Genomic DNA, 143800 nt, shown 5'->3' with positions numbered 1-143800 from the left:
TGACTTCATGACCCATTTGATTTCATATTCCCACACTCCAGGTTTCCTCTCTCCCTTTTTAAATAGTAAAGTTCTTTGTAGTCGTGCTTTGATTCTGAGTTCAGTGCGCAAGCCTTTGTGGTGCTCACCAGGAAGCTGAGACAAATGATAGCGGTTAGAAAACCCCACACTGGCAGTTCCCTAGTAGGTGTGCTAAAGCAACACAGCCCTGCCATACCTTCAAAGAGGGCATTTATGGTACATGTTTGAACTGCCGCTATACCTGGCGTTACACCTGCCGCTTAATTGTCGTGGTTTCCCCAAGAGAATCCTGGGAGCCAGGCTTTGATGGGCGTGCTGATCATTCTACCTTTGAGTTAAACTACGTGTTGTGTCATTTAGATGTATGAAAAGAAATGCACCACGTTCATTTGGGTGGAAAAGCAGCCGCAGGGCCCTGATCCAGAATCTGCTCCTCCAAGACAGGATCAGGGTCCCCCACGTTTATAATAATAATAATAATAATTTATTATTTGTACCCCGCCCATCTGGCTGGGTTTCTACAGCCACTCTGGGCGGCTTCCATAGAAACAAAAAATACAGTAAAATATCACAGATTAAAAACTTCCCTGAACAGGGCTGCCTTAAGATGTCTTCTAAATGTCAGGTAGTTATTTATCGCTTTGACATCTGATGGGAGGGCGTTCCACAGGGCGGGCGCCACTACCGAGAAGGCCCTCTGCCTGGTTCCCTGTAGCTTTGCTTCTCGCAATGAGGGAACTGCCAGAAGGCCCTCGGGGCTGGACCTCAGCGTCCGGGCAGAACGATGGGGGTGGAGACACTCCTTCAGGTTTCTTGCTGAAAATTAGAATTTTTTAAAAAAGAGAAAAGAATGCAAGGGAAACAACAATTAAAACCTGACTGTTTACCGTGTCCCAGAGTGAAAGACTTCTGGGAAAAGATTTATAATGAATTTTAAAAAAATGCTGAAATATACATTTATTAAGAAACCAGAAGCCTTTCTACTTGGAATAATAGGTTTGGAATTGCCCAAGAAAGATGTCAGATTGTTTTTGTCTGCTACAACTGCAGCTAGAATCTTGCTGGCCAAAAATTAGAAATTACAAGAAGTACCAACAGTGGAGGAATGGCAGATGAAGATGATGGACTTTTTGGAGCTAGACAACCTGACTGGAAGAGTCCGCGACCAGAAGGAGGAGGAGTACCAAGAAAAATGGAAGAAATTTAAAGATTACTTAGTTAAATATGTTAAGATAACTGAAATAGAACTACTTGTGAGTAACAGATTGGCCTAGGATTTAAATATGTGATATTGTAGAATATTATGGATTGAAGTCAAAATGAATAGAAAGAAAGATGTTAATTGAACAAGTAAATTTTACATGAAAATAGTGTTGGAAAACTCAGCTAGGGGGATTCAAGGAAGTCACCCAACAATGATAACAAAAGCCGGATTATAACAGTTAGGATAAATGGTTGGTTGGTTGGTTTTTGATATTGTTATGGTGTGTTTTTTGTTGTTGTTGTTGCTATGTTTGTTATAAATTTGGAAAACTAATAAAAAAATGGGGAAAAAATAAAACCCCACTGTTTGCGGGGAACAGAAAGTAACTGATAATGACGGGGACAGTGGCTGCTTACCTGGTCACAGTGGCTGTTGCGGCCTGTTGCACTGGGCCCCTCCCCCTTGGGAGCAACACTGGGGCTAGGCGGCCAGCCGTGGGGAATACCCTGGCCAGCCGTGGGAGATTGGTGGGCTTTTCAAATAGCCATAGCCTATTTGAATCCTGGCCAATTCGGCCAGGTCAGGTGGAAGGGGTTTTGGAGCCAATATAAGTCAGCTTCTGTCCAAAGCCTGTGGCGGATGGACCATAGAGCTTCCTTCAGCAGCTTGGAAGGGTCATGGGTGTAGGAGCTATAGCTTTCGGAGGACCTGTTAGTTCGGGTGTGACCCTGTCATATGTCAGCCCTCCACCGGGGGGGGCTGTGAGGGATATATAAAAAGGTAAAGGGACCCCTGAGCATTAGGTCCAGTCGTGGACGACTCTGGGGTTGTAGCACTCATCTCACTTTATTGGCCGCGGGAGCCAGTGTACAGCTTCCGGGTCATGTGGCCAGCAGGACTAAGCCGCTTCTGGCGAACCAGAGCAGCTCACGGAAACCGTTTACCTTCCTGCTGGAGCGGTACCTATTTATCTACTTGCACTGTGATGTGTTTTCGAACTGCTAGGTTGGCAGGAGCAGGGACCAAACAACGGGAGCTCACCCCATTGTGGGGATTTGAACCTCCGACCTTCTGATCAGCAAGTCCTGTGGTTTAACCCCCAGCGCCACCCGTGTCCCGAGGGATATATACCCAAACCCTAAGCCAGAGGAGGCAACCTAAGGCCCATGGGCCGGAAGCAGAAGCCGTTTAACCTGCCCACAAGCCGCCCCTGAACCGAGCCGCCCACTCGGCGAGTCCATGCGCGCTGGACTAACAGGTGCAGAGCGATTGGGAAAGCTTGCAAATATCAGAAAGGCTTAGGATTTAAATATGTAATGTTAGAGATTAACATGTTTAAAGTTAAAATAGAAAGAAAGAAAGATGTTAAGTGAATAAGTTAATTTTATGAGAAAGTTGGTTTTGGAAAACTGTTACAATGATATACACTGAAATTCAGCTAGGGGGATTCGAGGAGGTCACTTAACAATGTCACCAAGATTGGTTTAAATACAGTTGAGATGTTTGTTTGTTTGTTTGTTTGTTTGTTTGTTTGTTTAAAAAAATTGGAAAATCAATAAAAAAACGATTAAAAAAATAAATAAATAAACCGGTGCAGAGTGGCATGGGGACTCTCTTCCGCGAATCTGGAAATCACTTCTGCGCATGCCCAGACACCGGAAATCGCGCCTGCACAGCAGTGATTTCTGGCACCGCAGACATGAACAGACTCGATTTCCAGCATTGTGCTGCACCGGTCTGTCCCACAGAGGATCTCCACGGGAGTGATCCAGCCCGTGCCTGGTAAGCCTTGCCAACCCCTGCCCTAAGCCAAATCCAACCTACATCTGGAATCAATAAAGTTCTGGCCAGTTTTAAAATCCCAGATCATTGCCTTGTCCAATTTGTTCCCTTCTTGGCTCAGGCCTCGCTGACTGAGGCGGAGCATTTTCTATTCTTGTACTTTTCTGTTGTGAACCATCCTGGGATCTTTGGGTGAAGGGTGGTATACAAATTTAAATGATGATGATGACGACTGTGGCTTCACACATCAGATTATCTATCTTGGTGGCTGGCAGTGCAGAGTTCTTAGTCAACCGAAGGAGCCTAGACCTGAGAGAGGCGAGATTTTCAAGTGTTGCCATACTGCTGACGGCCTATTCTAAAGCAGCAACAAAATTTGAAATATCGTGTGATGTGTGTCATTGGCTAGGTACATTTGGAAGTGTCATTGCGATCTACAGCTCTGTTAGAAGGACAAGTTCAGTTCAGGACTGGAGGGGGGGTCGTGATGGGCCTGGAATATGGCTTTCTCATGAAAGGTTATCCCTCCGGTCCTTATTTGTTGTTGTTGTTCCCTTTCAAGAGATTCCAGCTTTTAAACATTCTTGGCCGGAAAACTCCTGGAGCTCAAATCACAACACCAGGCCATGGGAAGGGTTCCGTGCACTGGTCAGCCTTAATCGTTGCATCCCAGAATGATAAATGAAAGGAAATTCCACTCTTGACTTGTTTGATTGTGCCAGAGTGCTGCAGAGTAGGTATTAAGTAACATCACATGCCGTATTCAGCCCTGAGGAAGAAAGGATCATAGAGGAACACAGGGGCCTCAATCAAAATTTTGAAGTGTCCTTCATCATCAGGGTTTTTGAAGTCCCTCCCTGCCCTCCCCTTCAGACTTGCCGCCCCCACAGCCACAATGAGCAATTACCTGAAATCATGGAATTAGCAGAGGATGTGGATTTATTTCTCTTGCAATGAGAGAAGAATTGAAAGTACGGGCTATCAGTTCATGAAACGAAGATGTGGACGGAATCCTAAACAAGAGTCTACGAATCCGAGCCTAGGTTTCTTTGGCTAATGCCCAACAACTTACACAGGAAGATAAAAGGAAAGGTAAAATTATAATCCTGATGGTTCTAGACCTTTCTTGGTACATACCGTATTTTTCGCTCCATAAGGCGCAACGGACCATAGGGTGCACCTAGTTTTTAGAGGGGGAAATCAAGGGGGGGAAATCTTATTTCCCCCGTGCAGCCTTTCCGCTTCTCCCAGAGCTGCTGGGGCTGCCAGGGGAACCCAGCCCCAAAGAGCAAAGAAGCAAAGATGGATCCCGCTTGCTGTTTTGGCTTCCTCTTTAGCCGCGCACAACCTCTCCAGCTGGAAGAGGCTGCACGGGGGCTAAAGAAGCCATTGCCACGTGCAGCCTCTCCCTGCCGGAGGGGCTGCGCAGGGCTATCCCTGAAGCCTTCCGAGCGCAGCGCAAGTTCCCGCTGCGCTCCTCAGGCTTCGGGTTCCTTTTGCTGAAGCCCGGACAGCAAGACTCTCCTGGCTTCAGCGAAAGGAACCTGAAGCCTCCAGAACGCAGCGGGAACTTGCACTGCACTCTGAAGGCCTTCAGGTGGCTATTCCTGAAGCCTGGAGAGCGCGAGGGGTCGGTGCGCACCGATGCCTCTCGCTCTCCAGGCTTCAGCGAAAGCAACGCGAAGCCTCCGGAGCGCAGACGGAGCACTCCCTCTGTTCTTCGGAGGCTTCGCGTTGCTATCGCTGAAGCCAAGGAGCCTGCATTCGCTCCATAGGACCCACACACATTTCCCCTTAATTTTTGGAGGGGGAAAAGTGTGTCCTATAGAGCGAAAAATACGGTACATTCAGAAAAGGCCTCTCGTGGGTTAAAGAGGTGCCAGCCATTCCCTCCCCACTGCAAAAAAACAAAAGAAATTCAAAAGAAATACTCAAAAATCATGGTCACCAACCGGGTGCTCACAGGCAACAAGAAAAGCCTTCACTGGCACCATTGTACTGAGTGGGTGACTCCTGCCTTAAGAGTATTGGATTTGGCCCAGGAAGGCCTGGAATTAAATCCATGCTCAGCCACGCTTACCTTTTGCCCCACTCTCTGCGTGGACAAGTGGAGTCCCCCAGACCCCGGGCACACACACACCACCACTCCCCGCCATGTGGAATAATGACTCAAGACAACATGCTATGGGATTAAATTGACCACAACTTTATTATATTTCAGATTTGGGTAGACCTTGGCTCAGGCATTGGGCGTTCTCCCTCCCCAGTCCCCAGCCGGGAACCTAGGGAACATCAGGGTTATCCAATGTGGAGGAGGGATGGGCTGGCTCTGGAGAACATATGTTAAAGCAGAGATAGCCGCCCCCATTACGCCGCCGTCGCAGGGGAGAGCAATGATGACCTCTCGGCGTACGATCAAAGCCTCCCCTCAGAAACCCCTTTAATGGGGAACCCTGGTATCACTGCTGCAAAGAGGAAGATAGACTAAAGGATTCCACCCAAGGCCTGATACCGCCAAAGTTGTGACGTTTTGCTATGGGAAAGGCAAAACCTGCCAATGCAGGGGAATTCCTTTCTGGCCCTTCAACAGCGACCTTGACGTAGCAGCGCCCGCGTACCTGTGAAGAAAAGTTAACCTGCAAAATAAGACTTAACTGAGAGTGGGTAGGGTGGGAGAAGCTCTGGAGCCAACTGAGGATTCCCAGGTAAGATCCTCCCTCTATTGTGTGGGCAGGTAGTCCCTCCCCCACCTGGCCTGGTCTCCTTGGTGGGATTGGACAACTGACTGAAGTAGGCGGAGACCTCTAGGTATCCCACCTGGGGGAAGGCGATGCCAAGCTTGTGCTGATGGAGCCGCTCCAGATCTAGGGGCTGCGTGCGTCCACGCAAAGGGCGCCCCCCATTTTATGCAGGGAGCGGTCATTCCAGCGCTCTTTTTGGGGCCTGGGCACTTTTGCCATGAAAACCCACCCTTCAAAGCTGAAGCGCCAAATCTGCGGAGCAACAAAAAGAGTGCTCAGACTTGAGGCTCATCCCCACTTCCTCTTGTCCTGCTGGTTTCACCCGGAGAAAACTGCTCTTTAGCACTCAATCAGCACAAACGGCAGTTCAGGTTTTCTCCAGATTGATGTTTACTCTGATTTAGCACTAAAGAGCAGGGTTCCCTGGGAAAGGAGTGGGGCAAAATGCCTCAAAATTGTGGGTAAAGCAGAAAAGTGCTCCAAACCATACTCTCTAGGCAAAGAACAAGCAGAAATTTGGACGAGCTCAAAGATCTTTAAAGCATCGGCCTATCTGGAAAGCAGAGAAGAAAAGTACCATATTTTTTGCTCTATAAGACTCACTTTTTCCCTCCTAAAAAGTAAGGGGAAATGTGTGTGCGTCTTATGGAGCGAATGCAGGCTGCGCAGCTATCCCAGAAGCCAGAACAGCAAGAGGGATTGCTGCTTTCACTGCGCAGCGATCCCTCTTGCTGTTCTGGCTTCTGAGATTCAGAATATTTTTTTTCTTGTTTTCCTCCTCCAAAAACTAGGTGCGTCTTGTCGTCTGGTGCGTCTTATAGAGCGAAAAATACGCTAAGTGTGGATAAGCCCTTTGTGCATCAGTATGTAATGTCTACTTGGGACCTAAGGAAGTTTTCAGACAGCAATAAAGTCTGCAAACTTGAAGAAAAGAGCATGCTGGGATGTTCTGGGGTCCAGATGTGGACTGAATGGACAAAATTGAAAAGCCTCTACTGCAGAAAATGTAAGGAACAAGAATACAATATACCCTTTGCTTTTTCCCCTTGCAACTGACCTTATGGGCAGGCAGCAATTGTCTGCAAATGGCTTCATCATCAGGCTTTCATGCAGCTTGGAAAACAGGCTTTTGATAAGAGGTTTTGGAAGGGGCTTGTCTTAAAATATTGAGAGCCAAGTTTCCGCTCCAGTGCTTTGCAGCCAGGTTCTGAATAGTAACAAAATGGGAATCGGTGAAAGGGGGGGGGCTCCAGAAATCAGTTTTAATTAGCTATACAGTAAGACCCTTTGTCCCACAAATAGATTTGATAATATCACTGATAACCTTTGCAGCGTATGCTATCACATTACACGATGCCATTCTCCCATTCGGAGGACATTTTCCCAACCCCAGCCCCACAATTGAGTTGCTTGCAGGGGAAGAATAATGTCACAAGACCCTTCCAGGGTGGGATTCTTCTGTTTGACTTCCTCCTCTGGCCTGGTGTTGCGCCAGCAAAGCTCATCCTTTGCAAAGACACAGTGCGATGAGCGACAGTCGTCTTCCCTGCTGCCAAGTCCATCTCGTTGACTCTGTGTTTACCAGGCTTTGCGTATTCCAGCATTTCAGTCAAAAGCATTGCTTCATCACCTCCAGAATGCTGGATTTGGTGAGGTAGACCAAGGCACACTATGCAGATGCTGTGCAGATGTTTTCCGTGGGAACTTATTCACACTTACCTTTTGGGCTGCTCCATGTCCAAGTATTTCTATGTTATTTTTCCACCCTGAGCTTTCGCTCTTTAAAGCTGAATCGGAGCAAACATCTGTTTGGGTTTTCCGCGGACTGACATTTGCACCGACTGAGCTTTAAAGAGCAGGTTTTCGTGGAGAAAACCATGAAAGGGGGAGAAAAAAATAAAAAGCTGCTTGGACACTGAGCTTTAAAGCTTGGGCCATGCCTGGAAAGAGCAGAGGAAAGGTAAATGTTGGCAAGCCCTCCGTCAAATACAACCCAACATTTACAAACCATCAAGGTAATATCTTGCTTTCTTATTCCGAACCTGTGTTTTATTTTATGCCTTCTACGTACGGTTCACCACAAGCATTCAAATTTGTTGTGGGTTTTTTTTTGTAGAAACATTCAAATTTGGTTTTTTTGTAGAATGTAAACATTCAAATTTGTTTTTTTGGTTTTTTTTGTAGAAAAATAAACAGCACTGCTCTGTTATGGGGGGATGTGGGGTGGAGAAGGTTAGGCTCAGTTTCACTCCCCGGACAGAATTATAAGAACTACCGTATTTTTCGCTCTATAAGACGCACTTTTCCCCTCCTAAAAAGTAAGGGGAAATGTGTGTGCGTCTCTGGGAGCAAATGCAGATGGAAGGCTCTGCTCAGAGCTCCCTTTAAAGAGCCGTGTGGAATATGTGTGCAGCTCTTGGGGGCTTTTCTCCAAGGAGGGAGAAGCCTGCAAGCGCCGCACACACGCTCCATGCGGCTCATGAAAGGGAGAGCTGAGCAGAGTCTGGGATGCATACAGGCTCTGCTCAGTGCTCCCTTTATATAATTTTTCCCCCTTGCATTCCCCCTCTAAAAACTAGGTGCGCCTTATGGTCAGGTGCGTCTTATGGAGCGAAACATACAGTGACTGTGCCAATGATGATTTTGAAGCTGGTGGGATTGTGGCTCAGTCTGGAGACTGTATAATTATCCAGGCCAGACGTATACATGGATGCAGTAGCAAGCAGGATGTAGCATCTCTCCCAGCGCAACCTTCTTGTTAGCACTCAGCCATGGGCAGCAGCCTCAGGTAATCCAGGAACTGGGAACCACAAGCCATTGGATGAAGCCAGTAGAATCATAGAATCATAGAGTTGGAAGAGACCACAAGGGCCATCGAGTCCAACCCCCTGCCAAGCAGGAAACACCATCAGAGCACTCCTGACATTTGGTTGTCAAGCCTCTGCTTAAAGACCTCCAAAGAAGGAGACTCCACCACACTCCTTGGCAGCAAATTCCACTGTCGAACAGCTCTTACTGTCAGGAAGTTCTTCCTAATGTTTAGGTGGAATCTTCTTTCTTGTAGTTTGAATCCATTGCTCCGTGTCCGCTTCTCTGGAGCAGCAGAAAACAACCTTTCTCCCTCCTCTATGTGACATCCTTTTATATATTTGAACATGGCTATCATATCACCCCTTAACCTCCTCTTCTCCAGGCTAAACATGCCCAGCTCCCTTAGCCGTTCCTCATAAGGCATCGTTTCCAGGCCTTTGACCATTTGGGTTGCCCTCCTCTGGACACGTTCCAGTTTGTCAGTGTCCTTCTTGAACTGTGGTGCCCAGAACTGGACACAGTACTCCAGGTGAGGTAGACAAGACCCAAAAACAAACCAAGAGGCAGGACTGAGATGCAAGCTGGAAGTCATAACTGAAGAGAACAGATCAGGATAAGAAAACAAGAGCCCTGCTAGACCAGTCCAAAGGCCCATCAACATCCTGTTCTCACAGATTCCCGATGGAAACCTACTAGCAGGACATGAGTGCAATAATACTCTCCCCTCTTGCAATCACCAACAACAATTGGATGCATACCCAGTGGTGTACCAAAGAGCTCAGGAAGACCTTGATGATCATGCAAGAAGGTGGAACAGCAAGGCCTCTTCTGGTTCTTCCTGTCCAGTAGGATCCAGTGGCCAGCCTGGCTGGACAGGGTCATCCTATGGTCTGAGGCTACTAAGCTGCCTAGGCAGATGATGCAACACAGGGCATTGGCACACAGACCCAACCATTTCCAATTTAAGCCCCAACGGTTTGACACATGTTGCCCGGTGCTGCCTCCAGTCGGTGATACTCCCCTGCCATCTTCACATGATTTGGGAAGCAGCAACTTCCAACCTAGTCGCACCCAGCCAGATGTTACTCCTTCCGTGGGAATGCCCAGCATGTCCAGTTTTACAGTGTCTGCATTTTACAGTGTCTGAACGGAACTTCCATGAGTTTCACCCCCCACCTCCCTTGAAGTAAGAGCAAACCAAAACACAAATGTCTGGCGGTTGAAAGAACATCTGTGTTTTCAAGGGCTCACCCCTTTGGGTCCCATGCTTTACGTTGGGTTTAACTCTTCAAAGCACAACAGCTGGTACACAGCCTAAATAGCCTCAGAAGCGCCGATACCTCTGAACAGTCACAACAGAGAATCCATTTCAAAGCTTCTAGAACCATCTAGTAAATGTGTGGGGTTGTGTGAGCGTGTGTTTGTCTCAAAAGACTATTTGGAAGCAGTATGAGAGATTCAGGCTGTAAAATCATAGTAAAAGGGGAGGAGGAAGGGGTCATTTTTCCACTGAAAGTTACCTGCATACAGCCCTGTGTCCTCCATATGTAATTGGGGACTTTAGCTGTAGGCCAGCAATATCTAGATTAGGGAAGGGTAAGCTAAAGTGAGCCGGAAATACACACGTTCACAAGCATCAACTGGTTGTTCCTTATTAAGGCTAAAAAGGTAAAGGTAAAGGACCCCTGACAGTGAAGTCCAGTCGCGAACGACTCTGGGGTTGCGGCGCTCATCTCGCTTTACAGGCCGAGGGAGCCAACGTTTGTCTGTAGACAGTTTTTCCGGGTCATGTGGCCAGCATGACTAAGCTGCTTCTGGCAAAACCAGAACAGCACATGGAAACTCCGTTTACCTTCCCGCCAGAGTGGTACCTATTTATCTACATGCACTGGCATGCTTTCGAACTGCTAGGTTGGCAGGAGCTGGGACCAAGCAACGGGAGCTCACCCCATCGCGGAGATTCGAACTGCTGACCTTCTGATCAGCAAGCCCAAGATGCTCAGTGGTTTAGACTGAGGCTACATTAAGGGATGTGGGTGGCGCTGTGGCCTAAACCACAGAGCCTAGGACTTGCCAAGATTGTATCTTTTGTGATGTGACCATTCAGGTTCAAATGGGTGCTGTTGTGCTGAAGGAACCAGTGAGGGGAAAGTTCCTTTTTTTAACTGTCTCCTTCCCACACTGCCCTTTATTTGAAAGGAACCTTCTTACCAGCTACACAAGTTTCACGATTACTTCCTGTGATGCAACTCACAGTTCACAGTTATCACAGTATTATTACCACAATATTATTAAAATATTTAATGCTTCTGCCTTCTGCTTTGTTAACTAGCCAATTTAATAAGATTCTGCTTAATGAACATTTTGTCCCTGTGGAATTGAGGAAAGGGAATCTGTGGACCATATTCTTTTACACTATTATTGGTATAAAGAGCCCAGTGAGATCTAAAGTGGTGAAGCCCAGACAGAGCTTTACTAACAACTACCATTCAGCAGCTTAATGTTTAGCCTCTTGTACGTCTTCTGATAAAATGAATCAAAACAACATTGTGGATGTGCATTTTGCACATAGATATATAAATGTTTATTCTTATTCTTCCTGATTCCATTTGTCATTTTATTTTAAAAAATGTCTCAAAGCAACTTAACAACAAGACAAAATATAAGCAGGTAAAATAATGTGAAAGCTAAAGAAAAAAGAAAAGAATGCACAGAATAAAAATTTCATGAAGTACTTATCCAACAAGAACAGTTTAAAGGACAAATCCTGCCCCACCATCACACAAGTGTGAGCTAAAATGCATTAACCAGCAAAAGCCTGGGTAAATAAAATTGCCTTAGCCTGGCAGCTAAAAACTGACAGTGATGGCACCAGGCATGTTTCCCTGGGAAATTATTTGAGAAAATGCATAGATACCAGAGAATAGATGGAGGGGGTGGAGAGAGGGAGAGAGAGAGAGAGAGAGAGAGAGAGAGAGAGAGAGAGAGAGAGGTGTCAAATGTTAGATTAATATTGGAGAACAGGAAATCAGAATGTTGCATTTTAATGAGTTGGCAGGTGGTCCACATTCATGACAAATTTCATACCCAAGTTGACACATTTTCAAATGTTAATGTTCTCCAGAGGATTAACTGTACTCTAATGATGGAAATAATGGCTCAGAAGGTTCTGCTTAATCTGGTTCCAAATCCTTGGCACTCAGCGTATATAGGTGTTAGGTTATGCACTCCACAGAAAGAAGTAATTATAGCTTTAGAAACAAGTTACAGGGAAAAATAGAATTATGAAGAGGATCTGAATCATGAAGGGAGCAGGCTACTTCATCAGTGCGAAACAATGCTTAATCAAGTACGGTAACTAAAGTAGTGGGTGAACACACACTCACTTATTAACCAGGGCATGGAGCATTGTGAGATACTTTCGCAAGTCATCCCTGTGGCCGACTGCAGAAGTTAAACAAAATGAGCCTGGAGGCCTCACCTTGCTCGTTTCGTTTTGATCTTTGAGGACCAGAAAATAAAACTGGAGTGAGGAAGAGAACAAAAGGAAGATCAACTCCTGGAATAAAGTATATTAAAGGCGGTGTGGGGGGGAGTACATTCTGCTTCATATGTTGAGAGCTTTGGAAATGTTCAAAAGTGCACTGTTCCCTGGTTTCATGGTCTTCAGCATCCCAGAAGATACAGAAGATAAAGAAGAAGACTAAGGCTGCTGTAGGTTTAAAGTGAATAAAGCACAAGTGAGTCTTTATGTTGTTGTTGTTTAGTCGTTTAGTCGTGTCCGACTCTTCGTGACCCCATGGACCAGAGCACGCCAGGCACTCCTGTCTTCCACCAAACCCGCAGTTTGGTCAAACTCACGCTGGTAGCTTCAAGAACACTGTCCAACCATCTCGTCCTCTGTCGTCCCCTTATCCTTGTGCCCTCAATCTTTCCCAACATCTGGGTCTTTTCCAGGGAGTCTTCTCTTCTCATGAGGTGGCCAAAGTATTGGAGCCTCAGCTTCACGATCTGTCCTTCCAGTGAGCACTCAGGGCTGATTTCCTTCAGAATGGAGAGGTTTGATCTTCTTGCAGTCCATGGAGCTCTCAAGAGTCTCCTCCAGCGCCATGATTCAAAAGCATCAATTCTTCGGCGATCAGCCTTGTTGATGGTCCAGCTCTCACTTCCATACATCACTACTGGGAAAACCAAAGCTTTAACTATATGGACCTTTGTTGGCAAGGTGATATCTCTGCTTTTTAAGATGCTGTCTAGGTTTGTCATTGCTTTCCTCCCAAGGAGCAGGCGTCTTTTAATTTCGTGACTACTGTCACCATCTGCAGTGATCTTTATATCCACAGGTAAAAATAAAGGATCTGAATCTGTGTTAGAGCTTGCAGATACAAAACCAAGACATAGTTTGGGATCCAAAGAGGTCCATATGTATGAAGCCAACACACTTCCATGAATGCATGAGGAGTTTTCTACCTGCACTACTAGGACCAAATTGGACGTGACATCTATCACCCAACTACAGCTCCCATACATGAGTTATTTGATGACAGAAGCCTTTCCAAATGCCAGTGGAATCTGGGAGCCTGAGATTATCACTGCCAGCCCCTCATCTTCCTGGGCAACTGCTGGGTCACTGCTCACAGACCAGAAGCCCACAGCACCCTTAGCAATTCCTCTTAGCAACAGTCTCTCTGAGCCCTGGCAAACACAGAGGGCAGAGCAAGGCAGAAAAACTGGACTATGCAGAACCAAAGCATGGACAAAGAGGGCTCCAGGGCAAAAATAGAACATGTACAAGCATGGACCCACTGATAATGAAAGTCAGGGTTTTACCAGCAAGCAGAAGCGGCACATCCCATTTTGCAGCTTAAAGGTAAAGGTACCCCTGACCATTGGGTCCAGTAGTGACCGACTCTGGGGTTGTGGCGCTCATCGCACTTTATTGGCCGAGGGAGCCGGCGTACAGCTTCCAGGCCGGCGTACACCCACCCTTGTGGATAACCAATGACAGGACCGTCTTACCCATAGGTGCTAGGGGTGCAGGGCACCCGGGCGCCAGGCTCACAGGGGCACTAGGCCGAAAGTCCGGGGCCTGAGAGTTGAGTCGGTTGGAGTGCCACGGTGGGCTCTTCTGCTGCTGGCAGCTCTGCGCCGTGAGTTTGGGGGTGACCAAGCCAGCGAGACGCTGAGGCGGCCGGTCAGCTCCACCCTCCTGCGTGCCTGGGACTGGGCAACCGGGTGGGGTGGAGTGGGCGGATCTTTGCACCCCGGCGCCACATATGCTTAAGACAGCCCTGGCCAATGATCAGGGATGATGGGATTTATCTCAAACAAGATCTGGAGGGACACAGGCACCCTATCCCTGCACCAAGACTTTGTCCAGTGCTGCTGTCTCTGACAATCTGGAAGTGTTATAAGAAAGCAACTCCTGGTACTTGGAGTAAATTGCTCCGGTGCCATCAAACGCGAAGATAAAGTTAGGAAACTATTTTTTAACCTAGTACCATAGTTGGGTAGGCACCAGGGTTGGGCAACAGCAGGCAGAAACTCTGGGCTTCAGTCCAAGACATTGCGAAGTTTGAGACACGACAGTTACTAAAGTTGCTTGCTTGCAGCAAGTGCCAAGGCTGTCTCACTGCAGTGGGTCTGTGTGAGTGGTGCCACATCCTGTCAGGAGACAAAGGCTTAATTGACAATAAAGGCCTTGACTTCATGATTCAGAAACAAGAAATGAAACCCCCGCTCTTCTTAATTTGACTTGCCAAAATCCTCTCCTTCGTTGGTTCGAGGCGGTTCGAGGTGTGATCTCTCTGCTGGATGTGGGCAGACGATTACTTTACAATCCCTCCTCCTCTCCCATCTCAGACCCATGCTGGGGCAGAATTTCCACGAGAAGCTTGCCAAATTTTCAGTTGGCTTTATTTATATTGTAGCTTTTCATTTTTTTGGATTTCTATCCCATGGTCAAAATAAGTGATTTCTGAAATCAGCTTGGAATTTAACCAGAATGCAATGCTCCGCCCTATAAAATCTATAATTTTTATTAATCCACAGATTTCATTTGCTTCCGAGGGAATGGGCATAAGGATTGCGTTGTGAATCACCGATTTCCCAAACACTGGAGTGGCAAAACACCAACTGTGCAGCGTAGCCAGAAGTACTAACATTTTGCGTTCTGAAAATGTGTTCTAAAGCGCACAGCGTTTTGAAAATGTGAATTTCAAATAGCAAAATTTTGAAGGCCTGCCAGGATCTGGAGGTGGTGAGAAAGCACAGTGACATCCTCTCATTCTGTATTGGATATCGGCCAAAGTGTTTAACTGCTTCTCCATCCTTCATTTTTTTATATATATATAATAATATTTTATTAAGATTTTCACAAAAAGAAACTAGAAAAAAAAGAAAAATAAAGAAAAATACAAAAAATAAAAAGCAATTAAAAACAGTTCAATCTTTCATAACATATCTTGCATTTGCTTGTTTCTCGGACCTCCCCATACCTCCCCTCTTTGTATTCCAATTCAATTTATTTATTCAGCAAATCCTTTCCCTCTTTACTTTATCTTAATCTTGATCTTAATACATTTTGGCTTTAACTTTCCACCTGTTAACATTCCATTTTTGCATATTCTTTCATCACATTATTGCTAAAAAAACCCTTAACCTCAATCTAACATCATTCTAACATTCACTAATTTTGCAATATTTCTGTAGATAGTCTTTAAATTTCTTCCAATCTTCTTCCACCAGCTCTTCTCCCTGGTCTCGGATTGCTTCTCCATCCTTCAGATGTTGCTGGACTCCAGCGCCCATCATCCTCAGCCAGCAGGGACACGAGTCATGGCTGAGGAAAGTCTAGCACCATCTGAAGGGGGTACCAGGTGGGAGAAGGGTGACAGAACACACCTGCGTGTCGATTCCCTTGTATTGATTGGAATTGCGGTATTGGAACAGTTTTCTACTGAAGCAAAGCCTTCACGTGACTCTTGGAATAATAATAATAATAATAATAATAATAATAATAATAATAATAATAATATAACAATTTATTATTTATACCCCACTCATCTGGCTGGGTTTCCCCAGTCACTCTGGGTGGCTTCCAACAAAGTATTAAAATACAATAGTCTGTTAAACATTAAAAGCTTCCCTAAACAGGGCTGCCTTCAGATGTCTTCTAAAAGTCTGGTGCAGTGGTACCTCGGGTTAAGTACTTAATTCGTTCCGGAGGTCCGTTCTTAACCTGAAACTGTTCTTAACCTGAAGCACCACTTTAGCTAATGGGGCCTCTTGCTGCTGCCGCACCGCCAAAGCCTGATTTCTGTTCTTATCCTGAAGCAAAGTTCGTAACCTGAAGCACTATTTCTGGGTTAGCAAAGTGTGTAACCTGAAGCGTATGTAACCTGAAATGCATGGTATCACTGTAGTTGTTTTTCTCTTTGACATCTGGTGGGAGGGCGTTCCACAGGGCGGGTGCCACCACCGAGAAGGCCCTCTGCCTGGTTCCCTGTAACTTGGCCTCTCGCAGTGAGGGAACCGCCAGAAGGCCCTTGGCGCTGGACCTCAGTGTCTGGGTAGAATGATGGGGGTGGAGACACTCCTTCAGGTATACTGGGCCAAGGCCGTTTAGGGCTTTAAAGGTCAGCACCAATGCTTTGAATTGTGCTCGGAAACGTACTGGAATCAGCCTTTTCTTTTTAAAGAAAACGCTACAAGAAAGACCTCTGGGTTTTATAGCCATATTCAGCACTGAAAAGTGCCTAACACCAATTCATTTGTAAAGGTTAATGGCAGGGACAGATCTTTTGTTAAGCTGTGCATTAGAAAGAGGCACAACCCTTTGGCCTTCAGTCTCATTTTCAAAACCTTGGCGCCGAAAAATGACATTCACACAATTGCATAAATGTTTCCCTAAAAGGGAGGGCGGCTGGGTTAGATTTGATTTCAAAGGGATTTCAGAAGGATATTGAGTTTAAGGTTTTGTTGGAGCCCAAGCAATCATTCCAGCCAAAAAGATTTCTAATCAAAAGGACCAACTGTATCTTTGCTTAATAACTAAGAAAACAATGGCCAAAGGGAAAAGATTTAGCAAGGACCACAAGTCACTCCTGTTGGCAGAATAATTGGTAGGCCATTATTTGCCTTGAAAACAATATAATTTGTATTTCTAAATTTGCAAAATTACTTAATTAATAGCATATGCTTCCCAAGCCTGATTGCAAAGCAAGCCTTCCAAAAAGAAAAGGACAAAAGAGAACATTTAAACAGTGATATGATGGGATCATAGGCAGGCCCAAGAGTTATTAGTTATTATTCCACAAAGAAAATAAGGCCAGCAGTATTGGAGTGACACCTTGACTGACTAGATGCAGGAGAGAATAATATCAACAGTTATGCAGAGAGCATTTTGTCAGGAAAAACTCGTTCTTATCATGGCAATGTGATGCCTTGGGCCATTTCTCCCTTTTCTACAGCTCTAAGCTCTAAGTGTGGGTGGCGCTGTGGGTTAAACCACAGAGCCTAGGACTTGCCGATCAGAAGGTTGGCGGTTCGAATCCCCGCGACGGGGTGAGCTCCCGTTGCTTGGTCCCTGCTCCTGCCAACCTAGCAGTTCAAAAGCACATCAAAGTGCAAGTAGATAAATAGGTACCGCTCCAGCAGGAAGGTAAACGGCGTTTCTGTGCACTGCTCTGGTTCGCCAGAAGCGGCTTAGTCATGCTGGCCACATGACTCGGAAGCTGTACACTGGCTCCCTTGGCCAATAAAGCGAGATGAGCGCCGCAACCCCAGAGTCGGCCACGACTGGACCTAATGGTCAGGGGTCCCTTTACCTTTACCTTTATATTAGGATTGGCAATAAGTCTTTGGTCTTGCCCCTTAGCCTCATCTTGTATTATAATGTTGGAATCAAGTCATGCCTGAAAATCCCAGGACGAACGACAGTCCCATATTCACAATGATTGCCTGATCAGTTTCTCAGGTGGCATCATGCTTTTAAGGCAGCGTAGAACCCTTTCAAGCAGACTGTCTGAAACATTAGCATAATGTCTCAAATAGTTCAGGAAATGAGTACTTTACGAATGATAAGCTCCATGCAAGTTAGATATAATTGATTAAAAGCCCTTCACTAAAAGAGCTACCTACGAGCCGCACAGGTGAAGGGTGGTTCTTCCCTCATCCACTTGATATGTCATTTTCCTATTTCATTTTCTCCCCCTACAGCCACCCCAGACACCAACATTAATACTTCAAGTGCTATACAGGCTGAGTGTGTCCCACACCATCCCCTCCTTTCATGTAAAAAAACATGTGTCCTTCTTGAACTGTGTCCTTCTTGAACTGTGGTGTCCAGAACTGGACACAATACTCCAGGTGAGGTCTGACCAGAGCAGAATACAGTGGCACTATTACTTCCCTTGATCTCATTTCACGGGAGCAGCAAATCATCCAAATGTGAAGGAAGTTTGTGTCACTGCTTTTTAATTTCCCAAATATGAACATGTCTTTGGAAGGTATTTCATCTTTCACAGCAGAGAGAAGGGCTCTTCACCAATCACCCTGTATTGTTCACTACCTCAACACTACAAAATCTCAGGGCTTCAAAAGGAGTTGAATTATTGCTCTATCTATCTCAGTGGTTCTCGAATGGTGTGGTGTGGTGTGCTACACTGGTGTGACAGGAGAAAGATTCAAGAATAATCAATATTATATTTTGTTCTTATGATGTCTTATGATCATATCATAAAGTAGTTGTCTTCTGTGTTATAAATCAAGCGCTGCTGGGCGTTGTTTGCTTTTGTTGTATTTTCTTTTTTTAAATAAATTTTTATTAGTTTTACATAAAGTTGTATACAATAAACATAACCTTTCCAAATAATAAAAAGAGGTTCTTTCGGACCTTCAGACCTCCTTCCCTCCCTCCCTGGGTTCCATTTCTTTTTTCTCTTTTTTCCTGCATCTTTTCCTGTAATCCATCTACTTTATATAATCATGGTAACCAAAGTTCATGTCACAGGATTCCTGCCAATGATTCCAACTGTCTACAGTGGTCTTTCAGATATATTAAAGAGTTATTCCAGTCATTAAAAAAATACTTGGTCTTCCTGGTTTCTGATCTTTCCCGTCCATCTTGCCATTTCTGAATATTCCGTCAGCTTGGTCTGCCCCTCTTCTCTGGTCGGGACTTCTTCTTCTTCCCCCAATGTATTTTTTATCCATAAACAATACTGTGTGGCACAAGCAAATTTTTATTCTGAAAGTGTGGCCCAGAAAGAAAAAAAAAGAACCACTGCTCAGTCTGTACCATGGCTGGTATGAATCCAATATCTACTAGTGCTTTTTCACGGGGAGTGAGCACATTTCAAATCATGTAAAAGTTGTCCATCATAGGACTTACTACGTAAAGGTAAAGGGACCCCTGACCATTAGGTCCAGTCGTGACCGACTCTGGGGTTGCGGCGCTCATCTCGCTTTACTGGCCGAGAGAGCCGGCGTACAGCTTCCGGGTCATGTGGCCAGCATGACTAAGCCGCTTCTGGCAAACCAGAAACGCCATTTACCTTTCCGCCGGAGTGGTACCTATTTATCTACTTGCACTTTGACGTGCTTTCGAACTGCTAGGTTGGCAGGAGCAGGGACCGAGCAACGGGAGCTCACCCCGTCGCGGGGATTCAAACTGCCGACCATCTCATCGGCAAGTCCTAGGCTCTGTGGTTTAACCCACAGCGCCACCTGCGTCCCTCATAGGACTTACTACCCTCATTTAAATCAGGACGGGGGAACCTGCAGCCCTCCAGATGTTTTTGGACTTCACCTCCCATCAGCAATGCCACCTGGTTTTTGAGGAGTTGCACCAGTCCTATCATGTCTACCTGGACGTGAGTTCCAGTGCAACTTACTCTTAAGTAAATATACTAAGGGCAGTTTTGTCATTTGCAAATTTCGAGCGAAATGGAGTTGGAAGACACAGGTGTGAAGGCACACTCTGACTGGCAAAATGTCTTCCTTAGGAAAGGTAACGGTGGTCCCGTCTTTAAAGGCAAAAGCAGGTACTGCAAAAGTAGCAGCGTCAGTTGTTTTGAGATGCAAAAGGAGAGGCTTTTTGTGGGAGTTTTATGTTGCTAATTAAATCAAGCAGAAGCCTAAATGGTAAATACATTGCACGTCGTGCAGTATATAATCCTAATAATCAAATGACAGGCTTCATATCGGTTTGAATTTATTAAAGTGACATCAGACATTTACGGAAGGAGTAAACAGAAGTGACATTAGGGGAGGCTGACAGGGCAAAGCTGGAGGCTGGTCAGAGGGGCTGTGGAAGGAGAAGAAATCTGGGTGCATTCTCCCCTACATGTCTTCACTGTATTCTTAATTCTTCTCCTATCATGTTCACGTTAGGAATTCATTTTGCTATCAACGATCATTTGAAAGTATCCACAATTTCCATTAAAACAAGTACACTAAACGAACAAAAGGAATGCACATCTGGGAAGTTGTGCTTAGTGCGTTTTCCCCTCAAACAAGCTTCCACCCAATTTGAAAATGTAAGCCACATTCACTTCATGGTTAAGCAGAGGTGTGTACATTTAAAAGAGCCATTGTGCAGGAGACGTTAATGGCACAGGAATAGGAGTTCGGGGGGGTGCAGGTGTGGGGAAACCAAACAGGTAGTGTGCACTGGGCCAATACATCCCATTTGCAATGTGCAAATGTGACTTGAATCACAGAAACAGAAATGAGCTCACTTGCGAGAATATCATGGGGGACATTGTCAAAAGCCTTACTGAAATCAAGATACACTGTGCCCACAGCATTTCCTCATCCACCATGTTTGTAATTCCATAAAAATAAAAATAAAAGAAATTGGATTGGTCTGGCATGACTTGTTTTTGAGAAACCCAATCTTAGCAATCATGGCATCCTTTTCTAAACGCTCACAGACCGACTGTTGAATTATCTGTTCTAGGACCTTCCCTTGTTTCAATGTCAAGCTCACCGGTCAGTAGTTACCTGGGTCTTCCTTTTCCCCCTTTTTGAATATGGGGACAACATGAAGATGCCCTATGCAGTTAGGTCTGGCATAGGCAAACTCAGCCCTCCAGATGTTTTGGGACTACAACTCCCATCATCCCTGACCACTGGTCCTGTTAGCTAGGGATGATGGGAGTTGTAGGCCCAAAACATCTGGAGGGCCGAGTTTGCCTATGCCTGAGTTAGACTGTTGGTCTATATAGTAAAGGTAAAGGGTAAAGGTACCCCTGCCCGTACGGGCCAGTCTTGCCAGACTCTGGGGTTCTGCGCTCATCTCACTCTAAAGGCCGGGAGCCAGCGCTGTCCGCAGACACTTCCGGGTCACGTGGCCAGCGTGACAAGCTGCATCTGGCGAGCCAGCGCAGCACACGGAATGCCGTTTACCTTCCCGCTGGTAAGCGGTCCCTATTTATCTACTTGCACCCGAGGGTGCTTTCGAACTGCTAGGTTGGCAGGCGCTGGGACCGAACGACGGGAGCACACCCCGCCGCGGGGATTCGAACCGCCGACCATGTGATCGGCAAGTCCTAGGTGCTGAGGCTTTAACCCACAGCACCACCCGCGTCCCTTTTTGGGCTATATAAGCCTCCCCCAATTTGTGCCCTCCAAATATTGCTTCACTCCAAGTCCCATCAGCCCCGCCCAGCACAGCCAACAGTGAGGGATGATGTGCACTGTAGCCCAATGACATCTGGAAGCAGAGCCAACCCACCAGTGAGGCAAAATGAGGCAACTGTCTCAGGTGGCAGGATCCACAAGGGCAGCAGATCTGGCCTCCAAGAAATGTATCGTCTGCTGCTGCAGACTGGATCTCCTGGAGACTGGATCTCCTGGCTGGATCCCCTGCTTCATTGGCAGCCTGAGATACAGTGGCATCTTGGTGAATGGGAGGGCTGCTGGTCTCCTCCCACTCCTGTTCCTGGGTTCACTTACCCCTTGTTCCCTGGCAGGGGGGTCACCAATTTGTGGTTCGCCTCAGGTGCCAACCCTTTCTAGAAGGCATCAGGTTGGGGGACGCTGTTCTACATCTACCCAGTATTGTTGCTAATGCCCAGTGGCTCACCAAGGTCAGGGATATTTCCTAAGCCTGAAAGATTTCTTACAGTTGGGGTTGGCAGAGACTGAACTTGAGACCTGGTGCGTGCAAAACATGGGCCAGCCTTCCCTTAGGAATGGCTAAGGGAGCTGGGCATGTTTAGCCTGGAGAAGAAGAGGTTAAGGGGTGATATGATAGCCATGTTCAAATATATTAAAGGATGTCACATAGAGGAGGGAGAAAGGTTGTTTTCTGCTGCTCCAGAGAAGCGGACACGGAGCAATGGATCCAAACTACAAGAAAGAAGAGTCCACCTAAACATTAGGAAGAACTTCCTGACAGTAAGAGCTGTTCGACAGTGGAATTTGCTGCCAAGGAGTGTGGTGGAGTCTCCTTCTTTGGAGGTCTTTAAGCAGAGGCTTGACAACCATATGTCAGGAGTCCTCTGATGGTGTTTCCTGCTTGGCAGGGGGTTGGACTCGATGGCCCTTGTGGTCTCTTCCAACTCTATGATTCTATGATCCTAATGTCTTCGTCCATGCCAGCATTCACCAGGGCTTGGCTCTGTTTTCAGGGCTGGGGCTCTATCCTGAAGCACATGAAAGGGAATTAAGAGATGAAAGAGCCCCTCAACAGGTAGAGAGCAGGGGGACCCCTCAGTTCTGTGTCCACCCCAGATTATGAGGTGTTCTGGGGTAGGAAGCCTGCCCTGTTTCTGAGTTGGATCATTCACTAACCAAGAGTCTCACTCTCAAGTCAGATCAGGGATTCCCTGACCTGAGCTTCCGTGCGGCTGTGTGACTTGGGCTGTGCAACAAGTTTGTCCCCATCCCGTCCCCTGGGAAAGGAAACCAAGCTGCTTAGGGAAACGTCCAGAGCTTGAGAGGGGAGAGTTCAGTAAAGTGCACTCAGGGATCAGTCTCTCATTCGAAGACTCCTGGGTGCAGCAGTTAGAATTCCCAGCAACCCCTCCAGAACCAACGGTGCCCAGAACTCTTTGAAGGAAAGAATGTGCTTCGAATCGTCATCGTTGTTGTTATTTATTAAATTTCAGGAAGGCAGCAGTGTGGCACTCCTGGTAGGATGTTCCATGGTCAACCCCCATCACCGCACGCTGCAGCTCAGAGGCTGGGAGCCTGTGGCCTAATCTGGAAGTTTTCTGCAAGCGTTCAGTCCAGACATCCAGCAAAAGCAAACCATTCCTTTTCCTGCAGCCCATTGCATGGAGAGGAAGAAGGCAGAAGGGCAAAGAACAGGGGCTTTAGACACACTAAGAGGTATCTCTACTAGTCATGGCCTTTCTAGCAGAGAGAAAGCATGTGATTTGGAATGCATTCAAATAATGATGCTATTTGATTTATGGTGCTATCTTGTGTTGGGTTCAGTTCACATTGAGTTCATGAAACATCGTACCCTGACCTGTTCTTAATGCGTGGTTGACCACATCTATGGAATACAATAGTTATGCCCTTTTAAGTTTTGTTATATCAATCACTAGTAATAGTTTAATAAGGAGGTTTTCATACCTGTCCAATTCTGTGTTCCCTTTCCCAACCTTTAATCTATTGATGATTAATGCCTATATTCAACTCTTGCATATGATTTGTGTTAACCAATCAGCAACAAGCACATATGTGGCAATGCTGTAATACTCAATAAAAGGGACTCTCCGAGACATGCTCGGCAGATGCCTCCCATATGACACCTGTCACTCGTCTGTCGTTTATTTCAACCCAACAATCTTGGGTGGGGGGTGGGACAACAGGAAAAAATTAAAATGGAAGGTCCTGGAGGAGGAGATCGGGACACTATCGTAAACACAACAGGAAGTGGAAAACAACAGGAAATGGAATTGGAACATACGGAACTGGGCATGAACGAATGGATATATAATAAGGAGAAAAATATGGAATATTATTCCAATATGTGACCACAGTGGAGAGATTTTAATATGGACATGGATGGAAGAATTTATTATTACCCAATGCAGTATGGAGGAATGGTGGTGGGAATTAATGGTGGGAAAGTTAATTACTAATAATAACAACAATTTGGGAATCCCTCGTGGGCTTTTCATGGGAAGAAGAAATGAGTGATTCTGAGACACTTTGACTTAAAAGAAATATGGTTTAACAGAAAGTGGAGAAGATGGGTATTAACATGGGCTGAATGACTTAGATAACGTTTGCTTATGTAACCCGAAGATGGAAAATTGGAAACTACTTTTCTCTATTTCTAATACTCTATTTCCCTTTTGTCCCCCCCCCACTTCTCTTTCCCTCCTCATTTCTTGTTCTCTTTCTCTCCCCCCCCCCCCTTTCTTTCTTTTGGAGTCCTAGGTTTGGGGCCTTTGCTAAAGGCCAGGGATTAAGTACTCATGGGTGATTAATGGATTACCCTGGGTGCGAGAAAGGGAAGAGTTGCTCTCCCAGGGAAGGAAAAGGAGAGACCCCAGGTGGGGACTGCAACCTACTGTAGGTGGTGAGGCTGATAATTTTCTCTAGGAGAGGACTCCATATTCTACTTGTCCTTGTTTGTAGTTTTGGAAGCTGTGAAGGGCGTGTCCCTCAATGCTGCCTCTACAGCAGCCTCTTGGTTGGGGGATGCCATTTTGTGATTCACCTCAGGTGCCAAAATGGCTCAGGCCGGCCCTTCCCCTAACAGATTACCCCTGACGGAATATGGCCCTCAGCAGAAAAGAAGTTGCCTGCCTCTCCCTGGAGCAGGCAGCGATACCAGGCCAGTTGGATAACTTGAGTTTGCCTCATTATAAGGCAACTTCCTCTGCTGCATAAAATAGAACTCTAGCATTTTTAAACTCCTGGAACATTTTTGAGAGTTTTGCTTCTGACAAGGCAGCATGTGCCATCTCATTTCCTAGGCCCTTCCTGGCAGAGAAATGTATTGCTCCTAGTCTATTGAAGACAGTGTAAAAACTCCCACTGGCTTCTTCAGTGCTGTTGGATTGGTCCCATTATGATGAATGATAAGTGGAAGTCAGCGTATAGATGAGATGAAGGCAATAGCCAAAGGGGATGTGGAGTTTAGATTGTTAGGAGTGTTGCAAAGCGAGGCATACCAATGTTATCTACAAGTTAGGAGGACTGGAACGATCAACCGAGCACACAGGAAATATTCCTTTAGGGCTTTGGGCTTCAGCCAATAGCTCATGCTCCAGAAAAAAAAAGGGGGGGAAATCCCAGCACAAAGCAACTTTGCCCTTATTTTTGCATATGTTTTATTGCACCTGGAGAAGAAAAACAAAACAAAAAGGGAAGCTCTGGCCCAGATTCTCCACGCTGCTCTTTTTGTGGGCAGGGCAAGCGGCAGGAAATAGATATTTCTGATCACAGCCGTTCAAGGGCTGCCTGTCATCTTGAACAATATCCTGTCTTCCAACTGTGTCCAGCAGGTAATGTCTCAGAGGAACAGGGCGAGGCTGTCACTCCACTTCCACAACAGAGGCTTTTAGATATCCCTGGGTACTTAGCAGAAAATGGCTTGGGCTCAGATCCAGTGGATGCGTGTCCAAATTAAAAAAGAAATCCAGCTTTCCGTTTTGAAAACGTTTCCAGTTTGAATGATTGCAAGGAGTGTGAAGCTGGTAGGAAAAAGCTTCCTTCACCTGGTTTTGCAGTCCCTTGGATTTTCATTCCACAGATCAAGATTCGAGAAGGGCTGCCTGGGGCTTTCGCATCAGAGGGCTCTAATTTTGGAAGAAGGCAATCAACATCATAAAAAGTGGCTCCATTCAAAGGTTCCAAAACAGCTCAGCTGAAATGGGGTGTCATTTGAAAGCACAACATGCAGGCAGTACCAATCTGGTTCACTTGCTGATCTTCAAATGGGATTTCAAACTCTAATGTTTTCCCACTCCTCTTAGCATTGGTTGCTCATCTCTGCTGCGGCATCAAAACTCACATCCTCTCTGCCTCCCAAGGCCCACTGGGATACAGAGTGCTTTCAGATAAGGACTTATTATTGCAAACGTCTCATTCAAATATCACAAACAGGTCAGGCAACAGGCTTTGTTTGTTTGTTTAAACCTACTAGATTGCCCCCTTATTGTTGTTTAGTCGTTTAGTCGTGTCCGACTCTTCATGACCCCCTGGACCAGAGCACGCCAGGCACTCCTGTCTTCCACTGCCTCCCGCAGTTTGGTCAAACTCATGTTTGTAGCTTCAAGAACACTGTCCAACCATCTCGTCCTCTGTCGTCCCCTTCTCCTTGTACCCTCCATCTTTCCCAGCATCAGGGTCTTTTCCAGTGAGTCTTCTCTTCTCATGAGGTGGCCAAAGTATTGGAGCCTCAGCTTCACGATCTGTCCTTCCAGTGAGCACTCAGGGCTGATTTCCTCCAGAATGGATACGTTCGCTCTTCTTGCAGTCCATGGGACTCTCAAGAGTCTCCTCCAGCACCACAGTTCAAATGCATCCATTTTTCGGCGATCAGCCTTCTTTATGGTCCAGCTCTCACTTCCATACATCACTACTGGGAAAACCATAGCTTCAACTATACGGACCTTTGTTGGCAAGGTGATGTCTCTGCCCCCCTAGTAAGGTTGAATCCATATTAAATGTTGGGTTTACATGAGCTGGCATTTTGATGCCAACGATGCTGCAGAAAATTTATATTGTAACAAGCCCCCACCCTCAATAAATAGTAATCTGGAAGCCCCCGTAGACTCTGGGCTCATCCATACTGCCACATAATGTGAATATTAAGCATTCTGTATTTCCATTGATTCTCCATTGTCAGTGGGACATTCTCTTCCAAATCACTGCTTTCCCAGACTTTCTCCTCTCCCAGTCCAGATTTTTCTCATTGGAGGGATACTCTGCAAATGAGAGGGTGTCAGAAAACTGCACGATGGGAGAGGAAGCATGAGAAGGCAATATCAAATGCCTTATGCACAAGGAAGAATTAATGGAACAATATGGCATAGTTTGCAGTTGCAGATTTGCTGCCTGGCTTCCGTAGAGTGGTCATAACAGCCATCTGCTCCACAACAAGATGAGGAATTGTTGGCATTCCTGTCCTGACTCATGTGCGGAAGCCCTTCCCCCCCAGCCTGGTTCCATGTGATGGCTCCACTTCCACCCATTGTGTGTTGAGCATGAAGAGTTGAGCAGAGGCATTTAAAAGAAGACGGCTCCCCCAAAGGATCACGGGCACTGCGGTTTAACACTCCCTGAGCTACAATTCTCAGAGCCTGTGACAAACTACAGTTCCCAGAATTCTTTGCGGAAGTCACAGCGCAAGGGTGTGCATGTAGTGTCCAACTTAGAAGCTGATTTCAGACCTGTGTGATGAATGTGGGAAGAATGACAGGGAGGCTGGGATGTGCTGGGATGTTGGGCAGGGCGCAAGACCCCCAGTGAATGCATAGGGTGAGCTACAAAATCTAAATAAACCAGAGCATTAGCTGTTGACTAAACAGTCCCCCTTGAGTTTTGTCTCACTCCCTTTGATCTGGGGCTCCCCACTGCTTCTCATAGCAATGAGTTCCATGGGTTAATTAGCAGTTATTCTAATCCTGCATGATGTATTTTGCGCATAGCCATTTCCCAGCCCCAACAGACAAGCCTGTTAGATTTCAATCTACTATGGAAGGACTGGCAGCAGTAGTTCAAGTTATATAATTTTGATTAGAGGTTAATTAAATCTTGATGATGGATGAGTTCAGGAAATTTACAAATACAGCCCAATGACACAAGGTTAGCTTGCTGGTTGTGGCTAAATATAATTTTCTAGCTGTCTTTAATGATTAGGGAGATAAGTCCTTAAAGCCATAGTATCTGATCCTCATCAGATGTAAATCAACAACATAATTCCCTGAAAGCTAATGGCTTTATGCTGATTTATGGCAGCCGAGGATCTGGCCTTTATTGTACTTTGTCACAGATGTAATTATTTTTTATGGTTGTTTTAGCTTTACTAGCAATAAAGAAAGGAGACGTTTATAATTTTGGGTTGGGGGTGGGTGGAAGGGAACTTTGCATCTATCCCTCAGAGAAAACAAAACAAAACAAAACAAAACATATTTTCTCTTGCTGCTTGCCTATAGCCCCTGTTTGATATTTCCTGGCCAAATATATGGAGGTATTTGGGTGAGAGCTACACAGGAAAAAGCAAGATGGCTGACCTGTGACATCATCAGGATGTGACGCATACAGATAGTTTTAGTTTCAGGGTGTGTTTTTTTTTTATAGCGGTGGAATGTGTTTGAGCTTAATGGCAGACCCTATGCTAGCCATTTCCAACTTCCAGCAGCTCCCCAGATGTTGCTGGACTCCAGCTCCCATCAGCCCCAACCAGCATGGCCAAGAGGGTTGAGGGGAACTGTAGACCAAGAACACCTGGAGGTGCCTGGCTGAGGAATCATAGAATCATAGAGTTGGAAGAGACCACAAGGGCCATCGAGTCCAACCCCCTGCCAAGCAGGAAACACCATCAGAGCACTCCTGACATATGGTTGTCAAACCTCTGCTTAAAGACCTCCAAAGAAGGAGACTCCACTCCTTGGCAGCAAATTCCACCGTCGAACAGCTCTTACTGTCAGGAAGTTCTTCCTAATGTTTAGGTGGAATCTTCTTTCTTGTAGTTTGGATCCATTGCTCCGGGTCCGCTTCTCTGGAGCAGCAGAAAACAACCTTTCTCCCTCCTCTATGTGACACCCTTTTATATATTTGAACATGGCTATCATATCACCCCTTAATTCTATAGGAACTGCGATTATCCAGGCTGGAGTCTCCGCAAAGGTTTTGAATGGTCCCCAAAATCAGTTGCCTATTATTGGAACAAAAAACACCTTGGTGGCTTTCACCACATGAAGAACTATTGCTTAAACCACTTGGGGAAAAAGGAAAATGGCTTACATATGTTGATCTATTAAAGGACTATGATGGAAAATGGAAACTAAGAGATTATGATGAGATTAAAGATCACTTTCAGAGTTGGTTGCATGATCAACAATTACATGAAACATATAAAGAAGACAGTAAGAAAGGGTTCAGCTATACAAGATCTAGGTTTCAAACAGAAGTGATCGAAGGGAAAGTGAAATTACTGAAGGCCGCATACAGCATACGATTAGAATGGGAGACGAAAGAAGAAGAGGTAAAATCAGTTATGACTAAATCGGCACAAGATGTAGGTCACAACATCATGAAGGAAGACTGGGAAAAGTTATGGAAAACCGATTTAAAAATCACAGATTGTTCCCTGTTGAAGGAGAATTATATGAAGATGATGTATAGATGGTATTTGACACCAGTGTAGTTAGGGGAAATGTACAAAACTAATTCAAATATATGTTGGAAGTGTAAGGAAAAGGAGGAGACATTTTATCATATGTGGTGGGATTGTAATGTAATCAAAAAATTTGGGAAATGATATACAATGAATTGAAGAAAATGTTCCACTTAACATTTGTTTAAAAACCTGAAGCATTTTTGTTAGGGATTGTAGGGAAAGACCTGCCAAAAAAGCTGAAAAACATCTTCATGTATGCGACAACGGCTACGAGAGTCCTAATAGCACAAGGATGGAAGACTGAAGAAATTCCAACCAAAGAATCATGGCAAGAGAAACTGATGGATTATGCAGAATTGGCAAAATTGACACATAAGCTACAGGACAAGGATAATTCTGACTTCAAAGATGAATGAGAACCCTTTACAAAGTATTTGATGATGCAACAAAGTGAATTGGACTCCTTGGAAGGTTTTGAATAAACACTCACAAACTCTTTATTGACAGTAATCAGTTAGATAATTTAAGGATTTATACAACTTTGTAACATGCAGAGAATAGCATTTACAGAGAAACCAAAGATTGGAACTGAGGGAAGTTGGGGGGTGGGGTTTGTATGGGAGGGTGGTAAATGGGGGGAGGGCAAAGATGACAAGTTTTTGGATAATATGTTTTGTTTAAATTTCTAATAAAAAATTATTTTAAAAAAAACAACACAAAATCAGTTGCCTAGAGGAAATGGCCAGAAAGTATCAAAAAACCTCATCTGACTTCCTTTTGAAGAAGTGCTGGACTTTTGCAGCTAGAATTACCCAGAGATTTACATAGCTACTCCGTGTTAATGTACTTTGCATGGGTATATTTAAATTCTGTATTTGTGCATGTGTGTGTGTGTGTGTGTGTGTCACAATGCCTCTAAGACCCAAGGCTAATTTTAGAGGCTGGGGGTGGAAATGTCAGGTTATTTGAGGAATTCCATATGGAACTGAATGCAGACCTTACAGGTAAAAAGGCAACTCATCGGGAATGGCTTCTTCTTCCTGGATCAGTCTTCTGTTCCAATTCCTGGCTATATTCTAAACAGCAGTACGCTTGAACAGAACAAAAAAGGGAGAGGGGGGAGCTACAACGAATTGTTCAAGCATTACAAAGGAAGAAGAATACGTGGGGAACTTAAATGAAGTTCTGGATGATCTCCAGCTCCCTTTTTTGGTTTGGTTTACATTTTTTGACCCAAATAACAGATTAAATCTCCACCGGGGTGACTATAAACTTGCCCAGCTTTGGGAGCTCAGGGTTTTGGATCTTTACTGCTGAAGTATGCAGTATAAACAGAAAGCCTTTTGCCTTGGAAAGAATTCCTTCTAACTTTATCTGAATGAGTTGCATTCAAAGAGGTTCAGTCTGCTGATAAACTGCTGAGATAAAGTTTACACATATGCACTGGGGGGGCGGTTTAAAAAATGCATGGTGTCTCTATAGATTCAAGGACCTGGTACCACATGTCTTTTTGCACAGAGAGCTTTGCCTGCATTAAACCAAGAAACCCCATGAAAGAGACATGGCTTGCATTTAGACAATCTACCGTATTTTTCGCTCTATAAGACGCACCAGACCACAAGACGCACCTAGTTTTTGGAGAAGGAAAACAAGAAAAAATATATTCTGAATCTCAGAAGCCAGAACAGCAAGAGCGATCGCTGCGCAGCGAAAGCAGCAATCCCTCTTGCTGTTCTGGCTTCTGGGATAGCTGCACAGCCTGCATTCGCTCCATAAGACGCACACACATTTCCCCTTACTTTTTAGGAGGGAAAAGGTGAGTCTTATAGAGCAAAAAATACGGTATTCAAAAGCTGTTGTTTAGCCTTCACAGAACAACTCAAATAGAGGCGACTCTGACACATCACCTGCAACAACACAGCATATGGTCCCATTGCAATGGTCCCATTAGCCATGTTGCCGGACTACAACCTTTCTCATCCTTGACCTTTGGCCAATCTAACGGGGGCTGATGGAAGTTGTAGTCCAACGCCTGAAGGACACCACAACTTGCTCTCCCTGGGCTGAAGGATGTTGGCATTTAAAGCAATCTAGCACAGGGATCGGGACGCAGGTGGCGCTGTGGGTAAAACCTCAGCGCCTAGGACTTGCCGATCGTCAGGTCGGTGGTTCGAATCCCCGTGGTGGGGTGCGCTCCCATTGCTCGGTCCCAGCGCCTGCCAACCTAGCAGTTCGAAAGCACCCCTGGGTGAAAGTAGATAAATAGGGACCGCTTACCAGCAGGAAGGTAAACGGCGTTTCCGTGTGCTGCGCTGGCTCGCCAGATGCAGCTTGTCACGCTGGCCACATGACCCGGAAGTGTCACAGCGCCACCTGTGTCCCTCTTAGACAGTGTATGGGGTGCTAGAGAGGAAATTTGCCTCCAAATTCCCACTGAGCCAAGAAGCTCACTCAACCAACCATCTAGCACAGGGATCAGCAACCTTTTTCAGCCATGGGCCGGTCCACCATCTCTCAGACCATGTGGTGGGCTGGACTATATTTTGAAGGGGGGGGGATGAACGAATTCCTGTGCCCCACAAATAAACCAGATATGCGTTTTAAAATAAAAGCACACATTCTACTCATGTAAAAACACCAGGCAGGCCCCACAAATAACCCAGAGATGCATTTTAAATAAAAGGACACGTTCCACTCATGTAAAAACATGCTGATTCCCGGACTGTCCATGGGCTGGATTGAGAAGGTGATTGGGCCGCATCCGGCCCCCGGGCCTTAGGTTGCCTAACCCCTGATCTAGCATGTTTTACGGATGTTTGTTGGTTCTATTCTTCCATGCTGTGCCTTGATAAATCTTCATGAAAGTGTAGATAATACATAAATAAATAAATAGTAAGATCTGCTGGATTTTCACTCATTCTGAAGCACGTTGCACAAAGAGGAGCCTTCCTGCTTGGCGCTTTATGAGCCCTCCAGCATCAGGCGATGGCCACAGAAATCCTTGAAGAGACAGATCATGTGATTCAGAGAAAGGAGAAGTTCTCAATGTGCAGGTGCTCAGGCTTGTGTCTTTTAGAAGGGATCCGTGAGCTGCTTTGCACGACCCAGTAAGCCAAATTATGGTCTCCAGGGAAGGTGTGAGCATAAAGGCTTTGCTACTTCCAGATCTTTCTTACTCCTGCATCGAGCTGAGCAAAACCGAAGTTTAAAACTTCATGTTATAGTATTTTAAAAGCTTGGGGAATGAACCTGCCCTTTGTTCCTTAAGAGTCCCATGGCAAAGTTACAATTTGTTCATTCATTTTATACCACAGAGAGAGAGAGAGCATTTTATGGGTGGGGGCAGTAATCTAAGCGATTTCAAGGGGGGGGGAACAGTAATGAAATGACATGCTAAAATCTAAGAGAGTGATAGTATGAAAATACAGCAAAAGGCTAAACTGCAACAGCGTCTGAAGAAAACTTTGATGCAACCATCACCCAAAGTGAAAGTAGTAAGAAATAAATAATATCATAAGTACTATATCCATACCATCCAAAATCCACTACAGTACTTGTCTTTGCAGAGACAAATACAAAACTGTTTGCTGATGGGGAAATATTTGGCAAATGAGTTTACAAACCCCAATAGTCTATTAAAACAACTGTGGTCTATAAAAAAGGGGGGGAATATTAAAAGAAAGGAGGTTCTTGGATTTGTAACTATGGCAACCTGCTAGGTGGGAAAAGTTGTATCTGCAGGGATCTCACCTATTGCACTTGTGTAAGAATTTTTTATTTTAACAACTATTCCACCCACACCCCGCTATGCCGACGACATACCTGAACTGTAAAAGGATCTTTCAACGCAAAAATGTGGCTACAGCCTTTGGTGTTCCTTTGCTGCCACCCAGTGGCCGTTCATGAGATGATCCAACTGTGCGCATCAAAACCCACGTGTAAAATTGAGTGCTGGTCAAATTTCCAAGTCGAAAGAATGTTGGCTGTTGTTTTGAAGGGGCAAGTCAGTTGAAAATGACAAACGCATAGCTGTGTGAGGGACAGTGGTGGTGCAGAGAGAAGAGATAGGAGCATATTTATTCATTTTTGGGCCGCAGTTGTGGTCCCATTATTATTCATTTTTTATTATTCATTATGCATTTTTCTTCCATAGACTTTAGGATGGCTTTTCCATAAATATTTCTCCATTTGTATTGCATTAGGTCAAGGGGCATGGCTTAGTATGTGTTTTTGCCTATGTTTGTAAGGTTTTTTTAATTTAAAAAAAAACAATTAAACAGCAAATTTGCAAATAACAGATTTTTCTGGCCAATCTTAGCCTCTGGAAGTTTAGAAGCTTGCTGTTGCCAATCACAATTCTGACCCATCAGGCCTCAACATTGAAGAGTTTACAGTTCAGCTCAGCCAAGAGGCTATAGGTTAGGTGTGAAACAAGAGGGGGGAAATCACAAAAGGTAAGTAAAAAAATCATTTAAGAGCATAGGGGAGAGAAAGATATCTCTGAAGTTCACGGGATTTGGATTTTGACCATTGGCTTTTGATGGCACAGGAAAAAGGAGGAAGGACATTGAGGAAGCAGCCATGTGGCTTTGAGTGCTGGATTTCCTCTTCTTCTATTGAAACTTTTTAAGGCTAGGCTTCCAGTAGTGATGTATGGAAGTGAGAGCTGGATCATAAAGAAGGCTGATTGCTGGAGAATTGATGCTTTTGAATTATGGTGCTGGAGGAGACTCTTGAGAGTCCCATGGACTGCAAGAAGATCAAACCGATCCATTCGGAAGGAAATCAGCCCTGAGTGCTCACTGGAAGGACAGATCCTGAAGATGAGGCTCCAATACTTTGGCCACCTCATGAGAAGAGAAGACTCCCTGGAAAAGACCCTGATGCTGAGGAAGATGGAGGGCACAAGGAGAAGGGGACGACAGAGGACGAGATGGTTGGACAGTGTTCTCAAAACTACCAGCATGAGTCTGACCAAACTGTGGGAGGCAGTGGAAGACAGGAGTGCCTGGCGTGCTCTGGTCCATGGGGTCACGAAGAGTTGGACACAACTAAATGGACACGACTAAACAACTAAACAACAAAGGCTAGGCTTGCCCATCAAAACCCCAGCACCTGAATTTCTCCTGTACCTCTAACAATCATAAGGTTTATTTCTGACCTTATTTATTTTAATCAATTAGTCACTCAATAGGCATAAGATAAGTTGCATTGGTCAGACGTCTGCAGTGTATTTCGATGCCAAAAAACCAGACAGAGATATTTAGCCACTAACTTGGTGAGCTCCTGATCATTCCCCAGTAACAGAAAATGTGTGACCTCCAACTCTTGTTTCCAGAAGTGTTAATGGGACCAAAAGGCTCTAGGATTTCAGTTTGGGGATGATGAATGCCAGGGAGAAAACCTCAGCCTGTTAGCAACAACAAGGAAGATGGAGGCAAAGAGTGAGTTGACTGTGACAGGGAGCATGGGAGGTTTCTCTGTTCTGAGACCCAAGCCTGCTGTGCCTGTGGGAGAAGCAAGGAAGCCCCTTGGAATGTGAATGATCTAGGGAGTGATATAAATAGAAAGGAATGTAAGCTCTTTTTATATGCAATAACAGCAGCAAGAATATTATTGGCTCAAAAATTGAAGCAAGAAGAGTTACCGTCGATTGAAGAATGGAGGATGAAGTTAATGGACTATGCAGAATTAGATAAACTAACAGGAAGGATTCGAAACCGGCAAGACCAGAAATTCACGGAAGACTGGAGTAAATTTACGGACTATTTGAAAAGTAATTGTGAAAAACAGATGACGTTTGTAGGGTTGCAAGAAGTTTTGTGATGGGTATTATTAGAAGTATTGTAAAAATGGATAAGGGGGAGGATGATTTGTTAAGAGGTGTAAAGGCAATATAAAGTTAAGAAATGCATAAGAAGTGGTTAAAACTGTGGATCATCAGAGGTGCTGATGGAAGTCCAAAAAGATTGTATAAGTGATAAGTTTTGTGGTACATTTTATAATTTATATGTTAAAATTAATAAAAAATATTATAAAAAAAGGAATGTGAATGATCTAAACTTTATCTATCTAGACTCAGGTTGTATATTTGCGTAAATAAACCATGTATCATAAAGACTGTCTCTGCTGTGCCTCATTTCCAAAGGAAACATGGACCCTGGGTAAGACATGCCTAACTCTAAATCAGGGGTCAGCAAACTTTTTCAGCAGGGGGCCGGTCCACTGTCCCTCAGGCATCGTGGGGGGCCGGACTATACTTTGGGGGGGGTGTAAATGAATGAATTCCTATGCCCCACAAATAACCCAGAGATGCATTTTATTTTTTTATTTTTTAAAAATAATATTTATTAGATGTTTTATAGTTACAGAAAGAAAAAAAATTTAAAAAATACACAAATTCAACAAACAATACATCAAAAATAAAAAAGAAACAATACAACAAAACAACAAGAAAAAACAAAAACATTTAAAAACACATCCAAATTTCATATCTTTATCTTTCATTTGCTTGTTTCCTCGACTTCCTCGCACCTCGCTTTTTTTATTCTAATTCAAATTAACTGGTTCAGCAAATCCTTTCCCTCTTTCTCAGTTTTTTGATCTATAATTTATCTTAACACGGTCTTACTTTAAATTTTCCACTTTAGCCCATTAACAATCAGTTTTTGCATAATCCTTAATAACATTTCTGCTAAAACCATATAACTTCATTCCAGTATTCTTCTAACATTCACCCACACATTCTACTCATGTAAAAAAAGAAGCTGATTCCTGGACTGTCCGCTGGCCGGATTTAGAAAGTGATTGGGCCGGATCCGGCCCTGAGGCCTTAGTTTGCCAACCCATGCTCTAAACCCTGGAATATCACGCTGCTGTGGAATTTCAGGCGGCATGTAGTAATATATCAGGCAGTAAAGAGCCTTCAGCATGCAACAGAAAGTGTAATGAAGATACTGGAGTCCAGCTGCACCTCTGTGGGGAGGGAATTGCACAACCTGGGGGCTGCCCCAAATAATGCACTTTCCTAGGCCACACACCAAACTTCTGATGAAACGGGCCCCCTCTGCTGATCTTGACACCTGTTGAGGGGCTGCATGAAAGGTGGTGATGTATGGGGCCTATGTCATGACTGACGCCACCTGCAGTGCATAGGTTCGGCCCAGATTGGCTTGACAAGTCCTACTAGATTTCCATGGCTCAAAGTGATGTGAAGAGCCAACTGAGGTACAGTTGGTCAGTGTGGGGCAGGCAGACGGTAGATGGCAGCAGTTATACAGCAGGCTAATTCTGAAGCAGGTTAAGAAATGCTGACTAGAACAGTGTGCCTGTCAGGGAGTCAAACGATGGTGCGATTTAGCCCTGGTATGTTGAGAAGAAGGTGTGGCGTTGAAAACTTGCAGCTTCAGTTTTTGGAGACGCGTGCTTGGGGACTTAACACAAAGGAGGCCTGTTCAGCCTAACCTGAGAATGCTTGGATATCCTTGGGTATCTCCAGCCGCAGGAACAAGTCTCAGCTGAGTTAAGTTTTCCATTGTAGACATGTAGGGGAAACCTCCTGACAGTAAACTTTGGCAGGCTTCAACAAGCCACTGCCGTTCCATTGCTGAAAACTCATGAGCTGTGACCAAGGCTAATGTTTATTGAGCTGCGTTTGGCGTTATGCCTCAAACAATTTCCATCGTACGAGAGCAGAAATGCCACCTAAAGCAAGTTCCACACAGCCACGCCCCTGCCACCCGCTCATTGACCCCTCCCCATTTTTGCATCCCTGATGCCCCCCGTGCATTTTGGGGAAAGATCTGAAGCTGAGTGCCTGCTCTACCCATTTGGGCACCCCAGACAATGTAGAGCCCTGCCCAACCAGCGGTCAAAGTCAGGTGGGGGTGACATCACAATGAGAATGAAATTCCGCTGTTCCTCTGACCTGTTTCCCCAGTGGTGGCACCAAATTGGGTTGGAAGGCTGGTGGGTGAGGACTTGGTGGGCAGAATCAGGCCCGCAGGCTGCGAGTTTGCTAGCTCAAGGCTATGGGAAGCGATTCATCTGCCTACAAAACGTGTTTGTTTTAATGAAGTTTACAGTGGTGCCTCGCAAGACGAAAAGAATACGTTCCGCGAGTCTCTTCGTCTTGCGGTTTTTTTCGTCTTGCGAAGCAAGCCCATTAGCGGATTAGCGCTATTAGCGCTATTGGCGGCTATTAAAGGCTTAAGGGATTAGCGGATTAACTGCTAAAAGGCTATTAGTGGCTATTAAAGGCTTAAGGGATTAGCGGATTAGCTGCTAAAAGGTTATTAGCGTCTTAGATCAGCTGATAAGCGGCTTAGATCAGCTGTTAAACGGCTTAGCGAACAGCTGTTAAGCGGCTTAGGGGCTTGGGGGAAAGGGGGGGAGGGGGGGAAACCCAGGAATCGCAAGACATTTTCGTCTTGCGAAGCAAGCCCATAGCAAATTCGTTTTGCGAAGCACCTCCAAAACGGAAAACCCTTTCGTCTAGCGGGTTTTCCATTTTGCGAGGCATTCGTCTTGCGGGGCACCACTGTATTTGGTGTCCCTGTGGCCCATCACAGGACCTACAGTGGTACCTCGGGTTACATACGCTTCAGGTTACAGACTCCACTAACCCAGAAACAGTGCTTCAGGTTAAGAACTTTGCTTCAGGATGAGAAATCATGCTCTGGCGGTGCGGTGGCAGCAGGAGGCCCCATTAGCTAAAGTGGTACCTCAAGTTAAGAACAGTTTCAGGTTAAGTACAGACCTCCGGAATGAATTAAGTACTTAACCCGAGGTACCACTGTAATTAGAAGGATAAAGAACTGGGATTCCATACACTGAATCTGGCTCCTCTAATTTATCTGGTCCCGGTGACCCCACCAAGTTTGACAATGCCGTTACCGATTTTGCTCCCAAGTTTCATTTGTGGGGAAAGAATGATAGATTTCAACAGTTGTATGTACAAAAGAGAGTCAATTTCTGTGCCTATTTCAAGCAGCAATTTGTCTTTATGAAGACTGTCCTTTTCCAAGAAGGATCTTGCCCAGATCAAAGGGTCTTTGTGTGCTGCCTAAAAAAAGCATGTATTCTGGAATATACAGTGGTACCTCGGGTTAAGAACTTAATTCGTTCCGGAGGTCCGTTCTTAACCTGAAAATGTTCTTAACCTGAAGCACCACTTTAGCTAATGGGGCCTCCCGTCGCCGCCGGAGCACGATTTCTTTTCTCATCCTGAAGCAAAGTTCATAACCCGAGGTACTATTTCTGGGTTAGCGGAGTCTGTAACCTGAAGCGTATGTAACCCGAGGTACCACTGTACTTGGAAAGAGTGTTCTTGCATATACCTGTTTTGGAAGTGTGGGGAATCCCCTTCCAATCTACAACCCCCTAACTAGAGCAGGAATGTAAACTCTGTGACTCGCCAGATGTTTTTGGACCACAATGCCCAGAACCTCTGACCACACTGGCTGGAGCTGATGGGGTTTGTGTCCAACATCTGGACCGTCTCAGGGCCCCCACTCTAGGTCTAAAAAATAGTTTGACCCCCAGACGGTACAGAAGCTGGCAGTTATATGGGAATGTTTGAGGTAAGGAGAATACCATCTCAGAACAGGAAAAACAAGCGAGACGCTCGGAATGATCTAAGGCTCTTGCTGCGATTCAGAAAACTGGCTGGGATAAGTGGAGCATTTTAAACAAATGTAAAACAGACCCTTTAATGGAAACAAAGCTATAGATGATAGATAGATTTTTACATCAGCCACCGCCATTACAAAGTACAAATATATATAAATACAGCAAGGCAGATAAAATTGCCTTCAAAGTCAAAATTGAGGGTGGTGTCCCCGCTAAATAACTGTGTGAACACAAGGGTTAGGTAAAGGTAAAGGTACCCCTGCCCGTACGGGCCAGTCTTGCCAGACTCTAGGGTTGTGCGCTCATCTCACTCTATAGGCAGGGAGCCAGCACTGTCCGCAGACACTTCCGGGTCACGTGGCCAGCGTGACAAGCTGCATCTGGCGAGCCAGCGCAGCACACGGAACGCCGTTTACCTTCCCACTGGTAAGCGGTCCCTATTTATCTGCTTGCACCCGGGGGTGCTTCCGAACTGCTAGGTTGGCAGGCGCTGGGACCGAACGACGGGAGCGCACCCCGCCGCAGGGATTCGAACCGCTGACCATGCGATCGGCAAGTCCTAGGCGCTGCGGTTTTACCCACAGCGCCACCCGCGTCCCTAGCATAATGGGGCTCCCCCACCCTGCCTCTCCTCCACTGCCCGCACACTCCGCACCACCCCAAAATCTGCTCCAGAGTTGGGGAAAAACCCAGAAAATATTTAGGAGGTGCACCAGGGGTAGAACATTCTGTTGGGCGAGTGGCTTAGTGCTGCGTTGAATACAATTCTAAAAACTATGCAGATTAAAACTCATTGCAGATTAAAACTATGCAAATTAAAACACACTGACCTTTTCGTAGCACAAAAATGTAGGTTTTGGTGATCCCCAATGGACTGCTCTCAGTCTAGATTGATTTTGGACCCTGCTGTCCACAAAGGTGGGTACACATTTGAACCCCTCCCCCTTGATTAGAATATCCATGCCTTTTGCTCCTCGCACGTGCCCCAAATGAATGAAGAAATGGCCATTGTGATCTTGGTACATGCTCACCCACAGTGTCACTGGCCAGGTGTAGATACAAGTCACCCCCCTCCCTCCCCAATGCCAGGACTAACATCCGGTTTTCAAAAGGACACACTACAGGGCAATGCAGAATCCTTCCGCAATGAGCTTTTATTTTCCAGAATGAAACCGGTTTCTCAAGAAGCCCTTTTGAGGGGCTAAAAATAGGCAGCTGGGCTAGATTGTGTGTGGACTGCAAAGAAGCAGGCACTCAGCCTTCATTGATTCTAATATTTTTAAAAGGTTGTGTGGATACTTCCTTAGAGGGCCTCATTGTGGCCCTTATCTTAATGGCAGTCATTAGGAGTTTGGGGGTCTTTTAATATTGATTCATAAGAAGAAAAGTCACATTATAATCAGTTGGCCTCTCTGCATGAGATTTTTATTGTTATTAGTATTATTTATTAGTAAATACTTATTTATTAATTAGTAACTATTAATAATTATGGTGGTGGTGGTTAATAATAGGGTGATATCCTTAGCGGATGCGGGTGGCGCTGTGGGTTAAACCACAGAGCCTAGGACTTGCCAATCAGAATGTTGGCAGTTCGAATCCCTGCGACGGGGTGAGCTCCCGTTGCTCGGTCCCTGCTCCTGCCAACCTAGCAGTTTGAAAGCACGCCAAAGTACAAGTAGATAAATAGGTACTGCTCTGGCGGGAAGGTAAACGGCGTTTCCATGAACTGCTCTGGTTTGCCAGAAGTGGCTTAGTCATGCTGGCCACATGACCCGGAAGCTGTACACCGGCTCCCTCGGTCAGTAAAGCGAGAAAAGCACACAACCCCAGAGTCGGCCACGACTGGACCTAATGGTCAGGGGTCCCTTTACCTTTTTATCCTTAGTGAGGAATGTTAAATTGTCGTAACAACCTCACACGCCAAAGTTATTCCCTGCCACCTCCTGTAAAACTAAATGAAGTAATTTTACCACAAAGTAGTAAAAATAAATCAGGCCTTGAATACAGACATGGTATAAGAACCCCTCAAAGTAGGTCATAAATACAAACACAATGTTCAGCCCACAGTGATGGAGTTTACTGTGAGAGCCAAGCAGCAGACTGGGATGTTAAGATGCTTGATGAAAACAACTCTCCATGGAAACACCACATGTTCGTTCCTTCTCTCTTGGGGAGGAGATTTCATCAGCCCAAGGCAACAAATTAAAAAGACTGTTTATATCCTACCTGACAACGCTCACCAGCAAGGCGCCTGCGTCTTGCAGCTTATAAGAAGAGATAAGCATGTGATTTTGAACAACGGCCAATTCTTTCTCAATGAAACAAAACTTATTAGCGAGTAACGAAAACGTATTTTCAGGTGGGATGGGAAAGTGGTGAGAAGGGCAAGTTCCACAAGGGTCACCCAGGTGCTTTATGCTCTCTGGGTTAAATTCAAACTAAAACTGAGCAGTCGGCATGCATGAACATAACGTAAGGAGCCAACTTCTATACCTAGAGTTCCATGCTCATTATAATCTAAGCTTAAGTCCTCGTGAGTCTAATAAAGAAACAGGAGAACTTGTAAACAGTGACTTAACTGCTAAAGACAACACAACTCCGTGTTCTGCTCCATAAATGCTGATACCATCCTCATTCTTACAATCTCCCCCTCCCCTTCTACTCCACCTACATTTGCTCTCCTTTCCAGAGCCATAACCGGGGGGGGGGGGGGGCTCATTCTCTGCTATTACAAAAATAAGACCCTTTTTTTTTTTTACAACAGGCAATTAAGTGTTGAGATACGGGTGTGATAGGACTACATATTTGCTCAAATTGTTCAAGAGACCTCTGCAGTAATTTGGAAAATCCTTGATTAATCAGTCCATGGTATTTGTAATATACAATATATCTGATTGGCAATGCATCACTTGAGATTTATATTTTGGCTTTAATGTCCAATTCAAAATTAAGCTGAATAGAAAGTATACCAGTTAAGCTGCTGTTTAATGCAAGATTCCGTTCTTGAAACCCAAGGCGGAAAGGGGGGCTCTTCTAAAAAGATGAACCGTTTTGAATTCAACAGCCGTTCCATGAAGTAGCCAAAGCTGTTCTTCTTCCTATTATACAGACATGGAACAGAGCCTACGCAGATCTGCACGCAGACGTTTCCAAATAAAATTATGTCTTCTGTTTTTCAATTCATAAAAAGGTAAAATAACATGCAGTAGTAAATTGAGGAGTTCTGCATTTGTAAACAAAACATTTCTCCCTCTCTTTACAGTTTTTGTAATACCAATCATAAAGTGACTGCTGTGATAGGCTTAAGATCCTGGTTTTGAATTCTACAGTTTTGCTCCGATCTGTCAAGGGATCCATCAACGGGCAATGACAATGTTCCTCAGTCAGTAATTAACCATCAATGAAACTAAAATCGTGGGTTTTTCTCTCTCTTAAGAAGAATTTCAAGGAAATAGGACTGCCTCCAAACTTATTTTTCAGCACATAGAAGGGGAAACACTCTCTCTCCCACAATCATCCCAATTTGGGGTAGAGGGGTGATTTGCACAGCTACATAAAGTGCTGTAACTACTTCTGCATGCAAACGCAATGCTGTTTGAGTTCTCTTGGTTGGGAAGCCAACAAGACGGTTTACTGAAGCAAAATCCACCTCGGCAGCCTGCTACCTTTGCAACACTTGGCAGTTCAAAACTCCTTGGCTGATTCCTGTCTAAACAGCTATCCGTGTGCTCAGTGCACCTAAATAATGTTTTGATTAAATGTCTGTGACGACTCACTGAAAATCAAAAGCAGTCCCAATCAACAGCGTTCAAAGATAGATCGTGCTGCTGTACTTGTACTTAACTGCAACTGTGTACAGATAGCACTTTCTATCTGTGAAGAGAGGGCTGGTTGAAAGGAAGGCCGTATGTTGACAGTTTTCAAATATTTAAAAAGGAGAGGCTGACTGGCAGCTTCTGAAGCTGCAAGACATTTATGCAGGTGTTACTCCTCCAGCTAGGGAAGAGGAACTGCATGAGTGCTACAGAAGCGGCCTAATCCTGCCTCATGTTTACTTAAAAAAAAAAAAAAAGATTTTTATTGATACAGCAAGAAAAAAGAAAAAAAACACAAATACCAAATTACACACAGGAATAACCATAGACACATAATTTTCTTAGCAAACAATAAAACATATATTGGTCTTAACACTAAAGACCCAACCTCCCGTCTATTCCATATTTCGATTTCATATTACTTATTGCCAATACATTCTTTTATCGTAATTAAACTTTTTCTTAATATATCTAATTTCTTATATCTACCTTGCAACTGTTACTGAAGTTCCTCGAATGCTGCAACAGACTTTAAACTACTATATTTATTTTTCAGATATTCTTTGAAAACCTCCCATTTTGAAACAAATACCTGTTTTGATTTATTCTTTATTTTTTTCTGATAGACCATCTAATCTGGCATATTCTGTCAGCTTTTGGATCCAATATTGTATAGAGGGGATTTCATTACTCTTCCATTTTGCCGCGATCAGAACTCTTGCTGCCACCGTCGCATATAAAAAGATACCCTTCCTCTTTTGCGGAATATCCAAATCTGTTATCCCCAGGAGGTAGGCCTCATGTTTACTTGAAAGTACCACACGGGGCCTAAATTATACCCAACGTGATGAAAACTCCTTTAATCCATTTGCTGCTTTACATCGATGCCGCAGCTAAGGAGTAACCATTTGGAAAGGTTTCTTTATTCACACCTTCAGAAGACTTCAAGTTATAAGAAGAGACCTTAAGTCGATTGCTGCGGTCCCACAGAAACTAACAAATATCAGCACAGTTCCCAAAATATGATCCTTGTATACCTCTAATCTTTTTTTTTAATTCCTTATTATTTCACGTGTAAACACTGAATTTGAGTCATTATCAAATAAATCATTCCCTCTCCCCACCAAAAAAATATGACTAAACTATATTCTATGATTAGGATATTCTATATTCCATTTGATTCTGTGATTAGGAAAATGCTTTTGCAAACATATGAGGGTTAAAGAATCAGATTAGCAGAAACAAGCAGTGGGGACAGCATCTCAAACTAATCAAACAGCTTAGACGAAATGCAGTCACATTATGAAGTAAATCTGGAGAACAGTGATGAAAACGATGGCTCTCAACCAAGTGGAACGGAGGAAATCTAACATGTCCCAATTTTAAATCAACAGAGAGAATTGTGCTTAAAACGAGAGTCCCAGAGTAAATTGAGTGTGAACTGAATGTTCTCTGCAATAGCAAACAGACACCTTAATTCAATCTGCTAGGCCAGAGCTTTCCAAACTGTGTGTCGTGACATGTTAAGTGTGTTGGCTGCAGTGTGTAGGTGTGTTGAATGTACACTCCCCGTGCTCCTCCCAGGGCTGGAAAGGGTTTCGTTTAACCTCCGGTTTGCTAGTAAAGCCAAATGTAAAGGTAAAGGGACCCGACCATTAAGTCCAGTCGTGGCCGACTCTGGGGTTGCGGCGCTCATCTTGCTTTATTGGCCGAGGGAGCTGGCGTACAGCTTCCGGGTCATGTGGCCAGCAGGACTAAGCCGCTTCTGGCGAACCAGAGCAGCACACGGAAACGCCCTTTACCTTCCCGCCGGAACGGTATCTATTTATCTACTTGCACTTTGAAGTGCTTTCAAACTGCTAGGTTGGCAGGATCAGGGACCGAACAGGAGCTCACCCCGTCGCGGGGATTCGAACCTCCAACCTTCTGATCAGCAAGTCCTAGGCTCTGTGTTTTAACCCACAGCGCCACAAATTCATGCATGTCTAAAAAGTGTCACCAACATGAAGTGTTTGGAAAGCTCTGTGCTGGGCCCTTGGTGGTTCCACTTTCACTGGGTAGAGGATGCAAGTTAGTACAAATTGGCTTTTCCCTTCTTAACTAACAGACTTCTCTGCAGAAGTGCAGCCCCTTCTGGAGGCTCCGTCATTCCTGAACTAGAGCACCAGCAGAACTAGAACGGAAGGAAACAATTCTTATTAACAGCAGATTCATTCAAGAGGATACTTGATAAACCGCGGCAACAGCAGCTAAGCTGGTTTAGCACGAAAGAACTGCACAAAAGGGTCAGATGCAGACAAGCAGATACATTTGATCACGGACGGTGCAATCTGCAAACTATCTGTTCTGCAGTTTTGCTCTTCAGCTGCCTACCATATGAATACCTTGTCGTGTTTCCCAGATCAAAAGACAAATTAGCTATAAGTTCTATTTTGTAAAAAGTAGGTAGGTTGGAAGACCCTGATTAGTTAATTTCAGCTTCTCTATCAAAAGTCAAAATAAACAACAGGATCTGGGGAGGCGGGGGACAGGTTGCAAATCTCAAATGGTTTTTTGTTATAAATTTATTTTGCCAAAATGTATTTTTACTGCATATGAAACATGAGACATTCAATTAAAATATTCATTCCGCCTATACCAATGAAAACAGGGAAATCCTAGTGTGTTTTCTTCTTTTTCGCTGGAACGGGAGTTCTCTTCGCAGACTTGTTCTGAGGTTTGGGCTCATAGAGGGCACTCCGCAGAAATCTTGAAGCGGCTCCTTTATCCAGCCTGGCGGCTTTTTTCTTGTCCGTTATCTCTTTGACTCTGTTCATGTAGGTTCTTATTCTCTCCTGGAAGACATGGAAAGATCACACTTCCTATAAAAAAGGTGTAGGGGTTGTTAAGCAAAACGGTAAACAAAAGACCCACCCCACACTGTTATTTCCTTGCACATTCCAGAATTCAACTTCGCCAAAAACCAACTCACAATGGAGACTCTCCTCCAAGACGAAAATCTAATTCTCAAGGGCTAAATGCAAAATTCATGCCTGAGATCCTTTTGTTAGTGTTGCTAGCTTAGCTCAGGGATGGAGAAGCTGCTCCTTCCAGCCTCCTCAAGGACTCCAGCTCCCATCAGCCCCAACCTGCAGGACCAATGATCAAGGATGATGGGGCTTGTAATTCAGTAATATCTGGGGGGCCACAGCTAAGGCGGCCCCGCACTGAAAAGGGCCATGGAGCAATGGCTAAGCAAGGGAGCACATAAACCTGGACCAACTGCCCGGACGACAAGACACACACACCTCAGCCTCACTGCTTTCTCCAAAGGAAAGCAGAGCAATAAGTTTGGCACCAATGTGCATTAAAGGTAAAGGTAAAGGTACCCCTGCCCGTACGGCCCAGTCTTGACAGACTCTAGGGTTGTGCGCCCATCTCACTCAAAGAGGCCGAGGGCCAATGCTGTCCGAAGACACTTCTGGGTCACATGGCCAGCGTGACATCGCTGCTCTGGCGAGCCAGAGCCGCACACGGAAACACCGTTTTACCTTCCCGCTAGTAAGCGGTCCCTATTTATCTACTTGCACCCGAGAGTGCTTTCGAACTGCTAGGTTGGTAGGCGCTGGGACCGAACAGCGGGAGCGCACCCCGCCGCGGGGTTTCAAACCGCCGACCTTTCGATCGGCAAGCCCTAGGCGCTGAGGCTTTAACCCACAGCGCCACCCGCGTCCTTCCAATGTGCATTAAGAATGCATAATTGCCCATTATTTACAGTAGTGGGGGAAGCAATAGAGGATTGTGGGTTGCCTCAATTGTATCTCAAAAAGCCAGCCAGCAGAGCTATTCCAAGTGGTGCGAAGTTTATTTATATCTAAGTGAACAAAATACTGGAGCCCTCGAAAGCCTGCTGGGACATGTCTCTAGGGACCTTGTGGATAAAATACTTTGCCACCATGACAAGTTGGGACACCGTGGTTGTAACAGGTCCAGAAGGGGTATCCAAGGAACCACCTAGCCCTTTTCGGTGGGCTCCATTGAAGCTCTGGAGGCCTGAAATTGTCTGGCTGACCATGACCATCAGTCGCCACGGGCAAGGGTCTTGAGCAAACTGTGTGCTGTGGGTCAGTGTGGTCTGACTGGGTAGCTGAGTAGAGGGATGTACCATAAGCACATGACACCACTTCTAGAAGAATTGCACTGGCTATCTGACTTTATACTTTGCTTGTTGTTGTTGTTTAGTCGTTTAGTCGTGTCCGACTCTTCATGACCCCCTGGACCAGAGCACGCCAGGGACTTCTGTCTTCCACTGCCTCCCGCAGTTTGGTCAAACTCATGCTGGTAGCTTCGAGAACACTGTCCAACCATCTCATCCTCTGTCGTCCCCTTCTCCTTGTGCCCTCCATCTTTCCCAACATCAGGGTCTTTTCCAGGGAGTCTTCTCTTCTCATGAGGTGGCCAAAGTATTGGAGCCTCAGCTTCAGGATCTGTCCTTCCAATGAGCACTCAGGGCTCATTTCCTTAAGAATGGAGAGGTTTGATCTTCTTGCAGTCCATGGGACTCTCAAGAGTCTCCTCCAGCACCATAATTCAAAAGCATCAATTCTTCGGCGATCAGCCTTCTTTATGATCCAGCTCTCACTTCCATACATCACTACTGGGAAAACCATAGCTTTAACTATACGGACCTTTGTTGGCAAGGTGATTGATGTCTCTGCTTTTTAAGATGCTGTCTAGGTTTGTCATTGCTTTTCTCCCAAGAAGCAGGCGTCTTTTAATTTCGTGGCTGCTGTCACCATCTGCAGTGATCATGGAGCCCAAGAAAGTAAAATCTCTCACTGCCTCCATTTCTTCCACTTCTATTTGCCAGGAGGTGATGGGACCAGTGGCCATGATCTTCGTTTTTTTGATGTTGAGTTTCAGTATACTTTGCTACTGACCTACAAAGCCCTAAACACTGTTTTAAACATAACTCTTAGAGGGTTCTTTTCATTCCCCATTACACTAAAAGCGGAACCAAAATAGCCTCTCCAAAAAAAAACCCACGCCCCATAAGCACCTTTAACTTGCTTGCAGATTATCCAGCCTATTTAAACCTGCAGTTCTACTTGCACAACTATTAGTAGAACACACTATCAGATTCTTTTGAATCACCTCGAAGGGTAGCTGTGTAAATCCCAAAGCATCCACTCAGCACAGTTGTTTCATTTAGATAAAATGTCATTTCAGATAGCAGTGGTACAAGGAAGAAAAGGATTCTACTTTGGTGGGGTGTATAATATAAATTATGTGGCCTCTTCACCTCATGGTGTCACCATAGAAAAAGGCTGGAACTGGTGCCAATGATCCAGAAAATGCTGGCCCTGGTAGGGGCTCTGATGGTGTGGCTGCCATTTTGTCTCTGCTTCAGGCAGCAGAACGTCCTGGGCTGGCACTGATCTTTTGCTTAAGATTTCCAAAATTACGAGTATACGGAGTTCCCTTTAATCCCATTACAACAAACGTTTGATTAGATAGTGACCTTGCTTTCTCAAGACCATCATAACATGTTGTGTGATGGCCTCAGGAGTGCTCCAACAAGCCATAAGAATAAATGGCAAGCCTATATGTCGACGTACGTAAAAGGAGCTGATGAAGAGATTTACATTCAATGACACACGTAATGGATTCTCATAACCTGATTGAAAAGTTCCACTGAACCGATCATGTATGTTCCCTTTGATCCTAAGTACCAGACATACGGCAAGATAGCAGTGGCTACTGATTGAGCATCCATATGCAAGATAAAGACATCATGTCATCCTTCAGAAGGAAATACCACCCACCTCTCTCTCCTTCCCCCACCCCACTTCATTATACCATGTTTACAAGGAACTAGAAGAATTGGAAAATAATCCCTTTCCTCTCAGGGAGTTCAAGCTTTCAGCAAAACGAACAATTCACACATCGCTTGAGATTTTCCACACTAAATATATTTTCTATAGGCTATACTGACAGAGCTTTGGGAAGAGGTAAGAAAATTTGAATGGCAATTTGGTTCAGATAAGATCTTGGAAGAAATGCAAATCTTCTTTCTAAAAGAATGCACCGCAAATCTAGCCACACGTTATGTATGGGCACGAAGCCATAGTTCTCTACGCAATAGTAACTTTTATTCTGCAATTAGTTCTGCCAGCCATCTGCTTTTATGGTTACGCACTGTTCATTGTTTTAGCAACGATGCGTGCGTGTATATAGAATAATACAATGTATATGTCACAACTATTCTGATAGATTTGATCTGCAGTTTTTCTATTCTTCAAGCTAAATCATTTGATTTGATTCTTGAAGTCAGCAGAATTTCCAAGATATCCTGCCTTATATACTGTACTCATGCATCTAAATGGAATATAAAGACAACCCGAAAAGATTTATTGTAGGCAGTAAATATGTCACTAATGTAGAATTACTGGACAGTATACATACAACTGGTGCCAAAAAAGCTTTTAGCTTTGTTGCCGAACTGGATTCTTTACTGCTGAGAAAATGAATTAATGGAGGGATTGGAAAAGGGGAGGGAGAATCTTTTCCCGTTTTTGCTAGTAAATCAACCACATGATACTTTTAAAGTCATACAGGAGTAAGGAAAGGTAGCCTCAGAGATTAACACAAGTCTAAGTATTTATAGGAAAACACACTGTACTGGAAGTTATAAATAATTATTAGATGTGCAACATTTTTCCATTCCGCAAGTGAAAAGGTGGCTGGCACAAAATTCGACTCTCAGTAGGGAGAGGAATCAGAACGGATTGTCTGACTTTTAACTTGTAGCCCTTTTGGAATTTCACCGAGACTGAAACTTCTGCTTGCAGAGACAGACAAGACTGTTTCAAAGAAACACTCGCCTCCTGGGAATTCCTAGCTTAGGAAGGTGAGCAAATCATATGAACAACTGGTCGTACTCAATGGTGGCTTTGCTTCAGCAAATTTTCACTGGAGGCAGTACACCAGCACATGGAAGCAAAAGCTTTGTACTGGAAGCAAGTGTGGAAAAGTGGTTAGCATAGGCTCTCTCTGATGTACCGGTGGTGTTTGACTCCAGTAAAGCTTGCTAAGATGTATAAAAATCCTTCTAATTTATGCTGGAAATGCAAGGAGAAAGAAGGTACAGTTTTTCATATGTGGTGGACGTGTAAAAAAAGTAAAGGAAGATGACCTGGATGGTCGCCAGATTCTGTGTACAAATCTGAAGGTGCAGACCATCGCCCAACTCAAAACATGAAAATCCCCAAACTCGGTTCCATGGGTGACTCTGAGTCAACTCCCTGGGATAGTTCATTGTTGTACATTGTTTCTAAATTTATTGTTGTACATTGTTTTGATTGTCTGCTTTAATCATACAGTGGTGCCTCGCAAGACAAAAAGAATCCGTTCCGCGAGTCTCTTCGTCTTGCGGTTTTTTTTGTCTTGCGAAGCAAGCCCATTAGCGGATTAGCGCTATTAGCGGCTATTAGCAGCTATTAAAGGCTTAAGGGATTAGCTGCTAAAAGGCTATTAGCAGCTTAGATCAGCTGTTAAGCGGCTTAGCGATCAGCTGTTAAGCGGCTTAGCGAACAGCTGTTAAGCGGCTTAGGGGCTTGAGAAAAAGGGGGGGAGGGGGGAAAAACCCCAGGAATCGCAAGGCATTTTCGTCTTGCAAAGCAAGCCCATAGCAAATTCGTCCTGCGAAGCACCTCCTAAACGGAAAACCCTTTCGTCTAGCGGGTTTTCCGTCTTGCGAGGCATTCGTCTTGCGGGGCACCACTGTATTTGCACATCAGTTTCTAATGTTGTGAGTGTCCTCTATTTCAGAGGCTTCTACTCTGCAGCCTCTTACAGTTGTTTTAACTGCGTGTTTCTATTTGTTTTTAGTTCTTATCTGTTTTAATTATCAGTTTTTATCCATCCATTATCCGTATTTAATCTTGTATTTTATTCAGATGTTTATGTCCCAACAAAAGAAGAATGGAAGACTAAGATGATAGACTATGCCGAAATGGCTAAACTTACCGTGAAGATCAGACACCAAGATGAGGAAAAACTCAATCAAGAATGGGAAGATTTTACAGATTACTTTAAAGAATACTGTAAAAATCTTAAAACATTACCAGGTTTGATGTAACATTTATGAACTAATAATAGAATTAGGAGGAAAAAAGAAGTTATAATTAATTGGAGAGACATAATTATATGCAAGGAAAATTAAAGGGGGGAATGGAAAACAGAGGGGGCGGAGGGGGGAGTCATTTAATGCAAATTTGGATTGGATATGTACATACAAAAGAAAAAATGCAGTTATTTTGAAAATTGAAAAATAAAGTATTTTTAAAGGGGGGGGGACATAGGCTCTCTCAACCTTGGTCTCTAGATGTCTTGACTACAACTCCCATCATTCCTAGCCAGAATGGCCAGTGCTTAGGGGAGCTGTTGTTCAAGAAAACCTGGAGATCCAAGGTTGAGGAAGGCTGGGTTAGCACTGGAAGAGGACTCGGGAGATCAAAGTGCAAACAGCCATGAAGGTCTAGGTCAGGCATCACCAATCTTTGGTCCTCCAGATGTTTTGGCCTACAACTCCCATGATCCCTAGTTAACAAGACCAGTGGAGGGATGATGGGAATTGTAGTCCAAAACATCTGGAGGGCCAAAGGTTGGGGGTGCCTGGTCTAGGTGGCCTTGGGCCAGTCAGTGACTCTTAATCAACCTCACAGGGTTGTTGAGAGGTTAAATTGGGGTAGAGGAAGAACTAGGAATACCACCCTGACATGCTAGGAATAAAATAAAAATATAAAATAAGGTTATAATCGAGGATTGATCCAGGAACACACACACGGGGGGGGGGGGTTAACATTGTGCAAGCATTTATCCCAGGAATTTTGCACTGTATTTTAAGTAAGAATCTGATTTTGTACTGTATTTTCAATAAGAATCTTACCAGCTCCTGTTTCACTGGGTGCTCCTTTGGATTAATTCCTTGTGTGGCAAGATATACTGTAAAATGAATTTTATTAATCAATATTATTATTGTTGTGAGAGCAAATAGAATCCTTACTACACATCTAAATTGCAAAATCACACATCAATTGCAAGACTGTAAAGCTGCTTTGCTAAACTGAACTCAGTGGTATTCGTCATAATATAAAATGCCTAACAGCTGGGTGAAATGGCATCAAAGGCTCTACGGAGAATCGGAAGGGTTGCTAGAGGAACCGAAGAACAAGAAAAGGGAATTGATCAGCTATTACAAAAATGGCGAAGGCTTAAATAATTAAGCTTTTCTTTAAGTGTCACTTATAAAAGTATAGTGGCTGTAAAATCATCATTAGAAATAGGATGGATGCTTAGCTGCCGAGCTGCATATTTAAATATGCAGTTACATGCTAAAGTGCTTAAATTACCACCATAAATTTCATACTCCACACTCACCCCAAAACATCGAATTCAATGTGTAAGCAGAGACCAAATCTAATTTTGCTTGTTCAAGAGGATCCAGCTAAAACACAAAAGATACAAATGTCATCGTGTGCATTTCATTATCTAACTGAGACATCAAAAAAGGCTTCCAGCTACAGGAACCAATTACTATCACAGTATAGCGTCAATGGCACATTCCCCCCAATCAGGAATCTAACAGTACTTCGCAGAATTCCAAGTTCATTTTTTAAAAAAATCAAATTGTTCATGGAATCCTACCCAATAATTTCAAGTAAACAAATTTCTAAAGAACAGAAAGTAATATTTATGTAGGCATGATCTGCATTTGGGGGCTTGACTTTCAGACACCTAATAAAACTGTCCCATTAAGGTATTACCTACCCAACCCAATGAAATGTCAGGAAATCCACAAAGTACAGTCATACCTCGGGTTACAGACGCTTCAGGTTGCGCGTTTTTGGACCGCGCACCGCGCCAAACCCGGAAGTACTGGAATGGGTTACTTCTGGGTTTCGGCAGTCGCACATGCACAGAAGCGCTAAATCGCACTTTGCACATGTGAAGAGCACCAAATCGCAAGCCGAGTGTGCGCAGATGCGGTGCTGCGGGTTGCAAACGTGCCTCCCGCACGGATTATGTTCTCAACCCAAGTGTCCACTGTATGCTGAAATAAGCTAATAACACAACTCAGCATCTATGTGCCTGTTCTGAACGTTTAAAACGATTCACATTTTTGCACATGCTTCACATAATTTGCAGGAGCATTTACAATAACTCTGTAAGGCGAGTATTATTGTCCCTGAATTGCAGGTGGAGGGACGGCTTCCCAAAAGCCAACTGATCCGATTCTAACAGGACTTGACAGTTTGCAATTTAGGGAGCTTGCGTATACTCCCAGGGAAACGGGTGGATATTTCAGATCTTTCCGTGGGTGAAAAAGAGAAGCCCACAAACGAGAAGCATCACTGTTCCACAGGAAGGGGAAACCATCGATGTCAAAGGACAACACAAGGCATTCCAGGATCCTAAGCATCCCCAAATACTCCCCAAACCGACCCCAAAACTATGCCAGCCTGGGAGCTGGCCTATTTTATCCTCCTCAATCTGCTGCAGTCAATGGGAAGGAAATATATATATATATTTCATGACTGTGGTAGGAAATAGTAACTCCACCCCAGCCCCCAGCAAGCTGTCTGGGCTTCAGAAGTAGCAGTCTCCTCCACCAACATCACCACCAAAGGAAGCTCTATGAGCCATTACGCTACACCACTGCTCCCATGTATTAGCTACCGTATTTTTCGCTCTATAGGACACACTTTTCCCCCTCCAAAAATGAAGGGGGAAAGTGTGTGCATCCTATGGAGCGAATCCAGGCTTCAGGCAGTTATCCGCAAGCCCTCTGAGCGCGGCGGGAGTTCCCACCGGGCTCCGAAGGCTTGTGGACAGCAGCCTGTTCTGGGGGCTGGGGTCGGGGGAAGCTCGTTTTTCCCCAGCCCCAGCCCCACGGCTAAAAACGAAGCAGCGCGCAACCTCTCCTGGCTGGAGAGGTTGCGCGTGGCTAAAGAGGAAGCCAAGACAGCCAGGGGGATGGATCCTGCTCGCTGTCTTGGCTTCTTTGCTCTTTGGGGCTTGGGGGGGAAATAATTTTTTTCTTTATTTCCCCCCCTAAAAAGTAGGTGCGCCCTATGGTCCTGTGCGCCCTATGGAGCGAAAAATACGGTACTTGTCAATCCTGGCAGTGATCCAACGAGGTAACCTGTGGCCCTTCCTCACAGCCAACTATGAAAGCCCCAGGTGCTCAGAAGAGTTGCTTCTCTTTACAAGCAAGGAAAGGAGTCCTACGGCACTGGTGGCGATGGATCGCTGCCACCTGTACAATGCATGCAGGGATATTGCAGCTGTACACCAAAAGGTAGAAACGTGTTTTTTTGGCTGTCAAACCCAATCTATCATTTCGTTCCTACAGGATTTCCAGGAAACTCAGGTTACATGAGTGTGCAGCTTACAAGATTGAACATGGATGCTGTCAAAGAGCTGAGTTGTCAGGACCGTTGTGTTTATAATTTATTCATGTTTGGAAAGCTTCGGGGGTGAAATTCCCTGATGGACGAGTTTTTATTTTGCCCCAAAGAAATTACAAATTGGATTTTAAATGTTAAGGTACATAGATACATGTACCAAGGCCTCAGCAGTGCCTTGTGCTGTTTCTGGGTGTTGAAAGTGAGAAAGAAAAGATACTTCATATATTCTTTTAGATCTGTTCTTCCTATAGCTGGAATGGGTACGGTAACAGTTTAACACCTAGATTTTACATTCCAGGGCGAGTTTATTCTAAAACCCCACTTCCAGAAATAAGGCAAGCAGAGAATGTATTTTGATTTCTGGATGAAGTACAAGCCACCCTAATATGAAAGACGGCTGGGGACCCTCCCTTCCACCACCTATTACCGTATTTTTCGCCCTATAGGACGCACTTTTTCCCCTCCAAAAATGAAGGGGAAATGTGTGTGCGTCCTATGGGGCGAATGCAGGCTTTCGCTGAAGCCTGGAGAGCGAGAGGGGTCGGTGCGCACCGACCCCTCTCGCTCTCCAGGCTTCAGGCAGCTATCCGCAAGTCTTGCAAGCCCAGCAGGAGGTCCCGCGGGCTCGCAAGGCTTGCGGGCAGCAGCCTGCAGCCCAAAAGCTCGGGGGACAGCGGGGAGGCGCAGCGCCGCCACCCCGCTATTCCTCGACCTGGTCTGGAGGATGGCGGGGGGGGCGGAGAAGCATGCTTGCTTCTCCCCCCTGCCAGCCCCACAAGCTTGGGGGATAGCGGGGAGGCGGAGCACCGCCACCCCGCTATTCCCCGACCTGATCTGGAAGCTGGCGGGGGGGTGGAGAAGCAAGCTTGCTTCTCCTCCCTGCCAGCCCCACAAGCTCGGGGGATAGCGCGGAGGCGGAGCGTCGCCACCCTGCTATTCCCCGACCTGATCTGGAGGCTGGCGGGGGGGTGGAGAAGCAAGCTTGCTTCTCCTCCCTGCCAGCCCCACAAGCTCGGGGGATAGCGCGGAGGCGGAACGTCGCCACCCCGCTATTCCCCGACCTGATCTGGAGCTCCGTCTCCCTCTTCTAGCTTGGGGATGGCTGCGCAAACCTGGGGGGGAAATAAAAAAATTTTCCTTGATTTCCCCCCAAAAAAACTAGGTGCGTCCTATGGGCTGGTGCGTCCTATAGGGCGAAAAATGCGGTAGTTAAAAGACAAACACTGTTGTGCCTCCTTACCTTCTGGAGAAGCTCACTTCTCGACACAGACATCATAGTCTTCAACATCTCATCCACAAAACCAAGAGACTTATCAAAGGCCGAAAGGTAATCATGGATCTCTGCTGGGTACTCTTCTCCAGCAAGATCACTCTCTGACATTATGCTCTACACACAAAAACCAGGACAGGTTTACCTATAGTACAGGTAGATAAACAGAGGAAAATTAGGCTCATGAAATGGTCCGCGAGCTCTTAAAGAAATCACTTACGTCAGCCTATGGGTTGACAGTCCTGGATAACCAACGGAAGTCTGCAAGGTTGGCAACTTTTTTCATTTTGAACAGGTTTTCAAATATTATCAGGATAGCATAGGTACCACTTTCATGCACCTCTGAGAGAGGTGAGAGCCAGTGTGGTGTAGTGGTTAAGAGCGGTAGTCTCGTAATCTGGGGAACCGGGTTTGCGTCTCCGCTCCTCCACATGCAGCTGCTGGGTGACCTTGGGCCAGTCACGCTTCTTTGAAGTCTCTCAGCCCCACTCACCTCACAGAGTGTTTGTTGTGGGGGAGGAAGGGAAAGGAGAATGTTAGCCGCTTTGAGACTCCTTAAAGGGAGTGAAAGGCAGGATATCAAATCCAAACTCTTCTTCTTCTTCTACCTCATGAAAGTGTTAGAATTCCTGCTCCATGATTGCAGTCATGGGATTGTTGTCTTTCACATGACACTGTGTTTTGACTCCACAGAGTGCGAAGTGACGGAGACGGGATGTTGGTGTTACTGTGTTCTGTTAAGTAGGACTATTGTCCTTTATTCTTTCTTTGCTGTCTGATGCTAGAGAGAGCGGGAGCCATGTTGCGGGGCTCTGTATATGTTTATATGTAAATAAAGTAGATTAGCCAAAATGCTGAGCTGCTGAGGTCTCTTACGCAAGCTGCGCAAACTCTGCGGATCCCTAAGTGTACCGATGTCTGTTGGCATCGGCCGCTGTGATGTTCGAGCAGAAGAAAGCTTTTGAAGCTTCTGAACGATCAACCAGGAGGGAGGGAACATGCCAGTTGCGCATTTGTCTCTGCCAGGGTCCTACTCGAGAGTAGGATGAGCTCCTGACAGAAAGCCACCATCAACTTGGGTTCCAAGACAGAAGAAAGGAGAGATATAAATGTAATAAAATTAATAAATGTGCAGCACCTAGAAGGGTCAGCAAACGTTTTCAGCAGGGGGCCGGTCCACTGTCCCTCAGACCTTGGGGGGGGGGCAGACTATATTTTGGAGAGAGTGAAAATGAACAAATTCCTATGTCCCACAAATAACCCAGAGATGCATTTTAAATAAAAGCACACATTCTACTCAGGTAAAAACAGGCTGATTCCCGGACCGTCCGCGGGCCGGATTTAGAAGGCGATTGGGCCGGATCTGGCCCCTGGGCCTTAGTTTGCCTACCCATGACCTAGATCATACTGGTAACATTTAAAGCAGATGGCCCTCCAGATGTTGTTGGATTCCAGTTCCTACCAACCTCAACCAGCATGGCCCATAGTCTGGGATGATGAGAGATGGAGATGATGAACATCTGGAGAGCCATAGATCCCCCCCCCCCCCATTTTAAAGATTTAGATTTGGGTTAAGACTACTTCTCATGCTGCTCTCTGCTCACCATTGGAACCAGAATGCTGACCTATGAAAGCAGGAAGAACTATCCATTCTGAAGGAAATCAGCCCTGAGTGCTCACTGGAAGGACAGATCCTGAAGCTGAGGCTCCAATACTTTGGCCACCTCATGAGAAGAGAAAACTCCTTGGAAAAGACCCTGATGTTGGGAAAGATGGAGGGCACAAGGAGAAGGGGACGACAGAGGACAAGATGGTTGGACAGTGTTCTCAAAGCTACCAGCATGAGTTTGACAAAACTGCAGGAAGCAGTGGAAGACAGGAGTGCCAGGAGTGCTCTGATCCAGGGGGTCATGAAGAGTCGGACACAACTAAACAACAACAAAGAACATAAGGACAGCCTACTGGACCAAGCCAATGGCCCATCTAGCCTCTGCTCTCACAGTAGTCAAACTGAGGCCTGTGGGATCCCTGCAAGCAAGACCTGAGCTCTAAAGCACCCTCCCTTCTTCCAGCAACTAGTATGCAGAAGCATAAAGATCCAATAGCGGAGGCCATTTCTGGACCTTTTCCTGGTCTCCTTTACCATGTAAAGCAGGCGGAAGGAACCTTTATCAGCCGCTGGGTTACAATTCTCTTGTGGTTAACCTTCTCGGGAGTACATGCCGGCAGCGGAGCGGCAGTACCCAAAGCATTCTGGATTAAGTAATCTGGAATAAAGACCGCCCTGTTTCAATGAATCCTCTCTCTCATCTGTTGCGCACAGTCCGCACGTTGCCATCACAGCTGCTCGAACGCTTGCACCTCAGCACAATGCAAAGTGTGGGTGCAAGCATTCAGAAAACAGTTTGAGAACTCCAAAAAACACTATGTGAGCTGAGCACAGGTGATTTAAGAAGTAGGGTTAAGTGTGCAGAAAACAGTACCTTGCTTAAAATAATCCGGAATCAGATGCACTTTCACCTATAACTGTTGGAGGGCGGTTTCCTTTGAAAAGCCTTCATCCACTCATTTGCTGTGTTTTGCAGAACTCAGTTTAGGCAGGCGTTTTATTTGTCGATACCTCCTCACCCCTTTCTGTGTAGTCTTTCTCAAGCTGGCAAACATCAAAAACATAAAATATATTTAAAACTTATATAATACATTATGCAATATATAAGCAAGGACCGATATTTCACGGTGTAATTCAAACAACAGAAACTGCCATGGCCAAAAAAATCCCATCAGTTAAAAGCCGCTTTCAGTGCTGGACTGAAGGGGCCATTCATTGAGCCTCCCATAGAATAGGGTCCTTTTATAATACAGGCCTTCCTTAGTGGCTACCAGTCTAACTTATCATAAAGGCATGCTAACAAGGAGGCCTCTCTGATGCTTATCGCAAAGGATGGCGAGCTCTACAGGCTGTGTACACATTAGAGGCCTGAAACGTAGCAAGGTCACATCCCCACCCCAGGCTGAGTTGCAAGCTATTTTATTTGTCGATGTTCACACCACAGAGGTGGCAGGGCTATAGATTTATCCCAGGCCCGTTACCAAACTCCAGTTCACTGAAGCTGCCGTCTGTGCCAGTGCAAGGGCTGTCTGAGCCTTTGTCAATAAGCTACAAGGTACTGTAGCTAATGCCACGTGGACTCAGCTACAAACCAGTGTTCGAAACTCCCATTGTTCTAGGCACATTTTGCGACAGGGAATTTCATTAGCGTGAGCAGTTTCTGAGCTCTGGGCGCAGTACTAAGATTTCAGATTAAAACTGCAGAATGGAGGGAAAGGACTTTTTCTGCCTCCCCACTTCTAGCTGCTCTCTGAAGAGTTGAGAAGAGACCCCTTAAGAATATTAGGGGGGTGGGCAGGGGAAGGACTAAAAGGTAAAGGTACCCCTGACCATTAGGTCCAGTCGTGACCAACTCTGGGGTTGCGGCGCTCATCTCGCTTTACTGGCCAAGGGAGCCGGCGTACAGCTTCCGGGTCATGTGGCCAGCATGACGAAGCCGCTTCTGGCGAACCAGAGCAGCGCACGGAAACACCTTTTACCTTCCCGCCGGAGCAGTACCTATTTATCTACTTGCACTTTGACGTACTTTCGAATTGCTAGGTGGGCAGGAGTAGGGACCGAGCAACGGGAGCTCACCCCGTGGCGGGGATTCGAACCGCCGACCTTCTGATTGGCAAGTCCTAGGCCCTGTGGTTTAACCCACAGCGCCACCCGCGTCCCTAGCGGAAGGACTAGACCATGTGAAAAATTAACTTAATATTTTAGCGGCAGTTCATTCATTTTAAGTTTGTATTCCTCTTATTAAAAAGCACACCTAGCCTAGGCATTCCATTCTTGCACCCATAACCTAGGTTTTAGGGAGTCATTCAGCTCCTAGCTTTCATATCTCAGTTTCTAACACTGCTTCAAACACATGTGGTGGGAGCAGACTGGAGTCAAAGTAGGCCGAAATGTGCCCACAGCCAGTGTCCTTCAACTAATCTGGCCCCAAACACAAAGGGTTGTACAAAAAGGTAGCACACTATTTTCACTGACTCCACCCCCCCACCCTACTGCATCTTTCTGGGCCATAATCACATAGGACCGGCTTCTCGCCACCCCTGGGTGGAAACAGAGGCAGCAGCGGCAAAGGTTGGTGCTTCTTGACAAAAACCAAGCAGAAACTCTTTCTGCTCCGGCGAACCCAGCAGATGCAACTCAAAGGAAAAAGTGCTTCATTAACTACAATAGCCGAATGAATTGCCCAGGTCCACATGTACACCATGCATTTAAAGCACAAACAAGCACACACACACACCCCACAATTTGAAGCGCATGGCTCCTCCCTCTCCCCTCAAAAAAGAATTCTGGGAACCGTAGCCCCTCTGGGATAGAAACTACAATTCCCAGGGTTCTTTGGCAGCAGGGGGAAGTCATGTGCATTAAACATGTGCTGCACATGTTTTAACAAATGCTTAGTGTGGATCCACTCTAAACACGAAATACATAATCAAAACAAAACAAAACCACCCCCTCCCAGAAACACATTTTTAACACCCTTTTAAATGTGTTTGTGGAAGGGAGTGGGGAGAAGGGGGCTACTGATTTGCTTTCCTCCTGTTCTTGTTTTTAATATGTATTTTGTGTTTTTAATGCTGTGATCCGCCCCTGGGATCTAGGGATGAAGGGCGGTATACAGAATAAGTAAGAAAATGAGAACTGCGGAGAGCTTTTCCTTTCTTTCCTTTCCTTTTTTTTTGGGGGGGGGGTGTTGGGGGCACTTTCCAGAAGAGGCCCCTGGGCGATCCTGTGGGTCAGGGGACGCCTCGCGGCCGGATCCACCAGATCTCCCCCCTCCCCGGAAAGGCGCAACCAGCTCTGGGCCCAGGGACCCCCTACGCTTTGGCGCTGCGGAGAATGCAGTCCCTCCACCGCCACCGGGCTAAACGGGAGGCCAGCGCCCGCCTGCCTGCTTCCTCGCGAGCCGGGGGCCCCGCTCCTCGCCCAGCGGCGCTTCTTCCTACCTGCGGCGTGGAGACGGCGGGCCTCCGCTTGCGCGCAGCGCTCTGACGCAGAAGCCGGGGAGGCGCACCCAGAGTCCCGCCCGCCTGCTCGGCCTGCCGGGCTTGGGCGAGGCGGAGCCGCGGAGCCTGGCCGCCGATCGCGCTCCTTCGCTGGGAGACGAGGAGGCCGGGCCTGCGCAGCTCGACCCCTCCGAGCCAAGGGGGTCCCGCGGGTCTCCGGCCGGGCTGCGCGCGGGGAAAGGCTGCGCTTTACGCACGCCCGTCCCCGAATGGGCGAGCGAGACGAAGGGAAGGCAAGCCGTGGCCTTTCTGGGGTGGGGGGCAGCTTGGAAAGAGGGCCTTCCTAAGGGGCTGCTTGGGAGTCCAAGGTGGGGGCTGCAGAGCGCACTGCCAGCTTACGGCGCCCGAGTTTGGGACGTTGCTAGCGGGGCGCGCGGATTTATTTCTGATTTTTGTCCGCCGGAACTCCCAGCAGCTCAGTTCCGGCCCCTCTCAGGGGGGCGCCTTTGCCATTCTAAAAAGAAGGGGGGAGGTGTTCGTGATGAGCTCTGGAACCTCTTTTTTCTAGGAAAATAGCACTGATGTAGATGTAATAATGATACGGAAGGGGGGGGCATGTCTTCTTCACCTCCTTCTTCGCTACAATATATCCATTTATTTCCAATTGTCAATGTCAAAAGGGACTAAAATCTATAAAATTCATAGAAAATCAACGTGCCAATTTGTTCAATTTCTCTAGGACTCCATGACACCTCCCCTGTCCTCCATAATCCCTCAAGCAAGGTGTCAAGACCCTAATCCTGTCAAATCACTCTGCCAAGCCTTTCCTCTGGGCAATGCCAGGTGGCAGACTATGCATACATGGACCATTGTCTTCTCATCACCGGTACTCAGCATGTGCTTATCTGCGCATATCTCCAGCTCTGCATATTCCCCCCTCCCTCCTCCATATGTTAATCCTGTGTAACCCAACCTCTTCTTAATGTATTCATGATGCAATCTGTGTAACCCAACCTCTTCTTAATGTATTCATGATGTAACTGGGATGTATTTTGCACTGTATTCTGGGACATGGAGGGAAGTTTCAAAAGTTCATGTCACCCCTTTCTCGCGGTTCAATCTCGCCTTGAACCTGTTGCGCAATAAACTTGGATCTTCTGCAGTTTGCTCCTGTCTCCGGCTGAGCTCATTTTCCTCCGCAGGGACCCGCGGACTTAGTCCGACGAGCTGGGTGGCAGAGCAGCCTCGCACCCAGATTTTACCGTAACAAATAACAACAACAACTTATTATTTATACACCCAACAACAACAACTTATTATTTATACACCACCCATTTGGCTGGGCTTCCCCAGCCACTCTGGGCGCCTTCCAACCAAATATTAAAATACAGTAATATATCAAACATTAAAAGCTTCCCTAAACAGGGCTGCCTTCAGATGTTTTTTAAAAGTTTGGTAGTTGTTGTTCTCTTTGACATCTGGTGGGAGGGCGTTCCACAGGGTGGGTGCCACTACCGAGAAGGCCCTCTGCCTGGTTCCCTGTAGCTTTGCTGCTCGCAGTGAGGGAACCGCCAGAAGGCCCTCGGTGCTGGATCTCAGAGTCCGGGCGGAACGATGGAGGTGGAGACACTTCTTCAGGTATACAGGACCAAGGTTGTTTAGGGCTTTAAAAGTCAGCACCAACACTTTGAATTGTGCTCAGAAATGTACTGGGAGCCAGTGTAGGTCTTTCAAGACCGGTGTTATGTGGTCTCAGCAGCCATTCCCAGTCACCAGCCTCGCTGCCGCATTCTGGATTAGTTGTAGTTTCCGGGTCACCTTCAAAGGTAGCCCCACGTAGAGTGCATTGCAGTAGTCCAAGCGGGAGATAACCAGAGCATGCACCACTCTGGCAAGACAGTACGCAGGCAGGTAGGGTCTCAGCCTGCATACCAGATGGAGCTGGTAAACAGCTGCCCTGGACACAGAATTGACCTCCATGGACAGCTGTGAGTCCAAAATGACTCCCAGGCTGCGCACCTGGTCCTTCAGGGGCACAGTTACCCCATTCAGGACCAGGGAGTCCTCCACACCTGCCCGCCTCCTGTCCCCCCAAAACAGTACTTCTGTCTTGTCAGGATTCAGCCTCAATCTGTTAGCCGCCATCCATCCTTCAACCGCCTCCAGACACTCACACAGGACCTTCAGGTTCACTGGTTCTGATTTAAAAGACAGGTGTAAAAGAGAAAAGATGTAAGAGCGGTTCACAGCATAAAAAAAGAATATAAGGAAACGTAATGCATAGTAAGAACAAAACAAAAAACCCTCCCTCCCTCCCACAAATGCCCCCTAACTCACTTTTGAAGGGTATCAGATGTTAGCCAAGGGGCTGGTTGAAGAAGGTTTTCGCCTGGCACCTCAAGGTGTGTAATGAAGGCACCTGGCGAGGCTCCTTGGGGAGTCAGCCACAAACAGGGAGCCATCAATGCACCCCAAACTGCCTGTGATCCTTGTGGCAGCAGAGATCCACTGATAACTGTATCCATGCACTTATCTTCACTCCCATCTAAAGCTATCCTGTGGTGGCTGATTCCATAAATTAATTAGACTGTGTGTGTGTGTGTGTGTGTGTGTGTGTAAATCAGATGTAATGAAAAACCACAGATTCTGGGAAAGCCAACAGGCACTAGGCACCTATGTTTAATCTCATGGAGTTCTTCAGGATTATTTAACGGAGGCTGGTGTCTGTAAGAGGCAAACCCAGAAGGCCTAGGCCTGGCAGGCCACAGGAGAGAAATAGAAGAGAATGCTTTCACTTTTGCATGCAAAGACTGAGGAAAAGAGAGGGGGGGGGACGGTCTGCTAAGCTGCAAAAATGGCCAGGGCACAATAAGCAATCAAGGGCAATATTCCATCATAGGGTCTGAAGGCATCTGTTAAGTTCTTTATTAAATGTCTATACTGCCCTTCATCTGATAATCAGAGGTTGGTTTACAATATAAAAACAAAAATATATAACATAGTAACAAACAACTAGATTGGCTAGTTAAACGATGCTTTTTCACAATAAATGGGAGGAAAGGGTGACACTGAGACTTTTCTAGGAAACGAGGTGCCTTGTGTTGAAGGAGGTGAGGACAGGTGACCCCACCTAGGCCCGAAGTCACCCCCCCCCCCAACCAGGCCTCAAAACTGTCCAAAATTCCTTTTCTGTCTTCTAAAAATCCACAGCTAAAGTTTTCCTCCGTTTTCTCACAAGATGCTGTGGCAAAGGGAAACCGTTACTTTTATCAGTACGAGGCTTCAAAAAGCGAATGAATAGGCTCTGTCAAAGCATGCCTGAGAACAGAGTCTTATCTCACTCTAGTTGCAACATCTTTTAACAGGGAGAAATGTAAAGTATTGCACTTGGGCAAAAAAAATGAGGGGCACAAATACAAGATGGGTGACACCTGGCTTGAGAGCAGTACATGTGAAAAGGATCTAGGAGTCTTGGTTGACCACAAACTTGACATGAGCCAACAGTGTGACGCGGCAGCTAAAAAAGCCAATGCAATTCTGGGCTGCATCAATAGGAGTATAGCATCTAGATCAAGGGAAGTAAGAGAGAGAGAGCCTAGGACTTGCCGATCAGAAGGTCGGCGGTTCAAATCCCCGTGACGGGGTGAGCTCCCGTTGCTCAGTCCCTCCTCCTGCCAACCGACCAGTTTTGGTGTAATTCTATTAGAAAGATGTGCTATCTCCCCTCTTACAAGGGAGTGTTTCTCATCAACATTTAAATGCAAAAGTAAACGATACAAGAGAACAAGAATGATTTTCACTTCAGGGTTATTTCCCTGAGATCATACAGGGCTTTCTGATTAAAGCTTTTTCAGTCTTTCTTCTTTTTCAAAATGGTAGATAGAAAAGAGATACGGGTTAAGATTAGGGTAATTGGCACGTACCACAAAGAGTCTCCTGGACATGAGCTAGATTAAAGGACAGGATGTGTTTGGGCAACATTTTGCGTGACCAGAGCTGGTTTGGTTAAATGAAGGCTTTTGTTATATGTTGTAAGTCGGAGGCAAATCTCTTACATGATCTTGTAAGTCAGAGACAAATGAAACAAATCAGAAGCAAATTAAAAATGGTTATGCTTTGAGAGGCAGAGCAGTACTCTGTCTCTCTTTTTTGGCGACATCCTTTGCTGGCATCCTAAATACATGTTTAGGGTGCCTATTGGGTAATCCAACACTGTTTGCAGCAGAGTCTTAGGAATTTGATGGGCTTTAATCCCAAATAAGTGTGTACAGTATGATCCGATTTTGCACAATTTCAACCTTACGCAGTTGAAAGCCAACCGGTTGAAATCTCGCAAATTAATTGCATGCAAGGCGGAGAGCTTGCATGCAAAGAGCTTTTAAATTCTCAGACTTGCTTAGCAGGCTCTGGGATGCTCTCACAAGATCTCGCCGGAACTCAGACAGTCCCGTGGGATCTTGTGAGAGCATCTCAGAGCCAGGTAAGCAAGTCTGAGAGCCTAAAAGCTCTCTGCCTTGCTTGGAAGATAAAGATGGTCAAACGGGGGCAGTTCCAAGGAGGTGGTTCAGGTATATACCGTATTTTTTGCTCTATAAGACTCACTTTTTCCCTCCTAAAAAGTAAGGGGAAATGTGTCTGCGTCTTATGGAGCGAATGCAGGCTGCACAGCTATCACAGGAAGCCAGAACAGCAAGAGGGATTGCTGCTTTCACTGCGCAGCGAGCCCTCTTGCTGTTCTGGCTTCTGAGATTCAGAATATTTTTTTTCTTGTTTTCCTCCTCCAAAAACTTGGTGCGTCTTGTGGTCTGGCGTGTCTTATAGAGCGAAAAATACGGCACATTTTTGCATATATGCACCCCCTCCTGCACAAGATGTGATCGTACTGTGCAGAATTGCGGCCTCAATAAACTCAGGACGCTATTGATGTTCTAATAGATGCGGTATGTTCTGTGCTGATTACGCTTTTTTCATTGGCAATAAATTTCAGTGTTGGACTCCCCGATCCCTAGTGGTCTAATGCAGCCAAGTGTAGTCAATGTAAAGTCTACCTTATTGACTTGAGTTTTCATCATGTATTCTAATATGAAGTATTCCCAAACTTGGAATCGTACTGGAATACAGAAATAATACCAGCAGGAGGAAACTGGGAGATGAAAGGCTGCAATCTTAACCCCACTTAACCCTCCAGTAACAGGTTATTGTTGGTTTGTGGCAGGCTCTAAAGGGCACCGACAGACAGAACAAAAGGCCCCAAATTTCTCTAGCACATTTTCCATATACAGTGGTACCTCGGGATGCGAATGGGATCCGTTCCGGAGCCCCGTTCGCATCCTAAATGGAACATAAGACGAGACGGTGTGCATTTTGAGCGCATGCATGAGCAGCGAAACCCGGAAGTAACACGCTCCGTTTTCCGGGTTGCCACAAAGCGCAACCCGAAAGCGCTCAACCTGAAGCACATTCAACCCGAGGTATGACTGTACAAAATTTGATTACATGGGCAATATCCCTTGCATACTGATACCGCTCCCTGGCATCTTGGACATTTTTCTCCTGTTTTTGTTAGGATATTTCCATTCCACCTTAAAAGGGAGCAGGATGTTTGTGTCACAGCCTGCGCATTTCCTGTTTCACAGGATGTTTATGTTGTATCTTTGCTTTCGTTTCTCTCTCTATGCCGGAGCTCTGAAGCAGGCAGTCATGTTTTTCTTTGTTCTTTGTTCTGATCAACGCAGAAATAAACTTGTAAAAAGTGCTCTCCTGACTGCATCTTTCACTGTGCGTTATCTGCTGATAGAGCGTGCACGGTTCTGGAATGTGGGAAGTTATTTCTGGAGCTCGTGCCGCTAATTGCTGATACTGCGTGTCTACGGGAGATCGATGGATGTCCGGAGACGACGTGGAGTTATGATGGACTTTGTCTCCCTGGCAGTATCCCAACAGTTTTGACATCTGACTTAGGCCAGGATAGTCAGGTGAGCACCACCTGTAATATATGAGCATCTGAGTTTTAATCCATTGCGGCACAATCCTAACCACGCTTATGAAGAAGCAAGTCTCTTGAATTCAATGGGACTTACTCCCAGGTATAGTGAGGCTAGGATCTATCGAATAAATTTGCATGGGGGCAAAGAACAATATTTCTGAAGCAAGAAGTGTTTTTTTAGAAGATCACACATGTAGTCAACGTCCCAAAAGCATGCATCTTTTACATTGATGCTTATCACCTGCAATTTTCATAAGCACTTAAAAAAAATTAGTAACTTAAACCAATATCTGCAGCTGGGTTGGTAATTTAGCTAATTAAAAGTTTATCCAATTTCATTTAATTGCTGCAGCTCTATTTAATATCAAATATAGTATTTGATAAGGTGACATAAACCCAGATCAGTTTGACAAAAAGAACTGGCACCTTTGCTCTATTAATGGCAAAATTAGACTGACTAGATGAGTGTCAGGGGGAAAATCTCCCCGTTTTCTGTCTGTTTTATACAACCTAGAATTTGGAGCAGGCCTTTTCAGGTGATCAAAAGGTGATTTATTGGGTTTCAGTACCATAAAGCATCAAATTCATTTGGCAGTCTATAGATTGGGAACAAATTATGCTTGAACCTAGAGAGCACTTGAGAGCTCTGCTTTAGGTGAATATGGGCCCTGTTTCAAGGATTAACAGCTACAGTAGCTCGATTTAGGAACTGCAGTCACAATAATTCAAAATTCATTTTTAAGATAGGTCCCACCTGTCAGATTGTCAATGAGGACTTCTTTCAATTAGACAACTTTATTGTAATGAAGAATGCCAACGGCATGATTTAGTAGCTGTTCTGCTATAAATTACACTCACCAGTAGCCACACAATCCATATTTGCTCCTGAACAAATTGAATGGCCATAACTTACAGCAGGCGAAAAGAGCTTTATTGGCAAGCATATCAAAGTACTGTACCATGTAGCCACAAGTGTTTTTCTGGACAGTCTATAGGATCCAGCATGCATGCTTCATGTAGTTACAATCTGAGATACTGCATGTGATGATCTGTGGGTTGCCGTTGCAGAAAAGAATAGGGTATCTTGGGCCCCATCCTAAACCCTACTCAAAGAACTCTCTTTATAACCAAGCATCTCTTTCATTTTTCCAAAAGGTGTTGGGACACTCAGTTTGTTATGTGTAAAAGAAAATACCGTATTTTTCGCACCATAGGATCCACTTTTTCCCCTTCAAAAATGAAGGGAAAATGTGTGTGCGTCCCATGGAGCGAAGACGCCATAGCCCCGCGACCCTCTCCCGGCTGGAGAGGTGAGGCGCGGCTATGAAAGGAGCCTCTATAGCCGCCCGTCACCTCTCCAGACGGGAGAGCGTGCACGGGGCTAAAGCAGCCCCCCGCGACCCTCTCCCGGCTGGAGAGCTGACGGGCGGCTATAGCAGGAACCTCTATAGCTGCCTGTCACCTCTCCAGCCGGGAGAGCACGCACGGGGCTAAAGAAGCACCCCGCGCCCCTCTCCCGGCTGGAGAGGTGACGTGCAGCTATGGCAGGAGCCTCTGTAGCCGCGCGCCACCTCTTCAGCTGGGAGAGCGTGTGTGGGGCTAAAGAAGCCATAGCCGCGCAACCCTCTCCCCGCTGGAGAAGTGACGTGCGACTATGGCAGCAGCCTCTCCGCTGCGCCTTTCTGCTGCTCCCTGACCTGCTCTTTGGGGCTGGTGGTGGGCTTCCCCCCGCCAGCCCCAAAGAGCTGGTCGAAAGGAACCTGAAGCCTAGAGAGCGAGAGGGGTCGGTGTGCACCAACCCCTCTCGCTCTCCAGGCTTCCAAGGTAGCCGCCTGAACGCACCTTAAACGGCACCTTGTTTTAGAGCGGGAAAACGAGGGGGAGAGTTCTCCCACTCTCTGCGCAGCACCTCCTGCCGCTTCGTTGAAGGGGCGCTGGGCAGAGAGGGGGAGAAAAAAATTTTCTTGTTCTCCCCCCTCTAAAACAAGGTGCGTCCTATTGTCCGGTGCGTCCTTTGGTGCGAAAAATACGGTACCTAGGGAATAAGCTTCATCAATATGGCTTCCACATAGGGTAAACTGATAGGAAAAGAGTCGCCTGATAAATTTATTATCTCTTTCTTTTTATCAGGAGTATGTCCAGACATGGGCCTGTTCTACACAAAATGCTGTTAAGGGCACAGAGCACCAAGGTCACTAGAGTCTTGTTGTCTGGGCAGCCAAGGTCCTCCATGCACACTGCCCAGGTTATCGCCCTGGAGAGGTCACTTCGGTGCTACAAATGCAGCAAACCGAGGCCACATATGCAGAAAAGCATCCCAGCAATTTTATTTTGCAAGATTTACCCTTCTCCCAGTACAGAGCCCTTCTGCCACTAGCTGGTCAGTAAGACCAGCTTCCTTTGCCACCTCATCTTCCACCGGCTGTGTACATATCAAAAATGAAGGGGAAATGTGTGTGCGTCCTATGGAGCGTAGAAGCCATAGCCCCGTGACCCTCTCCCGGCTGGAGAGGTGACGCGCGGCTATGGCAGGAGCCTCTCCGCTGCGCCTTTCCGCTGCTTCCTGACCTGCCCTTTGGGGCTGGTGGTGGGCTTCCCCCCGCCAGCCCCAAAGAGCAGGTCGAAAGGAACCTGAAGCCTGGAGAGCGAGAGGGGTCAGTGTGCACCAACCCCTCTCGCTCTCCAGGCTTCCAAGGTAGCCGCCTGAACGCACCTTAAACGGCACCTTGTTTTAGAGCGGGAAAACGAGGGGGAGAGTTCTCCCACTCTCTGCGCAGCACCTCCTGCCGCTTCGTCGAAGGGGCCCTGGGCAGAGAGGGGGAGAAAAAAAATTTCTTGTTCTCCCCCCTCTAAAACAAGGTGCGTCCTATTGTCCGGTGCGTCCTTTGGTGCGAAAAATACGGTATTCAGTGTGGATGAGCCAAAGCATTCTATCAGTCCATAACCTCACACATCTCAGTTGAAGGCTGCTATTGAAGCTTCCTGGTCTTCCATAACACCTCAGCAGTGCCACAGGCTGATAGCATCCATGCCACGCCGCACTGAGGCAGTAATTGATGCAAAAGGGGCCCAAACCAAGTACTGAGTACATGTGCATTCTTCTACTTCTCAGAGGTCCAGTATTGCTCTATTTGCAGTCCTTGTTTTGCTGATTTCATTTAATATTCTAATTTTCTGAGATTGTTAATTTGGGGTTTTCATCAGCTGTACACCATAAACATCACAATTATAACAAATGAAGGCTTGACATATCTTGCTTTGCATGTCATGAGTCTATCTCATATGTTAGTTTCACCTTTTAAGTTGAATTACTGAAATAAATGAACTTTTCCACAATATTCTAATTTTCCGAGTTTCACCTGTATACACACCAAAACACAAACACAGGGTAGTGGCACCGGAACCTGTCATCTGGAACATTTTGCTGCCTTCAGGCATGGCATAGCTCCCAGAGAAAAGTTCAGGTTTTAGAAGCACTGATTTCCAATGAAACAGACTTGTCTGATGTAAAAAACAAAACAAAAAAAAACTTAAATGAAAAGACAATTAAGTGTAGTGCATTAGTTTAACAATCCCTCCTCCTTTTGTTTAGCACTTAAACCACTTACGCAATGGAGAGGAGGAACTGGATTCCAAAATTTTTGAAGCTGCCTTCTGTTTGCCCAGATCAGAGGTCTGCAACCCGCGGCTCCGGAGCCGCATGTGGCTCTTTTACACCTTTGCTGCAGCTCCGGGGCGGATACTAGCGAGGGGAGGAGGCGCATTGTGCGCCCCGACACTCCCCACTGTGGCGGGCGCTGTACTGGCTGTGACGTCGCATGGGGGTGGTGCGTGTGTTAGTCACGCACTGTCCCGACGTCACCTTCCCGCCCGCCCACCCGCTACGTTGTAAGGGGCATGTACGCTGGTCACTGCATTGAAAGGGGGCATGTACACTGGTCACTGTTTTGAAGGGGAGTGAGGAACACACACACACAAAAAGGTAACTTGTTAATTTAACATTTATTTCTATGAGGAGGAGTAATTCTGAGGGGGTCAAACAAAGAAATAATAAAAAAGTGACAAGTTATTTTTATAATGACGAGTGTTGCGGCTCCCAGTTTTTTTTTCCTTCGGAAACGGGTACAAGTGGCTCTTTTTGTCTTAAAGGTTGCAGACCCCTGGCCCAGATACATGCAACCCTTACATGCCTGTAGGAATCTACTGTGTGCTGTAGAACTCAGCCTTAAATTGAAATCATGTAAGTCACGGCGACAAGGTCTCCTTGATTGTTCAGGTTCCTCAAAAGGCCTGGAAATCATAATACGTTTGAATCAGTTCTGATTTGTACCTTTCCGATATACTGTACTGAATAACTTTTATTTAGTTCTCCTCTTGCTTGGAAAACACTGCTTCATCTTCTGCAATTTTCACATTTCCCCACTAGAGGACAGGGTCAGAATACCTCCCACTGTTTCGTAAGATAGACGGGGCTTTTTACTGCACGGTCCATTTTGGAAATCCTGCACCTTCTCTGAAATAAAATGCTTAAATTGCAGGCACATAATCTCAAATCAAATATATTGACAAGGCCATTGCTCTCCATTTAGCTTAAGCAAGAAGTATTAATTCACAGCTTCCTTAACCCAGAGCTATTCTCGTTGTTTCCTATCAAATGATTAAGCCTTTTTTAAAAAACATGTGACAATACAACTCAACACTGAAATTGCTTAACAATGCTAATATTAGTCCTGGTTTTATTCACTCTTGGATCTAGATTTTTTTATACATATGAAACACAAAAAGCAATGCATTGCAGCTATTGGAATTCCCAGGGGGAGTGAAATACCCATTTTATCTTAGGAGCATTCAAGATCTAGACTTGCCTCCACACTAGGCTAGTTTGTGCAGCTCATCCCAGACTCATATTCACTTACATTTTCGGACACATACGGTATCTATTCTGTTTACTATGAGACATGCTGCTGGAATTTGTATGGCACATGTAATTAAACTCTTATCAGGCCATTTGGCCAAACTGGGTTGGCATTTTGTCATTTCATGGACTACTGCAATGCACTCTATGTGGAGCTACCTTTGAAGGTGACCCGGAAACTACAACTAACCCAGAATGCGGCAGCTAGACTGGTGACTGGGAGCGGCCGCCGAGACCACATAACACCGGTCTTGAAAGACCGACACTGGCTCCCAATACATTTCCGAGCACAATTCAAAGTGTTGGTGCTGACCTTTAAAGCCCTAAACGGCCTCAGTCCAGTATACCTGAAGGAGCGTCTCCACCCCCATCATTCTGCCCGGACACTGAGGTCCAGCGCCAAGAGCCTTCTGGCAGTTCCCTCACTGCGAGAAGCCAAGTTACAGGAAACCAGGCAGAGGGCCTTCTCAGTGGTGGCACCCGCCTTGTGGAACGCCCTCCCACCAGATGTCAAAGAGAAAAACAACTACCAGACTTTTAGAAGACATTTGAAGGCAGCCCTGTTTAGGGAAGCTTTTAATGTTTAACAGACTACTGTATTTTAATACTTCGTTGGAAGCCGCCCAGAGTGGCTGGGGAAGCCCAGCCAGATGGGCGGGGGTATAAATTATTATTTATTATTATTATTATTAGCTTGCATAACATTGGGATGGACATATTACGTACAGCTAATTTTCTGTAAGCACAGTTTATAGACATTTTAACATTGCAGCCCTCATGTCCTGATCTTTGTTGAAGGGGGACGAGGACATCAGCAGTGGGGGGGGGGGACTTCTGCCACTACAAAGCCCCCCACTGCGTTTAGCTGCATAGGAAACTACTGCTGGCATTTTTCTCCAGAAAGCCCTGAAACAAAACGATATAGACTTCTTGATGGACCTAATTCTTGGGCCCATCAGCAGAGGCAGCTCAGAGATGGTACAGTGAAAACACGAGAAACCCGTCCCCACATTCCACCCTGAACTAAGGCCTGCTGTTCCCCAGTTGGTTTTAGGATTTCTAGCTGCAAAATTGGCGGTCCTCCATATATTTTGGACGCGGGTGGCGCTGTGGGTTAAACCAGAGAGACTAGGGCTTGCTGATCAGAAGGTCGGCAGTTCGAATCCCTGCAACGGGATGAGCTCCCGTTGCTCAGTCCCAGCTCCTGCCAACCTAGCAGTTCAAAAGCACCTCAAAGTGCAAGTAGATAAATAGGTACCGCTCCGGCAGGAAGGTAAACAGCATTTCCGTGCACTGCTCTGGTTCGCCAGAAGCAGCTTCGTCATGCTGGCCACATGACCCGGAAGCTGTACGCCGGCTCCCTCGGCCAATAAAGTGAGATGAGCGCCGCAACCCCAGAGTCGGCCACGACTGGACCTAATGGTCAGGGGTCCCTTTACCTTTACCATATATTTTAGGGTTCAGTTACTGAAGCTCTCAGCTCTACAGTGTTAAGATTAAAACAAAAAGGCTTGAGGCGCTTTAAAAGTGGACATACCTTTGTCTCGGGAGACGGTGGAAGAGTGCGCATTTGGGGTTGAAGTCAAACCGTTGGAAGTTATGGTGCCTGGTTGTGCTGCAGCAGATAGAACATGTTTCTTTCTTTCTGTGCTCCTCCCAGCGGTCATTCCTTGTCTGGAACTTCTTATGCCTGCATTCCTATGCACATTTAACTGGGAGTACTCCCTCTTGACGCGGGTGGCGCTGTGGGTTAAAGCCTCAGTGCCTAGGGCTTGCCGATCGAAAGGTCGGCGGTTCGAATCCCCGCGGCGGAGTGCGCTCCCGCTGTTCGGTCCCAGCGCCTGCCAACCTAGCAGTTCGAAAGCACCCCTGGGTGCAAGTAGATAAATAGGGACCGCTTACTAGCGGGAAGGTAAACGGCGTTTCCGTGTGTGGCTCTGGCTCGCCAGATGCAGCTTGTCACGCTGGCCACGTGACCCGGAAGTGTCTTCGGACAGCGCTGGCCCTTGGCCTCTTTGAGTGAGATGGGCGCACAACCCTAGAGTCTGTCAAGAGTGGCCCGTACGGGCAGGGGTACCTTTACCTTTTACCTTACTTCCTCTTGAGTTCAGTGGAATTTATTTCTGAGTAGACATGCATAGGCTGACACTACGCAGCTACAGTTCCGGGTACAATTTACTTGTAAGACCCTTTTAATTTTAATTAATTTTATAATGAATGATTTTAGAGTGTTGTTTGTGCTGTACTTTTGTACTGTTTTATTGTTGTTAGCCGCCCTGAGCCCGGCTTCGGCTGGGGAGGGCGGGATATAAATAAAATTTATTATTATTATTATTAACTCAGTGGGGCTTACTTCCAAAACAAGCAAGATCCATGCTACCACCAGACAGAAATTAAGATGTTTGACACAAAGTCATCAAGTAGATCGTTCTATTGTCCTGGAATACGATGCAGTAATAATGTGGTCTTTTGAGAAGTTCTGGAAATCAGAGTTTTACAATTCTTTTGTTCTATCTGAAACTTTGCAATACGTTTCTACTGCACAATTTATTTATTTTTAATGAACATCTTCAAGACTGCAAACTATTTCACAGGACTGGTCACACATATCACTTCTACGACAAAATACTTTTTATTTATTTTAAAACTGTCCACAGCTTCACTCAAGGCAAGCATCCAGTTCTGGCATGTGTGGATTTTTCCAACCTTGTGGAAAATCATGTTCAAAGTGATTCTCAGTGCACCGTATATGCATACTTTGGAAGCTTAGATGTTTCTCACTTAATCAAAATAAAATTTGACTTGGAATCTCTTCAGTGATTCAGATGTAGTGCTTCTTCTGTCCTTTTCTGACATTTTATATTATTTTCTGTTGATCTGTTAAACCTTTCAACTTATTTTATTATGCTTTTATTGTCTGTAGATTTAGATTACATTGATCTTGAAAAAGAATAAAAGCTTGTTCAAAACACCAAATTGATGTGGGGAATTAAATTTTATTCATATTCAACTGCTTTCTAAGCACAAGCACCAAATTAATTTAAGCAAATTTGATCTCAAAGGTAAAATGTTTGTAAATTGAGCAAAGTTGGTTTTAATATCAAAATAGGTGTGGTCAAGCAGAAAGCCATCTTTCTGGCCGCAGTATAGCAAACTACACTCAAATCATAATATTATTCCATTCATGTTTATTTATCATATTTTAAATAAGCAGCCAATAACTGAAAAATATCACTACAAACATTAACCTTTATTGTATTAAAACACAGCTGTTCAAATTTTAAAAGCAGAAAATAAGTGCAATCCAAGCCATTTTGGTGAACATACTAACAAATGCAGTACTTTAAAGGACAAACACTTGCTGGTTCCGGAAGTTGGTTTCTAAGATATGGTTTAGTTTTGTGGGCAACAGACACACAAAATAATTAAAAATGATTTAAACAAATGTCAATACATTTTTACCGCTGTACAAAAAAAAAGGGCCACAACTGTAAGAAACTTTGAACTTAAGTGTGTCACATACAAACAGGTCTTAATGTGCTAAAACTGAAGGCACAGGTTGTAGAAATGTATGCTACACTTCAAAATGGTGAAAAGTACCCCAGACAAAATGTTTCACATTTTGTTCTGTAGCATGAGGTCAGAGATTCCATTACAATTCTAAAAGGTTCTTGCTCTGGAACACATACATTTTTTCCTCCTTAGAAGTCCTTTGTCAAATCCTGTTCAGTTTAGTGACGATGAGCACTCTCAGAGTCTGATCAAAGGCACTACAGACGCAGAGACCCATTTTGTCAGGGCTCCAGTCAAGGCTTGAAATAGGTTGTGTTGACAACGTCACATTCTGTAAAAGGCTAACCGAACCTGCTACTCCCATCTCATTTCCCTCTGAATCTTGCTTAGACCGCTGTGCAGGATACTCACTGGAAAATAGATCAAAAAAGGTATGTGAAAGGCCTGTTATAAGCACACACCACATGCTCTTTTTTTATATCAATATTTCCACCAAAGAGGTCAGGGTCACTTACAATGGGTATCTTATGTTACCCTCACAACAATCCTGTAAGTTGGTTTAGGCTAAGATCAAGACTTGCCTAAGGTCACTCCATGCATCTCACAAGTGACTCTTCAACCTGGTTTCTTCACATTCAAATCCAACTCCCAAAACTATATCTACTGACATTGCGGGAGATGGGAGATATCACAAAGGAAATGCAGAAGATTCCAGAATTTTAATAATGCTAAGTTACAGTGCATTCCTATGCACGTCTGTTCAGAAGTCCTACTGAACTCAATGGGGCGTAATCCCAAACCAAAGCTCAGAAGGACGTTAAACATCAAGGCCAGACATAGGCAAACTTGGCCCTCCAGCTGTTTTGGGACTACAATTCCCATAATCCCTAGCTAACAGGACCAGTGGTCAGGGATGATGGGAATTGTAGTCCCAAAACATCTGGAGGGCCAAGTTTGCCTAGGCCTGATCAAGGCTGTGTCAATAAGCTTTCTGTTCTATAAAGCTCTTTGGTAAAATGTTAAAGTACATAAATATTTATGCTGAAATTTATTTATCAAGACGTGAATGCTACTTACAAAAAAAACTCTAGCTGGAGTAATTTTAAAAACAACGATAAAGACAGACATTAAAAACAGAAGATGTATGCTATTCCTGAATTTTATTATATTCAGTATGTGCTCAATATAGCCATTTAAAAGAGCTAAAGCCTCTTCTCTTGTCTGTCCCACCCAAGAGCAGAAGGAGTTAGTTTTAAATGGCATCTGTGCTGGAGCAAAGCACACCGCTTCTGGAGCAAGGTGGCTCATATAAACATCAAGCCAATTCACAGACTGGAAGAACCTAGCAGCTCAGCAAAACTTTCCCCCTAATACTCTAGTTCTAACTAGCCACCCTTGAGTAAGGGAGAATGAAATTATGTCAGTTTATAGGAGCTAGGCAGAGAAGAAACAAAGGGCTTAAGCCACCGGAAAGTGTGTTCCCTGTACAGACTTACAGGGAGACTAGAAACAAATCTGTGTTGGTCAAGTATTATTTCAGGGACTTGTTAGCATGAACATATTACAGGAGGACAGTCACTGTTAGAAACACTAGTAAAGTACTCAATCTATGGAACAAAGATCATATATTTTCATTTGGCAGAGGAATGTACAGCTGCGTTTCAACACAAAGTGATGGCAAAATTATTTAAGTTTCCTGCAACATATAAGGTAAAGGGTAAAGGGACCCCTGACCATTAGGTCCAGTCGCGAACGACTCTGGGGTTGCACGCTCATCTCGCTCTATAGATGAGGGAGCCGATGTTTGTCCGCAGACAGTTTTTCCGGGTCATGTGGCCAGCATGACTAAGCCGCTTCTAGCGAACCAGAGCAGCGCACGGAAACATGGTTTACCTATTTATCTACTTGCACTTTGATGTGCTTTCGAACTACTAGGTTGGCAGGAGCTGGGACTGAGCAACGGGAGCTCACCCTGTCGTGCGGATTCGAACCGCCGACCTTCCAATCGGCAAGGCCTAGGCTCTGTGGTTTAGACCACAGCACCACCCGCGTCCCCCGCAATGTATATCCACTGCCAAAAAAAAAAGTTAGGTTGCAGATGCAAAGCTAGAATCATAGAATCATAGAGTTGGAAGAGACCACAAGGGTCATCGAGTCCAACCCCCTGCCAAGCAGGAAACACCATCAGAGCACTCCTGACATATGGTTGTCAAGCCTCTGCTTAAAGACCTCCAAAGAAGGAGACTCCACCACATTCCTTGGCAGCAAATTCCACTGTCGAACAGCTCTTACTGTCAGGAAGTTCTTCCTAATGTTTAGGTGGAATCTTCTTTCTTGTAGTTTGGATCCATTGCTCCGTGTCCGCTTCTCTGGAGCAGCAGAAAACAACCTTTCTCCCTCCTCTATGTGAAGCTAAGCCACTTCTAATAATTTGGTCTTAACAGAAAGCTCTCCTACGACATGAAAAGCTACCATCACCGTAACTGAATGTACAGAATTAGGGCTACTCAGACAAACCTGGTCCTACTCCTCTGCACGCCCCCACCCCCCCCACCCAGATGTACAGTAAATACTTACTATTTCCAAAGGTGAAGGTTTCCGGCTCCTCCACTTGTCACAAATATATCTCTGTTCTGTGGAAGATGCCGAACTTGCCACATGGTTGATTTGTGGGCCTAACAACAAAGTTATACAAAAATTGTACATACATTAGTCTAATCCAGTGATTTTCAACCCGTGTGCCATGGCACCCTGGTGTGCCTTGAATGTTGGTCAGGGGTGCCACAGGCAACAGTGGCCTCTGTCCCTCTTTCCTTCCTTCCCTCCTCTGATGCCGTCTCGCATCTCTGCCTCCCAAAGGCTTGTGTGACTGCTAGCTGCAGCAGCCCTGGCAAATGGTGCCTCTGAGGCTGGCCAGGGGGTGCTTGCTAGGTCCCTGTGGGGCAGTGTGAGGAGGCACCTCTTTTGGGGCAGGGCAAGGCAGGGCAGCTCAGACATTTGGCACCAGCTTGGCTGGAGGAGCTGCTGGAAGGAGGCATACAAGGCACCATCCAACCGCACTCCAAACTTAGCCTTTTCTTCACTCAAAGATAATAATAATTTATTATTTATACCCCGCCCATCCGGCTGGGTTTCCCCAGCCACTCTGGGCGGCTTCCAACAAAACACTAAAATACAATAACCTATTAAACATTAAAAGCTTCCCTAAACAGGGCTGCCTTCAGATGTCTTCTAAAAGTCTGGTAGTTGTTTTTCTCTTTGACATCTGGCGGGAGGGCGTTCCACAGTCCGTGCGACACTACCGAGAAGGCCCTCTGCCTGGTTCCCTGTAACTTGGCTTCTCGCAGCGAGGGAACCGCCAGAAGGCCCTCGTCCCACAATTTATTTCACAACATTTATATACGACTGGGGGGGGGGCAACCTCTTCATAGACGTTTACCAAAACTATCCCCACTGCAAATAGTTGACTACTGCCCCATGAGAGTGTTCAGGGGGGAAAGTCTTCCAGAGGTTTAGTGCCCCAGTCATAGTACCCTTATGAGAATCTGTTCAACCTAAACTTTTTGCTTTGCCTCTTCCCCGTGGCAAGAGTAGCGTATTTTCTGTCAGAGCTATGAACAGCCTGTGTTTTATATACCGTACCTTCTCTGAAACTGAAGCAAAACCTTTAGTTGGATGCTGAGTCCTCATGTCAAAAACATGAAACTTTCCTTCAAGTGATGTTGCTACCAATTTGTTCATATTTATATCCTTCCTGTCAAATTCAAGACTGCAAACCTAGAAGCATAAAGCAAGCAAGCATTAAGACTTCAGCAGAATTGCGGTGCAATCCGAACTGTGCTTATTTAGAAGCAAGGCCCACTGAGAAAGAGCTCAAGATGGAAAGGCATGCAGGCCATTCCTGTGTACATTTAGGTATGCCTAGAATCAAAGTGATGCTTCTGGGGTATAGTTATATATGCATATTATTCATTCATTCATTCATTCATTCATTTATATATTGCCTTTCTGCCAAGGCACCAAAGGCAGCTTACAACTTTAAAAGACTAAAATAAATGATATAAAATGTAAAGTTGACCGGGGTGGGGTAGAGTGGGAAGACAGTCCAGCTGGAACAGGCCCTGAGTTTGTGGCTGCCCTCTCACCCTCTTCCTCCTTCTCAATGGGAATTCACAAATTTTGGCTGGCAGTAGCAGCCAACCCAAACTACACAGTCTGTGGGATCCTGACCCGTTTCCAAGGATTCTTCCCCAATTGCCACAATACAATCCAGGGTTATGGGCAATCACCTGCTACCCTTCCTGAATATTCCTGAATCGTGGGGACAATTTAAGAAGCAGCCTCATTAGCCAGCACAATGCTAGGCTGATGCCTGCCCCATGCCTTGAATTCCAACTGGATGAATGTTAGGAAATGTTGGAATGAAATTACATGACTTTAGTAGAAATATTATAAGGAGTTAAGTATAAATAAATTTTAAGGTTTTGATGCCAAGATAAGGTTAAAATAAACTAAGATAACTGAATGACAGAAAGCAGTGAAAGACGGAAAGGATTTGCTGATATAATTAATAACTGGAATACAAAAATGGGAGGTGTGAGGAGGTCGAGGAAATAAGTTAATGAAAGATAAGGATAAAGATTGGAGGTGTTTTTAATTGTTTTTGTGTTTTGATGTACTGTGCTTTTGTTTTTGCTTTCTTATTATGTAATTTTTTATTCTTCTCTTTTTTTCTTTTCTTTTTTCTTTTTTGTGTAACTTCTAAACTTCTAATAAATATTATTAAAAAAAAAAAAAAAGAATTCCAACTGGAGACCAGGCTGGGGCTTATTTTCTTCTTTACCTTCTCAGGTGATTGGAGCACCACAGAAGCATGCATAACAAGTCTTCAGCTCAAAAGGAAAAGAGTGGGCCTTGCTGTTTTTTAGGTGTGCTTCTGTGCCTTCCTTTCCTACCACGAAGGGATTTTCACTGCGGTTGCACTGAACTCTGGGGGCGTTCTGAGCACCTCCAAAATACCGTGCAACAGTAAAGAGAACCTCAAGCTGTTTCTCTAGCTACACAATTGGGGATTTTCTGACAGGGGGCAGCAAATACACTTGCCAAGGGAAGTGTAATTAGGGACCTTGGGAGCAATCCAAAAGCTTAGGCATGCCTCGTGGGATTCCTGTTATAACAGAAGACCTCCATGATCAACTGTAATCTGGCTTTGAGACTACAAGGGTTTCAGAAGTGGTAGCTGCCAGGATGCTTATAGCAAAAAATTGGAAAGGGAGAAAAATTCCATCAATGAAAGAATGGCAAATTAAATGTTGTGAATCTATAAATCTGGCAAGACTCACAGCATTCATAAGGGGAAAATCGGACCAGGAATTATTAAAAGAATGGGGATGTGCTAAAGAGTATATGAAAAAACATTGCTCTGGAATAAACATATCGCTATGTAATGAATGATGCTTTACAGGGTTAAAGAAAAAGAAAAATGGTGTAAAAAAGTATAAAGATAGAAGTAATCTACATTAGACACAATTTAGAAAGAGTAAAAGGAACAAAGGAACAAGGTCAATATGTGTATATGTATGTAATGACTAGATTAGAATGAAGATATGGTTTTATTTGTAGATGTGTGCTTTTTCTTTTGTTTTTTGTTTCCTTTTTGGTGTTCTGTTTTTCTTTCTTGTTTGTATAGTATTATCTTGGATTCAATGTTTGTAATTTTTGTTATAATTTTGCACTGAAAATTGAAAAATAATTAAAAAAAGAGTTTCAGAAGTGGTTTGACCTGTAGCAAGGGAGCCTGCCATTCCAGAACACAGGCCCAAGACCTACTGCGTGATTTTTAGGGGAAAGGAGGGAAGCCCAGCCAACAGGACTGGGTACCCTGAACTCTGTATAGAACTACACTTTTCATTTAGTGAAGTACCGTACTTTTCCATCTATAATATACCCCCATGTATAAGAAACCCGCCCCCCCATTTTTGAGACTCAGTTTTAAGAAAACGAGGGGAGATGGCCCAAAGTTGTTTAGCTTCTCCCCCCCCCCCCATGCAGCTGTGGGCAGGAAAAACTCCCTAGATCGTTTCGCACTCGGTCCCGCCAACCGGCTGACTGGCAGTCGCACCACTTCCCCACCCCACCCCTTGCCACTACCCGTGTATTGGACAACCCCAGTTTTTTGACATGACTTTTTAGTCAAAAAACCTCGTCTAATACACAGAGAAATACGGTATATTTCTCATTCTAACTGTGTAGATTTTATTCCTCTACAGATCCGTGCCTCGTAACAAAGACATCCTTCAATGTCATTTCCAAAGCCTGAACTACAAAGAATTGAGGACAAATGCAAACTTAGCAACTTGTACTGACTACTGTCATACAAAGAGTAAAAATTTTTTGCCATACCCCCAAAAAAGTGCACAGAAAAAAATAACTAAATATGCAGCTTAATTTTAATCGCACGAAGCATAATTCCCAGACTAGAAGTATCTGTATTGCAAAAAATAATTTTTAAAAAAGATGGACATTTAGACATACATTTGTGAAACATTACCCCATTCTTGATGTTGGTCTCCCACCGCAGTGTCATGTTCCTAAGGTCAAACAACTTGACATCCCCATTGTCATAGCCGGCACATACAACACGTTCCTCTTGATTGTAAGCATTACCTAGTTAGAAAAAAAAGAGGCACTTCTTAAAAAAATCGTATGACCAACAATTTTTATAACAAGTCGCATTTGTGCACCTATTCTGTTATAAAAGCATAATGCATTTCTGGTAGAAAACCAGTCCTGGAATGAAAGGTTATTACTATTCAAGAAGAGATAAAGGCATTTAACAAAGGACAAGGGCAACAGCTGGAAAGATTTAGTGCAAGCTACTGTCTTTCTGTAGGGACGTGGGTGGCGCTGTGGGTTAAACCACAGAGCCTAGGACTTGCTGGTCAGAGGGTCGGTGGTTCGAATCCCCGCGATGGGGTGAGCTCCTGTTGCTCGGTCCCTGCTCCTGCCAACCTAGCAGTTCAAAAGCACCTCAAAGTGCAAGTAGATAAATAGGTACCGCTCCAGCGGGAAGGTAAACGGTGTTTCCATGCGCTGCTCTGGTTCGCCAGAGGCAGCTTAGTCATGCTAGCCACAAGACCCGGAAGCTGTATGCCGGCTCCCTCGGCCAATAAAGCGAGATGAGTGCCGAAACCCCAGAGTCAGTCACGACTGAACCTAATGGTCAGGGGTCCCTTTACCTTTTACTGTCTTTCTGTATTACTCATTTTATTTAAAATGTCAAAACTGCATTCTTGGAGACAAAAGTGGTGCTTCTGCAACAGAAAGCTAGAACCCCGAGAAGAAAAGAGAAAAGGAAGTAGCTGCAAGCTATATTTCCAAAAGCAGCACTCTACAGACTCCATTTCGTATAGAGTCATTTAAACTCCATGTTATGGTACAAAAGCGATGGGAGCAAAGACAAGTTCCATGATATATGTTTGTATGCCATCAAAAATCAACCAGCTCAAGAGAGGCCTTACCAAACGCAACTGTCCAGCAGTCTCTCTTGCTCTCTCCTTGGGCTGGTTCCATATTGGCAACTGGAGTGTCTTTTTGTCTTGGGTCCCACACCTTCACAGTCCCTGCAAAAGTGCATAATGGATTATTATTTTACTGATAAAATACCTGGTGGCATTTATTCTATCACTTCGGCCCCAGCAACTTGCTTAATACAACACTATTAATGTCTCCCTTACTCCTATTCATTTTTAATGTACTTTAAAAAGAAATAGAAGAGTTTGTTTCAATGCTTTCACAATTTGATGGATGAGCTGTTTCATCCAATGAGCAGACTAACTGATAAATGAAAGAAGATGCAACTCAGCTAAAATACTAGCTTCCGTTTCCTGGAAGCTGAAATCTCCATTAAGAAGGCAGGCCTACTAATACCACACATTTTTATATGTAAATTATACAGATCTTTCTGCAATTGTCTTGATGTTCTTCTTTTTGTATCCTGATATATGCAGATATCAGTTTGCTACAGCCCTCTAATGACTTATGTGAAAACCCTGTTCTATGTGGGACTCAAAATAGAACATACAGCATATGTAGATCTGATTGCAGTACCCTTGTAACCATATCATATGGCAGCTGAGGAGGAACCTGGAATGGAAAAAGGCTGGCCAAGACTGCTGTTACCAAGTATATACTAGCTGGGCAGGGGGCGGGGAAGACAACTATGGATAAGCAGTGATAGACTGGACTAATCAGTAGGTGTAGTCTTATTAATTAGAACTGTAAGAGCTCTTCCTAGTCTTAAAAATCTGACAGATTTTTGTTTTTAGATTGCTGCTTTGCTTTTTTTCATATCCTACTCATCCCACCCTGCAAAAAGGCCTGGTCCTCATCTGACATCCCTTTGAAATAGAATAATAGAAAAAGCTTCTTTATACTACAGGCTTATAATTCAATAAGTTTTAACGAAAGCTCGACATGACTTAAGGGTGGGGAAATCAGAAAAAGACTCTTCTTATTTTCATTCTTTTTTGCTCCCCTATTATACCTAAGTAAACTTGATTTGCTCTGACATCTGGTGGCAATCTATTAAAAACAAGAGATATTGTGCCACTAACTTCAACAGGGCCTGGAATGTACACAAGAAATGGACTTATTTAAAACTATCAGTTACTAGTTTATAGAATAGCTAATGTGCCCAAGCATGCGCAGACATTGTAAGACAGCCACAATTGCTCAGTACAGATTAATCCTCAGGGGACCTATTAGTTGTAGCAATACCCATGCTGATTTGCATCTCTGTAGACCCCGTGGCATTTCTGCTTGCCCAATGAGATACAGCCATGCAGTGTTGCTCCAGCTGGTGTTCTTTTTTTTAAATAAAAAAAACTACAACGCCAATGACCTATCTTAAGCTAATGTACTGCACCCTCTGGAGCACCTGATATCAGACAGGATTTTAATGGTCTGTGATTGCTGCCAGCCCCTGCTAGAGCAACGTAACTGTCCATCTTTTTTACTGCACATAGGCACAGCTCAAAACATCATCATCCGGTGTTACTTTAGAACTGCTGCAACTAACAGCTATTCACTAGTTCCCCATCCTACAAGCTGCTATGCTTGTAAAGTGATTCATAGGAGCTTGTAACTGAACTCAAAGAAAGCAAAAGGCCACATTAAATAAAACAAGTCAAGTGAAGACCCATCAGAAAATGAACTGCTAGAAAGGTGGGGGCAGAGAGGAAATAGATGTTCATTCCTTTGTCCTCCCTCCACAAATTCAGGCACATTCATGTTCTTTCACGTTTAGAGTGACAAACCAGTCTCCACTTGCATCTCACTCTCCCCTCCCCTTTCCAGTAAATGATAGAAGCATTGGCCTCCCCAACTTTCTCCACTGAGCGGCTCTGGATCCGTCAGGCAGGAGGACGCAAGTCCATGATGCTACGCTTAATGTCAGACATCAGGTGAGCGCTCAGCCAAGTCCAGTTCCCAGAAAAATACTGGGACCTTGAGTTAGCAAGGCAGGGACAATGCCCTTCTCAGCTGCTGGAGCTTAGAATCCAGTGGCCTCAAGAAAGTGCACATGTACAACCCTTGACCATGCGATGCTTGGGAGATGCAAGATATTTTGATCTAGTAGTTTTTTAAGCAAGAGTAGACCATCGCCCGAGGGGACGCGGGTGGCGCTGTGGGTTAAACCACAGAGCCTAGGACTTGCCGATCAGAAGGTCGGCGGTTCCAATCCCCACGATGGGGTGAGCTCCCGTTGCTCGGTCCCTGCTCCTGCGAACCTAGCAGTTCGAAAGCATGTCAAAGTGCAAGTAGATAAATAGGTACCGCTCCAGCAGGAAGGTAAACAGCGTTTCCATGCGCTGCTCTGGTTCACCAGAAGCGGCTTAGTCATGCTGGCCACATGACCTGGAAGCTGTACGCCGGCTCCCTTGGCCAATAAAGCGAGATGAGCGCTGTAACCCCAGAGTCGGTCACGACTGGACCTAATGGTCAGGGGTCCCTTTACCTTTACCTTAGACCATCCCCCATGCTTCTCAATCCTCTCACTTTCCCATTCTCAATATCCCTACATAGTTGTCCTAGTTTGAAAAGACAATGTTTTAAAATTGCTTAGGTCTCAGAAACTATCTTATGGTAAAGACAGGTGACGGAATCCTGGGCACGTTTACTTGTAAGTTCCACTGTGTTAATCAGGCTTACTCACAGGAAAGCATGCCAATCTCCCCTGGGAGTAAGCCCCATTCAGCTGAACAGTACTTACTTCTGAGTAGATGGAAACACCCTTTAAATTTAGATAACAGGACTAAATTGGTTCATAACATATGAAGACAGAAGAATGGTAATCATTGGAAGCTATTAGCTGGATTTATCCTAACCCACTTCGCTTTTCCCTCTAACCAGTGACACTGCAGTAGATCTAACTCACCATCCCGACTTCCCGTCACAATTTCTGGTGCTCCTTCTCCGATTCCTAAGCCACCAACGCCATCAATACTATTGATTATTTCTTTATGTCCCTTCACAGAGTACACTGGGATTTCTGGAACTTCCAAATTCCTAAACACCAGAAAGGAACAATTATTTTTTTACGATTTCCAAAGATGAAGCTAAGAGTCTTACGGCAACTTACAGAGGAATACAACTACCGTGTCATAAGCTGGTGCACCTGAGGAACTGGACTTTAAATCCATGAGAGTTTATGGCATAATTAGTTTTGTGTTCTTTAATGGTTTTCAGTAAATTGAATTAGGGATATTTTATACCACAATGGTTAAAACAAACTATTCTCAATTCAGTTTCAAATAGCAGTGATTATTAAAACAATATGCAAAAATTTGTGAAATTTCTGCTGCAAAAACCAAAAGTGGTTTTAGGAGTAACAACCCATTAATCAAAATCTGAATCTGCTCAAGCCTTAAGAAGCAACATTTTTATCGTTGGTATTTGTTACAATGAGAAGTTTGATGCAAACATTTTTTTAACTGGGTTCTTTCCTTTCCCACCAAAAACTGATGGAATTCCAAAGGTTCAAGAAACACCTTCACAATCCAAGCTACAAAAATTCAAGGCTACAATTCAACTTTTTGATTGGTATGCTGAGCCTGCAAAGGCCCAGTTCACATGCAGTGCTAAGCCAAATCATAGTTTAGTGCAAATAAGCAAATTTGTGGGTTCCTGGAGGATTCCCCCCCTCCCCAGTCCTGTTGCTGCTGTGCTATCTGCTACTAAATCATGTTTTCACTTAGTACTACATGAGAATAGGTGAAGAGTGAAATGGCGATTTAAACAGTATTAACCAGCAAAAATGTTCTTACCATATGTTTAAATTTCCACCAAAATCTCCTGTAGCTAGGTATCTTTGTTGCAGAGAAGAAGCACCAAAGGTTCCACATTTAACAGGCTTTGATTTTTCAATCTGGAAAAGGAAAAAAAAAAAAAACTAGGAGGAAGGCTTAATAATTTTACATTTATTATCTTGTCCAATCTAACAGACTGGTTCTGTTAGTATTAAGTGGTGATAAAAAAGTAAACGTCAAAAGCCAGTTTCTCTTGTTTGAAGAGTTACTGCTGGTAGGCTTTAGCAAAATTCAAATATGCACCATGAATATTGATATTAACAGACAAGTCACACATTTTAGTCTGATTTTTGGTTATGAAATTTGATTTGTCTAAGTGAATATGGGAGAGATTTGTCATTAATAAGGCTATTTTAAGTCGCTGTGGCTGCAATCCCATACACATTTGCCTAGGAGTAAATTCCACTTGAATTCAGTTGGACTCATTCTTTGATCGGCATCCATAGACTGAGCTGTCATTCTTCTTTCCAATTTATTTCAGAGATGTCCATAGTTAGTAAACCTAGCAACTGCTGATAGTTTGCAAACATAAAAGTAAATTGCAACTTACCTATTGTTTTCTCCCTCCCGTTTTCATATTTTTTAAATCGGCAAATATCAGAACTAGTATTATTTATATACCACATGTTTTGGGGATAGGATTGCATAACTAAAATCAGATTATAAAAAAATTATGAGCTGCATCCACTTATGTCATCCTTCCAGCACAAAGAGTTCTGCCTGCGCAATGGGATTCCTCTCCGCCTCCTTTCTCCATGAAGCCCCACTCCCACCTCCACCTGCTTCAGAGGAGTGGGGACAACAATAGCTGTGGGGTGCAGGGAAGGAGAAAAAGAGATTAAGTCCTGTTGTTCAGGTGGAAATCCTTGCACAAACAGGAAAAAAATGCTGGATGCAAGCCTATGTTTAAAGAAGTGCCGTAAATAGGCTGCTAGTCACTGAGAACGATGCTAAAATAAAACAGCTTCATTCTCTGAACGCTAGAAAGCAATAAGAGTACAGTGGTGCCCCGCAAGACAAATGCCTCGCAAGACGGAAAACCCGCTAGACGAAAGGGTTTTCCGTTTTTCAATGCGCTTCGCAGGACGAATTTCTCTATGGGCTTGCTTCGCAAGACGAAAATGTCTTGCGATTCTTGCGATTTTTTTTCGCTCCCCACCCCCTTTTTCTAAGGCACTAAGCTGCTAATAGCCTTTTAGCAGCTAATCCGCTAATCCCTTAAGCCTTTAATAGCCACTAATAGCCGCTAATAGCGCTAATCCGCTAATAGGGTTGCTTCGCAAGACGAAAAAACCGCTAGACGAAGAGACTCGCGGAACGGATTCTTTTCGTCTTGCGAGGCACCACTGTAGTTGTTCATTGAGAAGACCTCATGATTGATTTCACATAACTGGCCAGCCAATCTATCGGACGAAAAGACTCTCACTCCTCAATACTTTATCCACAATCTACTCCTCAATGCATAAGGCGGCCAACATTGTGTTCTCCTACATTGCTATAGCTACAGCAACCAAAGCTGTGTGGGAAGCAAAGGGCTGTGTAGACAAGCAAAGCTAATGGTTATCACCATGGTGATCAGCATGGTTTTCCCCATCATTATTGGTTTCTAAACAGTGCTTGATTATGAACGTTAGTTTGCCAAATGCTGAGTAAAACAAACATTACATTGCTTCATTTTATCCATGCCAATCCATACATGATTCTCTTATTATTGGATCCTGTTTTGGGATATGCTTACAGTTCACTATCAATCTTCCTAATTAAAAGTTGAAACTGAAATTAGTTATCATCTTGAAGCCATTACTTACAATGGCCAGAACGTGATACATGGGAGTGAACATTGGTGACCAAAATATTAGCCATATAATAAGGTCTCTCCGACCTTGTGGGGGACCACATTATATTTTGAAAAAAATGAAGAAATTCTTATGCCCCACAAATAACCCAGAGATGCATTTTAAATAAAAGGGCACATTCTACTCATGTAAAAACATGCTGATTCCCGGACCATCCGTGGGCCGGATTTAGAAGGCGATTGGGCCAGATCCAGACCCCAGGCCTTAGTCTGCTTACCCATGCTTGGCAGGGGGTTGGACTCGATGACCCTTGTGGTCTCTTCCAACTCTATGATTCTATGATGTACAGAATGATAGAGTTGGAAGGGTCCCTAGGGTCATCTAGTTCAACCCCCTACAATGCAGCAATCCTGCCATATCCTCTTTCAGGCATCTTTTTGCCCAACAATGAACCTGAGATTAAGAGTCTCATAAACACCAGTAAGACTGGCTACCCCGTGACTCCCTCCCCCATTTTCCCCTTTCCTTTTTAAATGGGGGTGAGGAGGGGTGTGTCTTTGGAAAGGGAACCATAACTTATGAAAGCAGTTCCATATATTGACTCCTGTTTCCCACGTAATAACCTGAACTCAGAATTGGCATGCTTCAGTTCAGGATGAATTGAAATTCACAAATGCACAGTTCCTAACATTGTCTGCCTTTTCCTCGTTGCTTAAAAGCATGAATCCACACTATTTCAACTCTTCATATAATCCTGGCATGAGAAGGCAAATTGGACTTCTGCAAGGGTGGGGGAAAGGGACGCGGGTGGCGCTGTGGGTTAAAGCCTCAGCGCCTAGGACTTGCCGATCAAAAGGTCGGCGGTTCGAATCCCCGTGGCGGGGTGTGCTCCCGTCGCTCGGTCCCAGCGCCTGCCAACCTAGCAGTTCGAAAGCACATCAAAGTGCAAGTAGATAAATAGGGACCGCTTACCAGCGGGAAGGTAAACGGCGTTTCCGTGTGCGGCTCTGGCTCGCCAGAGCAGCGATGTCACGCTGGCCACGTGACCCAGAAGTGTCTTTGGACAGCGCTGGCTCCCGGCCTATAGAGTGAGATGAGCGCACAACCCTAGAGTCTGTCAAGACTGGCCCGTACGGGCAGGGGTACCTTTACCTTTACCTTTTAAGGGTGGGGGATCTGTGGCTCTCCATTGGTCATGATGATGGAGTCTGGCAACGGGTTCCCAACTCCTTTGCCGACCAGCACTTGCTAGTTGCTGAGATTCTTACGATGCTTTACTAGGTGGATTTTGCTCTCCTTGCATTTCTAAGCAAAACTTAGGAGGGTCGGAAGGTGGCAACACAAAAACAGGCCTATTCTGCAATGGCTCCCTCCTTGTGGAATGCCCCCACCCATCCACCCACCCGCCCAGGAGGCTCGCCTAGTGCCTTCATTGCATACAGTCATACCTTGGGGAAAATACGCTTTAGGTTAAGTATTTTCGGGTTGCGCTCCGCGGCGACCCGGGAGTAACGGAGCGCATTACTTCTGGGTTTCGCCGCTCGCACATGCACAGACGCTCAAAATGATGTCATGTACAGAAGCGGCGAAACACGACCCGCGCAGTCGTGTCTTATGTTCTTTTCAGGATGCGAACGGGGCTCCGGAACAGATCCCGTTCGCATCCCGGGGTACCACTGTATCTTTAAGCACCAGGTAAAAACTTTCCTCTATTAGCAGTCCTTCTGCAAATTATCATCCTATATACCGGAGGTCAGCAACCTTTTTCAGCCATGGGCCTGTCCACCATCCCTCAGACCATGCGGAGGGCCGGACTATATTTTGAAGGGGGGGAATGAACGAATTCCTATGCCCCACAAATAACCCAGAGATGCATTTGAAATAAAAGGACACATTCTATTCATGCAAAAACACGCTGATTCACAGACTGCCCGAGGGCCGTATCGAGAAGGCTAATGGGCCGTATCTGGTCCCCTGGCCTTAGATTGCCTACCTCTGCTATACAGTGGTACCTCTGGTTACGTACTTAATTCATTCCAGCGGTCCGTTCTTAACCTGAAACTGTTCTTAACCTGAAGCACCACTTTAGCTAATGGGGCCTCCCGCTGCTGCCGCGAGCATGATTTCTGTTCTCATCCTGAAGCAAAATTCTTAACCTTAAGCACTATTTCTGGGTTAGCGGAGGCTGTAACCTAAAGCGTATGTAACCTGAAGTGTATGTAACCCGAAGTACCACTGTATACCCTTTTAATTAGGTTGTGGGACGCGGGGGGGGGGGGGGGGTTGTTATCAGTTTGGTTTTGTTCTTATTTTTATTACGTACTTTGTGTTTATATACATATATATACATATACATATATGTAGTATGTGTATGTTGTGAACTGCCCTGTGAACTACAAATGAGGGTGTAAAAACTGAATAAATATTGTGAATAATTTATTATTATAATTTATTTTATATAATATATATATATATATATATACACACATATATATATAATTTATATATTGTGAATAATTTATTTATTATTGTGAATTTAATTTATTAAATTTGTACACCTTAACCTGTAGTTCTCAGGGCGTAGTTCTCACAACATGGGAGACGAGCACGATTAGAGTTGAATTTGATTATTATTATTATTATTATTATTATGGCAGACCATTCAACTCGCGCTCCTCCCCCCTTCTTCGTTCCCTTTCTTTCCCTCCCCTGAATAAACACGAGGCGGACCAAATTCCTCCGCAGCAGCCGGCGAAAGGCAGCGGGAGCCCGCGCTCCGCCCGCCCGCCCGCCCGCCGCCCCTCACTCACTTCGCGGAGCAGGTGGAGGCGGCCGCCCTGCAGCTCGTAGAGCTGGACGACGCCGCTGCCCCGCGGGAAGCTGCCCAGGCAGACGAGGCGGGCGCTGCTGGGCACCCACTTGCACTCGAAGGCCGTGTAGTTCAGGCTCTGCTGCGCGTGCGCGATGATCTGCGGCTTCTCCAGGGGGCCTCCCGGAGACGACATGGCGGCGCCCCAACGGCTCCCCGTTCAAAGCCGACGCGTCTTCGGCTGCCCCAACAACGGAAACATCCGGGCCACCGGGAGGAAGTGGGCTCCGCGCGGAAGCACGCTGCGCTGGACTCCCCGCCGCTCCTCATTGGCCAATGAGGGTTCCCGTCAGCGGCAGGGGGACTCCAACTCCCGTCGGCCCCCGGGGCAGCGCGGCCTCTCCTCATAGGGGACGGGCGCTGAAGGGCCGCGGCTCCCCCCCGGTGGGGCTGGGTGGGGTTTGTGTGTGTTGCCAGGTGCTTTCATATTTATTTATTTTTTATAATATTTCATTAAGATTTTCACATAAAAAAAAGAAATATACAAAAATAAAAACCAATAAAAACAATTCATTTTTCATAATATTTCTTGCATTTGCTTGTTTCCCGGACTTCCCCACACCTCCCCTCTCTGTATTCCAATTCAGTTATTTAGTCAGCAAATCCCTTCCCTCTACCTTATCCTTATCTTTATCTTAGTAGATAATACCTTTAGTTTTTCCTCTTTTAACCATCCATTTCCCCCTTTTTCTTCACCACATTATTACTAATAACCCTTTAACCTCCATCCAACATCATTCTAACATTCATTAATTTTATAATATTCCTGTAAATAGTCTTTAAATTTCTTCCAATCTTCCTCCACCAGCTCTTCTCCCTGGTCTCGGATTCTGCCGGTCATTTCTGCCAATTCCATGTAGTCCATCACCTTCATCTGCCATTCTTCCAGAGTGGGTAGATCTTGTGTCTTCCAATACTTTGCAATGTGTCTTCCAATACTTTGCAAGCCAGGTGTTTTCAAACTCAATTCGTGGGAGGCGCATTTTCTGAGTGGGAAAGGAATCGGTTTCACGTAGGAAGGGCAAACCACGCACAACAAAATCACAGCACCATAGAAAGTTAAAGGGTATGTGTTAGAATCATCCAGTTGCAGAGTCATCAATGCAGGAATCTCAACGAAAGCATCCTTCACAGGTGGCCCTCGTACCCCTGCTTTAAAAACCTCCAAGGAAAGAGAATCCACCATCTTCTTCCCAATTTTTTTAAAAATTAATTTTCACAACATTATAAACAAACACATAAAACAAACAAACAAAAATCATAACCTTATTACAAATTACACTTATTAACATTATTAAGTGACTTCCTCGCTTCCCCTTGGTTGAATTTCATTGCATGTCCTTTGAACGGTTTTCCAAATCATAGTTCTTAAAATAATTTAACTTAAACATTAACATCCTTAGATCTTCACATTATGAAATTAAACCTATTGATTCATCACTTAACTTGAGTAAAATCCTAAGACAATTAAGTATCTGCAAGCTGTTTTCAGTTAGTTTAACTTAACATGTTTAACTAAGTAATCATTAAATTTGATCCAATCTTCCTGATACTCCTCTTCCTTCTGGTTGCGGACTCTTCTGGTTAGGTCAGCTAGCTGCGAAAAATCCATCATCTTCATCTGCCATTCTTCTATTGTTAGTAATTCTTGGGTTTTCCACTTTTTAGCTAACAAAATATAAGCCACCGTTGTGGCATACAAAAATAATTTTACATCTTTCTTGGGCAATTCCAAACCTGTTATTCCAAGAAGAAAGGCCTTTGGTTTCTTTATAAATGTATATTTCAATTTTTTTTTCCAATTCGTTATATATCTTTTCCCAGAGGTCTTTCACCTTGGGGCAGGTCCACCACATATGATAAAATGTTCCTTCCTTTTCTTTACATTTCCAACATAGATTATCCCAGTTATGATATATCTTTGCTAATTTTACAGGAGTCAAATACCATCTGTACATCATTTTCATTATATTTCCCTTTAACACAGTACATCCGGTGAACCTGACCCCTTTTGAGAATCCACCATCTTCTGAGGCAGTTCCATTGCACTGTCAAACAGCTCTTGCCGTCAGAAGAAGGTTCTTTCTGATGTTAAGTTGGAATCTCCTTTCTTGTAATTTGAAGCCATTGGTTCGAGTCCTAGCCTCCATGTGACAGCTCTAGAGATATTTGAAGATGGCTATCATATCTCCTCTCAGCCTCCTCTTTTCCAGGCTAAACATACCCAGCTCCTTCAAGCACTCCTCATAAAGCTTGGTTTCCAGACCTTTGGTCACCTTGGTTGCCCTCCTGCGCACATGTTCCAGCTTGTCAACATCCTTCTTAAACAGTGGTGCTCAGAACTGGACACAGTATTCCAGGTGGGGTCTAACCAAGACAGAATAGTGTGGTACTATTACTTGCCTTGACCTTGGACACTATGCTTCTGTTGATGCAGCCTAGAATAGCATTAGCTTTTTTTGCTGCTGCATCACACTGTTGACTCCTGTTGAACTTGTGGTCTGCTAAAACTCCATATACTTTTCACATGTACTACTATTAAGCCAGGTGTCCCTATCTTATATTTCTTTTGTCGGGTCTCTGGACTGTAATAAAGATTAACTGGTTGGTTGATATTTGTGTGTCTCGTTCTTCCAGCCTAAGTACAAAACCTTACATTTGTTGCAATTAATTTTGTTAGTTTGAGCCCAGCTCTCTAATCTGTAAAGTTCATTTTGAATCCAGATTCTGTCTTCTGCAGCGTTAGATACCTCTCCCAGTTTAGTGTCATCTTCAAACTGGATCAGATAGTCACTCCCCCCCCCCCCCCATGATTATGACACACCATTACTGACCATTCTTTGGGTTCAGTCAGTCAACCAGCTACAAATCCACCTAAGTTACCTCATTCAGTTATAGGTAAAGGTAAAGGGACCCCTGACCATTAGGTCCAGTCGTGACCGACTCTGGGGTTGCGGCACTCATCTCGCTTTATTGGCCGAGGGATCCAGCGTACAGCTTCCGGGTCGTGGCCAGCATGACTAAGCCGCTTCTGGCAAACCAGAGCAGGTAAACACTATTTACCTTCCCGCCGGAGCGGTACCTATTTATCTACTTGCACTTTGACGTGCTTTCGAACTGCTAGGTTGGCAGGAGCAGGGACCGAGCAACACTGCCGACCTTCTGATCGGCAAGCCCTGGGCTCTGTGGTTTAACCCACAGCGCCACCTGTGTCCATTCAGTATATACGTCCCCTTTTAGATCAGCGTAGAAATTGGATGTACAGTACTGCTTTTTGTTGTTGTTAGTTAATAGCGGGCATAGGCAAACTCGGCCCTCCAGATGTTTTGGGACTACAGCTCCCATCATCCCTAGCCAATAGGACCAGTGGTCAGGGATGATGGGAGTTGTAGTCCCCAAACATCTGGAGGGCCAAGTTTGCTTATGCCTGGTTAATAGCTCAGTTGGTAGCGACTCTCAGGGTTTTTGAGCCCTACTTCGGATTCCTGCATTGCAGGGGGTTAGACCAGATGACCCTCATGGTCTCTTTGACATGCATGATTCTACTGTTGTTGTTGTTAATTATTGCTACTACTGTTCAAGGGGGGGGGGGAGGCCGCAAGACGATAGAGAGCGCGAAAGGGGGACACTAGAGCGGCGGAAGTGGCGTCGCGGGCGTGATGACGTTTCATAGACTACCGGCCCCGCCCCTTCCTTTCGGCGTGCCCGGCGGACTCGGCATGGAGGGCTCTGCCGGCGAGAGCGGGGTCTCGGAGCCTCCCGCGGCCATGGAGGCGCAGGCTGCCGGCGAAGGCTTCACGCGGGTCCGCAAGCGGAAGCGGCGCGCGTGCGAGCGCCAGGAAGGCGCCATGGAGACGGCCGAGGGCCCTCCGCCCCTCAAGCGGCCGGATTTTCCCCCTCTCCGCGGGGAGGCTCTCGGGGTGAGTCGGGGAGAGGCTCGTGCGGCCAGGCGGGCCCTCCAGGCCCTGCGGGGGCGGCTCAGGGGCCACGTCCCGCCTCCGGCTTCGTTTTTATTTCTGTGACGTATTTACTTGCTCCGCTTATAGAGCTGTGTTTTCCTCCTCATGTTAAATCCCCACAAGCACCCTGTGAGGTAGGTCAGGCCTTACGTCACCCAATGAGCTTCATGGCCGGGGGGGGGGGGATTCGAACCCCGCCCTCCCTAGTCCTTTTGTATATTGGTTGAGAAAATATGCCTAGAGGTTTCGTCAGCAGCCTCGTAAATGACGTAGCCAGATAGCATCTCCCTAGCCCAAACAAAATGGGATGCTCTCCCCTCCTTCTGCTCCTCTCGCCTTAAATTTGTTCTGGGGTTTCCCCCAAGACTCTGGATAATTTTTGGGGAGGGACCAGGGCATATCTGGTTGGGGAGAGGAGGGGTTATGTGTTAGACAAACCAGCCATGTTTGTTTGGTCACAATGCCTGCCCCAGTCACATATTCTTCTACTTCTTCTTCTTTGGCAATCGCTCGTAGCCGAGTAAGATTGTCTTCCATGAACACGGTCTTAACAGCGAGTCCGTAAGTGACTGTGGAGGCCAATTCTGGACCCACATGTCCTTCCACAGTGTTGTTGTTTAGTCGTGTCCGACTCTTCGTGACCCCGTGGACCAGAGCACGCCAGGCACTCCTGTCTTCCACTGCCACCCGCAGTTTGGTCAAACTCATGTTGGTAGCTTCGAAAACACTGTCCAACCATCTCGTCCTCTGTCGTCCCCTTCTCCTTGTGCCCTCCATCTTTCCCAACATCAGGGTCTTTTCCAGGGAGTTGTCTCTTCTCATGAGGTGACCAAAGTCTTGGAGCCTCAGCTTCAGGACCTGTCCTTCCAGTGAGCCCTCAGGGCTGATTTCCTTCAGAATGGAGAGGTTTGATCTTCTTGCAGTCCATGGGACTCTCAAGAGTCTCCTCCAGCACCATAATTCAAAAGCATCAATTCTTCGGCGATCAGCCATCTTTATGGTCCAGCTCTCAATTCCATACATCACTACTGGGAAAACCATAGCTTTAACTATACGGACCTTTGTCGGCAGGGACATAGTTTTCCAGGCGGAAGTTGATCACGGTGAGGGTGTGCCAAATTTGCCTTCCTCTTAGCACCTTTCTCCCTTTCATCCTGAGTTTGAGTGTCTTCAAAGCCCATGACACCTTTGGTAAAGGCTGTTCTCCAGTTGGAGCACTCACAAGCCAGTGTTTCCCAATTGTTGATGTTTATACTACTTTTTTTTTAGATTTGCCTTGAGAGAGTCTTTAAACCTTTTTGTTGACCACCAGCACTCTTTCAGTTCATTTTTAAGTTAGAGTAGTTGTTTTGGAGGACGACAATCAGGCATCCACACAACATGACCAGTCCAACAAAGTTGATGTTGAAGAATCATTGCTTCGACACAGGTGATCTTTGCTTCTTCCAGTACACTGGCATTACTTTGCCTGTCTTCCCAAGTGATGTGTAAAATTTTTCAGAGACACCGTTGATGGGATCTTTTGAAGAGTTGGAAACATTAGTCACTGCACTGCACTTTCTGCACGATGATCAAACGAGAAGATCTTACATCATGTTATGGGAAATCTTTGGGTATTGCAATTCCTGGGTGCACCTATCATTTTCAAGTGAAGTACAGTCGGTTTTTCCCACCGCACCTTGTGCCAGGAGTCATACAGGTGTGGAGGGTGGCAACACAAGAACAGGCTCCGCATCTGTGGAATGCTCTCTCCAGGGACGTTCGCCTGGCACCTTCATTACGCATCTTTAGGCAACAGGCAAAAACATTCCTTTTTAACCAGGCCTTTGGTTGATGGGGGAGCGTATTAGGTTGTTGCTGCTTTTATTTTGATTATGTATTTTGTGGTTTTATATTTTGATTTTATTCTGTGCACTGCCCTGCAACATGCAGGTAAAGGACAGTATATAAATAATAATTAATTCAATAATTAAAATAGATGGCCCCCTGGGTACCTCCCAACTCTATAATTCTATGAGTCTGTGTTTTGAGATGTAACGGGCACTTGTATCACAGTGAATTACTTGACACGGGGTACTGTGATTACACCTTGATTTGGTTCATTGCTTGAAATTCCACAGGCTCCAGTTGCGTTTTGCGACTGGTGTGGGTCCATTTGCTACCAACAAGTGAAGATGTCTTGTCGCCAGTTTTGGCAATGGACATCTCCATCTGGCTGGTGTGTTTTCTGCTTCAGACATGCCCCCGCATGCCCCGGCATCAAGAGATACTGCTGCCAGCTGGCTGATCTTTGGACATCTTGTCCTTATTTTATTCTTGATTGTTTTATTTGATGTTTTAATGTGTTGTAAACCACTTTGATTTTTTCTCTCTTTAAAATATAAAGCAGAATAGAAATGAAATTAATAATAACAACAATAACCTTATTGTGGGGGGGAATGGTGACTAAACAGTATGTTGTGGTAACTGTAACCTGGTGATTAACTTATATTTCTTAGTTTCTGACACTGGTTTGGTTCTGCATTGTGATAGGAATTTTATGGTATTAGATATATGGTAATGTTCATAACTGCACATACACAGATCAACACAGGAAGACCAACCTGGAACCATTTTGATTCCTAAACTGACCAAACCCTTCTCTGCAAGGTTAAACTGGAAAAGCCTCCCCATTGTCTCTTTCCTCACAAGATATGTCTGTTTGAATAAGGTGTGACCTGGCCCAGGAAATAAGTATTTTAACACCACAAAAGAATGGCCAAGCACCCCAGGCAATCCAATCAAGTAACTTGCCAGACAGGAGATAAACTGTGACAAGGAGAAAAACAACATTTAAATTTGTGATGTAGGTGGGATCTGAGGGGTGGTCTTAGGTTACACCCCTTCTGTGATGTATGCATAATGTTTCTGGGGGTGGTCCTGATCTAGAGAATGGGAATTTCAAAAGTCTTTATAAGCTCTGGCACAGCAATTCTGGGGGGTCCTCTTCCTCTCCTGCGTGTGAGGGGAGTACCCTGTTGCAACAAATCAATAAAGATCAAGCTTACTAGCTGCTTTGCTTCTCAATATTCTCTGGTTGGCCTCTGTTATTTTCTCCTACCAATAGGGAACCTATGTAAGGACTCTATATGGGCTCTTGGATAACCCATAAGGGAAAAGGGCATATTTTTATTTACAACAGCATTCTGATGCAAATCCTTCTTTGGCCAGTGCAGGTCACTCAATGGGTTATGATCAAAACTTAAATTCTTGGCTAGGTTTTTGCTGTTATTCTGCCTCCCCATTTCTGAATTCATGGGTGTTGCAGGGAGACAAATTATGGTTGAAAATTGTCATTTTGGAAGGATTCAACATTCAGTATGTGAATATTCCCCAAACCTGAATCTTGGTTAGAGGTAGGGGAAGTGGTAGCTATGTTTACTCTAAACTTTTGCTATACAGCCTAGTTTCTTAACTCTGATCCTTCTGAATAAGTTCTGTCTTCACTAGAATATACTGTTATGGGATGATTTTCCTGATATGTTTCTGTACTGCTTGTTAGGTCAGTATAAACTTGGTTACCAATTCTGAACAACAACAACAACCTCTCAGACTTAAAGTAAAAGTTTCTAGCAAAAATAAGTCAACTGGGCTTACTAGCCACAGTTTTCCTAAGGTTATTGAAAGCAAAACATTAAGATAATCATTGAATTGAATACTTAGAGTAATTTTACTTGTCATGCAATTTAGATTCTGGTGCAAAGGGATCTTATTTATTTGTACACATAGGAATTTATATACCGCATTAAAAAAAAGCTTTCTCAGGGAAGTGTACAGTTGATATAATAAAAATGCTTAAAACCAACATTTCTTTCTTTCTTTCTTTCTTTCTTTCTTTCTTTCTTTCTTTCTTGTTTGGTCTTTTATTATAGGGTGGAAAAGGTGAAGTGAGGAAAATTTCTGTACCACCAAACAGATACACACCTCTGAAAGAAAACTGGATGAAAATTTTTACGCCTATCGTAGAACACTTACAGCTTCAAATTAGGTTTAATTTAAAAACAAGGAATGTAGAGATAAAGGTGAGCCGTAGGATGTGTTTTCCTAGAATGTATAATGGTAAGCCATCGTGACCAAAGAGTGTACAGGGGCACAATGCTCATTTGTGGCTACCCCTCTACTTTCACCTGTGTCTCCTCCTGCCAGGAGGAATAATTGATAAATAGGAAAGACTTGAAAACCTGACCGCTGAACTAATCCCATGTCCACTCTAATTAAACTATGAGTTAAGGGGCAAATTTAGTCACAAGCAGACAATTGGCTGTCCCAAATTCAGCATGCCCTTTGCTGCCCAGAATGTGTTGAGCAGAATTGATGGTAGCAGAGAGGGAGGTGCTAGTTAATGTATGAGGTCTTTGGCCCTGGGATGAGAACTGCCTGCAATCAAGCAGCCTCTTCCCATGTCATGTCATCTGGTGCTTTGTAAAATAGGAGGACCTAGTATTGGGAGTTGTCAGCATATGCTTCTGTAGGAGGAAGGAACAGGTAGTTGCCTTTGTGTTAATGGAAGCACAGAGCTTGGTTTTTAAGTTGAATGACATAGAGAAGAGCAGCTTCTACGTGGGGCTACCTTTGAAGGTGACCCGGAAACTACAACTAATCCAGAATGCGGCAGCTAGACTGGTGACTGGGAGCGGCCGCCAAGACCATATAACACGAGTCTTGAAATACCTACATTGGCTCCCAGTACGTTTCCAAGCACAATTCAAAGTGTTGGTGCTGACCTTTAAAGCCCTAAACGGCCTCGGTCCAGTATATCTGAAGGAGCGTCTCCACCCCCATCGTTCTGCCCGGACACTGAGGTCCAGCGCCGAGGGCCTTCTGGCGGTTCCCTCACTGCGAGAGGCCAAGTTACAGGGAACCAGGCAGAGGGCCTTCTCGGTAGTGGCGCCCGCCCTGTGGAACGCCCTCCCACCAGATGTCAAAGAGAACAACTACTACCAAACTTTTAAAAAACATCTGAAGGCAGCCCTGTTTAGGGAAGCTTTTAATGTTTGATATATTACTGTATTTTAATATTTGGTTGGAAGCCGCCCAGAGTTGCTGGGAAACCCAGCCAGATGGGCGGGGTACAAATAATAAATTATTATTATTATTATTATTATTGTATACTAAATCTCCCAGCGCTCCATTGCCCAAACCTTAACAACTTATTTTCTCTTCTAGACTTGTAAAGAAACAAAAGACGTAGGTGCTTTGACAAAAGCAGTTGATTTTGTGAAAGCTTTTCTACTTGGATTTCAAGTTGAGGTGAGTTACTTGTTTTTAAACAGATTCTCTGGCATGCATAGGGTAAAGGATTTCTTTTGTCTTTTGAACAATGGAGATTTAACAATCTGTTATCCAAATGAAGAAATTGACTTTGATGTTCCAGGCATCCCTGCACTGAGATTTGCATGCTTGACTTTCATGTATAATTTCTGTTTTAGAATTTATTAAAGCTATTTTCTTTGGGGTGCTTTGTATTCAAAAGGGGAATATGTTTTGCCAGAGTGGATGTTTCCAGGTTTTTAAAACAAAGATGTAAAGGTGATGGTTGAAAAATAGGAGCAAAAGTACCAGGTTAATACTGATTTTGGAAAGTTTTCCTGAATATTTGCTAATATGCCTTAATCCTCCTGTTGTGGAACTTGTATTTTTAAAAGCTACAAATGATAGCCAACTGTGGTGTCCCCCATGCAGTGGGCTTTGGGTAGTGAGACATCCCTTCTTCCTCCTGCATTCTCCATGCCCACCAACCCCCCAAAACAATCTGTTTAAGGGTTGGGGTGAAGGAATGGGTTTCTGTGCAGTCAGTCTGAAACGGGACCCAAACTCCACATTTTTCCTTCTCCAAGGGAGCATTTCTAAAATGCATTAACTTGAGCTCTTGAGTCAATGTATAAACAGAAAACCCAGCTGTATAAACAAGTGCTCAAAGCCCTCTCCCTTATCAGTCCGTGACGGCAATGAGCGGCCTTGCCAGTTCCGAGTAGAGCAGGGATGGCATGTCTGGGTCTTATCTTACATCCTGACCACAAAGACACACAGACCTTGTCAAGTCTGACAAGAGACCCGGGAACGGCGCCAGGAGTTGGTGACCTCCTGCCCCAAGATAAGAGTATAGGAACAGGAACAACCTTTTATGGTCAAGAGTGCCGGAATAGGAACAACTGTTTATGGTCATGGATGTCAACTTACGTGTATAAGCTGATGTGCTTGGATTCCTGGGAAGGAGGGAGAGGGTGCCTGGAGGATATATATACTGCATGAAATTTCTCATTTCTTTGGACTTGCTGTGGGCTGGCCACACAAGTGCCTTCTGCTATCCGGAGAGCAGAATAAACTTTCTCTGAATCAACCTCAGTGTCATTTGACTTCCTTCCTCCCGTCCGGGAGCAACGCAGACCCCACCAGTCGGTAAAGTCTAAGAAGGCTACAGAGGAACCCCGTAGGACAGATTGGGGGAGCAAAGGAAGAAGTCCTCATCACACCTGCTGTTGTGACATTGCCTTGCCCTTTATATCCTGGGTTCTTCAACCCCCTATGAGCCATTTTCACAGGACTGTCAATCACTGAATGTCACCCACGTCAGGTGACCCATTTTAGCCATGCTACAAAGGAAAATTCAGAAGCTGCTGCCAGTCAGTTCTATTTTTGTTCTAATTTTCATACTATCCCTAATTAGGTCCTGTGCCTGCCCTGTAAGATTACTGTTTTTTTGAGAAGTATTTTTTTGTTTCTTATACAAAGTTTCAAATTCCACAACTCTCTTCCAGGATGCACTTGCTCTCATCAGATTAGATGACCTTTTTCTGGAATCCTTTGAAGTAACAGATGGTGAGTCTTATGTTTTCAAAACCTCAGTATAGGTGCATTTTTCAGTGACTGAGGGATGTGTAAGCACTTACACTTAAGTAACAAACGCTACTGCTCACTATTACAATGAAAGGCTGTTTTAAATATCATTTTCCTTCACTCTTATAACAACACATAAAATGATTGCAGAGCCCATGTGTCCTTAACTTTAGTTGTCTGATCTTCCTGTTAAAGCTTGCAGCCTTAGTTTTAACAGTTAACAGTTCTGTTATTAATTCAAAATAGCTTGCTTCAATTTGATTATTTGTTTTGGAATAAACATTTAAAAGTATTTCATTCTCCTGGTTCTCAGTGATCTCCTATTCAAGAGATTAACTCGGTTCACATCTACTGAGCATTAGTTGTGCAACATCGCATTAACCCATATCATTCATTGAGCCCAGAACAAACTTATTTAGGACTCGGTTGGAAAAATTTGTACGATGAAGTAACATTGACCTTTTCTCTTTAGTCAAGCCATTAAAAGGAGATCATCTTTCTAGAGCAATAGGAAGAATTGCTGGGAAAGGTGGAAAGACAAAATTCACTATTGAAAATGTGACCAGAACACGAATAGTTCTTGCAGACTCGTAAGTATAATCCAGTAGCCTATAACATTTTCTTGTGGTATGAATATGAATTGGTGAATTGGTGTACTTTCTGTACAACGTTCTCTCTGGACAAGACTTTTTAAAAGTGATTGTAGGGAACCTTGAATAGGCAGTAAGATGCTATCTGGCTACTTCATTTTCTAGGCAGCTGACGAAACCTCTAGGTATATTTTCTCAACAATTTCAAATAGCTGTGTATGTTTTCTTGCGGCAATTATTCCTCAGGAAACAGCTGTATTATACAGCACTAAGTGCTGTATAAGAATGGATTAGCCCCAATTAAGATGGATTCTTCAGCCGCCGCTGCCGCCCCCCTCGGTGTGCTACGGTAGATGGTGTGGTTGTTATCATGCAGCGCAGCAAAGTGGATCTGAAATGAAGTAGATGAGGACAATACGATGCCATGGCTACTTTTAATGCTTAGGATTTGGAAAGGGCTGATTATCTTGATAGATGACTGAAATCTCTCCTTATGGAGGCACAGTTCAGTCAGGTGCCGATTCTACCAATGTGAGACTGTTTGGTCCTTTGGGGTCACTAAAAATATTTTTTTCTTCAAGTACTAGTCAAATATTCCTAAATACTGTACATTCCACATGTAAACTAAAACTTCTTATTTTCATTACAGGAAAGTTCATATTTTAGGGTCTTTCCAGAATATTAAAATGGCACGAACAGCAATCTGCAACCTCATCTTAGGTAAGCCTCTTTTAACAAAAGGAAATCTGGATTTAAAGAGCCCTGCTTTGGGCTAGGACTTTTAACTGGCTTTGCTTCTATTGATGGCCGAGACATTTCATTTCTGAGCAGAAATAATTACTTATGACTTTAATAATCTGGAATGGTAGTAAGAGCTAGGTATAACTATTAGTATCCATACAGAAGGAAATTAGGTTTAGAAGCAGCTTTTGTACTACAATCTACAGGGCTACACATCTCTAAATACTTGTTTAAAAGCTGCTTCTTTTGAATATATTAGTACTCATGGTTTTATCTATTTTTAATCATTTTTCCTATTCCTTAGCAGCATGACTTTTGTGTGCATGTTCATCTTATGTCTTAGGATTGTCTAGTAAGATCAATATTGGTATCAATCATATTTTCATTTTAAGTGCTGAATTTCATTATCAGCAGTACTAATACTTTGCTTTCTTCTACAGGAAGTCCTCCATCAAAGGTTTATGGCAATATTAGAGCAGTGGCCAGCAGAGCAGCAGAAAGGTTTTAAGACGGACAATGCTGGATTTGAAGCTAACTGGATTTTCTGCACAATGACTCGTATACAGAAACAGTGGGACTGAAGAAAAAAGCCTGTGGCAACTCTTCACTCCAACATGGGTGTAGGAAAGAGTGTAACTCTGTTCTCCAGCAGACATCTTGTCTGATGAGCATATGTAATAAAGATGTCAAGCAAACGTTTTGCTATAGCCAACTTGCCTAACACCTCAGTGTTTCAATGTGCATGTCCCAATTTGATAATTCTATGCAGTGATCCCACAACAGTACTTTTATCCTAGCAGTGTTCGGTAGCATATGTTGGACCAGTGAGATGTGTGTTGACATGGAAACTCACCTCCACCATGGATACCCGTCAAATTAGAAACTAGCCATAGTCTGTTTACTGTATTTGGGCTATGACTGCATTAGATGGCTAATTTACATCTCTTCTTAATAGGACACAATGCACCCGATAAGCTACCCTACAATAATTCTTCACACCCCAGTTTAAGTATTGTGAATACTAAAGATAAAGGTAAAGGGACCCCTGACCAGTAGGTCCAGCCGTGACCAACTCTGGTGTTGCAGCGCTCATCTCGCTTTATTGGCCGAGGGAGCCAGTGTACAGCTTCCAGGTCATGTGGCCAGCATGACTAAGCTGCTTCTGGCGAACCAGAGCAGTGCACAGAAACGCCATTTACCTTCCCTCCGGAGCGGTACCTATTTATCTACTTGCACTTTGACATGCTTTCGAACTGCTAGGTGGGCAGGAGCAGGGATTGAACAACGGGAGCTCACCCTGTCACGGAGATTCAAACCGCCGACCTTCTGATCGGCAAGTCCTAGGCTCTGTGGTTTAACCCACAGCGCCACCCGCGTCCCTTACTAAAGATACTGGGCTTTAAATGACAAGACAGTGAATGCATCACCTCAACTAATTTGTCGATGCAGCAGTTAAACTCGCACCCCCGTGAAAGCTTTATGTAAATTACTGAACGCAGTTTAAGTAGTTTGAACAGGAATTGTTTACCATGCTGAGGGGTACGGTACAGATCTCACTCCTGTATTGGTATTCTCCCTGGGGTGCAAACAGTGCTTTTCCATGGGTGCTGAACTTGGTCTTTAGGCCTGCGTACTCAAAAGCCCAGTCAAGAGTGTTGGAACTCTACTCTATAATGTAGCTCAGGAGAAATGTGTCCTATTCTGCATTTAGGAAGTGCTTTCTAATCATGCATGAATGTCATTGCATCCAGCCAGTATTGATGGCCGGTGTGTGTACATTAAATTGTAGTCCAAATTACACTTGAAGCTATGATTAAGGTTTTACATCCCACTGTCTTATTAGTAAGACTATTTATATATCTCCACCAGCTTGCTACAAGTTAGTTTTGTTCAGGAAGTTTTGACTAACACAGTAGCATCCCAAGAAGGTACCGTATTTTTCGCTCTGTAAGACGCACCAGACCACAAGACGCACCTAGTTTTTGGAGGAGGAAAACAAGAAAAAAAATATTCTGAATCTCAGAAGCCAGAACAGCAAGAGGGATCGTTGCGCAGTGAAAGCAGCAATCCCTCTTGCTGTTCTGGCTTCTGGAATAGCTGCGCAGCCTGCATTCACTCCATAAGACGCACACACATTTCCCCTTACTTTTTAGGAGGGAAAAAGTGAGTCTTATAGAGCAAAAAATACGGTAAGTCAGAGGCAGCTGAATATCTGTCGCTGATTATTTGGTGAAATACTGCTTGGGATTTATGCATAAACACATAACTGGCATATTAAACCTGAAATCAGGGGAAATGTTTTAGTTTTGCGTTTATTTGCCTGTTCCATAGAAGCTTCAACAATTCTATGGTAAAGTTCAAATATTTTATTTTTTATTCATACAGTATGAAGGTTCCTATAGTTCCAACAGTGTATGATGTAGCATGCAGAGGAAAATCTAAACATTCAACATAACGCATTTTCCACACACAAACTAAAAAAAAAAAAAGGCTCATCCCCCCTCCCCCAAATAAGAAAGTAATGTTAGCACTATTTTTCTATAACGCCAGCCAGGATATGCACAAGCAATTAAGAAATAGAAAGCATTTGCTAAAATGTTGGTAACAAATACTTATGTACAAAAAATTCACAAAAGACTAGTTCCCCCTTGAAGCAGAGCGCATGGCAGTTGACACTGGAACAGATACCACCACTGGCTGGGATTCTAAGCCACGGACTGATCCAGAGGAAGAAAGTTACATGTAGTGGAGATTCTCTGTTTTTGAACATTTACCAAAGTTTGGCAACATTATCGTTTTAAATTATGCAAATCATGTAAACAAGAGGAACGTTTCAAATCGATCTACATGCAAAACTTCATGTCATGCAAGGACACCAAGCACCTGGATTTCTCGCTCACAGACAGAGCCCATGATGTGCAGCACTCAGTTGAAGGAACAGCTATGGCAGGCAGGCAGGCAGGCGGCTGATTCAAGTCCATACAACCTGCCCTTTCCATTGCCAATTACAAAACCTTTTAAATAGGAAAAAACTGCTACACAGGAAAGGGTCCGCTATCCTAAAAGTCTAATGGATGTTTTTCTTCTAGCCAATAGTACCATTGCAGAAAAGGAAAGGGATGATATAAAGTTGTAGAACATGGCTCGCTACTTTTATATCACACATATAAAGTTACTATCCGTTACAAGTCATGATATGGACAAATCTAGGAAGAAAAAAAAAAACCCTCTCCAAATGCTGGAGAAGAACGAGAGGTATAAATTTAGATAAAGTGAAGCTTTCCTCCTTCCCTATGGCATTGGTTAATGTTTCCCCCGTAATATCCGTAATAATCCTATATACACATATATAAAATATTACCAGTTTATTTATGCAACTTGGAACTACTACATTAAATGCATAAAAGAATCTATATGGTTGGGACATAACTTAATGGCAAGAAAGGTTTTATAGTCTCACTGTGCAATGGGAACTCTATACAATTGTCTTGTTAATCCTAAATTCTTAATTAAGCTAAGTGCTGAGAAACAAATGCAAATGCTTTCAACTGTTCTATCTAGACTTAATGGATCACAGCTGATGCTTACTAAGGGTATATTATGTGCAACTGCATCCATTTAGTAAGTGAAGGGATGAAATGGCCATAAGCATCTTTTAAATCCTATTTGCACACAAGGACTAGTTCTTGGCATTAACATTAAATTACATTTTCTCATCCTAATAAGTAGAATTGTACTGAGAGCTATCGAGCAAAGATGCAGTCCCTGGTAATATATCAACAGGTATATAAACAAACTTCAGTTTCCTGTCTTACAAAAATGTAATTAGGGAAATTAACAGGAAACAATGCTTTCTCTGCCAGTCAATATATAAATATTTGAAATAGTCACAGGAAAAAGGAAAGAGTTGACCTAACAACCATTTAAAACTTTACATTCTTCTACTATATATATATAAAACTGTGTGACATAAAAGTAAAGATGTATATCCATATATTGAACTGTTAATGTTCTGCTTGGCACTTTGTACTCTATTTTTGTTTCTGAATCAAGTATATTAAATTAAAGCCCACTTAACTACTACATATAGAAAGCTACATATATATCTATATATAAATACACACATATATATAGATAGATATTTTCTTGTTATAAAAGATGAGAAAAATAAATTAAAAAGCCAACCCCCTTCCCTTTCTCCACCACACTGATATGCTCTTTCCATCTTGCTGTCCTTCAGACTTTAAAGTGCTACACTTGAGTTATTGAGAGAATAAAAGTTCAATAACACTTAGTTGGCTTCATGAGGCTCATGTTGGAAAATGTGGCTTCACAGAGAAAAATACTTCCATTTAAATACACAGAGAGCGTTGCTGGACGTCTTGAGCAGATCTTCAGAGATGGAGAAGAAAGCAAAAGTGTTGGGTGGTGTCCTAAAGAGTCACACATCTACCACCATCTTTTTGTGGATATCTAGGCCTCCTACAACCTGAAATGTTGATAGAAGAATATTATATGAGAATTCACAATAGAGTAGAGTATCGGCTGGTAATTTAAATCAACTGATTCTGATCTGCTCTTCACAGAAATAGACTCTCACCTCAAGAAAGGTCCGTTTCCATAAATTCAGGGTTGTAGTTGTTGAACAACTTCTGTTCACGCAAAGATACCTCCCTCTTCCTCCCACATGCCTCCAGTGTGCACACCCCCAAATCTGCTCTGGGGTTTCCCCCCAACCCTTCAGGGATTATGTGGGCAGAAGGAAAGGGAGGCAAAGTTCTTTGCATGAGCAGAAATCTTTCCATCGAAGCAATGGCTTCCTTGGCTACAACCCTAAGTAATGAGTCAAAAGCAGTATGCAAGACAGTTATGGCATTAAAGGTCTGGCTCGTGGGCCTAATTGGGCCCTATATGGGTGCCAATTTGGCCAACGATACCAATTTTTTAAAAAATGACCACCTGCCAACATATTAATCCAAGTGGGTATAATTAGCACAGAATCAAGTGTGGGGCAGGTAGAGATATTGTTGCCAGGATACAACTGGGAGCCTTAAAAGTGTGTTCTCAGTTGTGCATTGATAATGGAGGCTTGCTGATCGGCAGTGAGAGAAAGCCTGGGGACAGCTGGGCTACAGAGTTCCCCACAGGCTGCGGACTGTGTGCATAGTGGGGCAAGAGGGGCTCTAGTGGGCTTTAAAGCCACTGCCTATCAGCTGACAGGTTGAGACCTCAAGCCCACCAGACAGGCTGTACAACTGAGTTCTCCATGGGAACATGGCACAGGAAACTGGTTTGGAGTCACAGCCTATCAAGCTGTTGAGCAGCAACTTCAAGTAGCGATTGGCTTGTATTTCCTTTTGTAGTATGATTTGCACGCTGCAGAGGAAAAATTGCTCACCTCGTGTCATAATGACATCAGGCAATTGACAGGTGGGCAGTCTAAGTGGCCTGCCCACCCCTAAATTACCAAGTGGGTATAATTAGCACAGAATGAAATTACAACTTAGTTTTGCAACAGATTCTTGTAGCCAACCTAATTTTTCTCACATCTGAAGACCTAAAACATTTGAATGTGGGGAAGCTTTAATCTATGATAAATGAAGCAATCAGTAGCAGGAGGATAATTATGTCAAGTCTCCAGAATGCCCATATGATGTGAATGAAAAGAACTGCCAGAGGACAGTTGAGTCAATAAGGAGTCTTAAAATGGGAAGCGCTTAAAGCAAAATTAATACGTTATCCTGTAAAGAGTTTAAGACGAATGTCGAAGAAAACAATGGAATAAGTTAAATGGGTTATTTTCTAAGAAATAACGACATCATCTGCAAGGGCAAAGTTGAAAATGAAAAATGTGTATATGAACATACTTTATACTAAAAATAAACTTACAGCACAGAATTCCTCAAAGGATATTCTTCCATCACCATCTTTATCTGCATTTATTATGGTTTTGTCTACAATTTGCTGCAACTGGGTATCTTTGAGATTGTTCCCAACCATCATCTTCAGAACCTGGAAGAGCTCCCCGTTGGAGATATAGCCATCTTTGTCCATGTCATAGATACGGAAAGCAACTGCAAGATAAGAAAAGCTCAGTAGCAAATATGACTTCTGCGGCCCATTCAATGTTTTCTTTCTCTCACACGCTGGTGATACCCTTTTCTCCTTTTCTGCACTGTTTTCTAGTAACACAACAGACTTATTTTGAGTGTTTAATAACTTCTGAGCAGTTGAATGTTCATAAATCATTCTTTATCTTAGCAGCTAAGTCAATGAGTATTTATTTATACCATTCATTCAGTTTCCTAATTGAAGCCAAGGCTCTTACTTTCACCACTTAGTGAAGTTCCAAAGACAGAAGATCAACTTTCTTTCAGGTATTTTTTAAAATTTATATTTTCTTTGGAAGAGTGAAGAAGAGACTTGACAGGAACATTTTATTGCAGATCGGTGTTACACACTTCAGCTAGACATCTTGTCTTTTTACAGCCATATCGGGTATCAGAGATATATGAAAAAATAGCTTCTATTAGATCAGCTGTGCCATTTCAATCCTAAACACTGTATAATGTCACCGTAATTGTCTGGCTATTGGCGTACTCCCTTTCAGAGTTGGTTACATTGGTTGAAACCCTAAACCCAATTAGCTGGAAATACGTTTCACTTATATTAGTGGGTCTTAGTTCTAACTAAACATGTTGAGATGGATCTAGAGCATGGGTAGGCAACCTAAGGCCCAGATCCGGCCCAATCGCCTTCTAAATCCGGCCTGCGGGAGGTCCGGGAATCAGCGTGTTTTTACCTGAGTTGAATGTGTCCTTTTATTTAAAATGCACCTCTAGGTTATTTGTGGGGCATAGGAATTGGTTCATCCCCCCCCCCCAAAAAAAATATAGTCCGGCCCCCCACAAGGTCTGAGGGGCAGTGGACCGGCTCCCTGCTGAAAAAGTTTGCTGACCCCTGCTGATCTAGAGTTGCCCCGTTTGCTCCCAGGCAGGGTCTGGGAAAACAATTTTTACCTGTTAAAGGTAAAGGTACCCCTGACCATTAAGTGCAGTCGCAGATGACTCTGGGGTTGCGGCGTTAAGCTTGCTTTACTGGCCAAGGGAGCCTGCGTACAGCTTCCAGGTCATGTGGCCAGCATGACTAAGCCGCTTCTGGCGAACCAGAGCAGCGCACGGAAACGCAGTTTACTTTCCCGCCGGAACGGTACCTATTTATCTACTTGCACTTTGACGTGCTTTCAAAGGCCCCAATACCACCTCCCACACTGTTCCACAGGGTTCCCCAACCCTATGAAGCAGCTTTTCAGAGGGAAGGAGAAACTGATAAAGCCTTCTATGCTAGGACAACTTTAAGTTTGAATTCTCTAGTGGGGTGTATATCTATATGGGTGGCTGCGGGGTGGAGAAATCATTCTATGCTTTATTATTGGCAAATGACACAATATTTGCAGGCACAGTATTTCATTGTGTAAAAAACAAACAGGGCCAGAAAAGCTTTAGTGATGCACCCACAAATCTAAAACACCCATTAAGGTACTTTCAATTACAAAAAAAGCAACTCCTAACACAAAGCCTGTGTATTTCACCTTGAACTGTACAAATGATTTAGTGTGTTAATTTTCCATTCTTCACATAATTAAGGATTTTCAAATGATATTCAAGTTATTTCAAAGTACAGTGGTGCCCCGCAAGACAAATGCCTCGCAAGACGGAAAACCCGCTAGACGAAAGGGTTTTCTGTTTTGGAGGTGCTTTGCAGGACGAATTTGCTATGGGCTTTCTTCGCAAGACGAAAATGTCTTGCGATTCCGGGGGGGGGGGGGTTCGCTCCCCACCCCCTTTTTCTAAGGCACTAAGCTGCTAATAGCCTTTTAGCAGCTAATCCGCTAATCCCTTAAGCCTTTAATAGCCGCTAATAGCCGCTAAACCGCTAATAGCGCTAATCCGCTAATGGGCTTGCTTCGCAAGACGAAAAAACGGCTAGACGAAGAGACTCACGGAACGGATTCTTTTCGTCTTGCGAGGCACCACTGTACTTACTGTTTTATTACAGAACAGACATCTCAATGATGATTTTCTTCTCCACACCCCCCCCAAACTGCCCAATTGCGAACTTTATTTGCCAGCTAAGGAAATATCTGATACTTACACCTCAACTTCTGTTCCTTGTCACCTTTGACACTGAACTGAGAGACTCCTTCTATAAATTCTATAAAGGCAAGAAGAACATTTATAAAATATTTTACATATTACATAACATACAATTACCCCCTGTGGACTTCAGTAATGCATGTCTAGCCTTCTCTCGAAGTAAGTCAATCTTGAATGTGGTCTGCCTAGGTTGGTCCATGTTTTTGTGTGCTACAACATCCTATGGGCTTCACAATACTCATAAAAATCTCAGCTTTCATTTAAGATATGTAGAGTGCTTCCAGGTGGAATTGATGCTACCATAGACTTTTTTCAGTGTCCACACAAAGTAATTTAAAATGCCAGTCAATAGTTTTTCTTGGATTGATTTCCATTTATCCATTCTGCAGAGAATATATACACAGTCACTGCTAGTGTGATAGCTCCTTTCAGGTTGGTGGCCTATTTCACCACATGCTTGGTAATGTTTTGGTCAGTGGCCCCTTATCACCATAGCCTTACTTCTGTTTGCTCCTCAAGTGAGCATAACCTAGCCATTCTCTTTTGATGCGCCTAACTATTTCCACCAACTACCACCTTCAGAAGGCAAATTTCAGAGCAACTGTTCTGTCATGAGCTCTACAAAGCATGTAGGGGATTACTCCTCAGAGACTAACCTCATTTCTAGTTTTCAAAACGATATAGTGGAGTGTTGTGAAAGACCTCTTAATCACTCTTCTTAAAGCCTTAAAAAGGTAAAGGATAAAGAGACCCCTGACAGTTAAGTCCAGTCACGAACGACTCTGGGGTTGCGGCGTTCATCTTGCTTTACAGGCCGAGGGAGCCGGCGTACAGCTGGGTTGTGCTCACTGGAATATTTAGTTCTAGAGGACTAGGACAGACGGAACCATCTTCAAATGTGAGGCTACTGTTTACCATACCTGGCATGCTTTCCCTTTAAAACTGAAGGGAGAAAACTTCCTGAACTCCTTGCTTTGTATTGCTTCCACAGTTTTATTTGAACTGTTTGTCTCATTTGGGAACGGTTGTGTGCTCTGTTCTGGGTAGCGTTGCATTCCTCCTGAATGATCAAGTTCATTGCTTGAAGGTGCTATTAGATACAACCCTATCTCAGGAGGCCATAGTGTCTTGGTAGTGCAAATAAGTGGAATATAAATGCTTAAAATAAAATATACTCCAGGTTATTATTTCTCTTCCCTTGTTTAGGGGGGGGGGGAGAATGTATGGATAATACTGTTCAGATGTGCATATGGGTGAAAGGATAATCCTATTAAGGCCCCAGATTTCCACATTACCCAGGTAATAACTTGAGCCAGTACTAGTATGAAGGAAAGCTGCTCATCCCTAGACCCTGCCCCCTTGGGACCTATGCTGCAAACAGAAAAATTAGAGGTAAGATTTGACAAAGGAAACAAGGGCATAAAATGATGATTACTACAATGAGATTACGAATTGCATATTATCAACTCACAGACCTAAGCCACTATCTGTATACATGCACGAGATGCAGCCACTGTTTGCAGAAAAAGATGTATTATTTCAGTGGAGCAGCTATTTATGTTTTTGAAATTCACATCCTAGTTAAGGTCAGATATTGACCTATTTTAGAATTTAAAATAAGAGCTTCAACGTTCACATTCTAAATTTTGTGTGTCAAGCCCTGTAGTGACAAGCAATAACCAGTGAAGATTACTACAGCCAAATATGTGAGCTAAGTTTCTGCCATGTAATATATCCCCCAAATTATGAAGCCAAAGTAAAGCTCCTTTAAGTAATATTGAATTAATGGGAGAATTAAGAATATGTTTAAAATACCTCCCATTGAAACAGGGGGAAAAGTGCTTCACTTTTGCTGGATTATGACTTTCTTCAAACAAGCCTAAGTAAGTGGAAGCCAAAATAAGTTTTTAAATATGTTCTGGCAGTTAACAGCCTCACATAAGTTGTCAGCATTCACAATCGTATGCATGCCTACTCAGAAGCAAACCCCCCTGGGTTCAAGGGACTACTCATAAGTATGTTATAAAACTGCAGCCTTAGTCACAAGTTAGATCTTAAGGGAAATGATCTTACATAATACCATTATTTAAATTGGTACGTTCCCTTTAATGCTATAGGAAAGACGACTTTCTATGCACTTGGAAAATTAGAGGACCTTCACCAAACAACTGAGCAGCAACATAAATTTCACAAAATAGTACCCCAAAATGGTGACTATTCCATTTCCTCCTCCTTACTTCATGAACCATTTCCCAAGCAAAGAACCAAATTATCACACATATTCTATGGGATGTACTAATTCAAACAATGCCTGCAATCCTACACACATTTATCTGAGAGTAAGTCTCACTGAACTAAATGGGTCTGAAAAAGCAGACATGTATAGGATTGCGCTGAAAAAAACCAAAAAGCCAAGTTTCAGCAGAATGTTCTAACTAGAGTCCAAGTGTGAACACACTGCTTTCACATATTAAATTTAATATATCCGGATAGAATGGCTTCTTACCTTTGAAGTCTACCTCTCCATTCCCATCTGTATCGAATATATCTATTACTCGTTGTACCAGTGGATTCTGTTGTAACTCAGGCAAAGACATGAACTCTTCCACACTCAGAGAACCAGAATTATCTAAATCAAGCTTTTTAAATCTCTTTCCCAATCGTTTAATCTCATCTGCATCAACTGGGGTGGAAGGAAAGAGAAAAAAGTATATTGTTAGAAACAGTTCACTGTACTATTTTATATGAAGCAATGACTTACTGTAATGCAGTGGTATTTCTTTAAAAGTATATAGTAACTCTACATACTTCTATACAAAAGGGTTAGCTTTAAACATTACCAATTCAAATTGCTCACCTTTTTTCACAGGGCATGCCATGACACATTTAACCTTACAGCTCACTATAAACTACTGTATGCTGACTCAAATGTTCAAAGGAGTGATAATACTAGCTAATTCTAGTCACATGGCTGCTCAACTATATAAACATCCATCCTGCTTTATCATAGACTCGCTCTGTTAAACCGTATATAACATCATCAAGGATCTTCAAAAAGGAGTCAGCTAATAATCATTCAAAAAGAAATTCAATCATTTAAATCTTGTATCAATTTCAATTCCTTGTGATTAGGTAGAAATACAAAAGGTGCTATTCAGATACTAGCTTGGATTGCATTGAACTGAATTCACCACAGCTGTCTTTTCTGCAGGAGAGAAGAAAATCAAATCTGTTTTCTTAATTGATGGGATGGGCATGGTCTCGCTCCAGGACCTCATTTCTGCATGAGTACTGAAAAACTTCTAAGTCTGGCTAAAAAATTTCCATCAAAAGGTGGAACACAACCGATTTTTAAAAGTTTGTTTAAACTACAACTGTTACAAGAAATCAACACCTGAAAAGCTGCAGTCACAATGAAAGGCAGAGTAAAACAGTTTAGCTTTACTTGCCATGCATCTAACAGGGAAACAAACCCAAACCTGCCATATAGCAGTTTATTAATAAAGATGGCTGCAGAAAATGCTTTATATTTACAGTTTTACTTCTCCTTTGAACAGAATTCAAATGTGTCTGTGAGAAAACAAGGAATTCTCATATTGAAGAAGGTAGTTTGAGAGAGCAATTCAAACCCTCTGGTGTTTGTTTCTGGGGGGTAAAATGAAGCCCGGGCTCACTAATGATGGGGGAGATGCTTCACCGTCAAAAAGGGTCTGATCTGGGTCCCTTGGCCCCACTCCTCAAAACATCCCATTTTTAACCCAGAATTTTGAATGTGATGGTGGTGTGGCTCAGCTGTTCCAATCATTCCCTAGATAAGGGTTAAGATTGCTCTGTCTGAATATGGACAGAGTACTAATTCTAGCAGAACTTTATTCTGTAATTTTCCCATAAGAGTTACATAACATTTTTAAAAAGATTAAATGTATTATGCAAATAATTAAAAGGGCTGTCAAACGCAGTCAGTCAATTCTGCTGTAATAAAAAAAACACAACTCATACTGCCTTCAGAAGACACCCAGCTTTAGGTGTCTAAAGTTGAAGTATAATTTGGAGCTAGGAAACCGCCCGCCTCTTTGTATATTTATGCTGTTCAAAATTTATGAAATTCATGTGCAGGTGTAACGACTATGATGAAGATAGAACTTATTAATTCTTGTTTCAAATCAAAACATAATAATGAATTCACTGGTGATTTTATGCAGACCATCATTTGTGAAAATAAGGTGAGCCATGCCTATAGGAATATTGTAGGAATTACTGTGAAAGATGCATTCCTGCACACCATTTCGCTTCTAAACTGCTCGATTTCAATGATTGTGTCAGGATACAGGAAAATAAAGTGATCCCCCTCAGTATGTAGAACTTCTTGAATCAAGGCCAGAAGACTACAAGAAACCAGTGCAGATGCTTGAAACCTAGATAGTGCAACTTTGTGATTATAAATGACAGAAGGCAAGATGTAACCTTGTTTTAAAGGTTTACAATTTAAAAATGGATCTTTGATAAATTGGGAAGTGGGAGAGAACTCAAAGGAGCTGGGCCTGCTGGCTAAAGACTGAAAGGGTACCCAATAAAACTGTTCTGTTCTTTAGTTACATTCTTATGTCATAGAATCATGTCATATTCAAGAAGCCCAGAAGGGTGTCTTAACCTAACAACCAGGGCTGTGTAACCAGTTTGTGCTGTGCATGGGGTAAGGGTAGCCTCCGAGATCTAGAGTAAAAGGAGATATTATTCGAAATCCCAAATTCACTGTCTCCTAAATGCTGAACAGACACAATATAAGAATGTTTGAAAAAGTTGGTGATCAGTTAGTTTGGTGGTTTTGTTAATATTTCAGCTTGTCTGAGTTTCCTCTAGTCCTTTCCAGCCTTATACCCATGTTTGATTGGGGAAAGAAAGGATGGAAGAAAACCAGCAGTCCCATCCTCTTATTTTAAAAATAATAATTCTTGTCTGTCTTATCTTATTTAGGGCAGTGTCACACATTCCTCCAATTTTGGCCCTATTTTTGAAAGCACAGCTGTTCTCTTGGTGCGTGTAATTCTTTCCTATACTACCAGGCCCTCATTCTATTAGCAGTGGTTAGTTTATTGTCTTGTCTATCTTTTTTTGTTTAGATTTGCAAATATTAGTTTTTCCTGATCACCATCTCAATTCTGGAATCAAGTCTGGGTCGCACCCGGGCCAATCTGGATTACCAAATTCATATTGAAATGCGGGGGTTGGGGGGGCATGAATAGCCCTACTAACACTGTTGTGTGTGTGTTGAAACATACAGTGTCAACATGAGCAGTGTGTCTCCGTGTAAGGTGGAAGCACTGTCTGGCAAGATGATTGGGGCAGATACATTCACAGGTCTCAGGCTATATAGGAGGTTTCTGAACAGCTAGCATGACAGATGATGTACCGGAATAGATGCACATTCTGCACATTAGCATGGGTTTTTAATTGCTGGTTTAGGCTCTACCATAAATACTTAAGGGTGCAATTCAATGTTGTGCAAGCGTACTTCCACTTACACAACGGGATTTCATCTCCCTCTCCCCTCACATACACACACAGCCCCGCTCCCACCACACCACCAAGATCTGTTCAATCCCCTACCCTTTAAAATTGATTGTGAAGTGTAAGGACGTCATACTGTTCAAGTGGAATTCCATTCTGCTTGTGCAGAAACGTTGTTGGATTCAACCCCAAGTATTCACTTGAAGAAGCATACATTGCAAGGATGCAATAACTAAAAACTGCACTAAGACATACTTGATAAAATTATGAAATAAGTTATAAAGATGTTACAATTACATTATATAGAGCCTTCAAAATCATAGCTTAGTAGAAAAAAGTGTTAACGTAGGTTTGAACTTACAATGTGAGCACATTTCCAGTGGGTAGCTTGCCTCATTTCCCTGAAAAAAAAGGGGGAAACAAAGTTAAAAATGCACCTTTATAGACTCTTTGTGAAGTTAAGTAATAATCTTTTATATACCTATTTTTGTTTCCTGTTTTTGTTTTATAAAACCACATACACCAGAAATTTCATTCTAAGTCATTAATAGGTAGTGGTGCCACCTCTGGTTGCTGCCTTCTTGGCACAGACCTGCAACAAGGCCTTCTCGGAAGTGATTGTGGAATCTCCTTCCTGCTAAGTTGTATCCCTCATTAGTGACTATTCAAAAACATCCTATTTAATTAAGCATTTGATGCCTGAAAGTTACAGGATATTGTAACCTTGAAATTAATAACTGTGAGGTACATTATTATTTAAATGTTTTTAGATGCTCTAAATGGTTATTTTAAAATATTTTAACATGTTTATTTTTTATGTAAAATTGCATTGCTTTAATGTTTTGATGTTTGTCACCATGGGCTGCTTTGGGAGGAAAAGTGGGACAGAAATATAATAAATAATAATTCCTGATATACTGAATTTATTCCCAGGAAAAGCATCAGCAGGTAAGAATAAAATTCCTAATAAAAGAGTAAATAAATTTACATATAAAATATGTAAGAACAGAACAGGTTCAAGTCTAAATACATCTCAAGATTTTACACGCTATATATGGAAAAAACACCCTGAAACACTATGAGTACTAGCCAACCAGGTAATATTCAAAGTACACTCACGGAGATTAATGGATTGCAGTAACAAGCCTGTTTATTTCAATGTGTGCATTGTGAGAATGACTTAGATTTCCAGAGCTGTTTTCAGCAGGAACTCACCAGAACTGAGTTCCAACACCTCTCAGGTGGGTGCCATTGTCATTATAAGAGAACAAGGGAGGTGTTCATGGTGAGTTCCAGCACCTCTTTTTCTAGAAAAATAAATGTTCAATACAGTAGCCTTTCAGCTGAGTCAGAGCAGAATGCACAGAGTTCACGGTAGTCTTGTAACAGAAAAAGAAAAAGACACGAGCTCTTGGCTCCTGAAAAGAATTCTATTTAGGTAATCATTTGATTTAACTGAATCCTCTGATATGCTCTTTTTCCAGGGGTAAAAAGGTAAAGGTAAAGGACCCCTAGACGGTTAAGCCCAGCCAAGGACGACTATGGGGTTGTGGCGCTCATCTCCCTTTCATGCCGAAGGAGCCAGCATTTGTCCACAGACAGCTTTCTGGGTTATGTGGCCAGCATGACTAAACCACTTCTGGTGTACAATGCTTGTGGTTCTAAAGATTCAGATTACTTCTGAGCTCCTGGCTATTTGGGGTCACTTGGAGAATGGAAATAATCTGGGCCTTTAGAACCAACTAACTGCTGTCTTTGAAAAAGAGTGCAAGCTTGAAACACCTCAAGCAGGTGAATTAAATAAACAAATCTGTAAATAAACTATCAGCACATAAAAGGTATGCCTCTTTCCTTTTTTGTCACCATTCTGATGATGTCTCTCTCCGGTCTTCCCACCCCAAAAAGATACCTGTCCAAAGAACTGACACGTTGGTGGTGATATATTTTTCCTTCAGCTAACAAGTCTTCGCATACAGAATTCACAACCTAATTCACAGCTTGAATCACTTTATCTACCATAGATCCTCCACACCTCTAAGGTGTGAAGGCAATACCACCTGGGCCTCCAAATCCTATAGCTCTGCTCTTAGACTTAAAGGTGTACAAGCAACTTGAAATTGCACAACAAGCTATGCTATTTTATTAAATCGGCACACATCCTCAACATTTCTATGTGGCTGGCAGCCAACATAGCTGCTAATTGCAAAGAACATGGAGGTGGATCAGAAGAAAAACACTGCTTTTTCACAGTACAGTTCCCAAAGCCTAATTATGTGCTGAACCTGGGTATACAAAGCTACCATGAGCATGCGCCACCCTTACTTCATCTTTGAGGCTTTTAGCACAGTAACTGGTCAAAGTGAGAGCCTAGTCAGTGATTTGGATCCAAATATACCCTCACCTGCAAATATCAGAGCTCCTTTGATTGGTGGAAGGGTCTCTAGCAGAGGCTCTCACTGGAGGAAGGGTGGTGATTTTCACCTAGCCCCCCTTACTCCTGCAATTCCTCCTCCATGCTACCTCCCACAGTATTCCAGAGGGTCCTTTAACCCTTTTCATTGGTCATTCATTCTCTCTCTCTCTCTCTCTCTCTCACACACACACACACACACACAGTAACAAATTAGAGTGGTATCTTGGTTCTCAAACTTAATTCGTTCTGGGAGTCCATTTGACTCCTGAAACTGTTGGCGCAGCTTCCGATTGGCTGCAGGAGCTTCCTGCATTCAAGCGGAAGCCGCTTCGGACATTCAGCTTCCAAAAAACATTCGCAAACCAGAACACTTACTTCCGGGTTTGTGGCATTTAGGAGCCGACTTGTTCGGCAACTAAGCTGTTCGGGAACCAAGGTTTGACTGTATAAAAAATACAACATACCAATAATGGAATAGCCAAAACCAATTAAACACACAGTAACATCTGGAGTAAAAACTCAAAAACCCCCAAATCAAATCTAGTATTAATCCCAAGCACCTGTTTATCACATTGTCACAACAGAGTAGAAGTGTTCATACCCTCTTTTACTCTGCTTAATTTACAAGGATTTGGGTTTGGGGTTTTTTCACTCACAGAGAAACTGCAAAGGATGGCACCAAGAACATTAAAAGTCACTCAAGGATAAAACACACCTATTTCTACAAACACCATAGCACAACTCGGTTATTCGGGAATAACCAAGTAAGTAAGTACTGAGAGAGAAAAGTACAGACACTATCAAATCTATACAGTTTATAATATACTAGGAGTAAGCCCCAATGGATTTAACAGAACTGACTTCTGAGTAGACATGGTTAGGATTATGATGTTTCATGTGTCATTATGGCCAGATCTGCTTTCTCTAGGTGGACACAATTCATGCATCACCCCAAACTGAGCAAATGCAGGTGTGCCTACCATATAGCTGTACATTGCTTAGACCAGTGACTATATTCAAACACTGTGCAGCTTTATTCCAAAAAATCCACATTAGGGAAATATTTTTATAAAGCCAACCAAAATATCACAAGATAGGGTGCAAGCTTTTGTGTTCTCCAGAACTCTTTATCATGTTAGATTAGGGATTGTGAGTTCATTTCAGCCAGCGAACCTCATTGCCTCATGGGCAACCCTGCTTGGGCCCCATACCAGCAGTGGCTGCAGCAACAGATGTGACTTCTATCTTTCTATGGCAAGCTATATAGTTCAGTAACATAAACTCAGCAGTTCCTACACTACACCTCTCTATCCAGGCAAGCAAAATACACTACTACAGTTCAAAGACACAGTGCAGTCAAGGTAAAGAACCAGACAAGAGAGGCTGGCAGTCTCCATTTGGTCCCCAGGCCTGAGGCTCCACACTTCTGGATGGAATGGTAAACAGAGCAACTGAGGGAAGTGGGGGGGAAGGTGAGGAAAAAATTTTTTAGGTGATATGAAGCCCTAGAATCTGCATCTGGTCACAGTATTAAGACGGAATGGAAAAGGAAGTTACAGACTTCAAATGGGGTTCTTTAGGTGCAATGCATGTATCAGGTTGTAACAAGGTCTTCTGAAAATAAGAAGCATAATAATGTTCAACTCTCCAGACTGGTAATATAGCAAACTCAGAAAAGTGCACAGCTAATGTCATGTTTTTATTTTTCTTCTTAACGACAGAGGAATCTGGTCAAACTTTTGAGGGAGGATGAAAAAGGAGACTTCAAGCAGTGAAGATTTTCTAACCTGATACTGAAAGGTTAGTATTAAGATCACTGAAAACCAGAGGACAGAAAGAGAGGTCTACAGCTGACGGACACTTAACCTGGGGAGCAGTTGTCTATGACTCACTAACTATTTATAGTCATGGAGAGGAATCAACTTAAGACTTGGCTGTAATGCACAGACCTATCACAGCAGTAGATCTCAGGAATGGAGACATCAGAGTTTAAATCACAGGCCCTTAAAATGTTTGGCCATTTAAAAGTATTTGGTCAAAGTAAAAAGTATTTACTTTCAACACAAAAACTTAAAGTTCCTCTGAGCTATTTTGCCCTATTATCAGAAACACTGAATGCTGAGGCCTACACATCACTAGGCCACTGTTGTCCAAGAGATGTTTGATTGCCATGACACTTCTTAAAAAGTGGAGAGAAAGAGAAAGTGGTCCTTTTACTGAGCAAGCACGCGGAGAGAAAAAAGTTACACAGATATTTTAATTTGAAAACTACACAGCAGTCTAACCTATGTGCAATACAAAAATAACAGACAAAAGAAGTTTAGACAGGATGCCTAATGAACACACAATGACCTGCTTGGCCAACCTTTAGTGAAAAGCAATGCTAAGCATATAGAGAAATATCAAACGTACTTTTCATTGATTTGGAGGCTATGTGGTCTACCAAACCATGTTGCTTTGTTGGAATGTGCTGTTACCAACAACCCATGGGGTAGGAATGAAGCTGTACAAGTCAAATAAGACACCTACGGTCTTCTGCCTCAAAAGAAGAAGTTTCATGTTACCTCAGCATGACTAGACATAAATTAAATGGGATTCAGTTGGTAAGAGAATCACATTTTGTTCCAGAGGCAAGTTATACTTCCACACTCAAGCAAATTAGGACCTGTGTGTAGCAGAGCATCTGCAACAGACGCAATCTTTTCTTTTTTAAAAAACACTGACCCCGAGGAACCATTCAAAAGCGAACTCACTATTTTCCTATGATTGCTTAAAAGAGAATTGCATAATTATATTGTTCCTACACACACACACACACACACACTCTTTCTCTCTCTCTCTCTTACTAGAGGGGAGTATTAGGTTGAAGGTATGAGAGAGATCAATGAACCAGCAGAGAAGAATGTGGAAAGGAATGTGGAAAACGTGATGCATGGAAACAGGCAGCTTTGAAAAACAGGTCATAATATATGTGAAATTTTCATTTTTACTATTTTACTGTTTCAATGAAATTAGGAAGAAATGCTCCACCTGCTCAAATTACAGCCAAGGAAGTAGAAGCAGTGGATTAGGCATTAGACTGGACTCTTGGTTTCCTTGAATTGATGGATGAGTTACCATAGTAAAATGACAGTGTCCATCTTAGTGGATATTGTATTGACACATTATCTCAGTCAACATGAATCACTCTCCCTCTGCTCCCACAAGAAGTGATACAGTAAAATTACACTTTGTCGCTTCTTGGAATTGAAACTTGGCAGAGAGAAAGGAAGGTAAGCTATTGCCAAAAACAAAACAAAGGAAGGATGTAAGATGATAGTTTTGCCCAACATTTAAGTATTCTTGAATCAAGGAAGAACTTACAAACTTAGTGTGTTTATATGCATTTCACCTTCAAAATAAACTTTAGTTTGTACATCATGTAAACTTGTCTGCTGATAATAATAACTCTATGGGTTATTAGGAAAAAACAACACTACCCTCAGTCCAGACATGCAATCTAGAAATTCCAATTTCTGAAAACGTAAAGCAACAGTCTTTACTGCTTTTGGACATTCAACAGAATTCGGTTATAGACTTCACAGAATGGATATTATATAATGCCTTTCATGGAGACATTCCTTCCATCCGCAGAAGACTTTTTAAGCTAATGAAGGAATCTCACGGGTGAAGAGGGTTAAGCAACTTTTGCCCATTTCCTCAGCCCGCCCCACCTGAACTTTGCCATTTGTCTCTTTTGCTCTGTGCTTCTAAACCACTTTGAGATTTTTCTGAAATCTAGCAGCATATAAATTTAATGGCATAAATACTACTTTATTTGTTAAAATGTATACCAAAATGTATCAAATCAGTTAACATCAGTAAAAATAAAACTATACAATAAAAGCATAAAATGCTAAAAAGTTAAAAACAGCAAAGTTAAAAACAAAGATCAGTAACCCATTGTGGGAGATACCTCTTCATTGTCTGCATAGGACTGGCAGAACAGAAGTTTTCAGCCAGCAATTTAGAGGGAGATTTCCATCTCAACAAAACAAAGCTTTAGGGGGGGTTGAGGATTTAGTGACTGAAAAAGCAAGATCTTGGCTCATGGGGTTGGAAACAAAATGAAAGAAAATGGGGCATCTGTCTTTGGATCTGGGGTAAGAAGTCGTGGGTCTGGATTCTGCCTGCTTCACCGCCTCACCTGGAAATGGGGTTTGTTTGGGGAAAAGTTCTCTCTGGAGGGAGGGAGGGATGGCAAGGTAGCTGGGGATAGTTCTGAGCTGGCCAGATAGTCTGCAAATAATTTTTCCCAAGAGGAGAGAAATGAATGACATCCCTTTTATGAACTTGCTACAATTCTTAAAATGCACATTGTGCCGGACAGTTATGATCAACTCCTAGTCTTAATTTCAATGTCTGTTCTCAGTCTTACAAGAGCTTCTTTTTGTCAAAAGCTCATCCTAAATTATTCCTCCCCACCTCAGAAGCCAGGCATCCCCTTTAAAATCCTGATTTATAAACACCCAATACAACGGTACAATGGTTTGAAGGACTGGGAAACAAGTCATGAGCTCACACACTCCCTCTTTCCCCATGACTGCCTGTTTAAGGCTACCCCTAGTTTGTTGTGGCAGCTAAACACCAAACCATGAGCATCGCTTGCTCTCTCTACCAAAGTGGAAATTTATTTCAGAACTATGGTTTCTGTTGATGGTTTGGAGAACAAAGCAAAAGGTAATCTATAGTTTTGAAACTCAGATGTCACAGCAAACTAAACAGAAAAAGAGATGGAAGTTGTGTTTGTTAATGATGTAGAGCAGTGTTCCCCAACCTTGGGCCTCCAGCTGTTTTTGGACTACAACTCCCATCATCCCTCGCTAGCAAGACCAGTGGTCAAGGATGATGGGAATTGTAGTCCAAAAACAGCTGGAGGCCCAAGGTTGGGGAACACTGATGTAGAGCAATGGACAGCAACAGTAGCTGCCCAGAGGACTTCCAAGGAGAGGCGGGCGGAGAGGAGGCTTAGGGAACACTCCACTCCACAAGGGAGGGTGTTTGAAAAAGGGTGAGAGCCTGCCAGCTCTGCAAGCAAGGGGTGACATAACTGGGCTCCTGAGCCCTGCAGGGTGCCGCAGAAAGAATGTAGTTGGTCAAAGGAGCAGTGGACTCAAAAGGTTGAAAACCCCTGATTCAGAAAATAATTTAAATTAAGATATCATGTTTAGGCAAGATCTGAGGTTTAAAAAACTGATAAACTGTATATAAAGAGAGCCTCCTGGTAAAGATTTTAGATTAAACAATTGCATGTCAGTCCAAATTTAATGGTTATTATTTTCACCAATAAGTTAAAATAAGTGACCTTCTATAAGTGACCTTCAGTACTAAAGGAATTCAAATGAAGATTAATACCTCTTGAACAGAGCATTTAAAAATGTAGACATCAGAGATAATGAACCACGGCAAAGGGGATTGCAGGATTTAGGATTACAGCCAGGATCAGGTCAGGTTAAAGCTGTTACAGCATTCAGCCACTGTTACGCTTCAGCACCAATGATTTTTAGTCTAGTTGTGATTATAGCATGCTTTATTGAACTAGAACAGCTTTTTACTTCTTCCACTTTCCTAAAATAAGTGGCAATGCCAAGATCAACAGGGGTTTTGTGGGAGCTCTAGAGAACAAGCATTTATGAGGAGGAGGAGGAGGAGGAGAAGAGGGAGACACTATATTCAGTAATCCCACCCTCCCCAGTGTCAGCTCCAGAGCAGGGTGTTTTTTTGGGGGGGGGCACAGGGAGTAATCACCAAAATCAGCCCTCCATTCATTCAGTTACTGAGGTTGAGTCTGGATCCCACCCAGGGTAGTTTGAGAATCTTAACAGTAGTGTATGATAAACACAAGAGTAGCTATTTTGTAGTTACTTTTCAAAACACTTCTTTACAATCCTCTTATGACTTACTGTGTATGTGGCTCATTTTCGTCTAGGATTATCTCAAACCAACTAGCAGCTATTTTAAAGGAAGCACTGAACCCCTGTTCCTGCCATGTAGTACTTTGGGCCACCTAATGCAACTCCTGCTTTTATTGTCATTAGTTAAGTACAAACTACACTTAATTCAGTGGCTACTGCCAGGAATTTTGGCTCAAGGAGGGTGGAAGAGATAGAACATAGGATTGTGCTTCTCTCCCTTCTAATTTACTATTGAAAGAGCCTAAGAGCAGGAATCTGTCTTTTTTTGCTTGCGCTACTCTGTAAAGCAACACACTGGTAAAGTGAAAGTAAAAGATAACTTACCTGACTAGATTCCAAAATCAGGTTTGGTTTACCCCATATTGAATCACAGGTCTATAGTTGTGGGGTGTGTTTTTTTTACATTTTTTTTTACACAAACCAAGTTGAACATTAACAATAAAAATAAATAGCAATAGTAAAGTTACAAAAATACAAAATGAATAACATTTTTCAATGCATTATAATAATTTCTTGTGTATAAGATGCTTACTAACTTTTTTTTATCCTAACAAATCCTCCAAATTCACCATGTGACTAGCTGAATACCTAGTTAAGCTGATTTCACCTACAACAATGCTCTTCCCCCAAAACATGAGCTTACAGACACCATCTTTTGAACTAAGCAAGATTGATAAATATTCTAATAGCAGGCTCTGGTAACAGAAAATGAAGGCTGCCACAAAGCTGCCGCCTTTGGACAAGAAAGTGATTAGGTCAGAAAAGGAAGCCAGAGAGTGTGAATTCAGCATGCTCCTATATTTAAAATGGAGGTGCTTACCTGGGCTTTCTCTCATCACTGGGCGACAAAGGTAAGAGGAACTAATTAAGAATGTACCCTTTTTGAGTTGAGCCAAGTTCAGTAACATGGGTGAAAACCCTAATATTCAACAAGCTTTTCTCACATGGTTATCTTTGACCAGACCCACATGGGCAATGCTTCACTTCTCTCATCAACTATGTGTAGCACAGTATGCCTAAAACCACAGCATCAGGATAATAGTGTCCTAGTTCCCCCTGACTGAAAAAGAACTGGAACTCACAACTCCGGTTTTTCTGAAGGGTTTTTTTTCCAGACCAGATTGGTACATAAGGCAAGTCGCAGGTTACAGGAGTCAGTGGGTATAAGAGAGCCAAAAGGCATGGCTAAGCATGAGCTAAGATGTTGAACCAACAAGCCACACATCCCCTTTGAAGAGTGGTGTAAGCACAGCAAACAGCTGAGTTCCTAGACTGGACAAGTAGTCCTTCTATTGGGTTAGGTTTGAACATGCCAGAGATTCTGTGTTCTAGGCAATGGATAAGGGGTTAAGGACCAGCTCAGCATCTGAGAGACTCCCAGCTACCTCCTGAGGAGATGGCTCTTGTGCAGCCAGCGGAGGTACCAGAGGCAGCTCCTTGGCCTGCAATGCTTGGGCAGGCATATCTGAGGGGCTGGAGACAGTGATTTCTTCTGACAGATTGTGGATCTCCACCCCCAAGCCCACTAGGATCACACACCTCTAGGGGTTTAACCACCATGACTACAAACAAACCAGCAGTGGGGGTGCTCTGGCACCGGGGGGAGGGGGGGAGAGCAGCGGGGGCGTGGTGGGCGTACATCCCAGGGGCGTGCCGCCTGCAGGGGCATGGTGCCCAGTGCGGGGGGGGGGGGCAGCCATGATGGCACCCCACTGGGATAACACTGCCGGGGGTGGTGCACTCACCCCGCACCCGTCTTCCTCCACCAGTGCACACCAGGACCCTCTCCTGTGGTCCTATGCAAGTGCTAACTTCTCCCGTCCCAAAACCTAGTAGCAGTTCTTTCTACTAGAGTGAGTCTGTGGTTCTACTAGCACTGAAAAACCAACAACACAATACTAATAACTGTCTATCCTAGCACTCTTCATATTTTCTGGGGAAAGGTGAGTGCACTGTCCCTCCAAAAGTATATTCTTCCAAACCTGTGTGAATATGCATGTATACAACCATCACCACATACATGGTTTTAATAATACATTTCAGGCTGTGAAGTGGTTTTTACCCCATAAAACAAAATCAGAATTAAAAAGGAGAAAAAGCCTTCTCTGCTTTCTTCAGTTTTCAATTTTCAAGAGTGCTCTGCTTAGCAAAGGAATAAGATGTACTTGCATCAAAACTATCTCATGGTTCTAAATCAGAAAACAATAGGTGGACTTGTTCATGCAACACTAAGCCATGGTTAACCACAAGTTAACTCATAGATGACCAAAGAAACTGCAGCTTGCTTCAGCAGCTTGCTTCGTGCATGTTTTTTGTTATTGTCTTCCAGGTGCTCTAGTCTTGTGCCTTTGTGACTTAATGAGCATCCAGGATGGGTGGCCAAACAAGCTACACTTAAAGGAACAGTGTTTTGCACATAATGCCAAGCAACAGTTAAAATTAACCAAGGTTTTTAAATCAACAAACAGTGAGTTTGTTTTTTGACAGTAAACAAACCTAGTTAAGCCACTAGAAAAAAAAAATCAAATGATTAAACATACAGTAGTTTAATAAACCTTTACTTAAGCTGCAATCCTAACTCCACTTACTTGAGAGTAAGCCCCATTGAATTCAATAGGACCTACTTTGAGTAGACATGGTTAGGATTGCACTGAGTGTTGTATGCAAACCAGGCTATTCTCTTTCAGATAACCTACCTCAAACAGATTTTGAGGGGAATATAGGATAACCACACGTTTGCTAATATAAGCTCCTTGGAGGAATGGTAGGGTATAATGTGATTAAATAAATGTGTGGTAGAGCTATGGGATATGGCAGTTCCAACAAAGCCTAGAAACCAGTGTTAGAAACTCACATATAAGCCAGGCGCCAAATGGCTTCTTAAACTAAGGTTGCAGTCGCCAAAACAGAATGTATACTTGCCATTTGGCGGCAAGATGGCTCTAAAGTCTTATTTTTCAACTGATGGGCCTGATTGTGATTATCAGTTAAACATTTGGCTAGTTAACAGTTAAAACAGCTAGATTAAGAACTTTGAGAACTTAAAAAAGAAAAGTCTCTTGATCCAGGGACAGTCCACATATATATTGGCCCATTCCTACCTCTTTTTCTTAATGGTGACCATTCATAACATAGGAATATTCTTCACAACTGTGAGCAGGGCAGTGGGGTGGGGTAAGTGAAGGCAAACTACAACAATCAACTACAACATTTTTCACTGCTCCTACTCAGGCTGCACAGAAAAATGCATTTTGGTTCCTGAAATTCATTCTGATTGTGCATGTAAAATATAACTGATAGAATTCTACAGGATGGGGTATCGGTGTGTGTCAAGATCCAATGATCCTCAGGCATGACTCTCCAGATGACGGAGATGTCAGGTGCCATGCCCAGGCATCTTCACTTGGTTGCAAGTGGCCAATAGTCAGGTGCAAAATGCACCTGGCGCCTTGTTAATTTCAAACACTGCTAGAATCTTCCCTGAAGCCCACCTAGAAACCTCTGTAAGCAGGACACTCTCCTATGCATCTTTATTTTTGTTGAACAAAACTGAACAGTTAGCTAGTGTGACATAAAGTGCCTGGATGGAACACCGTTGGATATAAGCTGCTCTGATGTTTCTTAAAGAAGAGTAAGTAACATAATGAGCAAGGTACACCAAATTAAAGAGAAATGAGCTCAAGCTGGAGGTCCACACTCCACAATTCTTTTTTTAAATCAGATAGGTAAATTAACATAATTTATCAGTATTTCTAAGTGTTTTTGAAACAGCCTTGTATTTAGGCACTATCCTGACAACCACAGGCAAGTGCATGACAAATGAACAGGCTGGTGGAGAAGGCATGAATCACTTCATTCCTCCCCTGTGCCTAGTACAGAAACTGCAATGAACTGCTGCTCTTCTGTAAGCCGTCAGAAGGCAAGTAACATATAACTAACTATAGACATGTATTTAATTAATTTAGTATTACTTACAGACTTAAAAACTAAAACAATAGTGCTTATAAAGCTAGCCCAAACTGTGAAAACAAGGAAAACTGCTGCCCTAGGCTCCTTTGGGAGGAAGGGTAGGTTAGAAATTTAACAAATAAATAAAACAGATACTAAAGGGTAGTAACAAAAGATATCCATAACACCAAGTGTCTTCTGCCACTGAAGGGCAAGAAAAAGTACATCTAAACTCCAAACATTTACATTAAATTTGCTAGAATACTGATCTACAGAAATAAAAAAGGCTTTAAGGTACAAAATGCATTTGCTTTGATGCAAAAGGATCATGTAGTATTTTTAACTCCCACTGAAAACTCTAATGCATGTGATGTCTTGTTAGGTTCTTCAGTTTTGAATCTATTAAAATGTGGCTAAGGCTTGGAATTCCTGGATCAGTGCTCCTGCATCAAATATAAAGTAAGTTAACTACACTTTTGGAGTTGTGCTTTTCCAGATTTTTGAACTTTGCTCCCATCTAAACATTACCCTGTACTCTTAGCAGCTAACATTTCCTGATTTTTTGTCTTTCATAATGATCAGTTTTAAACAGTTAAGACATAAATGCAAGACCGAAATAGACCTATTCATACTTCAAAAACATAAAAAAGCTAATGAAATTATGTCATATCTGAGGTTACTTCACTCAGTGAGCATGGTCTGTGGCCTCAAACCTGCTCAGCTTTAAAATTCAGTTCTATATAAAAATTCCACACTCAACATCTATTTTCCTCTTCAAGTATACTTCAGTTTGGTATTAATTCCTCATTCCAGTTTTATTCAGGTTGGTCTAACTTGAGAGTCAATGAACAGAGACCTTGACTTTAATCTAGAAGATAAAGTCCCATCTCAGCTACAGACTCCCTATAAATGTGACCCTTAGCCGCAGTTCTCTTTGAAAAATGGAAATAATAGTATTCTACCTCCTCACAGGACTGTTGAAAGGACAAACATGATAGTAGTAAATTAAAAGGAATATGCTACTTCTGATTCTATTAAACTCACAGAAGAATGGTGCGGCTGCTTGCTGGTGCCGGACCTGCCTGGTACTGGTGTTGGACCTGCCTGGCGTTGCTGCTGCAGATGTAACATAATAGAGATTTTACACTTCTTTTCCTCTATATAAAATATGAGCCATGTGTTAATTTAGAAAGTGTCTTTCCCCCAACCTTTTATACAGATCAGTTTTCCATTCGCCACTACTTTGATTTAAAAACCCGGCCTTCCATTATATTGACTAACTAATAATTTACTGTGGCATGAGCTTTCTTAATGGATACTTCATCAGATCACAGTTACCTTTCCATGTAGGCTAGCAAATATGTCACAATTTACTAGACCTTTAGAAATACTACTCCATGACTTAAACACTTGCTTATAATGGAAGTAGTTGCCCTGTGCTAGTTAATGTGATTATTTTGAAATAATTACTCATAGTCATTCACATAATAACTGGAAGGTTGGAGGGCTCAGTTCCAAATCCTGTATTTAGAGTCAAAACTTAGCCATAAAAGATATGTGCCTCTAAGCATCACAGAGTAGCTTTTCTTCACCATAGAGCAGTAATGACCAGCCTGTGCATTTTTAGAAATATTATCAAGTCATGCCCCTTAGAACAGGGATAGAATGACATCATTGTTTTCTAAATCAGCCTCTATTTAAAATTAATCCTTTGCATTGGAGAAATGACCATCAATATTAATGCAAACAGAAAGACCCTCTTTTACAAATTGAGCCTGCCTTAATCCCACTCAGTTCTGAAATCTGCTACAATTGCTGGCAAATATGTAGCTCAGTTTTCTTAAGAGTGTTGCACTTTTCAATATGCATGCCTATTTCAGAGCTTGCTACAAGCAGCTATCTGCATGCCTAGTGTGGACAACAACTGCCTTAAAAGATCACATGTGACCAGAAGAGAAGCACCAGAGTGGCAAGAACACTCAATATACACAACATAGTCAGGTGAAACTTAAGAAGCTCTTCAAAGGTAGGAAATAATTTCCATCCACAGCAACAGAAAGGGCACTTCAAACACATAACCAGAAGAAAAGCAATTTTCACATATTTCCCCTCCCTCATGTAGCAACTTGAATCCTCAAAAAATCTGCTCCCAACGTTTGGGGGGCTCATAGGGACAGCATGTGAGATAATGTCACAGATTAAAAAGGTAGTATGATATAGAATGGAGGAGCCAATTTTCATCTAAGTGGAAGCTTCCATTGGATCACACGCTCTTCCTTTCACTGAAGGACTAGTTATATGAATGGAAGGGAACCCAGAGACCCAATCTGTTTCCTTCAGGAATAAATAAATTCCAAAGTTAAAATGTATTTAACAAAATGATTGCCTGAATTGTGGAAGGCTGCAGAAATGGAGGAAAAAATACTAAGCTGCCCGACACTTTAAAATGTAACCATACAAGGTGATTTCTTCCAAAACCAACTCTGTCCATTAGTAGTCTAAATAGATAAAAACAAGTAGGGTCCTGTAACAAAATGTTGCAGTGTAGAGTGCTTCTGTTTAGGGTTTAAGTTGCTTCACTCCATTCCTCTTCCCCTTGACCACAATAGCCAGTATTCTGTGCCCACTGAGAATGCTGCAACATATCTGTTTGCATGCTAGTTCAAAACAGCTGTGAAGCATCTCAAATTACCATTATAGGTGTTCAGCCAAACCCTTCCCACAGATTTGTCCAGATCTAAGTAGCTCCAACAACGCTATGAGCAAATAATTAATAGGCCATGTATTGATTGGCAGCTTTCATACATAGGTAACATCAGTAGGAACATCACTATTATTGATACATAGTGGCTAAGGTGCCATGGGAATTTATAACAGTATTGTGCTTTTGGACTTGTTGCTGCATGAGCATAGACAATAAATCTGGTAGGGGCATCAGGGGCAGGGAACAGATTGATCCATCGGCAGCTAGCTGGCACTTACAAGAATTCCAACATGCCAAGGACCAATTGGAAATGCATTGCAATTCTAACTTGCCAAGGACCAACTGGAAGTGTATCACGTAAGGTGTGGGGCAAATGGTGAGATTTGGGGAAAACAGCCTCACAGGCAAATTAGGACCACTGCCTGACAAAATTAAACCTGCAGGCCAGAGGTTCCCTACCACTGCTCTAGTAGCAGACTTGGGTGACTGAATGCCTATCAGAATGGAAAATTAAAAAGACAGATAATGTTTGAGTTTCTCCAAAACAGTGCAGCAATCATCTGTAAGTTTCCAAGGCTGAGGGACTGGAGTTAAGAAAACAACTTATCTAATAGTCTAGTGGGGGAACTGTCAGGTTCACAGTGAAAGCCAGAGACAGTCTGTGTGTGCTGCTACTTTCTGTATGGTAATGTGGGGTGGGAAGACTCTGCTGTTCTCTCATAACTACACTAAATTCCTGGATTTCTCCATAGTTTTCTATCGTCAGATCTCACTTTCACCAAGTGGGTTGGGGGTCTATATTAGGAGTTAAGAAATCTGTGGTCTTCCAGATATTATCAGAACCTCAACGCTCAATAGCTGCAGCCAGAAGGGCTGTTGAAGAGGAGTGATAGAACATGTAGTCCAACACCACCAGCAGAGCCAGAGATTCTCTTCTTTGGTCTAAAAGGAACCAGAGGTCAGGCAGGCTGCAAGAGTCTATTAAGTTTTATGGTTCAGAGTAACAGAAATACGTACAGATCTTGTAGCATTCAGAGGAAATGGGAGATAGCCACAATCAGCTGAGACACAGAATGCTAAGTGGTGTGTGTCAGTAGCAGGGGCATTGTGAGGTATCAGCACAGCTCCATGACACAAGTTTGTATAAAAAATACATATGTTAATTTCTCTTTAAAGATACAAATTCAGCCTGACTCTTAGACGAAAGGAATATACTCCAGTCACTTGAAATGAGATTTATTCCCTAAAATATCCTTTGCTTTTCATGAGAATGATAAGGATTTGATCCAAAACATGTCAGGTCCACACATATTACAGCAGAGAGAAGCATCTCTTACCTTTTCAGATGTTACATCAAAAAGTACAAAACACAGATGCATACTAGTATGTTGGAAATCAAGCAATTAAAGAAAATACTTGTACTAAACTAAAGAAACAACAACAACAACCCTTCATTGCCTGCAGCATAATTTTGGGTCCTATCCATGAACTCTAAAAAGAATATATAATAACTCCACTTTTATAGAGCAGACACACCTGGAATATTTCATTTGCTTAGTGGTTAAGGGAGAGGAAAATGCTTTAACCCTCTCTACAGACATTTAAACAGTAGCATTATTAAAAATCCAGCTTGGACTATGATACTGCCATAGCTCAATTCATCTTCTAAAGGAGGAGTGGGCAGACGTGGGGTTGGAATCTATCTGAAGGTCACCAGATGATTTGCAACAGATAGGTGCAAGTTTGATTCCTTATTATCAAATAGCAAAGAAGCACTTCACCTAAATTTTAAAGTTGATAGCATAGAAAATGGAAACCAAAATCCAAGGCCAACTTGGGTTTATCTTAACTGGAATTAAGACAAACACAAAACAATCTCCAGGGCAAAGGCATTATGAAAAGTTGATTACCAATATATGAAACCTTTTAAGGCAAAACAGTCACATTATAAAAAAAGGACAGGAACACTAGCATTTTCAACTCTTATACTGTTAACTTAATACTTGATGAGAAATAAGCGCCCTTCCAAAACCACAGCCATAAGCAGAATTTATAATTTTCTATAAAGAAGAGTATAGATTCCAAGCATTTCCAGTCAAAAGACTAAAGCTATGTAGCAACAGTATTTTCTCTTCAGGATCTGTAGTACTTGTTCATTATTAAAATTGCTTTGGATGACATGTGGGGGGAATGGCGATTTTTTTAAAAAAATCTTCTGTATATATATATATATATATATATATATATATATATATATATGATCATGTAGGTAAATCAGGGGACCACTAAAACTGCTATAAAGTAGTAGGCTTGCTACTAATGTTGTGCCTCTAATATTAAATTGGAAGCAATGAGCACAAATATTTGCTTATAAATCGGAATCATCCAAATGTCATCTTTGTTCCACAAGAGCTATCCAACTCAGGTGCACTATCAAGATAACAGCATGCCAAAAGAAAAGGTACAGCGCAGAAATGGACCTATTTAGCAGTACAGTATACACTTCAGCCCTGCCAACCTAGCAGTTTGAAAGCACGAAGTGCAAGTAGATAAATAGATACCGCTCTGGCGGGAAGGTAAACGGTGTTTCCGTGCGCTGCTCTGGTTTGCCAGAAGCGGCTTAGTAATGCTGGCCACATGACTAGAAGCTGTACGCCGGCTCCCTCAGCCAATAAAGCGAGATGAACGCCGCAACCCCAGAGTAGGTCATGACTGGACCTCATGGTCAGGGGTCCCTTTAACTTTACACTTCAGCAGACAATTAAGAAAACCTAAATCATATAAAAGGGAGAAGAAAGGAAGCAAAATCTGGTCACTAGTTAACCAGACCTTGGAAAAACCAGAGAGATTACTAGTGATAACTTGCTACACACCTATTATGCCTTTGTTCATGAAACAGTATTCCATAAAGCCATAGCAGTTAAAATTGATGCCCACTGACTAACTAGGGAACTTTATTGAGCATTTATTTCCCCCCAAACCTAAGTGTCACTAGTAGTAAACCTCTAGTATTATAAAAACTGTCAAAAATGACTTTGGATAAGATTTATGAATAATCACATACAGTCAGAATTAAGGAACAATAACAGCTTGTTCATATATACAATTACTACTGCTATTAGTAAAAAGTTATACACAGAGTATAGAACACAGATCCGGTCCAAAAAAGCATGAAACTACTTCCAAGAGTCCAAATGGATTTTAGGTTTCTTTTGCCTGTCCAGAAATCCCCTTGTTGCATCAAAACAAACTGAACAAGAAGCAAGACTTTCTCTATATAAAAAATCAGTTTATAAAAAATAAATACCAAGTTTATCTTAAATAATAATTTGTTTAATTATCAAATCATATCTATAAAAGCATGTTAGCCTCTTACACAGAAAGCTTTTGTGTGCAAAAGCTGAATCAGTCTGTCAATTTCTCAGATATGAATATTTATGCTTGTACTTACTAAACGTAAGAATTTCATTTCCACCTGATGAAATCAACCTGTCTGCCAAAGAACTATCAGTCATGGGCATTTTATCTCTTGTTTGCCACCTTCTTTTTATGAGGCTAGGCTAAGGCAAAGTGAAGCAGAAATGAAAAATATTGAAAAGAAGGTAACATCATCCAAGATTCAGGTTCCTATATTCCCATACTTCCCATCTTTCAAACTGTCAAGGCTATTCGTGTTAATAAAGTTTTATAAAATATATATATTAAAGACACTGGGTTGCATACAACACTGTCTACAAGTGAGCTTAACAGACTTCTGTTTGCTCAATGGAACTTTGCAGTCCTCCCATCTCTCCTACAGTCCTCGCAAACCCTAAACATCTACTCTAACAGATTTTGGGGCAGTGCAGGAGAAGAAGTGAATTCCTGTTGTGCAAACAGAAGTCTATACACACACTAGTTTCTGCCCATTCCTTCTATTGTAAAAGAAAAAAAAGGGAAAAGGAAAACCTGCAAAATATATATAGTGTGACACGCAAGACTGTGGTGAAAGAAACAATATAAGTAATACTCTATTTAACTGTAAATTAGTATGGCTTAATATTCAATTTGCACCGCTGCTTAGGAAATATATGAAGTAATCAACAGGAAACATGATTAAAATCACTTATTTAAATTGGCATTTCCCCCCTGTTGATTTAAATTGCCTTGATTTAATTCAATCCACGATGCCTCATGGCATACTTGAAATGGAGGAATTTCAAAAGCTGGTCAGTACTGATTACTTATTTGCAAATCTGCCAACAATGGACGTAACAGAAAAGTGAACATATACCCCTATTAAAGTTATTAATGCATGTACATGTGATCCAAACAACAACTCCGCTTAGAAACACTAATCCCACTTTGCTCACATTTTAAAAGATATGCGTCTTTGAGGTTTTTAATGTTTACTGATAAACGGAAATTCAAAATGATGGGCCATAAGAAACACTATGAAAGATACAGCTTATTCTCCTGTTCTTAATTACAGTGGTACCTCTGGTTACATACTTAATTCGTTCTGGAGGTTCATTCTTAACCTGAAGCTGTTCTTAACCTGAAGCACCACTTTAGCTAATGGGGCTTCCCGCTGCTGCTGCGCTGCTGCCACACAATTTCTGTTCTCATCCTGAAGCAAAGTTAACCCGAGGTATTATTTCTGGGTTAGCAGAGTCTGTAACCTGAAGCATATGTAACCCGAGGTACCACTGTATTTCTTTATCTAATGGTATTTGAACTGCCCTTACAGCTGTTCAATTAATATTTCTTGGAAGCTTCTTGATTAGAAATATATTGATTAAATATGAAGTAATAACATGGGGGGGGGGGCTAAATAAGCCGACAACTGGCATATGCCAGTAAATTTGTGCAAGGTTTTACTTTACACATATTTTGTGCTTAATTGCACACATGGACTAATGTGGTGCTTCAGGGTAAATGAGGACAAACTGCAGTAGGACTCCGGCTCTTGCAGTTTTTTTTCTCCTCTGGTGCAGCCATGAGGAGCTCTGAATTGTTTGCTTTCATTTTTACTAACCTCAATTTGTTGTGATGCTTAATTGTATTTTAATGATTTTGTTTAATTACATTTTTTTATTGATTTTGCTATGTTTTAAGCAGTTTTTGCTTTAACCAGTAAGCCGCCTTGAGTCCCATCAGGGGAAAAGGTGGGGTAGAAATAAATTTGTTGTTTATTATTTACTATTGTTATTTATGATGATGATGATAATGTTTGAATAAGGAGAAACTGCAAATAATGCTTAACGCTGGGTAGGAAAAACAAACCACAATTTACAAAGCTGGCTGGTTTTGACTAACTACAATCAACATTAGCTACCATATTTTTATGTGTATAAGATGCCCACGCGTATAAGGTGACCTCTATTTTTTTTAACCCCAAATTAAGAAATCAGTATTCTAAATATCAAACAGAAGAACTCTGATATTTTATTAAATATTCAAATCACCAGCACCAGCTTAGCAACCCCCGCCAGCGCCTGGTTGGCGGAAGTGGTAAGTGAAAGGGATGGTGGTCCCAGCAGCTTTTTCACAGCAGCCATGGGAAGGTAAGTAGTTTTTTTAAAATAAAAAAAAGAAAGAAAACACCTGTGCATTCACCATCCACGTATGAGACAACCCTGAATTTTGATAAAATTTTTTAGCAAAAAACATTGTCTTATACAAGAACAAATACAGTAGTTTAGGGTCCGATGCAACACTAAACTGTGGTTAATCCAAATGGGGAAGTTCACAATCTCCTTCAGTATTTTTCTTTTCTTCTCCAAAAACCTCTCTGTATTGCAGGGCCAGGGTGTGGATATGTGCCTGTAGTAACTTCACAGCACATTATCTCCATCACTTCCCTCTCCAGGATGCTTGCTCTAAAAGTTAGGTACTTAAAATTATCCATACTGAAATGGAGCAATACAGTACATAGTCTCTTGAGTATTGCTTGCTTGATTAAAAGATGGAATTCGAAAGCTCCTGAGAAGGGGAACAAGGGAAGAGCTTGTCCCTCGTCGTTGGTGACATCACATAAAAGATCCAGAAGGTAACACTCCAGCCACACAATGCACTAGCAAAGTTCGCTATCAAGGAGAAGCACAAAAAGCTGTCTTTTGACTCACTCTTGATTGATCTAGCTCATTATTGTCCACTCTGACTGGCAGTAGTGGTTTTCCAGGGTTTCAGACTCTCCTCCCACAAACCATGAACTGTGAGGCTATTTAGTACTATCAAGGACTAAGCCTTATTTAATAGGTATTACATTACTTCTAAACTCTGCTCTGGTCAAGGGTTTATAGTCAATGCTCTCTTCAAAGGTGGACTCAGGCCACAATCTCAAAAGCTGAGGACGAACTGATTATACTACAGAGGCTACTACAGAAGAGGGACTTTGATTGACCTGTGGGGAAAGCATTGCACAGGATTGACTGTGCCTCCTCTCCACATTCCAGAAGGAAGATGGAGACCCTTGTTCTCAGCCAAGTCCAAGCTTTGGCGAGGCCTAAGGAAGTCAGTGTCAGTTTCAATAAACTCAGCAGCCATCTTGTGGGCCTGACTGTCCATCCTGAGCAATGTGTTGTGGGCCTCAGAGTCACTCTCATCTTGGTCCCAGGGACATTTTGGTGAAGCTCAGGCTAGGAAATGTCTGTCGAGACAAGCCCTCTGCAGGGAGATGTTCTTGTTCACGGTCCTTGGAGAGAATCCCCTCCACAGCCAGCACATGAATATGGGAGTCATAATCTCGGTCACAGATTTTAATCTCAGTCAAAAGTTTGGTGAAATACAAAATATTGCAACCTGAACGATGGTAACATATGGTATCCTAGCAACAGAAACTTAATAAGAGAAGATTGCATAATAAATGCACATTTTCTCTACAAATAAAAAGTGAATGCAGCAAAAGTGTATAGAGGCCCAAAATTAGCAAGTGTACAGTATATATGCCTACAAAATATATAAAGATGCTTTATAATTTATGTATCATCACGGCTGTGAGATCTGAAGACCTGCTCCCTGCCTTGTAGGCCTTTTCCCACCTCACTCTAGCTGCAGAAGCTGAGGCTGCTAAACAGACTCTTGGGCTGGGATATTATTTAACGAATTCTATTGGTAATAATTTTGGGATCTTTATTTTTGTTCTTATGATTTAGGTGGAAATTGTTCAGTTTGGTTGTGTGCTTTTTGCTGTTTTATTTATTGCTTATTATTACTTCTTTTTATGATTGCAATTACGTAATTTGTACATGTTGTAAACTGCCTTGAGCAGGTTTCAACTCTGAAAAGTCAGCATACAAATAAAATTATGTATGAATGAAGTGCAGCACTTCTCAAATAATAAGCATGTCCATCAACTGCCCATGGAATCCCTTTTAAATGGTTTGCCAGGCCTGCAGGTGGAGTAGTGAGAGTTGTGACAATCAAGGGAACCACAATGCCACTTCTGTGTGAACAGGCTGCTTTGTACTACTCTATTAGGGACAATTTATTTCAAAAAATAAGTTTGCGGTAGGGCAAGGAAGTCTGCTGTTTTAAGACCAAAAACCTGTTGGGCAAGCACAACTCCTGGGTGTGCTTAATCCCTGGATTAAGACGCATATGCTTGAATAATCTAACAGGCAACAATCAGGATTTAAAAGTGGAATTCTTCTGGTAGACCCCATGAAAACTAAAGGCTTCAACTATTCATCTCTTAACCAGATTTATCACCACTTGCATAGAAATACCTGAAACTTAGCTAAGTATGAATAGCAATTAACATTCCAAAACAATCCTGTAACGTAATGATACAGATTTCATAAAATAGAGAAATCTGCACACCAGAATATTCTTAAAACGATTATGAACCGCTCTGAGTTTACTTGAACGTGAAATGCAAATTGTTATAATGAAACCCCTCAAAACTATTTATTCTTAAGTAGTTCTTTTTAACAACCTATCCAAACCAGGTTTACTAACAACAAAATCTGATTAACTTTAATTGGATGGTATCCAAAATTAGCCATACTCAAAGTAGACCTACTGAAATCAATGTATTTAAGTAACTTGTCTATTGATGTCAATGGATCTATTATGAGTACAACTTAGTTGAAATCGCTTATTGCAAACACTTTCACGCATACATACTTAGGATTGAAGCCTTGGGGTTTTTTTTGCTTGTTTGTTTAGGTAATAAAAAACAGTACATGCTTGTTAAAGACTGTAGCTTGCAACTATTTTGAATTATGCTCAACAAATGGCTCACATTTTAAGTCACTTTTTAAAACAGTTCACCTTAATACTGTGTTTTTCTGACACACATTTCTAATTCACAATATACAACCATTTCAGCCTTGAAGATATAGTACACACAAGCTACAAATAAGAAAGATTTTAAGCAACTGACATATTACAAAAATCAAGCTATGGCATAAACCTTTTCCAAGTCTACCCCCCCCCAAAAAAACATATTTTGTTACAAAAGAAAAGGCAATAGATAATTTAAGCTAACAAATGTTTGTAGAAAAGGGCGTTGATTCTTGGCACTAGCAGCAAGCAGGAGACACCCCTAGTGTTGACATAAAATACTACAGCAGTAGTATTACTAGATTAATTTTATAGCAGTGAACAGCAGATTTTGATCGCCATGATTTTTAGGTAGGCAGTTCCTTTCTACCTCATCTTCCTTATCCACTGAAACCTGAATGTTCATGGACGTATCAACTCCTATATTCCGGAGTTAACATTACTTAATGAATCTGAAATACATATTATCAGGCATGCTTTGTGCAAAGGCTATGTGCATTGTAGCATCTCAGTTCAAATATGAAGATCAAACAATGCTGTACCACAGCAAAAAAGCACAAAAAACACCAACCAGCACACTAGAAAAATATTAATTTTTTTTAATCCTGCCTTTATGTTTTGGTGCACAAGACCCCTGAACAAATTTAAGTCACAATTTTAAAAAATAAAAATTTGTAGAAAGAGGATGTGTACAAGTGGAGGACACATTCCTATGGTGAAGAAAGGTTGGCTAATGCATTAAATGGTGAGAACATGTCTGTTTATTAGCACCTAGCAGAAGGTTAGTAAAGAGGGGGTTTATCTGTATAGTTCAGGGACCACTGAGAAAGATCAGTGAATGGGGATTATTTTTGTGGTGGTGTATACGAGGAAATTATGCTGTTGGGACAATTATAATGAGGATACTGAGGTAAAGTGTAGTCTAGATTAATGAAGGCTACATAAAAAGTGTAATAAAAATTGCTGTGCAGGTTATGCTTGAAAGGCAACTGAATAATATGACACTTTAGTACAGTAATTATTTTGGAAATGAGTTCAAGGCTTCAAATGAAATTAGAATGACCTTTCTCTATGGTTGCTTGTGGACAGTAAAGGGAAAGGAATATGACAGGTAGAGGCAACTGCAAGAAGAAATTAATATAAATCTGACCAGGAAATGAAAAATTATGAACACATTTCATTACAGCACAACACAAATCCAGGAGTTTTCACTATGTGGAAGTTCAGGTAATGGAATTAAAATGGGATAAAGGAATATTGTGAAGTCTGTGAATGCTACAGGGCAAAACAGTTAAGACAGCTACTGAGAAAGGCAGGATCCTATGCAAAATCCTAGGCACATTTACCTGGCTGTAAATTCCATGGAACACAGTGATACTAACAAGCAGGCATGCATAGCATAAGGCTGAATATACACATAGTCAAGATGATTTGATATTGATTTATAAAGCAATCTTATTCAGAAGCAAGTCTCACTGTGCTCTATGGGACTTATCCCCAACTAAACATGCACAGGATTGCAGCCTTCGTTACACATCTGATGAAGTGGCCCCTAGTCCATGAAAGCTTATGCCATAGTAAATATGTAAATCTACGAGATGCTGCAATAACCATTTTTGCTGCAACGGACTAGCATAGCTAACCACCTGAAACTAGTTACCCATTAACCACCCTCTTCACTACCAGTTGGGGTGATTAAAAAGAGACACACACGCGCACACTTAAAAGAAAAGCAAATTCTTCCAGTGGCTTCAAAGCATGCTTGTGGGTGAAATACAGAGTCCCGCCATCTGTTTTCACCAAGCACCCATAACCGTGGCTGTTATTCGGGGCACAGGGGCAGGATCATGTTATGCCGTGTGCCAGATTTCCTATCGCTGTGTGAGCATACATACATACAGGCATATACACACATGCGAGGTGGGAAGCAAGAAGAAAGGGAGCCTAGTAGGTGACAGCGAACTATACAAGGTAGAAAAGGTTGCAGAGGAGGGCGGGGGGGGGGGTGCCGCTGCTGCGAAGCAAGCAATGCGAATACGCAAGAGGAGCTGCGTGGGATGAAGAAAATTTGCAGGATTTTTTCCTTTTACAGGGAGATGAGGAGGAGTTGGGAACAGAAAAGAGGGGCGCTTTCAAGAAAGCAATCGCAGGAGGGGAGGGGAGAAAACTAACGCGTGAAAAGTGTGTGCGTGGGGAGGGGGGGGGAGGTTAAAGTAATACAGCACATATTGAGGAGACGAATTCTTTGCCAGGGGTGGGGCACTGCAGGGAAAGAGAGGTCACCGCTGGGTGAAGGCAACTACCGGAAAAGCAGGAAAGCCACTGTTAGTAAAGGGGGGGGCGGGGAGAGATAGGAGAGAAACACACACACACACACACACACACACACACGAGGTCCTGGGTTTTTTGCGTGCGGGGGTGTCATTTTTCCCTTTTGCGGGGAGGGTTTGGGGTGCGGTGTCGGGGTGTTTTTTTGAGGGGGGGGGACACCGAAGGCGCCTCTCGCTGAGATGCGGAAAGGAGGTCGCTAAGCCAGTGGGGAAATACGGGGGCTTCTGGCGGGTGGGTGAGGGGGGGGCGGGTAAGCCTTCTACCAGAGGGGGGGGGGGTCTCAGAGAAGGCCTGACATGGAGGAAGCGAGAGAGCGGATTGCGCCTCTTCATGTATATATATATATATATATATACCACACCGAAAGCGGGGGCGGGGGGGGCGCTTCATTTCCTTCCTTTCGCGGCGGGGGGGGGGGGGGGAGAGGAAGAGCTCCTCGCCGCCGCCGCCTTCGCTCCCTTCCCCTCCCCCCTCCGCGGTCGGTTGAGAACGGGATCCCCTCAGGGCCTGCAGGTGGCGGGGGGCGGCGGCCGCCGGCGAAGCTCCTTACCATGGTGGCGGGTTGTCGAGAGCCTCCTCCCCGCAGCCGAATCCACCGCCGAGTGCCGGCCTTCTTCTTCTCCTCCTCGTCGTCGTCTTCCTCCTCCTCTTCTCCTTCCTCCTCCTCCTCCTCCGCCTCTTTTCCCTCACGCTCCTCCGCCGCTCGGTCCCTTCGCAAGCGCTGCCTCAAGAGCCGCCGCCGCCGCCGCCGCCCCTCCTTTTTATTATTATTATTACTGTGGTTGTTGCCGACGACGGTTTCGCCGCAGTGGGCTCGCGCTGACCCGCAGCCTCGCGGAAGGGGAGGGGGAGGAGGAGGAGGAGGAGGAAAGAGAGAGAGAGAGAAAGATAGAGATAGGGAGGGAGAGAGAGAGAGAGAGACAGGGGAACCGAAGCACGAACGGTCGACAGCAAAGGGGAGGAGCCTCCAACATCCGGGCAACTACGCCGCCGCCGCTTCAACCACGGGCTTCATTTGCATACGTGGGAGGGAGGGAGGGAGGGAGGACGTGCGCGTGACGTCACCCACGCCGGGGAGGGGGGAGGTGTTAGAAGGGGGAGAAGAGTGAAGCTGTAAAATGGCGGCTTTAGCCGTGAGGGGCGTTGGAAATGGGGCAAGCTAAAGATGTTGTTAGCCGCTCTTCGGCTGGGGAGGGCGGGATATAAATAAAATTTTACTGCTATTATTATAAGCCCCAGGCCTCAGCTCGTGCTCTGGTTTCACCGCGTGAGGAAAAGCCTTGAATTTAAAAGCACCCCCCCCCACGACACAAACACACACACACAAAAAAAACAAACCCAAAGCTTGCGCCCTCTCGCCTTGAAAAGCGACGCTCAAATCGCGTCAGCCGCCACCCCCCTGAATGTGCGCTTGGAGCCAAACGGCTTTGCCCCTGGAGGGCAGGTGCAGATGTAAACAGGCTTCTGGTGCTTCTCTGCGCCATTAAACGCCCCTGAGGGAATAGGGGCGTCTATCAGAGCAACACGCCAAAACAAGCATGGCGTGGCAGCAGCGCCTGCAAACCAGCATTAGAATCCATAAGGCCGTGAAAGTTGGAAGGGACCCCTGAGGGTCATGCAGTCCAGCCCACAGCAATGCAGGCAGAAGTGTCCCTAGGGTCTCTGTTTTTCTTTGTGTTTCACGCTCTGCCAGGGACTACTCTTCACCACCTTCCAGGCTGTGCCAGTCTCTTCGCCGCCTTTCATCCTCTGCCAGGGGCTCCTTCTCCTCTCCAAGCCAAAGTGGAGAGACCATTTTTTGCGCCTCCCTG

At 43.6% G+C, this 143800-nt stretch overlaps 4 protein-coding genes across 10 annotated transcripts; 1 reads left to right on the top strand and 3 right to left on the bottom strand.

Moving 5' to 3' along the window:
* Window positions 1-44853: 44853 nt before the first annotated feature.
* Window positions 44854-60334, bottom strand: C1D (C1D nuclear receptor corepressor). Of its 2 annotated transcripts, none has more exons than XM_083435512.1 (6): window positions 60094-60334; window positions 57525-57694; window positions 55012-55186; window positions 51742-51808; window positions 51251-51306; window positions 44854-45155 (listed from the first exon to the last, which is right to left on the bottom strand). In XM_083435512.1, exons 3-6 carry the CDS (start codon window positions 55150-55152, stop codon window positions 44979-44981), a joined length of 441 nt encoding a protein of 146 aa, XP_083291638.1. In that variant the 5' UTR covers window positions 55153-55186; window positions 57525-57694; window positions 60094-60334; the 3' UTR covers window positions 44854-44978. The 2 variants fall into 2 exon arrangements, with proteins under 2 accessions (XP_083291638.1, XP_083291639.1); XM_083435513.1 differs by lacking the exon at window positions 60094-60334 and adding an exon at window positions 60039-60090.
* Window positions 60335-74223: 13889 nt separating this feature from the next.
* On the bottom strand, window positions 74224-90967 carry DNAAF10 (dynein axonemal assembly factor 10). 2 transcript variants are annotated; one of them, XR_014509981.1, is made up of 9 exons: window positions 90483-90764; window positions 85835-85935; window positions 84946-85076; window positions 82028-82129; window positions 81058-81173; window positions 78150-78284; window positions 76921-77182; window positions 76554-76613; window positions 74224-76203 (listed from the first exon to the last, which is right to left on the bottom strand). XR_014509981.1 is itself a non-coding variant. In XM_083435449.1 (8 exons), the coding sequence occupies exons 1-8, from the start codon at window positions 90675-90677 to the stop codon at window positions 74710-74712; spliced, it is 1086 nt and encodes a 361-aa protein (XP_083291575.1). In that variant the 5' UTR covers window positions 90678-90967; the 3' UTR covers window positions 74224-74709. The 2 variants fall into 2 exon arrangements, 1 of the variants encoding a protein (XP_083291575.1); XM_083435449.1 differs by lacking the exon at window positions 76554-76613 and having other exon boundaries at window positions 74224-74917; window positions 77085-77182; window positions 90483-90967.
* Window positions 90968-94180: 3213 nt separating this feature from the next.
* PNO1 (partner of NOB1 homolog) lies at window positions 94181-103430 on the top strand. Its single transcript, XM_083435478.1, has 7 exons — window positions 94181-94461; window positions 98412-98561; window positions 99706-99789; window positions 101298-101358; window positions 101849-101966; window positions 102616-102686; window positions 103148-103430. Exons 1-7 carry the CDS (start codon window positions 94201-94203, stop codon window positions 103213-103215), a joined length of 813 nt encoding a protein of 270 aa, XP_083291604.1. The 5' UTR covers window positions 94181-94200; the 3' UTR covers window positions 103216-103430.
* A 1628-nt stretch (window positions 103431-105058) lies between these two features.
* On the bottom strand, window positions 105059-143497 carry PPP3R1 (protein phosphatase 3 regulatory subunit B, alpha). Of its 5 annotated transcripts, none has more exons than XM_083435487.1 (7): window positions 142540-143497; window positions 129731-129802; window positions 116733-116772; window positions 113370-113546; window positions 110862-110921; window positions 108597-108781; window positions 105059-107196 (listed from the first exon to the last, which is right to left on the bottom strand). In XM_083435487.1, the coding sequence occupies exons 1-7, from the start codon at window positions 142540-142542 to the stop codon at window positions 107149-107151; spliced, it is 585 nt and encodes a 194-aa protein (XP_083291613.1). In that variant the 5' UTR covers window positions 142543-143497; the 3' UTR covers window positions 105059-107148. The 5 variants fall into 5 exon arrangements, with proteins under 5 accessions (XP_083291613.1, XP_083291614.1, XP_083291615.1 ...); XM_083435488.1 differs by having other exon boundaries at window positions 129734-129802; window positions 142540-142970; XM_083435489.1 differs by having other exon boundaries at window positions 129731-129799; window positions 142540-142970.
* Between the last annotated feature and the right edge of the window lie 303 nt (window positions 143498-143800).

The sequence above is a fragment of the Podarcis tiliguerta genome (assembly GCF_965153285.1).
Source record: "Podarcis tiliguerta genome assembly, chromosome: 3".
NCBI classification, from domain to species: domain Eukaryota; kingdom Metazoa; phylum Chordata; class Lepidosauria; order Squamata; family Lacertidae; genus Podarcis; species Podarcis tiliguerta.
This window is presented reverse-complemented; position numbering and strand designations above follow the sequence as displayed.

Coding starts and splice junctions, on each gene's coding strand:
- C1D (XM_083435512.1), bottom strand. CDS start 55,152: ATGTCAGAGAGTGATCTTGCTGGAGAAGAGTACCCAGCAGAGATCCAT. Junction 51,809..55,011: donor GAAGTGAGCTTCTCCAGAAG/GTAAGGAGGCAC, acceptor TTTGTGTTTTAG/CTGGATCCTCTTGAACAAGC. Junction 51,307..51,741: donor ATTGAATTCGATGTTTTGGG/GTGAGTGTGGAG, acceptor TTCATTTTACAG/TATATCTTGCCACACAAGGA.
- PPP3R1 (XM_083435487.1), bottom strand. Junction 116,773..129,730: donor AGCAGCCGCACCATTCTTCT/GTGAGTTTAATA, acceptor CTTTTTTTTCAG/GGAAATGAGGCAAGCTACCC. Junction 107,197..108,596: donor CCTTTGAGGAATTCTGTGCT/GTAAGTTTATTT, acceptor TCAACATTTCAG/GTTGTAGGAGGCCTAGATAT.
- DNAAF10 (XM_083435449.1), bottom strand. CDS start 90,677: ATGTCGTCTCCGGGAGGCCCCCTGGAGAAGCCGCAGATCATCGCGCAC. Junction 85,077..85,834: donor GGTGGAAATTTAAACATATG/GTAAGAACATTT, acceptor TCTGGTGTTTAG/GAATTTGGAAGTTCCAGAAA. Junction 82,130..84,945: donor TGTGACGGGAAGTCGGGATG/GTGAGTTAGATC, acceptor GCACTTTTGCAG/GGACTGTGAAGGTGTGGGAC.
- PNO1 (XM_083435478.1), top strand. CDS start 94,201: ATGACGTTTCATAGACTACCGGCCCCGCCCCTTCCTTTCGGCGTGCCC. Junction 101,359..101,848: donor ATCCTTTGAAGTAACAGATG/GTGAGTCTTATG, acceptor TTTTCTCTTTAG/TCAAGCCATTAAAAGGAGAT. Junction 101,967..102,615: donor CGAATAGTTCTTGCAGACTC/GTAAGTATAATC, acceptor TTTTCATTACAG/GAAAGTTCATATTTTAGGGT.